Genomic DNA, 144,179 nt, shown 5'->3' with positions numbered 1-144,179 from the left:
AGGGGAGAAAAAAAACCTCAGGGCCACAGCAGAAAACATATTTTGCTTCTTAATTATAAATGAATATTCTCCCTTTCCACTACCCCTTTCCTAACCAACGAGTGCAATCCATGAGACGGATTTTTGTTTTCCCAGATAAAATTACTCGTGGTCTTTTTCACACATGGAGTGACAGGCACCAAGGATTCAGTTTTCAGGTCACCTCCAGGACTTTCCCCATGCTCTTGGAATCTGGCATGATTCCCACACATCCCTGTATGTCAGCTGAGTTCTAACTCCTCTCTGTGAAAGATGTCTCTGCACTTCAAAGGACACTTCTGACTGACAAGAAAGGTATGGCTGCTGACTGCCCCACGGTGGAGTTTTTCTCTAGGGCAGTGTCTGAGGACTGGCCTCTGTATGATTCGATTCAGAGAATATTGATTGTGTGCTTCCTGTGCATTCGGCATTCTGTGAATGCTGTGGAGAAGGAGAGATGAAAAAGGTGGAGGGTTGTGTTCTCTCCCTTCGAGGGACTGAGGAAGGAGAGAGACAGAGCCCGGCCGTTTTGGAGCCAGGCATTGGGCAAAGTCCTTGATGTGTTTTATCTTGTTTCATCTGTATAATAACCATACAAGGTGGCTTCTATTATCTCCATTTATGGATGAACAAACCACAGTGTCCAAGGGTTAGGCAATTTGTCCAAAGTCACATGATTGAGTGGCAGAACTGGGCTTCAAACTCACCTTCTGCCTGGTTCCAAAGCCTTTCTCTCTCCACCAGATCATACTCTTCCAAATGCCTGAGCTCACACTGGGGATAACAACAGGTGAAGAGGGTACCATGTGCTGCCAGGTAGGGGGAGAGAGAAGATAATCTAGAGGGAGAAGCTGGAGAGAAGATTCTCAAAGGAGTTTTGACTTGCACTGGCTCCTGCCGAGGGGAAAGCACTCTTAAGGAGGAAGGGAGTTCCCAGCTTTCCTCTTCTCCAGGATTCCTAACTAAGACACAAAAATGATCACCTATGTGATGAAGTTAAAAAAATGTGATTTGGAAAATACTACACAGAGATATGTGTTTATTAATGTTACTGATCTGAGACAGATTGAGATAGGATTAATCGAGACATATTTGAAGGACATTGAAGAGATTGGCTGGTTAGAATGAGGGGTCGGTATTCTGATGTGCTGTGTCCGTAAAGCTTTGAATGGCGCAGTCATGTGTATCCAGAGGGCAGGACACCTCTGGGTGGAGATGAAGGGACACGGAGATGCTAGACAAAGAGAACTTAAAATAGTCCACATACTACAACCGAGAGTTGGACAATCTCAGCTATGATGAACAGTTCTCTTTTTTCTTCCTCCATCTGCTTCTTCTTCGTTTTTGACAAGTGCATTGGAAAAGTTAAACCACTGTCCAGAGCAGGAAGGATGCTGCAACAGGCTGCAATCAGTAGCACAGTCCAAATGGTATCTCCGCTTGCAAGTATAAAATTGTTTTGACTACTGAAAAAATAAAATTATCTGCTGAGACATTTAACAAAAGGCTTAACTGGACAAAGGGCTGAATGTAAACTCGTGATACTAACACCCGGAGTCAGGGAAAATACAGCTATTTATTTAATAAGAAGGCCCTTGGAAACATTTTATTTTTTGTCCCATGTAATTTTAGTCTCAGCAGAGTTCATGGTGTTGGCAATTCCAATACCTACAAAGACTGGATCTGAATTTAACCATGTTTCTCTTTTGTCTCCAGAACAAAATGTTTGTATATTTTTCAAGTATGTGCGTAATAAACTATCTTATATATTTGTATTAATAAACGGTCGAAGTAGTAAACCACTTGTGAGGAGGGAAAATTACAAGGGCAGTAAAGTAAGACCAACCTGGTTTCAAAGTCAAATCTCTCCATCTTGGTGAATCTTAGGATATTTCTTTCCTTAAATAGAAACGTCATTTGCCTTTCATGGTTACTATGCTGTCTTAAGTAAAATAAAAGATATAAATTATCTAGCAATGTATTTGACACATAGCAGGCACACAATACACATTATCACTCTCTTTCACTTTTTAATTTGGCGTACGAAATTTTATTTTGAGTAGAAAAGGAGATTGGCATAAAAGTTTCTAATAACAATTAGGACTAGGAACCACTTAAATAATTTCAGCTTTTAAAGATACCTTGTATGTTTCTTTCATCAGAAATTCAATTCTTCCTGTAATCAATGATGGTTTTTACTTTGAAGCTTTATAATTATCATTAAAAGTTTATTAGGGAAAAAAAATCCTTCAAAATGTCTGTGTCCGTCAGGATAGGCGAGGTTATGCTATAGTAACAAAGCATTACTGAAAACAATTACTCAAAAAACTCAGAGTCTCAAAGCAACACAAGGTGGTTTCCCATGTCTGCTTCATGTCACTCTCTGCAGGAGCTGCTCCATGTTCTCCCCAGTTGGAGATTTGGAATGTTTCTTGTCCCTGTGGCAGAGGGGAAGGAAGCTGGAGGGTCCCACACAATTAGATTCTCCAGCCTGGAAGTTACACAGGTCACAATTAAAGGACCAGAAGGAGAACTGGGAAAATGTGGGGAACTGCACTCCTGGTTGCTACAGTGGTCTTAGAGAACCATTTCTACACATTTCCAATATGTTCTTATAAACATCGTTTGTTGAACTTAAAATTTAATAGAAGAGCAGAGTGACTGAAAAATCAAACCACTCTTTTATGACTATAAACATGTCTTGCAATACTCTTTTTAAGTTCATTAATTACCAGGTTGTCTTGATTTTTTCCTTTGGGATCAGGTTTGTCACAAGCATTGAGACCCATGAGACTATTTGAAGCTGAGCAGACCTCTTGGATATTGGCTGCAAGCTCAAGTGAAATCATCTCTCCTGGCCATCACTAGCACTCCCTTTTGCTGCGCTGATCAATAACTCTAGCTACAAAAAGCATCAAACATCTCAAAGACATCCCAAAGGCACAGGTCGCCAAAGAGAATAAAAAGAAAACAGCACACGTATTAATGTTCTCCTTAGGCTGTGCAGACACGCTTGTAGGCCTAAGTCCTACAAGAGGTCAGTGGTGATTGGGATGCTTAAAATTAGAGACCTTGAACAGTATTTCTTTATGAAATAGCTTTTTGAGCCTCTAGAGAAAGGAATTGTCATTCAAAGATTGACAGTTTCCAGTTCCACAACCTGCATTTTCTCACCAAGTAGGTGAGAAAGGACAAAAAAAGGAAAGAAAAGAAAAAAAGGAGAATGATGCCAGGGATACTGATAAATATGTAATAATAACAATAACATCTTATTAAGATTGAAAATAATGTAAATACCTGGTGTTGACAAGGGAGTGGGGCGAGCCAGCGATCTCATCCATCGCTGGTGATAGCATAAATTGAAAAAATATTTCTTGAGGGCGGTTTGGAAGTATGTAGCAAAATCCTAAAAAAATAATTATAATAATAATCAAAGCTGTGTTTAAAGGCATATTCACAAATTATCACATTACTGTAGCAGTGAAATAATAGAAATAAGCTGAATATACAATGGGGATTCAATTAAGTATATTTGATATATGAACTACTGATAAGTCATCGAAACTCACACATGTGGGTGTATTTCTATATGAGCTGAGAAAAAAAGACTAGAGCAAAACAAAGAATTCTAAAGATATTCAATGCAAGACAAAAGATTAGGATATGACAAATTTGTCCTTTTTGCTTCTTTTTCCTTTTTTTGGCCCATGTACATTATTTGAAAAAAGATACAAACAAATAAAAATAAACTTTTAGCATGACCCCTTAGAGTTACTTAGTAAGTTATGAAAGTTACCCCAAATACTTGTGTTTTCTCATCTGCTGTGTCTAAAAACATATGTGAGGGAAACAAGGAAGTACAATATTCCCATTTTCCAGAAGAAAAAGATGAGGTCTAGAGATTTTAAACTATATCTTATACTGGTTTTGTAACCACATTGGGCCTGTGTAAATATCTTCAATTAGAATTAGTATCTAATGATACAATCTAGGTAAACCAATAGTTCGTAAATTAATGAGAATATACATTAAAAAGTGAACTGAAGCAGTAAGATACTTAAACATTTTTAGGTTATATATACTTTAATTTTATTAAAGTATATTAAAGTATAATATATATAGTTTAATATACTTTAAAGTATATTAAAGTATTTTATTAAAGTATATTAGGTTATATATAGTTTAATTTTAAATCATCAAGTTTTAGTTAGCATAAGTCATGTTAAGATGTAAAATATGTCTTTTTTTCTTTAAGGGTTAAGATGTTGTTAGACTCAAGAGATAGGAACAAATTATTAATATATCACTTTTTTGAAACACATTCTGACATTTGTTAATTAAACTTTTCTTAAGGTTTAATGCATTGTCAAGATAGGACATATTTTTAGGAAAGCCTTGTGATCTTCCCAAGATTTAAAATAATACAAAAGCCAGTTTTGACATTCTACCTAATGTAGATAAAAGAGTATTTTAAGCTCATGCAAATCTAAGGAAACAGGGAAATTTGATTCATCCCATTAATTAGTAGGTAACAACATAACGAGGGAGAAACATTGCTTATGTTTTTCTGAAAGGATGATTAATGCAGATTTAAACACCTTTTTTGGTTTTACGAAGTTAACACTGTTTAATTACATGAGATTAAAGTTATACCATACCATACAGTTTATTTGGTATAGACGGGGTCAAAAGTTACAATGTTTAGCCAAGATCACCTTTTGCATTTTTCCAATATTGAATAAACATGGCAATTTTAAATTATAAATGCTGACAATATTTAAGAGGTTTCTCATGTCTTTTAATTTTAGCTTAATAATCTTCTCCCTGGAGATCACTCATTTTCTTGGGTCATAATTCCATACAATGAAATAAACCGAGACGAAAGTGAGGATAAAACCCAAGCACTGGATGTTATCGGATTACAGTCAAGGTGTTATCTGAACAAAAGCTTCCTTAATTACATTTACAGTATGTGTAAATGTAATTAATGTGAGTGGCTTTGTGGGGAAGTAGATAAAATGCTATTTGCTCAGCCTTACAAAGAGTCTGGGAAACCTATGCCTCTGGTCACTTTCCAGAAGTCAGACAGGCAGAGTGGGAGGAACATGGACACCAGCCCCACCTTCTTAGCCATGCGACCTTCAGCTGGTGTCACCATCTCCAAGTCTCACTTTCTTCATGTGCAAAACAGGCAATACACAGGGCTTCACCAGGTCTGGCAATGAGTAAAATGTGATGATGAATGTAAGGGGGATGGCATATTAAAGGTGTTTCATGAATATTAGTTTATTTGCCTCTCCCCCATCCCCTTAACAAAATATTGGATGAACAGGATTGTAACGTCAGACACAGGAGATCTATCTATCCAAAGATGAAGCGCATCTATAAATTGGCTAAACTAGAATGACATGTCGGTCTGAACTGATAATCATAAATATATTGGGCAAATACTATAAAATATCTAGACATTTTATGTAATGATGGATTTTTTACAGGGAAGAATGGAAATGGGAGGAGGGGAGAATTAATAATAAATAGTATCTACTTAAATCATTAATTAGAGATCTGATTTAGGTTTGTTTCTTTCCAAAAGTGACAGAAATAAAACAAGCTTTATTAATTCTCATTCCATCACAAAAGCAAAAAAACTTAGAACTAAGAAATACTGACCTCCAGATTTGAAATAAAATGAAAATACCCAATTGGAATCTTGGTTTTGGACAGAGTAAATGAGACACAACACCATTCCCGTAACTGACAGAAGTGAGTTCCCTTCCTGGAGTCTGTTATGGGGAATTGTCTTGCTGTCATATTCATTGAGTCCAGACATCTTGTCACAACACTGAAGTCTGCCCAGACTACAGGCACGCTGCTGAACACCAAAGATGTGCAAGCAAGAATAAACCTTGAACCTTGACTGCAACCGTCTACATAAAAATTAGAATAGTAACTGCACTTACTTCACAGTTTCTAAAGCGCTTTCGTGTGTCTTTTGGTTGTTAACAACCCTGTACGGCAGTTATTATTGTCATTAGTTCCCACTTTCAGAAATGTGGGGTGAAGGCTCAGAGAACTAAGGCCATTTCTAGAAGAACTACTTACTCACTGACAGAAATTCAAGACATCTGCAACCTATGATCCTTGATTGAAATCTGGATAAAAACAAACAAACCAAAAAACAAAGCAAACATACTGAGAAGAAAAGATGATGGATTGTGAATCCCAGAAGGCGGAGGAAGGATTTAGGCAGCCGGGAAGGGCAGGAGGAGAGGCAGAGGAAGCAATATGCAGGGATTCACAGTGATCAGAGTGTGAGACACGAGTGGGGGACCCGCGGGCCCGGGGCTTCCAGGGTCGACGGCAGCACCAAGGCTAAAGGGCAGAGTGAGAGTGGTCTGAGTGAGCTCAAGGCAGACATAGTGGAGAGACTGCAAAAACAAAATAAAGACATTATTGGGATGTTTGAGGACATGAGAATATGGACCATATAGTCGATTTTATGGAGAAAGAAATAGCAAGCACACGCAAATGAAATAAAATGTAAATAATCCATAAATCTTAGTGAAGCTTATCTAGGTATTCATTGTTCTATCCTCATAACTTTTAAGAAGGTTTGAAATGTTTTTAAAATTAAAATTTAGGGCACAAAGAAAGAAGCTCTTACTGGGCTAAGAGCTGGTTTAGGTATAAGGCAGAGCCTGTATTCAACCCCAGATCTGATCAGCAATCAACCTCTTCCAAGCTCCTTTACTTCCCCAAGATGACTCTTTCTTCCACAGAGAGCAGTAAAAGGAAGGCAGAGTCTTGCCTGCAGGGTGGGCTAATCTGGGTCCGGCCCTGCTGGTAACTGTCCTCTCTGAGAGAGAGGTCTGTGGGGCTTGCTGACCTCGGCCTAAGCCTATAACGGTTCTCAACACCCATGTGCCTTGCCCCTTTGACTCCTGGTGAAGTCTGTGCACCTTTCTCTGCATGATGTTTCCAAGTACAAAAGTAACATACATGGGATTATAGAAAAAAACAACCATTCACAAACATAGTTTTTAAAACATAATTTAAAAATATAATAGAGCAAGATATGTGCTGCTATATTCATACGCTAATTAACAAATAGTGAGTCTGGTAACTACCATGCTTTGAAATAGTGATGAGCATAAACCATGTTTTGAGATATCTGCAACTGTAAAGTGATATAAAAATATTCATGATTTCTACAGGTGACAAAATACAGCTAGTGCTAATACGATCATGATTTATTGCCATCATTCATTATTGAAAGAAATGCTGCATTTCAGTTAGTTGTTAACGACTGTCGAAATTGATGGACAGAACTCAAGCTACGAATCCTGGTAAGGACATACACAGGTGCCAAGCTCTGTGCTGGAGGATTTTCCAGGACCTCCTATAATTATCCTCTGTGACTCTGAGAACTCTGTTAGCTGTAAACCAAAAGTTAAGGGGTTGTTATGGTCCCTTTATACCTTGTGCCCCCTGCTGAAGGCTCTGTTGAATAATGTCAGGGTGTATCATCATGACTCTCTCCAAAAGTCATAAGAGTTGGGCTGCACAACTACCCATCTTTGGATCACCTACTGTGTGGCCCTTAATATAGTGTTTGTAAGTTTTCTTAAAGTAAATGTTATATTTTTCAGATCTTCTCTGTACTTCATATCCAAATTAAGATCTCAGTTATTACCTACTCTCCAAAACCCAGTTTCAACTAAACCAACTTAGAAAATCAGTTTTAATCTAGAATTCACTTTGATGAATATTTTTCAGAATATTATAAACTAATTTTTAACATTCTTTCTACTGAGCCTTCTCACTTATAAAAAGAATAAAATACAGAACATTTAGATATCTTATTCAACAGACAGAAAGAAGTCCTGGAATTCAATTCTATCATGTAATGATCACACTGAACCTTGAGGATAAAGGCCACCTAACCTCTGCCTTATTTATTTAAATCGCACCTTATTTAGGTGGCTTCCAGTAAGAATATATGTAATAACATAGATAGAAAACACAAATGAAAATAAAACATGTGTAAGAAAAAAAAAAGTCCAGGTCAGGAAACAAATAGGAAATAGAAATTAAAAGAGATAGTTATTATAAGTAAGCCTCCAGAAGATCAATGTGAAAAAGAATTGATGGTCATTAATTTTAGAAGGAAAGGTAAAACTTCTGGTTTACAGGAAAGTCTAGTCCTTCCTAGAAGTAAATTTCAAAGCAGTTTCTCTAAGGAACCTTATGCAGGAACACTGATGGGTGACAGGGACAATACTTTCTTTTCTTTCTTTTTTTTTAATAAAGTTATTTATTTACTTATTTATTTTTGGCTGCATTGGGTCTTTGTTGCTGCACATAGGCTTTCTCTAGTTGTGGTGAGCAGGGGCTACTTTTCATTGCCGTGTGCTGGCTTCTCATTGCGGTGGCTTCTCTTGTTGCAGAGCACGGGCTTTAGGCATGCGGGCTTCAGTAGTTGTGGCACACGGGCTCAGTAGTTGTGACGCACGGGCTTAGTTACTCCGTGTGTGGCACGTGGGATCTTCCCACGGGATTGAACCAGTGTCCCCTGCATTGGTAGGCAGATTCTACCACTGTGCCACCAGGGAAGTCTCAAGCACAATACTTTTAGTAACATTCTCACAGCAGAAAATGGTAATGGGTTACATATAGCTGATCTTGTCATATCCTTTTAACTTGACTGTGATTAGAGTGTGAGCTAACGTGGACTGTTTTTGACCACGTGTGAATTTAAAATCAATCTCTTGGGCACTGTGACTGGTAGGCTCTTAGGTGGCCCCAGTGAATCACCTCCTGGCATTCATTCCCTTGTATGATTCCTGCCCCAAGTGTGTATGGGACCTGTGGATTGTTTCTAAGCAATAGAACGCAGTGCAGGTGATGGGACACCAATTCCCTGACAGTGTAACATAAGATTAGGACTTGCATTTTGCTAGCAGGCTCTGCTGACTCTCCCTCTTTCTGACTCTGATGGAGTAAGCCTTCTTATGGGGAGGCCTATGTGGCAAGGAACTGAGGGCATCCTCCAGCCAACAGCCCTGAGCGAAGGACAGAATATTTCTCATACCTCATGAGCTTGGAGGTATGTCCTTTCCCAGTCGAATCTCAACAGTTATTCACACCCAGATCACCACTTTTGCTGTAACCCTGTGAGACCTGGAGCCAGAGGGCCAGCTAAGTCATGCTCAAATTCCTAACCCACAGAAACTGTAAGATAATTGATGCGTGCTATCTTAAGCTGGTGATTTGGTGGTAATTTCTTATGCAGAAATAGATAAAACATAATAGATAAGATAAAACACATTTTAAAAAGTAGAGCACAGCCTGTGTTTATGCTACGCTGGGTGTGCCACTCGGATGGTGTTCTGGAATATTGGGTAGTGTGATGTGTCAGCTTTTGGTTACCTTGCAAGCTTTTGATTATGATCTCTTAGCCTCTTGTTAACACAGATGCGAAATCAAAAGCAGAAAAGCGTATGGTTCATATACGGGTAACCTTGCTATAAAACCAGAATTATGGAGATTAACTATGTGCACTCAGATAATTAGAAAGTCATAAAATCATAAAAACAACGTGAAACATGTATATTGTTGTGCTTATGACAGGTGGCATGAGACAATTCCGCTAGCTAATTCAAGGCTCTCCATGTAGTTTGTCACACAATCAAAGAAAAACCAGTGTGTTTCAGGGAAATATACATACTCACAGGTGAACAGGGGTTCTAGATGAGGATGTTTAGTACAGAGAATAATCTAATTTTTTGGAGTAAAAGATCTAGAAATTGGGAGATTGATTAAATTGTTTATTTAGTCATTCATTCAGCAATTAACTTTTATCTTCCATGAGCCAGGCCCTTCCTAGATGGTAGAGATAAAGAAGGAAGAGATTTTGTCTTGCTGTCAAACTCACTGTCTAGCATGGATTAAAAACTATGACCATATATTGAAAAAATATATTCCAGGATATGCTAAGAACTCTATACACTTTGACTCATTTATTCAGAAAACAAAAGTTTGGTACTATGCCAATTTTATTGATCAACAAACTGAGGTTTAGAAATCACACAGCAAGCACATAGCAAAGCTGGAATTTGATCCTGAGTCTCTTGACCTTTCTTCCGGACGCGCAGGCTGAGTGGCCATGGCTCACAGGCGTAGCCGCTCCGCAGCATGTGGGATCTTCCCGGACCGGGGCACGAACCCGTGTCCCCTGCATCGGCAGGCGGACTCTCAACCACTGCGCCACCAGGGAAGCCCTTGACCTTTCTTAACTGTCTTCTGGTTTAATGAGAGTCTAATGCCCAAAACTCAGGCTCTGTACAATGGTGCTGAATCGAATTTCAGAGACAGAGTTTGGGTGAAGTAGAAAAGAATAGCTTTATTGCTTTGCCAGGCAGAGGGGGACACAGCGGGCTCACGCCCCTTAAAACTGTTTATCCCAATCCAGGAGGATTTGGTGAGGAGTTTTATAGCAATGGTTCAAGGATGGGTTTGCTGATAAGGATTAGAGCATGTGCACACTCCTTTAATCTGGTCTCAGGTGGTCTTCTCTGGAATGAAGAATGCTAACATCTTCCATTTGTTGGGGGTTTTAGATCCATAAAGAGCTCAAAGATATTGTTATGTGTATCCCTTGAGGTGGAACCAAGACCCTGTCCCAGGGCTTCACTATTGTTTCTTGGCTGCTCCTCCCTTGTCTCTGAATCCCCTCCCTTCCCTGATTAGCAACAGGCTTCCTTGCCCAGGAACCCCACAGGGTCTGCTTGGTTTCAAGTCTCTCATTTTACAAAAATAATGTATGGTTATCATAAAACATTTAGAAAATATAGGCAAATGAATGGGCAACAATTCATTTGATCTCACCACCATGTTTGTATAGCTTTTATTCTGGAAAGTTATGTTTTAGTGGACAGATGGATAGATAATCATCTATGTGAGCATAGTTTATTAAGCAATTTGTGTTTGATTTTCAAGACCCTTCGAGGTTTCTTGCTACAAAGATTTTTGTGGGGAGCTACTTAAAACCAAACAGATCTTCTGACTTTTATAAAAGCCTAAACTTGTGGAAAAGATGATAGTTCCTTGTCTCAGAGAAGGAAAGAAAGGGATGATCTTCACTGATCAAAAGAAGAAAGAAGTTCTACTTAGACAGTTAAGAAGAAAATGGCAACAGATCGTGCTTGGAGGATGAAACCTGCTTCACGGAGGTGGGGAACTCTCAGAAAGGGAAAACCATGGGGTTCCCCAGTGAGGATGGGCCCCAGGCATAGCGTCAGTCTCAAGCATGGCACAAAAGCGGTGGCTCTTCTGCATCCAAGGGACCATGGGGCTATATGCATTGGGATATGGACATTGGAGAAACAACATTAGCCTAAGCTAATAACCTGTAACAAATGACCTCAGGGTCCTCCCAGTAATTGCGACTCCTCAAGACCCAGGGATTCTTGCACATCTTTGAAAAAGGGAAAACTCCAGTTATGAATGAGAGAAAATGTTCCATTCTAGCAGCAAGGGTGCTAAGAGACAGAGGAAAAGATGTGACACCTCGAGTACCCCTGATTTATGGACTGATGCCCACAAAATCCATGCCTGCTTTGCCATCTCTACAAATATTAATTTAGAGACTATGATAGAGCAGACATTTTTTTAAGTGATACTAAGACAGATAAGGCAGGATCCCTTCACTTTGTCTATTGACAAAATATTAAAAATAAATAAGTCTTGAAAATTATATCTATCAAGTGCTCAGTGAATCCAGATGGTGCCTTCCTCAATTTTGTAAGTGACAGTTGATCAGTCAGAGTTCTTCAGAAAAATAGAAACAGTAAGGAAGAGAGATAGATGATGGATAGATAGAAGAGATTTATTTCAGAGAATTGTCTTAAGTGATTTTGGGGTTCTGCTGGACAAATTCTAAATTTGTAGGGCAGTGCAGCAGGCTGGCAACTCTCAGCTGGAGCTGATGTAGCAGACTTGAGGCAGAATGTTTTCTTCCTCCAGAAGACCTCAGTTATTGAAGATAATCTTTATCTAAAGTCAAATGATTGTAGCTATTAACCCCATCTCTAAAAAACCCTCACAGAAACACCTGTGATGAGTGTTTAATTGAATAACTGGGTACTATAGCCTAGCCAAGTTGACACACTGGGAACTGTAGACTAGGAGTAGATGTTGAAGGTGACAGGAGCTCACCAGGTGAGAGAGGATAAAGGGCAAGATGACACTGAGAAGGGAAGCACAAGGTCTGCTTTGGGGAATGCTGAGTGGTCCTGTGTGGCTGAAACCAAGGAGAAGGGATAAAGAGATAGACTGGCAGGCCAATCAGCCAGGGCAAGAGGAAATCCCATGGCTCTTTTAACTTGTAACTTGATCATACTCAGGTTCTGGAAAGACCAGTTGGGGTCAGTGTGGATAATGATGGAGGAGTGGGTTTAGCTTTAGAGAAGAGTTATTAGCCTGAGTTCCAGCACTGGCCGTGAGGATAGAGAAGAGTGATAAGACTGGGAAGGTATGGGAGAGGTTGACTCCACAGGCCTCGTGACCCTAAGTGTCAGTTGCCGCTCACCCATCACTGTGCTCTTTCTCTCTCTGCTTAGACTTACTTGTGAACATCATTGTCTACACGGTACTCTGTTTAGCCGCTACCAATATGGGAAATTCCTGGGCCATCTCTAGTAGTAGAGACAATAGATGTAACAACATTGTGGCTTCAGTTGTGTGGAGAGTATTGAACCCAACACACTGACACATACCAACAAAAACCATACACATGCATGCACACACATATGCATCATTCATGGGAGAAGGTATTCCCCTCACATTTTAATCTCATTCAGAAATTTGTGCAGTTGGAGTCCCAGGAACAGTTTACAAGTCTAGCTTTCGAGATTATAACTAGAAACCTAGCCTGGAAATATCTTTTCACAAAATTAAGTAGTACAGCTTGAGGATGCATAGAGAAAGTGTGTTGATAAATATTTTAAATTACAGTCCTGTTTCTACGGCAATTCCTTGGGCCTTACTAGGCAGAGAAAGAAATTTCTCTTTGACCAGAGTATGAAGGGATTTATATTTTTCCAGTGTTTTAGCAACAACTACGACTCAAAGCTGGTTGTTTCTGGATCTCTAACAGTCCCCAAACCTGAAATTCATGAAGTGCACTCCAGTTCAGCCTTATGTGTACTGAGTCTCAACAACTTTGCCCCATTAGGCAGACTTGGTCCCTAAATCCCAAACTACACACACCCATGCCCATCCCACTGTCACCTCAACTCCCTCAGTTTTCTTTCTGAGTACACAGGGATTGTCCCAAGCTTTCTTCCACCTCCCTTATATCTAAAGTCAGAAAAGAAATTCAACATTTATATATGTCATTTTGAAATACTTTTATTCCAAAACGCATGTGCTAAGCATGCATACCAAGTTCTGGGCAAGGCTCCAGGGATCCAGAAATTCATGAGAAACAGTGTCTTGCCCTCCAGAAGCACAAGAGAAAGAGATACCCAGGCAATGAGGAGAGTGTAGCCCAAGCCTGGGATTGAGAAGCTAGTCAATATGGGGAGGGGTTGGCTCTGAGCACACATAATGGATAAAACACTCCACATCTAGTGTTGTTATACACCAAGAAGCTGGTGAGAAGGGGTCTCTCTGCAGACTAACTCAGAAGTTGGGGAAGCTGGGAGGCCATAGCATCAACATCAGGTTCCAGTACTGGAACGTCCTCAGGGAGCTCAGGTGGTGGTGTCCGGTGTGAAGCCATGTTGCCATTTCCAGTTGAGGCCAGGTGGTAAGGGGAAACGGATAAGAATCTGATGTCCTACACTGTCTTCTCCCTTCGTGATGGCCAGTGGAAGAGCGTCAGGGTGTGGGTGCTCCTGGGACTGGGATTCTTGATAGTCAGGGATAGTAGTACAGGGGAAGCAAGGTGTTTCTTCTCATTATCACCTGAGTCAGTGAGTTATGCACCTGTGAGGAGTCAGATGGTCCCCTCCCCTTTGAGTCTTTTGGCTCCTTCATTGACTTGGGGTCCAATCTTCACTGTGAGCAAAAAATAAGAGGGTGATCAGAGACAGAAATGTACACAAAAAAAACCCATATGTTGGAGGGGGAAGAAAAAAAGTGAGCGAGCAGTAGTGCAGTGCTTCCTAAACACTGTCACTTCATGGCACACATGGAGAAGATTTTGCGAAGAACACGTGTAGGTACAAGAGTGTTTGGCCAAGGCCCACCCAGCTGCCCTGCGGACAGTGTGCGCCATTATCTCCACACATCTGTTATCTATGCTGATTGGGAAGCAGGGGAGAGATGGTTTCCACTGAAAGAGACAAGGGAATAGGAATTGAGTTCAGAGGCAGAAATAGAAACAGAAGCTGGGGAGACTATCTAAGATAAGGAGGGCAAGGGCATCCCTGGAAAGAGGGAGAAGGTCCAGCAGCTACAGCTAACCGTGACTTGTGGTTTCATCCAAAAATTCTCCTCTGATTTACAGTTCCTAAGAGGAGCAGACATGTAATCTCAGGAAAAGAGACACTTGAGAATGCAGGTGCAGCCCTTGAGAATGAGGAGAGGGGACATCCAGGTGGGGGAGAGGCCCCACTCTGGACTTCCTGACAAGTGACCTTTCTGTCCCTCCCACCATCCTGGGCAGCAGCCATCCAGGTGCAGGAAATGCAGAGGGAGGGAGAAACTCCAGGGCTGGCACTGCCACCTATCTTCCTTTCTGCCCAGGCAACACTGGCCCGGGAGGCCTCCAGGGCTGCCCTTGAAGGCCTCCAGCTGCAGGGACATGTCATGGCGTCTGGGAACTGTTGCTGGGAGGGTCTACAGGGGAGAAAACAGGGGCATCAGGACGTCTCTCTTTCCGCAATTAGGAGCCCACCAGGAGCCAGAGCCCCACGGCTCCACCTTCTGCCCTGAGACTCCTACTGTTTTCTGGGAAAGGCTCTTCAACTCCTGGGGAGGCAACATCTCAAGGCTGGGATCCCTCCAAGCCCATTTGGGAAATCTTCAGCAGGGTGTTTTCAGATGCTCCAGCCCTTCTAGCCCGCTTAGGTGCACTGGGTGTGTTCCTTGGCCCTTAGCACCCCTTCTCCAACGTGACCCCAGCCTCTGGTCTGAAGGGGGTCCTGACACCTCATAGCAAAAAACAAAAAAAGCTGGCAACTTGAAGCATGTCTTTCCCACAAAGAAATGGTAGCTTAATACAAGCCAGCCCTTCAACTGGGGAAGGAATTTTTAACGGTGGGGACATCAGACATCTGGGACAAGGCAGCATCTGGAAAGAGGCAGACGTTTATTTGCAAAGGCAGGGGCTTTCCCTGGCCCCTGACATCCCAGCCAAAGCAGCTACTCACACCCTTTCTTCCCTGATGCCCTGGCTGCCGTGAGAAGCCGGCATCCTAGGAAGGAGCAAAAGTGGTTCCCGGTAGGGGCGGAGCAGCCTTCTCTGAACAGGAGGCCTGGGCAGGGCCATTCAGAAGCACCTGCTTCTGGAGAGTTCTGCACCCAGAAACTACATAGAGTAAGTGGACACTCTTCAGTTCAACTGCGAAAGCCCATTCAGAGCACTGCTGGGTTGCCCTGGAAACCCCAACGGAAGCAACCGTCACTGGATGGGGGAGGGGCTCCCAGCCTGATAGGGCACTGGTCCCCTCCACTGCCCCACTCACCATCCTGCTGTCCTGTGGGGGGGTCACAGCTCTGAGACCTGAAAGGAGGAACCTCATGGCTCCCACCTGTCCTGGGGAAAACAAGGGCTCAGAGACACCACTGGTTAGCTTGGGGGCTGCACAAATATGCCTCCTCAATTAATAGGTCCTTAAGAATAAATTGTATGGATGTACAAATATATACAATTATATCGAGAGACTATATAGGGTGGCCGTGGCCTACCAAAAACAGGTTTGCTAGCAAGGGGGTGGGCTGCACAGTAGAAAGCACCTGGGCTGCAGAGGAACCCCACAACTGGCCTCTGAGCTCAGGTTTCGGGCAGAGAGGAACCCAAAGTGCTGAGGCAGCAAGGACACCGGGCAGTGTCTGCCAAGTCATGTCCTCCCACTGACCCCATGTCCCCTAAGCCTCATGAGTCCCAGTTCTTATGAAAGGAAAGAGATGAATACACAGGAGTAAAGGGCACAGGGTCTGGGTGGATGGAGAGGATGGAGAAACTTATAGAAATAAAGTAGACAAGAGAGAACCTCGGGCAAGATGGGGCCGTGCAGCTGAAAGGGAGGGGAAATGATGGGAAGCCAAAAAAGAGCAGGAGTTGGTGGGGGTGGAGAGGAAGAGGGAGGAAAGAAAGGTGGAGACTTAGAGGTGGCCGAGCTGAGGTGCAGCAGTGCTGCCGAAGGTGAGTGCTGAAGCCCAGACTGGACTGGCCAGGGCTGGAGGGCTGCCCCCCAGTCCCTAAGAGATGGCTACTTGTTCCAGGTCATCACTGAGAAGGAGGGAGAGGCAGGCAGAGGGTGGAGCAAAGGGGACCAGCCGGAGCATGACAGAAGACAGATGGCCCCAAAGTGCCCTTCTCTTTTCTTTGTCCCTGGTCCCCAACCCTCCCAGAGCCCACAAACCATAGAAGGGAAGGGGACCAGATAAGGTGGGGTGGAAAGATGGGAGCGGAACATCCTTCCAGAAAGAAATTATAGCTTAACGGTAATCAGTTCAGTGACCAGGAAACAGCCCTATAATGGTGGAGAGTTAAGCATCCAGTATAAAGCCCTGGGGGAGGGGCACGGTCAGGCTTGGGAGCCTTTCTGAACCCCTCAATGTCCAACATGGGTCACCCCTTAGGAGAGCCCAAGACGAAGCCAGGTCTGAGAGAGGCTCAGAAATGGCTGCCAGGCTCAGAAGGAGGTTGAGTTGCCTCCTCCAGGAAGGCTGCCTAAAGAATTGTGGGTCCAGACATGGCAGGGAATAGGCAGGAGAGAGGGGTGCCACGGCCTATGCCCCTTCCCCAGACAGCCCCTGCCAGGCTGCTCAGGAAACCCCAGCCGGAGCAACTGCCACTTTTCCTTCCTGCCATCCTGGCAGTGGGGGGAACTTCTTCTGGGCCCCTCCAGTGGTCCTCCTGCCCACCAGCTCTGCTGCCCTAAGATCATCCAGTGCCCCGGAACAGCGATGGAAATTGCAATCATAGGCCCTGGTGGGAGTGTGGTCTCAAGGAGGTTGCTAAATGACTCTCAACGTGGCTCAGTGACCGTCAGCCAAATGGGAAGAGTTGGATTTGGATTTCTTTTCAGTCAGGGGTGAGGGAACACCTAACTCTGGTGTTGCTCTTGGAGCATGCTCACGGGTAGAGACCCAGCAGACCTGGGACCAAGGATTTTGTGGGCGGGTCCCTTCACAGGACTGTCCCAGTAAACCAACTCCCAGCTGCTGGGCATCTCGGCAGCCGGGGAGCTCTGCCCTCACTTCCCTTTTGATTTCCCTGCTGCCACCATCCTCTGGTGTCTGTTCAGGGATTCACCCATACACCTGTACGCTCATTGCAGTATCAAATATTTGTTGAGATTTGCTGGGCAGTGGTGATACAAAGATGAATGAGACAAAGTTCCTGCATTCAAGTACCTTCCTCCATAGTGAGAAAAGGCAGATTGACATGCTGAGAATGAATACAAATACAAGGCCAGGCTGATGGCTCAGATATACGTGCTCAGTAGTCCTGCATGCCCCCACCCCCACCCCAGGTAGATACATCTACTCAGAGAAAACTAACACTCAAAAAATACTCTTGGGGAACCCTATCAATCAGGAAATAGTGAGTCTTCCCTGGGCCCAGGCAGGAAGTTGGAAAGGAGAATGTTCTTTGCCCACCCAGGAGTTGGGTCTAAAAGAAAAACCCAGTTGCCTGTATTATCAGGGTCCTGATCTTGAGCAGCACTGATGTTGGGGGAAAGGATACTGCTTGGGGTTTTTACAGTCCAATGGGAGTGGCCTCCAGGGAACCCACTGAACATACCTGGAAATGCTGGAGACCCAAGAGTTTATAAGGGCTCTTGAGAGTGTCATATGGGTTTATCAGCGACACGGGTCAGAGGCTTCCTGAGTTCAGCACAGGACTGATAAAGAAGATACAGGGTAGCAGTAAAGATCTAGGCTTTGGGGATGTGGGTGCTCACAGGGACTGGGGTTGTGTTTGGAAGCTGCCTCCTTGGTATCCCCAGTTAAAAGGCAGAGGCCAGGGGCTGGTCCCAGGAAGATGGTGACAGCCCAGATGATGGCCAGTGGGGAGTCCTGGAGACTCACGGAGAGATCCAGGAAAAGGTGGGGTGACACTGGAGTATCACGAAGATGGTGTTTCCTGGCCATCAGAAACTGGGCCTGGTGAAGAGGAAGCTGTCCGTTCCTCAGCTGGGAGGGCAGGAGGATAGATTGGAGCCACCTGGAGCCCCTCCCTCCCTGCTGCTCCTGCTACAGGCCATCACTTCTGGGGAAGGGGTCCCTACAGAGAGCTCTTGAATCAGTCTCAGAAACCCAGAGAACTCGGGACTCTGGAGAGAGGGAGAAATGGGCAGGAAAAAAAGAGCTGGGGATGCGGAAGTCCCATGTGCAGAGAGAAAGAGAGAGAGAGAGGCCACAGCCAGGAGAGAGCTGGAGAAAAGAATCATGATGAGAAACATGTATACAAAAGAGGAAACAGGAGAAGAGAGGGAAGGACAGTGCCCCTCCAGGGGACCAGAGTCAGAGGGAAATTAGGACAAGGAGAGAAGTGCAGAACAAGCTGGCTGGTTGGACCTTGCCCAGAGAGCAAAGCCATGGGGAGCAGAGCTTTTGGGGTCCAGGCAGCAGCTGGGAGGAGGCCGGGATGGCCAGGTGGACCAGATGCTGAGTTTGGCAAGGGAAGCTGTCCTACTGGAGCCGGACTCAGGGTGCTCCATGCCAGTGTGCAGATGGGGTCTTCCTTTGCCCTCACCGGCTCCGAATTCAGGACTAGCCTCTCTTAGAGTCCAATATAGATGAAGAGAAAAAGAGGAGGTCCCAGCAGGAGGTCATGAGACCAGAGTTGCACTGTGCAGGCATCCCTTGGGGCAAAGCTCATCTCCAGCCTGTGAGGGTCCCCTCTGGGACCTGCTGGGATCCTGTCCTAGGCCAGCTCAGAGCCCTACCGGGACAGCAGGAGACTTTCCAGAGCCTCCCTCCCACCGTGCCTCTCTTCCCAGCCCTGTCTAGGTGTCCTTGCCAGGGATGTTTGAGCTTCCCGCTTCACAGTCTCACAGTCAAAGCAGGCCCCCCGCCCCCCAACCTGAGGAGGAGTGCCCACAGCCCTCTGCTTCTTATTTAACGCAGAGAGATGGCATCTTAGCAATGACTTGTTTCCCACTGAGAAGAACAAAACTGGACAGTCTGAGGAGAGAGGTCTTCTTTGGGACTGGGAAAGGGAGGTGTGGGTCATAAGGTGGTTTCCAGAGAAGCAGGATCCTGAGTGTACCCCATCCCCTTAAGCCCAGGCGGCCCTGAGAATCCAAAGCCTGGAGCAAGCAGTCCAGCACAGAGACACCCTTCGGGGGAGGCGCTGGGTAGCTGTGTGCCCAGGAACCACACGGAATAAGCAGTTTTGGTGTATGTGCCAGAGGCCGGTCCCTGCCAGAGTCCCAGACAGCCTGCCCTGGAGCCCCTGCTGAGGGTCATTGCCACCACAGGGCCCTGTCTGTCTCCCAGCCCATTCCCCAGACCACCCCTCTTCCTGGGTCCAAGGAACCGGAACCAAGCTCCCCAGCTCCTCCTAACACAGGGCTCTGCTGACCCCAGGGCCTGAGATAGAGACCAGAGCTAGGAGATAGTCCAAGCTCCCCTTTGGCAGCATGGCTGGGAAATAAAAGGGTCTCGGGACAAAACTGGGGCGCTTGAGAAGTGGTCAAATCACAGTTCAGTTCAAGAAGCGAGCAGCAGGCTGGATCAGGGGTCAGGTTCAGGCTTTCTCTTCAGCCAGGTGAACAAGGTGGTTTTCTCTGATCAGCTGATTTGACTCTTCGAGCCATAAGAGACACATCACCTTGGGGTTTGTATTCTTATCTCCTTGGATGGGAGCCATATGTCCCCGTTAGCTTGTACTCCAAGAGTGGGTCCTCCAGAACTTGCCCCAGGTCACCCAACTGAGTATGTGGCACTGACACAAGCCCTCCCCTTTGCTTTTTTTTCTTTCCTCGTTCCACCACACTCCACAGTGTCTCTTCATTCACTCACGTATATTTCACCAAACAGCTATGTACTTGAACTTGGCACCAGGGATGCAACAATGAGTGGGATGCAGTCCCTGCTCTCAAGTTGCTCACCACATTTCAGGGAAAGGCATAGTCCTAAATATCAGGGGGAGATGCTGATGGTCACAAATAATCACTGCGGCCTTTGCTAGACCTCAGATATCAATATTCCATAATCTTCCTCCTATATCGCACCTCATAGAGAACTAAAACCACTTTAGATAGTTGTCACTAGGAAACCACTTTAATTAGAAAATAGCTAGGCCTCTGCTCAAGAAGATCTCAAAAACTTTAAGGAGATACTATCCAAATTCCCATCATCTCCCTTTATGCTAGGCTGATATTTTAGGGACCAGGAAAAATCTTTGTAGCTATGTGTCTAATGTGGAGAGTATACATGAAATGCTGGGGACCCGGATTTATAAGGGGTACTGAGGGTACCATACATGCTTATAATCAGGGACAAAGATCAGATGCTTCCTGAGCCCAGCACAGGACTGGTGAAGGGAAAACAAGGAAGCCCCAAAGACCCAGGCTTTAGGGATGGGATGTGGATGCTCACAGAGGCTGGACACAGCCTCCTTGGAATCATCCCCAGTTAAAAGAACAGAAGCCAGTGGCTGGTCCCCAGAAAAGTGTGACAGCCCATCTGATGGCCAATGAATAGTCTTGTGAGGCTCACAGAGGGAGATAGGAAGAGGTGGGGTGATGTTGGAGTATCACCTGAATGTTGCTTTCTCAAAATCAGAAACAGGTCCTGGGAGATGGTTTAAGGTAAAATTTGTGTTGTGCATATTTTAAAATATTTTTTAAAGGAAAAGAAACAGCATTGAGAAGAAGGGAGACAGTCCTCCCTTCTCCCACGCCCCGGGCTTAGAGGATGGATGGAGGTCTGCCCCTGTCTCTGCAGGTCACCAATCCAGTCTTTACTGAGCAGGAAAGCAAAAGGAGGGGCACTCACGCTGACTCAAATGCCTGGAGACCATGGGACACTGGAGAGACAGAAGTAGAAATTCTGTGCTTGTATCTGCAGACAGACAGAGAAGGAGAAGAAGCAGCACTGAGAGAGGAGAAACAAGAACAGAAGTGGGAGATAAGATCAGAGCAGAATGAGTCAGTGCCATATAGGTGCGAACAAAGTCCCCCACTCCAAGGACCAGAGAGTCCCCTTCACGGAGGGAGGAGAGACAGGCAGCTATAGGAAGCAGCCAGCCATACTCTGCCCCAGGCTGCCAGCTCTCCAAGAGAATCATCAAATTCTTCTGAAATTCATGGTTCAAAAAGATAGAAAATAAGGAATGAGGAGCTTTCAGGGGGGCATGGCAAAGGGCTGGGGAACCCTCTTCCAGGTTCTTCTGGAATGGGGTGGCCAAGATTCTGTGTGATTCAGAGATGCATGTGCTACTTGCCTTCTATGTAGTAACTCATCTCCTTGGCTACTAATTGCCCTGCAACTTTCAGGCCTAATGATGCCAGAAGAACAAGATTGAAGAGGAAAAGGAAAGAAACTCAGGACTGAAGGGCAGGCTGTATAGGAAACCACCAATTTACTCTTTGAATGAAGCCATGAGCCACCCAAGACTCCAGGTTAGCTGACCCTCTTACACCCACCTGTGGGGATTCTTCATGGAGAAAGTGTGAACATGGAGTGCAGGAGAGATGCCCTTGGTCTTAGGAGGCCCAGCCCCTGCTGCTGCTCTCAGGAGCTGCCCCTCTGGACCCAGACCCATAGCCTTGCTCCCCAGGCTCTGGACAGCCTTTGGTAAAGCTCATCTCCAGCTTTACCAAAGCTGGAGGTCCTGCCCAGGTCCTGCCCAGATTCCTGTCCCAAAGCATTTGGGAAATCTCTCTCCTTCTTCCCTTCAACCCTCCTCCCTCCTGACTGGCTCTCCTTCCTAAAGAGATGAAACAAAGTATGTTTGTGTTCTTCCCTCCCTACCCCACCAACTCCTTTCTCAGGCTCTCTGCATAAATAGTGGTTACATTCCTTCTCAGAAGCAGAAGGATGATGGCACTTAGATGGATTCCTTCCCCAGAGGAAGTTTTATCTTAACACCAAATGGCAGGGATATGGTGTCAGGGACTGGACACCTTACAGTAAATGACTTCTGTGAAAGCCCAGCCCAGAAACTTTCTCATTTTTCTCCCTCCTGAAATTCAGGTGGACTTGAAAAACCACGAACTAACAAAGCCTTTGAAATAGGTCCCAGGTACAGCTCTCTTAGGGGGAAGCAGCAGATGGTTCAGGAAATGTCCAAGTCAAAATTTAATTAAATAAGCAAGGAATCCAAAACTGAGGTCTTGGAACTAGGATTGCTCTTCAGTCTTATTTTAACAGGATTTCCCTTAATCAGCTAACCTCAAGAGACTTGTTCCTCTAGAATATCCTATAGACCTTCATCAATAAATTTGCTGAAATTTAGAAAAGGATTTAAGTCCCTGCCTTACAAGAACTTCCTGCCTTCAATCAACTTACAGTCTGAGAAGGGAAGACAGGCAAATGTATAATCATATGACCCTGTATTAAGTGAATATAAGGTCCCCGATGCCCCAACACTCAGAGAACCCCAGCTTCATTGAATTAGCCATAGTAAAAAATTGCAGGGCCTAGCAACTCCAATGGCAATGCTTTCTGAAGTCATTGGTCTATATTCAGACCAGCACAGGAACAATGAGACGGGTTCTCACTTTGTGGAGGGAGAGGGAAGAGTTTCCTGGGTCCAGGCTTGTGGGGTTGAAGTACATGGTTGGATCAGGGACTCTTTGCTATTTCCGGTTGAAGACTAGAGAACCAAGGTATGGAGTGGGATGGATAAGGAACTTGTCCCTCATGAACTGCTCTTTTCCAGACTGTGGAGACTTGAAGCATTTAATAAGGAGGGAATATGGAAATGGGGACCACCTGGCTAGTGAATCTTGACACTCAAGAAAGGAACCAGGAGCAGGAGGTGGTTGTGTCCTTCTTAAAATGTCCATGACCCTTTCCTGCCTCATGGTCCCTATTTTGTCAATGGGAGACATTTTTTTTCATATTTTAAGTAGACTAACACAGACACAGGATATACAGGATTCTGAAACCAGATGAAGTAAGGAAAAAAATAGAGAAGAGTATATATGTCCATGACATATATACAGTACCAAACGTAAAATACATAGCTAGTGGGAAGCAGCCGTATAGCACAGGGAAATCAGCTCGGGGGTTTGTGACCACCTAGAGGGGTGGGATAGGGAGGGTGGGAGGGAGGGAGATGCAAGAGGGAAGAGATATGGGAACATATGTATATGTATAACTGATTCACTTTGTTATAAAGCAGAAACTAACACACCATTGTAAAGCAATTATACTCCAATAAAGATGTAAAAAAAAAAAAAAAAGAAATAGAGAAGAGAAGAAAGGGTGGGAGATTGATCCTGAGAGACAATAAGCAGAGCAGAGCCATGGAAAGAGAATAGAGGACGTTGTAGCCATGGAGGGGGTGAAGGTGGGCATGGACCATGGGAGTTAGAGCCAGGTACTGGGGGCATGGATGGGGAGTCAAGGTCCCTCTTTCAACAAATGCATACCATGTTCCAATCGTGCTTTGGAAAGAGAACTCTGATGGAAATGAAAGGCAGCAATAGCCAGGCCTTTAGGAATAAAGTGCTGTCTGATTTGTCTGTTCCTCCTCCTGATTCTCAGCATAAGTTTCTGGGAAAGAGGAATTCTGCAAAGCATGAGCCTCACAAGTCTGCCCAAGAGGGGAAGAAGAGAAACAAAGTGTTTCACCAAAGGGAGAGGCTGGGGCTGCTACAGTCTGGCCCCTGAGCTGCCCACACTGTGGAGTACATGTGTAGGTTGGAGGGCAGGGTATGGGGTAAAGGGTGAGGGCTGTGGCTGGGGGAAGGCTTAGCAGGGTACTACAAGCTCTTGTGAATCCAGCTGCTAGGTCTCTGAGCTGTTCCCTCGAGTTCTCCATCCTGATTTGGTTCTCAGCGAGGCCATAATCCAGATTGGATATTAAGAATTAAATTCTTAATTTCCACAGATTCTCTCTTCAAAATAGGCATTCCCAAAACAAATGGACTTGGGCCTGGGGCCCCATTACCCCCAGGGAGAACCATAGTATTTAGGGCCAGCCTTGACTTCCCTTCACTTCTGGAAGGGACATATATCCAACCAGGAAGAGGCGTAGACTGTCTGCCCCAGGATGGGACAAAGAATGGCTTTCCAACTATAGTTGGGGCATAACCCTATTCCCATGCCTTAGGGAATTATCAAATGACCTATTGGTATAGCTCCTTAAGAAAGACAAGGCAAAGTTAAAGTTGCTGAGAAGAATGTATTGCTCCAATCGCCTTCACTAGCAATCCACCTTTTACCTCACCCTTCTCTTTGCTCAGGATTGCTTCCCCTCCAACCTTGGCTTCAATCATCCTGACTTCATTTCCAGCTATCTCCTTTGGATTGGCTCTTCTCTCAGGGCTTCATTCCCACTGAGCCTTGGAACACCATCCTGCTGTTCTGTGGGCACCTGGGAATCTTGCATCTTTGACTGATGTGACCTGGTGTTGAAAATAAGAGAGGATACCTGTTTTGAAGGGAGGATTTGTGGACTCTGTTCTCTTCCACAGGCATTTATTAAACCTGTACATTTAATGTAGCTTTGGCTACAACTGCTTGGGAAGGCATGACCTTCTGGGAACTCCTGCCACCCCTGAGTCACTGACTGACTTAAGTTGCCTGGGATCCATTAGAATTCCTCAGTTGCAAGTTCTCTGACACACAGAAGCTAATATCCATCCAATCCTTTCTAGAACTCATGGATTCATATTCCTGCCTTCTTTTTCCAGCTGCTTTACCATTTCTGCCTCCCAAACTGCTGCATATTTTCTGGTCTCTTATATACATAAAACACTTTGGGAATTGAACATTAATATTAATTCCATTCAAAACACATCCATGGAAACACAACTACTCAGATATTCTAATAAGTCTTAAGGATACAACAATGAATGAGAAACAGTGTCTTTTCCTCTAAAAGCACTTAATATTATCAAATAACCTTCAGTATCTTCCAGGACATTAAAGATGAGGTTGAGTTTATAAGTTGATATGGGGAGTCAGTCTCTTCAATGGGAAATAGAAGAAATCCTTGAAGACACTAGTCCATGAAAGGCTGGGGTTTGGTCTAAGGAACCACTGGGAAGAAGCCTGCCAACAAAACAGATACCCTCAGACTTATAGGAAGCACATAAGTCTCAAAGAATTCAGGCTTTCTAGATGTGGGATCCATAGTTGGAGAGGGAAGCTGTCTTATCAGAGTTCCTAGCTGGAAGACAGAAAGCCAGGTGGGAAGACAGTCAGAAGGTGTTTCATGAAGATGTCAGTTAAATAATGGCTATTGGAAAAGAGAAAGAAGAGTGATCAAGGAAAAGGCAAAGCCAGAAGGGGCAAGAGGGATGGAATACCACCTCAGGCAAAAAATGGTTCCCCAATGCCCCAATGCCTAAGCTGGTTTGTTGGAGCATGCACTGAGAAGTCATGTGGTGTTTAATTATACTTCTGCTTTCCAACTCCACCTCAGCTCCCCCTGTGTCCTGCCTTTCCATGAAAGAAAAGGTACAAATGAATGAGCTAGAATGTCCCCACCAGAAAAGGGAAATCAGCAGAGAGAGATAGCTATATAGAGAGAGAGATGCAGAAAACAACAACAACAACAACAACAACAACAAAAAACGAGATACTGAGATAATATAACAAAAAAGTTATAACAGAAGGAAAACAGCAAAAGTACTGGAAGTACCCCCTGGGAGAAAAGAGCAATGAGTCTAAAAAAAAAAGAACTGATAGAGAGTATCAGCAGAACGCAGAGGCAAAGAAATCTCTACCAGAGAACTGACAAGGTTCAGAGAGGTCAAAAGAGCAGAAGCTGAACTACAATGCCCTGTTCCACTGAGGTCAGTACCCCTAGCACCCCAGACTCCTCCCACACATTCACAGACAAAGGAGCAGAAGAAAGGAAAACCCTGAAGAGGAAAAAGAAGAGGGAATAGAAAGGGCAGATGCGGGAAGCTTTTGAAGAAATGGGGGAGGAGGAAAGGAATCTGGCCCTCAGATTCCTGAAAGGCTGGATATATACCCCACCATCATCACATTCCCCCACTCCCAAGCAAGTCTCTGGTACACATGGAAGTGAAGGAAACAAAACAAAACAAAAAAGAAATACTTGGTTGGATGTGGGTCAGGTAGTTTGGAACCACTGAAAATTCCCCAACTCATTTATCTCTTCTACTTCTGAAATCAAATATTCAAACTCAGTGCTGACACTTCATCAGGTGTGTTTGGATGCTACCCAAGATCTAGGCCCATCATTGACTCTTTACCCTATGTGAGGGTGAGAGGAGGTTTCCAGTGGATATCAGTGATGGGCTCCTGGGTGCTCAGGGAACTTGTCCTAGTCTGGTGCAGTGAGGGAAAGATGTGCCATCATTTGTTATATTTGGCCTTTGGTCTCATATGAGGTCCTGATCCTGTGTTCTGGCTGATACTGAAGCCAGACCTCTGTACCTATTTCATCCGATCAGCTTCTGATGCAGTAGTAGAGAGGGGAGATGGCTGAACTTGAAAGATGACTTTGAGTTTTGATCAAGTCTTCAAAACGAAAGCACTGAAGTATGGGGGACCATTTCTTCTCTATTTTTTAGCCTTGATACAATGACCACATAAGAAGATTCCTCAAGGTATAGTTGTGTTTGTTTTGCCATCATCCACAGTAGGGCCTAGAGTATATTCTTCCCATTTTGACAAACATCTATTGAGTACTTAGTAAATCACACTAGGATGTCTGCTTTCTCAACAATTTTACCAAAACATTGTTTGAGGCTAAGCCCAATTCCAGAGACCTTCAACTGTAGCCTGACCCAGACTTCTTTGTGGTAAACTACGGGTGGGGGGAACAGGGAGGCACAGAACGTCTTGCATTGCTCAAAAAATGGTCCTATCACAATTCAGATCAATAGTGAAGAGCCCAATCTAAAACATGGGACCAGATTTTCCAACAGCTGAACTCTGGGGTTGGTCCTGATTTATTTATTACAGGAGACACGCACCTTTGTGGGGCTACTTACAGTGCAGATGTAGCTGTCAAGAACCCACAGCACTCTCAGGACTGTTCAAAAAACTGGTTCCAGCTTTACGGTTTATGCCTTAAAAAAGCAGCCCAGTGTTCATCCACTTTTTTCCCTCCTTTCCATTCAGATCCTCTCATCCTGCCTTCATAATTTAAGTTGGCCTTCCCCTCTGACATAGTAGATACACAAAAACATTTTAGAATTTATCTAATATCACTGATGAATATCACTTTAGTTAACAAATATTATTGAGCTTTATTTTATGTCAGGCTCCCGGTAGTGTTGGGAATTCAAAGTCAACTCAGGGGTGGTTTCCCCACATCGAGAAAGTCACTATTTAGAAGGGAAGGATGGACTGCAGAAAAGGAGGCTGGGTCAGGTGTTCTTTGAGGAGTTATCCTATCGGAATTTATGAACAACACTGGGGTTCAAGAAAAATACAGTGGGTGATTTGTTGTTGGTCCCAGTTGGAGAATAAAGAGCCAGATGGTGAGGATGATGAATGAGGAGCCTGATCCGTTCAGGTGTCATTCTTCTCATAGATAATAATTACAGAGGTGGAGAGAGGCTGGGACACCTAAGAAAGAGTGTGGGAACGGGCTACCCAGATAGTTCTCCAGGGCAGGAGAATTCTGGCTGAATCAGTTGTCTCTTGGTAGGTAAAATGGTGCCCTGTCTCTTTCCTTCCATACCCTTATTGCCCCTGTAGCAAATTCAAGCTTCAGCCATCCCTTCTTGTCTAAAAAACATACTAGATGAGGAAAATAAGAGACAAACACTTGGATTCTGACTCTGGCAAACTGTAAAGAAAGAAATGAAGAGACAAGTAATATTTTTTAAGTGTCTAGAAAGAGAAATGTAGAGCTATAATGGCAAAAACATAGAGAGTTGGAAGAAGAAAACTAAAGATGGAGAAGGAAAAATAAAGCCATGGAGGGAAATGTGATCAGATGGGAATGCACAAGAAGGGAGAATCCTAGGTAAATGGAGGAGGAAGGACAGAGAGTGGAGGTAGTGGGAGATGTCAACTCCACCAGGGCATTCTCTTTCCCTGCTGGGCAGTGGCCTGGGCCGATTTATTTCATGATTCCTGAAAAGGCGAAAGAGATGTGGTTTTAGGGAAGAGATGCAACCAGAGACCATGTAGGGAGCAGCTGAGAAAGTTGTGTCAAGAACATGGAAGAATCTGAGCATCTGAAGAATGCTCATCCCTCCCTAACTTACCCAACCTATTCCTGCATCCTCACCCCAGCTATGGGTCAGGTGTCTGAGCAATTTAACTAAAGGGAATAAAAAGAGTAAAGTAATAAAGAAATATGGTAAGTGGAGGATTTGGGCTGTGGGTATGCTGTGTGGCAGCCTCCACTTACCTTCCTTATCCCAGTCTAATTTGGTTCAAATAACACTGCCCCTTGTTCTCGGGTAGCCTTTGAGGGAGCTGACAACCCCAAACCACCCATCCTTTTCTTTTAAGAGTGGTTTCTGTGTAGGGCTGAGGTGGAGAGGAAAAGAAGGTATCGAGGATGGGCCTGCTGGATGGACTTCAGGAATCTTGCCCTCATTACCAGGGTCAGGGCTGTTAAACAAATTTAAGGACCCCTCCTTTTACCAAGATAAAGTCCAAGTTCTTTATGTAAATACAAATAAGATGCATACCAGGATTTTAAAACAGGATGCTTGTTTTGTTTTCATTGAGGTTCTAAAAGGCCAAGGAAAAAAATAGGTGAAAAATTTGTTACCTGTTAGAGTAAGGAGCTAAGACTCACAAAGAAGGCAGCCCCAAACCAGTTCCAAACCTTAATCATAAACCCACATGAAGGGTAAAAAAATGTTTGAGTCTAGGAAAAGAAAAGGAACTTCTTCAGAGAAAGTTCTTGGAGTGGTATCTTCTCTGCATTGGGGAGAGAAAAACATGTTTCTTCCTCATTGCCACACACTGAAGAGACCACACAGGGCTCTTGACCTGTGGCCCTGGGATTTCGTGAAGCCCACTGCATTTGTGCTGACCCACGGGTGAAAGCTCTAAGGGAAGGAGCTGAGATAGCAGTGCAGGGACTCAGCTTCAGTGGGAAGTGGCTACACTGCCCCAGAGAGTGGAGCCAGGATGGTTCACTGTGTTACGTTGACCAGATGCGCCTCTCAAGAAGAAAATCTGGCCAGAAACCATTTAAAAATTAAGTCCAGGAGGGACATGGTGGTGGTAGAGAGGAGTATTTGACTGAAAAGGAAGAGGTAATTGCAGACCTGAGGATGTGCTTCGCCCATGGCTGGGAAGTGCAATTAGATGTGCTCAGTGAGGAAATGAAAGGGATATTCAATAGCACCCCACAGAAGAGTCAGCCTCAAACATGCACAAAGCCCAGAGCATGCCGTCACCAGATCCAATGCAAACCAATCCACCATGCCATTCCTGAATGCTGGGGTGGAAACCAAGGCTAGGAGGGGTGAACAGAGGAAGAAAAGTTCAAGGCTGAGAATTAGAGAGAAGGTAACCCCACCCATGACTGAGAGAGGGGAACAGCTCTAAATGAAGTCCACTGTTATGACTATTACACAGGACTGGGTATTCTAGTTGCTGCAAGGGTTCTGTCTTATGGCTAAAACTGACTGGAGGGGTGGTTATTGCCTGAGAGTTTCTGGAAAAACTATGGAACCGGCTGGAGTTTTCATGCCAAAGAAGGAGGGCAAGAAATAGCTTCACAGAATAGATTTTCAGTCAGCAGCTTCTCCTGAATTGGGTGTCATTTGGGTCTTATAAGTGGTTAGAGGAACTTTCTTCACTCCTTCCTTTGGTCTCACAGGCTTCCCTCCAGCCCTGCAGGACCTGTGCAGCTGGAGTGAAGCATCCTAGGTATTGTAAAAGAATGCTTCTTTCTCTAGTTTCTTGATCCTGCCGCACCTTCTTGACTGCTGGAATACACTTCATCCCACCATTTTGCTTTCTCCTTGATCCTTTGGGATGCATCTTAGACTTGGCTTCTTTCTGAAAGTCTCTGGAATTTCTCCCAGGTGATGGGAGGGGCTCACCTCACAGATTCCACTGGCTTGCCTGCTTATCTCTGTGGCTCAGAAGTCAGGGTCATCGTTGCCTGTTTACTCGTCCTTGCCCTCTCCTAAAATACTGTAAATTCCTTGAAGGTAGGAATCTCAAGTATCTTATTTACTTGCTTATTTCCAGGTGTTAGAGAATGTCTTGGCACATTGTAGATGCTCAGCTAATGTTTGTTGAATCAATGTGTGAACACACTCACTTCCCCCTACCTCCCCCCACTCTTTTTTTTTTTTTTTTTTTTTTGACATGTTGAATATATGTGTAGCTACTTCTGTTTACTTTCTGGGCAAACACAAGAATTTCAGTTTCACTGTATGTGACATCTTGGGAGAACAAGATGTAGAAAAGTGGAAATGGAGGGAAGGAATACAGAGAAGAAATAGATTTGTGTCTGAGGGCTTGGTAAAGATAAAGCAGAGACAAATTAGACACCAAGGAGTTATGGCATGGGAGCATGAGCAAAGAGGTTGCCAAGTCTTAGGTCCAAGGGCAGCTGGCATACTGGGTCATGAAGTTGTTTGGGGTAAAGCTGTTTAACAAGGTTTGAGTGGAAAAAAATACAAACTGAAACTGGTGTAGCATATTTCCTCAACTTCATCTCCAGTGTATGAAGCAACATTGAGTATTTAAAGGTCCATTGCCGTTAGGTGAAGTGGATTATTTGTGAAAGGGAGGGGTGAAAGAAAAGTCACTAGAGCAGAAGAGTACTTGAGTGTTCTCCAAATTTGGGAAGAATTAATATAAAACCTCAAGGTCATGGCCTAAAACCCTAACAGTGCCCTAGGGTAGTGGTCGGATGCTAGGGGAGAGGTTCGGGATGTACCCTAGAGAAGCTCCACACAGGGCTTCTAGCTCCCTGCTCTCTGTGCCTACCGTCAGTGGACTGTGCCTGTAATAGCCATTAGAGTATCAGTTTACACTATGATCCAAAGACCAGAGTGTGTAACAACAGTGCCTGGGATATTTGTGAAAGGAAAAGAGGAAGAAGATGGAGCCTCAAAATAAGTGATTATAAATTTTAAGTTAAAGAGATGGGAATTCAGAGGCAGATTGCCTTTAGAAAAGAAAAAAGAAGAAAGCAAAGTAAATGAAACACCATTACTTGAACCTAATTATTTTTATGGAGTAAAAAATTAAAACTGCTAAACTCACCATACTTGCAATATCTTTAATTAGTAATTGCACACAGGGTTTTAGAAATGGATCTGGAAAATGTCTATTTAGTACTACTGAGGAGATTAATTACAAATCAAAGCTCTGTCCAACACGAGGCCCTCAAAAATCCTCCGTGACAAGTTATTGAGTCAATACCGTAGGGGAAGACTGAGTAGGAGAAACTCAAGTCAGAGACAGAACCATAGAAGATATGAAAACTTGGATGGGGTACCTGAGACAGAATAAAAAGATGGCCTTAGTAGGTGTGTTATCTGAAAAAAAAAAAAAAAATGCAGTCATTAATAAGCATCTCCTTGAAACTACAATGTAAGTTCAGGAAAAGTTTCAAGTAAGTGAAGCATGGTTTCTGGGTGATATTTAGAGGAAACAATAATAATTATGATCGTTATTAGACTTCCAAACAGTGAGACACTAGCTGAACTCAATATAAGCAAAGCCTCCAAGAGCAGTCATAACAGCAAAATGCCTCCAATGAGTCTTTTAATAAACTGCAAAGCACTGAGTGTAGTCCCATGTATGCAAGGTCCTTAGTAAGGGTAGTGATGGTATATTCAAGGGGAAATGGGCCAGAAATGCTTGACAGTGTTAAGAGTATTCATCTGCTTTACCAGGACTTCTCAAAGCTGTATCTTAGCCAGTTGTGAGGTTGCACCTGATCATACATAAGCATACACTCTTGGTAAAATATTTTAGCCCTTTTCCATTTCATTGCACCTTCCAGTTCTACTCTGAACCTAGAGAAGTGACCAGGAGCATGTTGCACAAGTCTTCCCTTTTCACTGTCCAATGACCATCATCAAAACTGCCAAATTTGCTAAAGGTGCTGGGAAGATGGTGGAAGAGTAAGACGTGGAGATCACCTTCCTCCCCACAGATACACCAGAAATACATCTACACGTGGAACAACTCCTACAAACACCTACTGAATGCTGGCAGAAGACCTCAGACCTCCCCAAAAGCAAGAAACTCCCCACGTACCTGGGTAGGGCAAAAGAGAAAAACAGAGACAAAAGAATAGGGACGGCACCTGCACCAGTGGGAGGGAGCTGTGAAGGAGGAAAGATCTCCAAACACTAGGAAGCCCCTTCGCGGGCGGAGACTGCGGGAGGCGTAGGGGGGAGCTTCGGGGCCGCGGAGGAGAGCACAGCAAAAGGGGTGCGGAGGGCAAAGTGGAGAGATTCCCGCATAGAGGATCGGTGCTGACCAGCACTCACCAGCCGGAGATGCTTGTCTGCTCACCCGCCAGGGTGGGCAGGGCTGCGTGCTGAGGCTCGGGCTTCGGTCGGTCGGAGCGCAGGGAGAGGACTGGGGTTGGCAGCTTGAACATAGCCTGAAGGGGTTAGTGCACCACAGCTAGCCGGGAGGGAGTCCGGAGAAAAGTCTGCAGCTGCCGAAGAGACAAGAGACTTTTTCTTCCCTCTTTGTTTCCTGGTGCGCGAGGAGAGGGGTTTAAGAGCGCTGCTTAAAGGAACTCCAGAGACGGGCGCAAGCCGCGGCTAAAAGCGCGAACCCCAGAGACGGGCGCGAGCCGGCTAAAAGCGCGGACCCCAGAGACGGGCGCGAGACGCGGCTAAAAGCACGGACCCCAGAGACGGGCGGGAGACCCTAAGGCTGCTGCTGCCGCTACCAAGGGGCCTGTGTGCGAGCACAGGTCACTATCCACACCCCTCTTTCGGGGAGCCTGTGAAGCCCGCCAGTGCCAGGTTCCCGGGATCCAGGGACAACTTCCCCGGGAGAACGCATGGCGGGCCTCAGGCTGGTGCAACGTCATGCCGGCCTCTGCCGCCGCAGGCCCGCCCCGCACGCCGTGCCCCTCCCTCCCCCCGGCCTGAGTGCGCTAGAGCCCCCGAATCAGCGGCTCCTTTAACCCCGTCCTGTCTGAGCAAAAACCAGACGCCCTCCGGGGACGTACACGCAGAGGCAGGGCCAAATCCAAAGCTGAGCCCCTGTGAGCTGTGAGAACAAAGAAGAGAAAGGGAAATCTCTCCCAGCAGCCTCAGAAACAGCGGATTAAAGCTCCACAATCAACTTGATGTACCCTGCATCTGTGGAATACATGAATAGACAATGAATCATCCCAAATTGAGGAGGTGGACTTCGAGAGCAAGATCTATGATTTTTTTCCCCTTTACCTCTTTTTGTGAGGGTGTATGTGTTTGCTTCTGTGTAAGATTTTGTCTGTATAGCTTTGCTTCCACCATTTGTCCTAAGTTCTATCCGTCCCTTTTTTTTTCTAAATAATTATTTTTTAATTCAATAACTTTATTATACTTTGTTTTATTTTACTGTACCTTCTTTCTTTCTGTCTCTTTTCCTTCCTTCTGTCCTTCCTCCCTCCCTCCCTCCTTTCTTTCGTTCTTGACTTCTTTCCTTCTTTTTCTTTCTCTTTCTTTCTTTCTTTCTTTCTTTCTTTCTTTCTTTCTTTCTTTCTACTTCTACTAATTCTCTCTACTTTCTGTCCCTTTTATTCTGAGCCGTGTGGATGAAAGGCTCTTGCTGCTCCAGCCAGGAGTCAGGGCTCTGCCTCTGAGGTGGGAGAGCCAACTTCAGGACACTGGTCAACAAGAGACCTCCTAGCTCCACAGAATATCAAATGGCGAAAATCTCCCAGAGACCTCCATCTTAACACCAGCACCCAGCTTCACTCAAAGACCAGCAAGCTACAGTGCTGGACACCCTATGCCAAACAACTAGCAAAACAGGAACACGACCCCACCCATTAGCAGAGAGGCTGCCTAAAATCATAATAAGTCCACAGACACCCCAAAACACACCACCAGACATGGACCTGCCCACTAGAGAGACAAGATCTAGCTTCATCCACCACAACACAGGCACTAGTCCCCTCCACCAGGAAGCCTACACAACCCACTGAACCAACCTTAGCCACTGGAGACAGACATCCAAAACAACGGGAACTACGAACCTGCAGCCTGCAAAAAGGAGACCCCCAAAACAGTAAGATAAGCAAAATGAGAAGACAGAAAAACACACGGCAGATGAAGGAGCAAGATAAAAATGCACCAGACCTAACAAATGAAGAGGAAATAGGCAGTCTACCTGAAAAATAATTCAGAATAATGATAGTAAAGATGATCCAAAATCTTGGAAATAGAATGGACAAAATGCAAGAAACATTTAACAAGGACCTAGAAGAAATAAAGATGAAACAAGCAACGATGAACAACACAATAAATGAAATTAAAAGTACTCTAGATGGGATCAATAGCAGAATAACTGAGGCAGAAGAATGAATAAGTGACCTGGAAGATAAAATAGTGGAAATAACTACTGCAGAGCAGAATAAAAAAAAAAAGAATGAAGAGAACTGAGGACAGTCTCAGAGACCTCTGGGACAACATTAAACACACCAACATTCGAATTATAGGGGTTCCAGAAGAAGAAGAGAAAAAGAAAGGGACTGAGAAAATATTTGAAGAGATTGTAGTTGAAAACTTCCCTAATATGGGAAAAGAAATAGTTAATCAAGTCCAGGAAGCACAGAGAGTCCCATAAAGGATAAATCCAAGGAGAAATACACCAAGACACATATTAATCAAACTGTCAAAAATTAAATACAAAGAAAGCATATTAAAAGCAGCAAGGGAAAAACAACAAATAACACACAAGGGAATCCCCATAAGGTTAACAGCTGATCTCTCAGCAGAAACCCTACAGCCAGAAGGGAGTGGCAGGACATACTGAAAGTGATGAAGGAGAAAAACCTGCAACCAAGATTACTCTACACAGCAAGGATCTCATTCAGATTTGATGGAGAAATTAAAACCTTTACAGACAAGCAAAAGGTGAGAGAGTTCAGCACCACCAAACCAGCTTCACAACAAATGCTAAAGGAACTTCTCTAGACAAGAAACACAAGAAAAGGAAAAGACCTGTAATAACGAACCCAAAACAATTTAGAAAATGGGAATAGGAACATACATATTGATAATTACCTTAAATGTAAATGGACTAAATGCTTCCACAAAAAGACACAGATTGGCTGAATGGATACAAAAACAAGACCCATATATATGCTGTCTACAAGAGACCCACTTCAGACCTAGAGACACATAGAGACTGAAAGTAAGGGGATGGAAAAAGATATTCCATGCAAATGGAAACCAAAAGAAAGCTGGAGTAGCAATTCTCATATCAGAAAAAAATAGACTTTAAAATAAAGACTATTAGAAGAGACAAAGAAGGACACTACATAATGATCAAGGGATCAATCCAAGAGGAAGATATAACAATTGTAAATATTTATGCACCCAACATAGGAGCACCTCAATACATAAGGAGAAAACAAACAGCCATAAAAGGGGAAATCAACAGTAACACATTCATAGTAGGGAACTTTAACACCCCACTTTCACCAATAGACAGATCATCCAAAATGAAAATAAATAAGGAAACACAAGCTTTAAATGATACATTAAACAAGATGGACTTAATTGATATTTATAGGACAAACCATCCAAAAACAACAGAATACACATTTTTCTCAAGTGCTCATGGAACATTCTCCAGGATAGATCAAATCTTTGGTCACAAATCAAGCCTTGGTAAATTTAAGAAAATTGAAATCGTATCAGGTATCTTTTCCGACCACAACGCCATGAGACTGGATATCAATTACAGGAAAAGATCTGTAAAAAATACAAACACATGGAGGCTAAACAATACACTACTTAATAACGAAGTGATCATTGAAAAAATCAAAGAGGAAATCAAAAAATACCTAGAAACAAATGACAATGGAGACACAACGACCCAAAACCTATGTGATGCAGCAAAAGCAGTTCTAAGAGGGAAGTTTATAGCAATACAAGCCCACCTTAAGAAGCAGGAAACATCTCAAATAAACAACCTAACCTTGCACCTCAAGCAATTAGAGAAAGAAGAACAAAAAAACCCAAAGTTAGCAGAAGGAAAGAAATCATAAAGATCAGATCAGAAATAAATGAAAAAGAAATGAAGGAAACAATAGCAAAGATCAAGAAAACTAAAAGCTGGTTCTTTGAGAAGATAAACAAAATAGATAAACCATTAGCCAGACTCATCAAGAAAAAAAGGGAGAAGACTCAAATTAATAGAATTAGAAATGAAAAAGAAGTAACAACTGACACTGCAGAAACAAAAAAGATCATGAGAGATTACTACAAGCAACTTTATGCCAATAAAATGGACAATCTGGAAGAAATGGACAAATTCTTAGAAATGCACAACCTGCCAAGACTGAACCAGGAAGAAATAGAAAATATGAACAGACCAATCACAAGCACTGAAATTGAAACTGTGATTAAAAATCTTCCAACAAATGAAAGGCGAGGACCAGATGGCTTCACAGGGGAATTCTATCAAACATTTAGAGAAGAGCTAACACCTATCCTTCTCAAACTCTTCCAAAATATAGCAGAGGAAGGAACACTCTCAAATTCATTCTACAAGGCCACCATCACCTTGATACCAAAACCAGACAAGGATGTTACAAAGAAAGAAAACTACAGGCCAATATCACTGATGAACATAGATGCAAAAATCCTCAACAAAATACTAGCAAACAGAATCCAACAGCACTTTAAAAGTTCATACACCATGATCAAGTGGGGTTTATTCCAGGAATGCAAGGATTCTTCAATATATGCAAATCTATCAATGTGATAAACCATATTAACAAATTGAAGCAGAAAAAGCATATGATCATCTCAATAGATGCAGAGAAAGCTTTTGACAAAATTCAACACCCATTTATGATAAAAACCCTGCAGAAAGTAGGCATAGAGGGAACTTTCCTCAACATAATAAAGGCCATATATGACAAGCCCACAGCCAACATCATCCTCAATGGTGAAAAACTGAAAGCATTTCCACTAAGATCAGGAACAAGACAAGGTTGCCCACTCTCACCACTCTTATTCAACATAGTTTTGGAAGTTTTAGCCGCAAGAGTCAGAGAAGAAAAGGAAATAAAAGGAATCCAAATCAGAAAAGAAGAAGTAAAGCTGTCACTGTTTGCAGATGACATGATACTATACACAGAGAATCCTAAAGATGCTACCAGAAAACTAATACAGCTAATCAATGAATTTGCTAAAGTAGCAGGATACAAAATTAATGCACTGAAATCTCTGGCATTCCTATGTACTAGTGATGAAAAATATGAAAGTGAAATAAAACACTCCCATTTACCATTGCAACAAAAAGAATAAAATATCTAGGAATAAACCTATCTAACGAGACAAAAGACCTGTATGCAGAAAATTATAAGACACTGATGAAAGAAATTAATGATGATACAAATAGATGGAGAGATATATACCATGTTCTTGGATTGGAAGAATCAACATTGTGAAAATGACTCTACTACCCAAAGCAATCTATAGATTCAATGCAATCCCTATCAAACTACCACTGGCATTTTTCACAGAACTGGAACAAAAAATTTCACAGTTTGTATGGAAACACAAAAGACCCTGAATAACCAAAGCAACCTTGAGAACAAAAAAAGGAGCTGGAGGAATCAGGCTCCCTGACTTCAGACTATACTACAATGCTACAGTAATCAAGACAGTATGTTACTGGCACAAAAACAGAAATATAGATCAATGGAACAGGATAGAAAGCCCAGAGATAAACCCATGCACATCTGGTCACCTTATCTTTGATAAAGGAGGCAGGAATATACAGAGGAGAAAGGACAGCCTCTTCAATAAGTTGTGCTGGGAAAACTGGACAGGTACATGTAAAAGTATGAGATTAGATCACTCCCTAACACCATACACAAAAATAAGCTCAAAATGGATTAATGACCTAAATATAGGGCCAGAAACTATCAAACTCTTATAGGAAAACATAGGCAGAACACTCTAATACATCAATCACAGCAAGATCCTTTTCGGCCCACCTCCTAGAGAAATGGAAATAAAAACAAAAATAAACAAATGGGACCTAATGAAACTTCAAAGCTTTTGCACAACAAAGGAAACCATAAACAAGACCAAAAGACAACCCTCAGAATGGGAGAAAATATTTGCAAATGAATCAACTGACAAAGGATTAATCTCCAAAATTTACAAGCAGCTTATGCAGCTCAGTAACAAAAAAAAACAAACCCAATCCAAAAATGGGCAGAAGACCTAAATAGACATTTCTCCAAAGAAGATATACAGACTGCCAACAAACACATGAAAGAATGCTCAACATCATTAATCATTAGAGAAATGCAAGTCAAAACTACAATGAGATATCATCTCACACCAGTCAGAATGGCCATCATCAAAAAATCTAGAAACAATAAATGCTGAAGAAGGTGTGGAGAAAAGGGAACACTCCTGTACTGCTGGTGGAAATGTGAATTGGTTCAGCCACTACAGAGAACAGTATGGAGGTTTCTTAAAAAACTACAAATAGAACTACCATATGACCCAGCAATCCCATTACTGGGCATATACCCTGAGAATACCAAAATTCAAAAAGAGTCATGTACCAAAATATTCATTGCAGCTCTATTTATAATAGCCCGGAGATGGAAACAACCTAAGTGTCCATGATCGGATGAATGGATAAAGAAGATGTGGCACATATATACAATGGAATATTACTCAGCCATAAAAAGAAACGAAATTGAGCTATTTGTAATGAGGTGAATAGACCTAGAGTCTGTCATACAGAGTGAAGTAAGTCAGAAAGAGAAAGGCAAATACTGTATGCTAACACATATATAAGGAATTTAAGAAAAAAAAAATGTCATGAAGAACCTAGGAGTAAGACAGGAATAAAGACACAGACCTACTGGAGAACGGACTTGAGGATATGGGGAGGGGGAAGGGTGAGCTGTGACAGGGCGAGAGAGAGGCATGGACATATATACACTAACAAACGTAAGGTAGATAGCTAGTGGGAAGCAGCCGCATGGCACAGGGATATCGGCTCGGTGATTTGTGACCGCCTGGAGTGGTGGGATAGGGAGCATGGGAGGGAAGAGACTCAAGAGGGAAGAGATATGGGAACATATGTATATGTATAACTGATTCACTTTGTTATAAAGCAGAAACTAACACACCATTGTAAAGCAATTATACCCCAATAAAGATGTTAAAAAAAATTGCCAGATTTCCATAGTAAAATTAATCCAGTCATGTTTGAATTGTCATTTGTAAAATTTCAATTTGGAGTTGCTCTTAAATGATGAGCTCAGGGAAAGCTATACATCAAAATAGACATTTAATAGCTGGTCAAAACATAGTAAGCTCAAATTTGATAAAAATTTTTACACTGCCTTCCTGAAATGCAAAACAAGACAAAATTAAAATCCAATATTTGTATAAGTAAGTCAAGTTATCATTACTGTCCTTAAGACTATTTGAGATAACCCATTCTCTGAAGTTTTAGAAATTTTTAAACACATTTTTATTCTATACAAAACTCTTAAATCACAAGCTTTTTTCAAAATACAACAGGAATTATATTGAAAAGAGTTATAGCTTGTATAAGTGGTTTAATAATTGAGATATTTACCTTATGAATAATGAAAGCAAAGTGATTATTAAACACAGGCAAAGTGAATATTTAAGCGGTATTCTGGAAAATTTAAACAATACAAGGACTAAGAGTCTAAAATTCTGAGAGGACGATTGAATTTTGAATTTGTCACATTTGTTGTAATTCTCCAGAAGCTTGTTCAAATTTTGCTTCCCATTCTCTCGGGAACATATGGATGATAAAACTTATATATGAGATGAGAATGTCACTCCATCCTTCAGTTAACGATGAATGTTGTCTTAAGTAGTGCAGGGTGGGTGAATAGCATGGGATTCCATGATTCCTAGTCGAAACAGTCTATTAAGTTTTTTTCTGTCTTAAATGTACACTGAGAGGACTTTTTCCAGAGATGCTCAAACCCTTGCTCTGAGTGTTACAAGGAAACTCCCCAAGTGCAGGTACTGTGTCTGGTGAATATCTCTCTCCAGCACCCAGCCAAGGGCTAGGAATGTAGTGAATACCCGGAACCGATGCCTTCTCTTGCCAAGACCAGATGGACTGAATGTGGATCCATGCTGATAGCTTTGCATCACTTCTACTGTTAAAAATGTATCATGAATTGGGAGATTGAGATTGACATATATACACTAATATGTATATAATAACTAATAAAAAATATATCATGATAAAAAGTCAGGCCTGCATTCCTTATACCTCTCAGTTTTTTGGAAACAAACTTGGGCAGGGCCAAAGACTAAAAAGTCCTTTGCTCATCTTAAGGTTTGCAACGGCCCTAATTAACACCCTAATGAACCACGCAAGAAAGAGTTGACAGTCACTAAGTTAAACTGCTGGAGACTGCACTCAAACTGTCCCCAGGCACTGGAAAATCCTGGAGGTATTCTGCTCAGAAGTTTCATTGGGACTCCAACCTTGAGAAGAGAAATATTGCAAGGCATTTAGAACACCCAGTGGTCCATTTCAGAATTCTGAATGATTGTACTTGTGGATGGACTCTGTAATGATTAGGAAAGAAGGAATGGAGACTTCAAATTTGACACTTTTCCTAACAGCAGAATAAATCTGTGATGTTTAGGTTGTATCAGGATGAAAATAACTGAAGACAATAAAATTAAAATCTGATTTTAATCGCAACCTTGTGTTCCCACAGAACTTTGGATAACATAGAATTGTATTTGTTTTTTTTAAATCAGTTATCTATTACATGTATAGCTTCCTTGCTAGACAGTGCATATCTTAAGAGTAAGCACGATGTCTTATTTATTTTTGCCATTTTTGCATCATCTCGTAAGTTTAGATTTTACTATAGCTACATAGCAGAAATTTAACTACATTTGTATTGAATTAACACATAGTCAAATCTGAGCTTGCCATAAAGTCCAATATTGACTTGTTTGTTACATATCCAATAATCTTTGTGGGCATTCTCAATTGACCACATTCTCATTGACAGCAGTATGTCAGTTGTACAGGTAGATCAGTTAGGACCTGGGTCAACCGTAGATGTCTGTATAAATGCCTGAAATAGCAAAAGTTGTTGGCAATAAATTTGGGATCAGCTTTGAGGTAGTTAGCTGGAATATTTTTAAAAAGAAAACTTCCTGTTTTTAAAATGGATGGAATATTTAAGGAACGTTAAATATTTTTTTTAATAGAATACAAAGAAAATATAGATGACTATAGGACCTCAGCTTGAGGGAGTCTTCTTCATTCATGAAGTAACTGAAGACATCATAAGGAAAATCTTCATATTAGTTTCCACAAAATTGTTAATATTTATCAAAACTACATTTATATTTAGAAAATAACAATACTAAATTTCTATTACCAACACTGTTCTATTGAGGGGATTGGAGTAAATATATATATATTTTTTTAATTTAACCAGTTTATGAGAACATAAAATCTTAAATTGATTAAAATATGGATTTTAAAGAGAAATTTACATCCATGATACAATTTTAGAATGAGCATGTAAAACGGCATCTTGAATGCATGTTTCATAATGATGAATTTCACTGAGGTTTAAGGGTGAAATAACAATCTTTTAGATTAATATTTAATTAGAACTAGTATTAACTGCTCTTGTGCACTTAAGAGAGCCCATTTTTTTTAATGTGTACTTGTATTTCACAACCAACTTAAAATAACTAGATGACTGACTTTCTTACAGAGGATGAAGATGAAGTCCTTATATGAATAGAATACTTTTTAGGGCTTTACTTTAGAAAATGTGGAAAATTAATTTCTATTCTGCTACATCTATGTGATCCTCTTTGCATATAATTTTTTTCACTTATAAATACAAGCTTCTTTTGTATAGTGAGGGTAATAAACTTTCAAAATGAACATGAGATCTCCTTAAAATACCCCCTTGAGATGTTGATCACATTTCAAGGAAAGTTTTCTGCTTTACTCAATGGTGGATCCACTCACTGGAGTGCATGCTTTCTTTTCTCATAAACATGCAAAACCACATATTTTGAAAATTATCTTCGTTAAGTGTTCAGTTCAAACCAGAGCCTTATCCCAGAAACAAAAGGTTCCTGGTCAGAATACTTTATTGTAAAAAAATGAAAAGGAAGTAGTCATGTCAGCTGCTTTCATCTTTGCTTCCTAATTGACAGGTGTAGCAGAAAGGAATCAGACTTTCTTCTTACAGGATATTAAAGATGGAAAAGGCCTTGGAGATCATCAAATTTAATCCCTTTATTTTGTAAGGAAAGTGAGGCTAAGAGTAATTGACCTGACAGATAGAAAATGATTGAAAATTTTAGTTCTGCTACTTACTTCTATGAGGCTATTTTGAAAATAGACCTCTTATTCCTTTTAAATTACTCTGGACTTCAGAAATAACAGTTGTATGCTAAACCCATCTGTGTCTTGGGGAAGAAAGACCCTACTCAAAATAATGCAGGTGCTGACAGTCAGCTAGTCAAAGAGGAAGATTTTTAATGCTAATATTTATTGCATGCCTTCTGTCTGACACTGAATTAATCAGCATGGTATAGAAAAAAAAATATATATATATAAGGTTTGAAGCCAGACAAGTGAGAATTTAAAGCTTACTTCTGCAACTTACTAGGTCTAAACTGATATTTTAGGTGTTCTTGAACTCTCTAAGCCTCAATTTCCTCATCTGCAAAATATATATGTGAAGAATAATTTTAGAATTATTATAAAGGTAGAATGAGATGACCTATGAAAAACACATACAATAATGGATACTCAATAGATATTTAGTTCTCTTCTGCAGCTAAGGGGTTAACAAAACCTTTCTTCTTCCTCTAAGGGCATTTGTCATTAGATTCACCTTCTATCTCTGTTTTGCTGAAATATGATAAAGGCAGAAAGTCAACTGTGTCTCTAGACCAAACTGTTATGGCTAAAGTGATCCCAAACTAGGGAACTGCACCACTACTAAGAGACAGTGTAACAACTTGTGTTGTGACTCTTAGAACAGAACATGGTCCTTGCAGGGACCCTGGCAGCTAACCCAGAGACTGTTGCAGAAGATACTGGTTTCTAGTTGGAACATGGGACTTCTAAGCCGGGAGAGCTCACTGAGTGTTGCCTGGAATAAGTCTACTTCCCTCACCTGGGAGCTGTCACTTGAGGGACCAAAAAAGAAGCCCTTGGACAGATGTGCAGACTTCTGTGAGGACCATTCTTGATGCTGTTCTGTGGGCACTGTGTGTTTTCTGCAGCCTTCTGAGAGCCAGGTCAGGACTGTGGCAGTCGTGCAGGTCTGTTCTCTTTAGACCAGCAAGATCCCAGGATGGGCATTGCATCTTCCCATGCTGGGGATCTATAATGGGGAATAAGACTTGGAATATATCTAAGGGTTTGTGGTCTAGTGGTGAAGCATTGGCATGCAAGCAATTAACAATAAGACAAGCCAGAAAGTGATATTTCACACCTAAAATCAACCAAAAAAGGTTATAGGAGCACAGAGAGGAGAAAAATGGCATCCAGTTTAGGGAAAGGGATAAGGTGTCTTTCACTGGGTAACATTTAAAGCAGGTTGGCATGACACACTTTCAAAGGGCAAAGTATTCCAAACAGAGCTTGCACTGAGCAGAGGCAAGGAGGCCAATGACCTGAAGCTGTGAAGGATGAAGTGAGGGGGAGTAAGTGTGACAGATGGAATGGCAGAGCATGGAAGGCAAGGAGAACCAAGACATTCACAAGGATTTTATTATGTAAATAATAATAATAATAAAAAAAAACTATTGGTCTCTGAAGTGGCATATAGTTATTCAAGGAGAAAGAAGATACCAATAAATTAGGAAACAGCAGAAAAGCAGTAGACATATCTTAATAAGGTAAGAGAAAGGCCTCCTGCTAGTTGTAAGAAGGCCAAATATGACTTGAAGAAAATAAAGAATACTGGGACCATTTATGACAGGTATTGAGCTAGTCAACTAGCTATGAAAAAAAAAAGTTGTCAAGTGGAAGAGTGATATTACAGTGGAACCCATAATCTCAATTGCAAAGCTTTCTACAGAAGTTGCTTTTAAACTTATTTTTTATCCATAAATGCATAAATACATTTTAGATTACCACCCATCCATGCATATGTTTCCCAAATGTATAAGACAAATTGTTGCATATAACAAAACTTTCCCAAAGAACATTCAGCCCTACTAAATGTAATGTAACTTATGTTCTACTGGTATTTTGAATGCATCTTCTGACCCAGTACATTGATTTTAGAGCCGGAGCCTTGAAATGCAATCTGAAAATCACCATTCTAACAGCAATGTTTACCAGCTGCAGGTGGAAAAGGCAGAAATCAGATTTATTGAGAACTGAAGACAGACAGGGTAGGCATTGGAAAGTCAAAGAAGGAAGGCACTCCAGTGCCAGCAAGATCATAAGAAATGGGATTATGAATTAAGAGGGTACCAGGCACTAAAACATTGATGAAAGATGTGTAGTTGGAGTTACAGAGACCTGGGTTCAAAACGCAGCTTTGTCCATCTCTGAACTGGAAAGGACAGAGTCGTTGTGAAGTTACAATCAGATAGATTGTACAGAGCTCAGATTAGTCCCTATCATATAGGAAGCATTGATTTAACTAAATCCTAGCTGCTAATTTTTGGTTAAATGAAGGGTAGGCCCAGTTGTAGAGGATAATAGGAAAAGTAACATACAAAGATGTCCTCAGAAAGAGAAAGCTCTGGATTGAACATTTAAAAGCTGGAAAAGTGTTTGGAAACTTAAAGTTTGGTCTAATGAGACCCTGATGCAGTGAAGGGCAGTTGCAAGTAGTTAGGGCTGAGGAAGTTGAGGCTTTGAGATGAAGGTGTGGGAAAATAACTTGGATGTGGAATAGGCAAGAAGGAAGGTATAGCAGGGAAGGAGGGCTGGGAGTCAATTCTAAAGTAGCCAAAGAAATTTGGAGAATGTCTCAGAGCGATATCAATAATTTAAAGAGCTTAGGGAGTGAGTAGATATAGGGGAGTCCTATAAAAAAAACAAAACAACAACAAAAAAACTGGGCTTCCCTGGTGGCGCAGTGGTTGAGAGTCCGCCTGCCGATGCAGGGGACACGGGTTCGTGCCCCGGTCCGGGAGGATCCCACATGCCGCGGAGCGGCTGGGCCCGTGAGCCATGGCCGCTGAGCCTGCGCGTCCGGAGCCTGTGCTCCACAACGGGAGAGGCCACAACAGTGAGAGACCCGCGTACCGCAAACAAACAAACAAACAAAAAAAACCTATAAAGCTGTTATTTGGGAATAAAAACAGGGCTCCAAATTTGCTTGAGTAAACTATTTATCTGAACCATATTTTTGTATTCCCAGTGTACAGGATAAAATATTTTGACACATAATTACATGCATATCATTCATATACATAATACTTTATGACATAGAAACATAATGTATCATAGTGTCCAAATATTCATATCTCTATTTTTGAATCCCTATCCCTAGGCATTCAGAAATATTTGTTGAATACATGAAAACTCCCAGCTTTGCCACCTGGCCACACAAACTGAAGGAGCCTTAGTTATGTCATCAGTAAAATGGATGTGCTAATACCCACCTCCTGGAATGAGATAATACATCTGAAGTACCTGGAATATATGAGGCATTCAATAAATGGTAACTCCTATCATTTTTAGTACATGTTAAGCACTGTTTTTTAATTGCTTTTTTAATCGTTGGTCTAAAATACATTATATAAAACCTTTTCTATTTTATGTGGGAAATATGTATGTTTCATTTGTGAAAGAAAAAATGTGTTTAAAATCTATCAAGTATCAAGTATACAAGGCATCTTGATTGTATATTGTATTAATGTATAATTGTCATCCCCTAGACTAATACTAGACTATGATTTCCTGGAACCTGGTTTGCAGAAACGTATGGGTCTCATGTGATGTCAGAAATGTCAAGAAAACATGAGATTCTAACCCAATATTTCTCTGAGTGAAAAAAATTATGAACCAAGAGATAAATAAGAAATACTGTTTTCTCCATGAGATCTATCCAAAAAATAGCAACCTTGTCAGTCATTTTATATGATCTTAAACTGTTCAGAGCTGTTAGAATTTGCAGCAAGTTAGGCTTGTGGATCCCTCTGTCAGGTAGGGAGTTGAGCATCAGGGCCCTGTTCTAATGTCCCTTTCAGATAGAAGGGCACTTCCTGAGAGTGTGGCACCATGATGACATTCCAGCACCCGGGACCTGATATACTTTCTCTCCAAAGCTTTGTGTTCTTCCACCAGCAGGGGAGAGAAGGGTACATTACATAAAGTGGAACCTAAGACTGTATATTTTATTCTTTACACTAGAAATTTTAGGATATAAGAAACTATTTATTTCTTCCTCCACCTCTTTATTCAGAATGGAGGAGTAACACCACCAGGGTTTCGAAAATCAGAACTAGATCAAATCCCAGGTCTACTTTTGATAATTGTGTGATATTGACAACGTTTGTTGACCTTTGGCACTTCGATTTCATCATCCAAACGTAGGGAGAGTGATACATTTCTGGTTGAAATTAAATAAAATAACATGAATACATCTGAAAATATTGAGGATGTTCAATTAATATTAATTCCCACTCTTTTCCCTCTTTATTCTCTTCCGGATTTTTTGAAGAAAAGGGGTGAAATAGCATTATCAGCTAGGTGCAGAGAGGAAAGATTTACGTAGATGTTGTATGTTTAGAAAACTTACAACACTCAATCTGTCAAAGATACAAAATTCCATCATTATTGTGTCAAATCTTATTCAAGATACTTAAGGAAAATGTACTTAGAATCATGAATAGTTCAACTTCATGAAACTCATTGTTACTGATATTTTCAAGTTGTTCCATCTCAAAACCCACTAAAACCATAAATACACTCACTGTTGATGACTTCACTTGGAATGTTTGGGTGGGAACAACGTGCTGTTGAGGGCACAACAATGGTGCTCCAAAGACTCCCGAGAATGGTCATGACCTAAGGACTTTGGGGATTGAGTCACACTATGTAATATGATTACATTTAACATGGAACTGGATGAGTGCTAAATTGTAAGGTCAGATTGTGCCTTTGTTAATCAGAAACACAACGCTGCCATTCCCATTTCCATGCTTTGCGCATTTCTAAAATCAAGAGTCAGGTTTACATATGTTGGTGCCAAACAAGGTGAAAACAGCATTAGCACCAGAATAGACAATTCTAATAAAATCCATAAAGCATAAGGAGCCCAATCATCCTTAACAAAATAATAAGTGATTTAGTGGAAACCTCTTTCTATTCCTTAAGTATAGGAACATGAAAGTTAAAAATGAGATTTCACCTCATGAAGAATACTATAAAGGTTTAAATTTTATTTTGCAGGATGCAGAATTGATATGCTTAACTCTTATTACATGTAGATAATAGATCTAAAATTTATGAAACTGTATGAATAAGCTTCCTTTTTCAGGCAGTAGCTATAATCTTATTACTTTAACTGAAATATCAATATTTACAGTTTTCTATTTTTCTAAAAAAATGTTTCTTTAAAGACAAGAAACACTTAAGTTAGTCATTTTGGAGGCATCTCCCACTTAAGAATCTTAATCTGAATCAATGATTTTTTTTTTCTACCCATAGTCCAACAATCGTGCTGAGTTTCACCTGTCAAGAATTAGAAGATAAGATTTTCATGTGCTGGACATGATATATATATATCATGTCCAGGATATATATATATCATGTCCTGGCTATATAGGATATATATCTGTAAGTTAAGAAGGAAGTGCAAGGATACAAAAGGGTAAGTCAATAGCTTAGATGGCATTTATCCACATGGGGATGCATGCCCCTTCCAGAAAATGAAAGTTGGCAATTAAAGTCAGGTCACTTGCTAAGTGTATTCAATGCCTGTATAAATATTTATAAAACTGCTTTTCCTCTTTTCCCTATTTTGCTCATAGAATGGAGGCAAAGACACTGAGTGGTCATATGGAAGGATATTAAGTCCAGAAAGGAAGCAAGAATAATAATTAGGTTCATATCTGTGGTGTCTGCAGGATTAGTAACTGCCCAAGGGCTCTCAAGCACCCTCTATCCCAATGAAGCACCACCCGTTAGCATATCTCTCATGTATTTAATATATATCTCTTTCCACACCACCTATCTTACATTTATATTCTTGAAGAAATGGTATTTTTCATGCTTGTAATCATATAATATATAATATATATTCTGTTCTATTTCCTACTTTCTTGTACAGTTACTGAAATCTGTCCATGTTGTTACATATCAATTTCATTCTTTCTGCAGTATTGCACCATATGCATATTCCACATTTTACTTAACATTCCTCTTATTAATGAACACCTAGATTACTTCTAATTCTTTCCCTTATAAAAATAAATGCTGGGCACAGGGAGATCAGCTTGATGCTTTGTGATGACCTAGAGGGGTGGGATAGGGAGAGTCGGGGGGAGTCTCAAGAGGGAAGGGATATGGGGATATATGTATACTTATAGCTGATTCACTTTGTTGTAAAGCAGAAACTAACACAACATTTTAAAGCAATTATACTCCAATAAAGATATATAAAATAAATAAATAAATAAAATAAATGCTGGGACAACATCCCTATACATGTCTCCTTGTGAATATTTGACAATTTCCTAGAAGTATATAATCAGATATGAGACAAGTAAATCCTACAATATATCCACATTCAGCTTAACTAAATACTGTTGATTTTCCTCTAAAATGACTGCATCAATTTTTATTCCCACCAGCAGCATTGTTAAGCCATACTCCACCAACACTCAAGAATACCCAACTTTTAACAGTATTCACTTTCAAGAAATGGTATCTCAGATTAACATGGAGTCCATTTCTCTAGTTGCTATTAAGTTTAGACATGTCCCTCACACACTTATTATTTGGATAGATTCCTATTTCTGTAAAGAGTCTATTCATAGCCTTGATCAATTTTTCCTTTATGAGTTAAAGTACTTATACTTACATATAATAGGTATTAACATTTGACATATGTAGACATAAAAAGTATTATTCCCAGTCATTTATCTCTTATCTTTGTGATAGTCTTCATTGAATAAAAGTCTTTAATTGTGATATAGCCTAATCCATTAATTTTCTCTTTATGGCTTATATTTTGTTCGAATCTTGTTTAAAAGATGGTGCAATAGGGCTTCCCTGGTGGTGCAGTGGTTGAGAGTCCGCCTGCCGAGCTCCACAGCGGGAGAGGCCACAGCAGCGAGAGGCCCGCGTACCGCAAAAAAAAAAAAAAAAAAAGATGGTGTAATAAAATATTTTCCTACATTTCTTTCTATCAACCATATAACCTCAACTTTCACTTTTAGGCTTTAAATCTATTTGGAATTAATTTCTGTATATGGTGTAAAGTAGTTATCTATAATAAACTGATTTTTCCCAGCACCATTTATAAAGTATTCCATTTCCTCATTGATGTCACTGATTTGTGTAAACTGACAACTCTATCATGTATCAAATTCCTATGCACATGGATTTGTTTCTACACTAAACTGTTCCACTATTCATTTTTGTACACCTCCATTCTTTTTACACTTTAATTACTGTAGCTTTGTACTATCTTATAATATACAGTATAGTTAACTCTACCCTGAATAGTGAGCTCATATACTTGTTTACTTTTTTCCAAACTTTTTTTATATTTTCATTTTATACAAATCTTATATAAATGTTAAAGATTTCCAAAAACTCCTTTCTGGGCTGTGTTAAATTTATGGGTTAATTTTAGAAAAATTAACACCTTCACAATATTGCCATCTCATCTAGAACGTAATAATATTTCCATTTATATGGTGCTTTCTCCATCTTTTTTAATGAAGTTTTAAATTGCTCTCCATGAAAGTTTTGTGCATTATTTTTATAATTAGCTCCTAGATTGTTTGTGAAAACTCTTTTTTGTGCTTAAAATAGTATCTTATTTTACTATGAAAAGTATCTTATTACTTTTTCTGATTTTTTATTTCTAGCATAATGGACAAATGTTGATTATTATATATAGATCTTGAATCAAGTTATCCAGTTAAACACTAATTCAGTCTAATACTATATCAGTTGATTCTTTTTCAATTTTATATGTAAATACACAGGAAAATGAAATTTTTGTTTCTTGACTTTCATGCTTCATACAGCTTCTATTTCTGTTCTTACTTTCACATCTAGGACCTCTAATACTAAGGTGAAAAATAGTGATTAGAGTGAGAATTTTGGTCTTGTTTCATACTTTTAAGAAAACATTTCTAAACTTTCTTAAATATGAAGTTTTATATAGGCTTTTGTTAGACCTTATCAGCACATACTTTTTCTGCACTTTTTAGTTAATTTGCTTTATCTTCTTGAGGCCATTGATGATGAACTGCATTTTAAGATAGTCTTATGTTCAACTACCCTTAAGTTTTTAGGATAAATCATACTGTTCATAATACATTGAAATAGTATTTTATTGGCTCTGTAATTTCCTTTTTTTGTACTGACTTATTCCATTTTAGTTATACCAGCTTCATAATAATGAACTGGACAGATATTTTGCTTTTTCTATTATGTAAGGACATGTATAAAATAAGATTATCTATTTCCTGAAAATAAGCTTAGTTTTAAGTTATATCTCATTCTTTTACTTATCCCTAAGAAATTGAAACCCACACTGATATTTTCCTTATCAATTTTGTAATCAATATCTATGTTTTTCTCCGTTAAGTGAAAAAAAAAAATTTCCATTTTTATCTTTCTCCAGTTTCTCCACTCAACTCTCATCTTCCAGATTGATATTTTCTGGACTTTTGGATCCATATTGTAAAGAATAATTTGCTTCATTTGTTGTTTTAGACAAGGGTATAATTGATTACAACCTTTGGCTCTATTTTCCAAGTGTCGACTCTTTTCCCTGAATGTCTTTTCTTACAAACTACATCCTCAAGAATTCTTACAAAGAGATTTGATGTACGGCAAACTTTGTAAAATCCTTTATTTCTTAAAATATGTTCATTTCATCTTCACATTTAAATGTTACAAATGGATATAAAACTGAATTTCAAATTTAGAGTTTCAATCTTTTGTATCGCTCTCTTGTGCTCCTACTTCCAGGATAGCTTTTGAGATATCTGATACCAACCTATTCTGTGTTCCTTTATAGACACTTTTCTCTCTCTGGATGACTTTACAATTTTCTCTGTCTTTGAAGTCATTAGATTTCACTCTCACACCTCCAGATATAAACATGTTTAATCTGATGTCTATATCTCTAGTTAAATCTTGCTCATTATTTTAAAATATGTCCTCCTCATCATCGTTTCTTTGCTGTCACTTCTACTTCTAGCCTCGTTTTCTCTCAACATTTCTCTTTTTTCCATACAGTCATCTCTGATGCACTTTGGGAGATGTCATTGACCAAGGCATCCAGATCTCTAACTGATTTTTTTGATTATGTCTATTTAGTCATTCAACCAATTAATGTTTATCTACACAATTATTTTTATAAACAATATCCCCAACAGGTTCTTCTATATTACCACTTTTCAGGAATTGTATTTCTAATAACACTCTCTTATTTATTGCAGAGTGTTTATTATGCCTCTGAGGGAAAAGCAAGAAGTGATTTAGTCCAGATTGTTATACGAAATTTTTCTACCTTGATGAAGGCTTTACTTACTCCATTCCTGGCAGTGCATGGTCCTCGGGGTATAAAAATGAGTTCACAGGAAACACTTATGGGATAGATGAAGAGTGAACACCCCAAGAAATAAAGATAACAACAGATACAGAGGCACTCTCCCGTCATACCTGGGTAGCAATTGTAAATAAACAATCTCTCATATATGCAAAGGCATTAGTAGTTTAAACAAAGACAGAATTGCTTGTGTTAATGGAACACATGGTTGGTCTTGATCAAATAGGTAGTAATGTATTTTTTTTGTCTTTTTTTGTATATTTATACTAAAAGATTAATCATTGGTTACCTTTTTTTAATTTTTTAATTTAATTTTATTTATTTTTCTATGCAGCAGGTTCTTATTAGTCAACAATTTTATAAACATCAGTGTATACATGTCAATCCCAATCGCCCAATTCTTCACACGACCATCCCCACCCCCACGTGGCTTTCCCCACTTGGTGTCCATACGTTTGTTCTCTACATCTGTGTCTCAACTTCTTCCCTGAAAACCGGTTCAACTGTACCATATTTCTAGGTTCCACATACATACGTTAATATATGATATTTGTTTTACTCTTTCTGACTTACTTCACTCTGTATGACAGTCTCTAGATCCATTCATGTCACAACAAATGACCCAATTTCATTCCTTTTTGTGGCTGAGTAATATTCCATTGTATATATGTACCACAACTTCTTTATCCATTTGTCTGTTGATGGGCATTTAGGTTACTTCCATGACCTGCCTATTGTAAATAGTGCTGCAATGAACATTGGGGTGCATGCATCGTTTTGAATTATGGTTTTCTCTGGGTATATGCCCAGTAGTGGGATTGCTGGATCATGTGGTAATTCTATTTTTAGTTTTTTAAGGAACCTCTATACTGTTCTCCATACTGACTGTATCAATTTACATTCCCACCAACAGTGCAAGAGGGTTCCCCCTTTTCTCCACACCCTCTCCAGCATTGGTTGTTTGTAGATTTCCTGATGCAGCCCATTCTAACTGGTGTGAGGAGATACCTCATTGTAGTTTTGATTTGCATTTTTCTAATAATTAGTGATGTTGAGCAGCTTTTCATGTGCTTCTTGCCCATCTGTATATCTTCTTTGGAGAAATGTCTATTTAGGTCTTCTGACCATTTTTGGATTGGGTTGTTTGTTTCTTTAATACTGAGCTGCAGGAGCTGTTTATATATTTTGGAGATTAATCCTTTGTCCAATAATTCCTTTGCAAGTATTTTCTCCCATTCTGAAGGTTGTCTTTTCATCTTGTTTATGGTTTCCTTTACTGTGCAAAAGCTTTGAAGATTCATTAGGTCCCATTTGTTTATTTTTGTTTTTATTTCCATTACTCTAGGAGGTGGATCAAAAAAGATCTTGCTGTGATTTATGTCAAAGAGTGTTCTTCCTATGTTTTCCTCTAAGAGTTTTATAGTGTCTGGTCTTACATTTATGTCTCTACTGCATTTTGAGTTTATTTTTGTGTATGGTGTTAGGGAGCATTCTAATTTCATTGTTTTACATGTAGCTGTCCAGTTTTCCCAGCACCACTTATTGAATAGACTGTCTTTTCTCCATTGTATATCGTTGTCTCCTTTGTCAAAGATTAGTTGAACATAGGTGTGTGTGTTTATTTCTGGGCTTTGTATCTTGTTCCATTCATCTATGTTTATTTTTTTGTGCCAGTACCATAATGTCTTGATTACTGTAGCTTTGTAGTATAGTCTGAAGTCAGGGAGTCTGATTCCTCCCACTGTTTTTTTCCTTCAAGACTGCTTTGGCTATTCGGGGTCTTTTGTGTCTCCATACAAATTTTAAGATTCTTTTCTTCTAGCTCCGTAAAAAATGCCATTGGTAATTTGATAGGGATTGCATTGAATCTGTAGATTGCTTTGGGTAGTATAGTCATTTTCACAATATTGATTCTTCCAATCCAAGAACATGGTATATCTCTCCATCTGTTGGTATCATCTTTAATTTCTTTCATCAGTGTCTTACAGTTTTCTGCATACAGGTCTTTTGTCTCCCTATGCAGGTTTATTCCTCGGTATTTTATTATTTTTGTTGCAATGGTAAATGGGAGTGTTTCCTTAAGTTCTCTTTCAGATTTTTCATCATTAGTGTATAGGAATGCAAGAGATTTCTGTGCGTTAATTTGGTATCTTGCAACTTTACCAAATTCATTGATTAGCTCTGGTAGTTTTGGGGTGGAATTTTTAGGATTCTCTATGTATAGTATCATGGCATCTGCAAACAGTGACAGTTTTACTTCTTCTTTTCTAGTTTGTATTCCTTTTATTTCTTTTTCTTCTCTGATTGCCATGGTTAAGACTTCCAAAACTATGTTGAATAATAGTGGTAAAGGGGACATCCTTGTCTTGTTCCTGATCTTAGAGGAAATGCTTTCAGTTTTTCACCATTGAGAATGATATTTGCTATGGGTTTGTCATATATGGCCTTTATTATGTTGAGGTAGGTTACCTCTATGCCCACTTTCTGGAGTTTTCATCATAAATGGGTGTTGAATTTTGTCAAAATTTTGCTGTATCTATTGAGATGTTCATATGGTTTTGATTCTTTAATTTGTTAATATGGTGTGCCACACTGATTGATTTGTGTATATTGAAGAACCCTTGCATCCCTGGGATAAATCCTACTTGGTCATGGTGTATGATCCTTTTAATTTATTTTTGGATTCTGTTTGCTAGTATTTTGTTGAGGATTTTTGCCTCTATATTCATCAGTGATATTGGTCTACAATTTTCTTTTTTTGTAGTATCTTTGTCTGGTTTTGGGATAAGGGTGATGGTGGCCTCATAATTTGAGTCTGGGAGTTTTCCTCTCTCTTCAGTTCTTTGAAAGAGTTTGAGAAGGATGGGTGTTAGCTCTTCTCTAAATGTTTGATAGAATTCACCTTTAAAGCCATCTGGTCCTGGGCTTTTGTTTGTTGGAAGATTTTTAATTGCAGTTTCAATTTCATTACTTGTGATTGGTCTGTTCATATTTTCTATTTCTTCCTGGTTCAGTCTTGGAAGTTTATACGTTTCTAAGAATTTGTCCATTTCTTCCAGGTTGTCCATTTTATTGGCATAGAGTTGCTTGCATTAGTCTCTTAGGATGCTATGTATGTCTGCGGTGTCTGTTGTAACCTCTCCTTTTTCATTTCTAATTTTATTGATTTGAGTCCTCTCCCTCTTTTTCTTGATAGGTCTGGCTATCAATCAAGGTCTGGTTTATCAATTTTTTCTTTTATCTTCTCCAAGAACCAGCTTTTAGTTTTATTTATCTTTGCTATTTTTTCATTCATTTCTTTTTCATTTATTTCTGCTCTGATCTTTATGATTTCTTTCCTTCTGCTAACTTTGGGTCTTGTTTGTTCTTCTTTCTATAGTTCCTTTAGGTGTAAGGTTAGATTGTTTATTTGAGATTTTTCTTGTTCCTTGAGGTAGGCTTGTATACCTATAAAATTCCCTCTTAGAACTGCTTTTGCTGCACCCATAGTTGTTGGATCGTTATGTTTTCATTGTCATTTGTCTCTAGGTATTTTTTGATTTCCTCTTTGATTTCTTCAGTGATCTCTTGGTTATTTAGTAGCATATTGTTTAGCCTCCATGTGTTTGTGTTTTTTACATTTTTTTCCTTGTAATTCATTTCTAATCTCATAGCGTTGTGGTCAGAAAAGATGCTTGATATGATTTCAATTTTCTTAAATTTACTGAGGCTTGATTTGTGACCCAAGATGTGATCTATCCGGGAGAATGAGCACTTGAGAAGAAAGTGTAATCTGCTGTTTTGGGATGGAATGTCCTATAAATATTAATTAAATCTATCTGGTCTATTGTGTCATTTAAAGCTTCTGTTTCCTTATTTATTTTCATTTTGGATGATCTGTCCATTGGTGTAAGGGAGGTGTTAAAGTTCCCCACTATTATAGTGTTACTGTTGATTTCTTGTTTTATAGCTGTTAACAGTTGCCTTATGTATTGAGGTGCTCCTTTGTTGGGTGCATATATATTTATAATTGTTATATCTTCTTCTTGGATTGATCCCTTGATAATTCTGTAGTGTCCTTCCTTGTCTCTTGTAACATTTTTTTATTTTAAAGTTTATTTTATCTGATATGAGTATAGCTACTCCAGCTTTCTTTTGATTTCCATTTGCATGGAATATATTTTTCCATCCCCTCACTTTCAGTCTGTATGTGTCCCTAGGTCTGAAGTGCGTCTCTTGTAGACAGCATATATATGGGTCTTGTTTTTGTATCCATTCAGCGAGCCTATGTTTTTTGGTTAGAGCATTTAATCAATTCACATTTAAAGTAATTATCAATATGTATCTTCCTATGACAATTTTCTTAATTGTTTTGAGTTTGTTTTTGTAGGTTCTTTTCTTCTCTTGTGTTTCCCACTTAGAGAAGTTCCTTTAGCATTTGTTGTAGAGCTAGTTTGGTGGTGCTGAATTCTCTTAGCTTTTGCTTGTCTGTAAAGCTTTCAATTTCCCCATCGAATCTGAATGATATCCTTGCTGGATAGAGTAATCTTGGTTGTAGGTTCTTCCCTTTCATCACTTTAAGTATATCATGCCACTCTCTTCTGGCTTGTAGAGTTTCTGCTGAGAAATCAGCTGTTAACTTATGGGAGTTCCCTTGTATGTTATTTGTCATTTTTCCCTTGCTGCTTTAAATAATTTTTCTTTGCCTTATTTTTTGCCAGTTTGATTACTATGTGTCTTGACGTGTTTCTCCTTGGGTTTATCCTGTATGAGACTCTCTGTGCTTCCTGGACTTAGGTGGCTATTTCCTTTCCCATGTTAGGGAAGTTTTCAACTATAATCTCTTCAAATATTTTCTCTGGTCTTTTCTCTCTCTCTTCTCCTTCTGCCACCCCTATAATGTGAATGTTGTTGCATTTAATGTTGTCCCAGAAGTCTCTTAGGCTGTCTTCATTTCTTTTCATTCTTCTTTCTTTATTCTGTTCCACAGCAGTGAATTCCACCATTCTGTCTTGCAGGTCAGTTATCCGGTCTTCTGCCTCAGTTATTGTGCTACTGATTCCTTCTAGTATAGTTTTCATTTCAGTTATTGTATTGTTCATCTCTTTTTGTTTTTTCTTTAATTCTTCTAGGTCTTTGTTAAACATTTCTTGCATCTTCTTGATCTTTGCCTCTATTCTTTTTCTGAGGTCCTGGATCATCTTCACTGTCATTATTCTGAATTATTTTTCTGGAAGGTTGCCTATCTCTGTTTCATTTAGTTGTTTTTCTGGGGTTTTATCTTGTTTCTTCATCTGATACATAGCCTTCTGGCTTTTCATCTTGTCTATCTTTCTGTGAATGTGGTTTTTGTTCGACAGGCTGCAGGATTGTAGTTCTTCTTGCTTCTGCTGTCTGCCCTCTGGTGGATGAGGCTAACTAAGAGGCTTGTGTACGTTTCCTGATGGGAGGGACTGGTGGTGGGTAGAACTGACTGTTGATCTGCTGGGCAGGGCTCAGTAAAACTTTAATTTTCTTGACTGCTAATGGGTGGGGCTTGGTTCCTTCTCTGTTGGTTGTTTGACCTGAGGCAATCCAACCCTGGAGCCTACCTGGGCTCTTTGTTGGGGCTAATGACAGACTCTGGGAGGGCTCACGCCAAGGAGTACTTCCCAGAACTTCTGCTGCCAGTGTCCTTGTCACCACAGTGAGCCACAGCCACCCCTGCCTCTGCAGGAGACCCTCCAACACTAGCAGGTAGGTCTGGTTCAGTCTCCCCTTGGGTCACTGATCCCTCCCCTGGGTCCTGATGCACACACTACTTTGTGTGTCCCCTCCAAAAGTGGAGTTTCTGTTTCTCCCAGTCCTGTCAAAGTCCTGCAATCAAATCCCACTTGGCTTCAAAGTCTGATTCTCTAGGAATTCCTCCTCCCGTTGCCAGACCCCCAGGTTGGGAAGCCTGACGTGGGGCTCAGAACCTTCAGTCCAGTGGTTGGACTTCTGTAGTATAAGTGTTCTCTGGTCTGTGAGTCACCCACCCACCAGTTATGGGATTTGATTTTACTGTGATTGTGTCCCTCCTACTGTCTCATTGTGGCTTCTCCTTTGTCTTTTGATGTGGGTTTTTTTTTTTTTGTTGTGAGTTCCACTGTCTTCCTATCAATGATCGTCCAGCAGCTAGTTGTGAATCTTGTGTTCTCAGAAGACGGAATGAGAGCATGTCCTTCTACTCAGCCATCTTGGTTCCTCCTCCATCCTGTATTGATTTTTTATTTTTATTTATTTATTTATTTATTTATTTTGCGGTACACGGGCCTCTCACTGTTGTGTCCTCTCCCGTTGTGGAGCACAGGTTCCGGACACACAGGCTCAGCAGCCATGGCTCATGGGCCCAGCTGCTCCACAGTATGTGGGATCTTCCCAGACCAGGGCACAAACCCGTGTCTCCTGCATCAGTAAGCAGACTCTCAACCACTGTGCCACCAGGGAAGCCCTGTATTGTTTTTTATAAAAAATTATTTTATATATTCTGGATATAAAATATATATTTTGTAAAAGATTTAAAAATCCCTGTAGACCTAAGTTGTTTTTTTTTTTTTTTTTTAGGAGAATAATTTTAGGATTTCAAATTTATTTTGTTTCAGACTTTAAAATAATCTTTGAACTCATACCCACTTATTGTTAGTTGTATCAAATGTATTCCCTTGCCTATAATTCTAATAACATTCCCTAATTAACTCATTTTATCTTTTAGTATAAATCAATTACAATTAAAATAGGGTTTGTTAAATCTCAGTGGAGTATTGTTCCATGTTAAAAACATTTTTACTCAAGAGATCAAGTGTGATTAACTTCAGTAAGAGGCTAAAAGGTCAAATTATTCTGAGTAGAGGGAAATAGTAACAAATTCTTTCTTTATAGAATATTCCATTTCTAATAGCAGGATGATAAATCTCCATTTGTCTTATTAATTTACTCCAAAGTAAATTTTAAGTGTTTTTCTCAAGCAACAAGCAGGCATGTGTGGTTAAATCGAAGGCAACTACACAGGGGCTGTCAAGTATGATTCCCCCAGGCAGATTCTCCTGAAAGAGATATGAATGATGGATTTTGTGGCTGCCACTTTGACTCCTTGGTCTGATTTTTCACTTCTCAGAGTGTTTTTGAGATTGATCCATTTTGTTGCATGTATCACTCATTTCTGGTTTCTTTTTTATCCCTGAATAGTATTCCATGGTCTGTAGTTATGTACCAAAATTTATCTGTTCACTGGTTAATGGATACCTAGGCTGTTTCTAGATTTGGTGACTAGTAATAAATTTGCCATAACCCTTCAAATATATACGTACTTGTAGGGACATATGCTTTCAAGTGCTCTATGGTAAATCTCAGGAATGAAAATGCTAATCATATGTTTAACTTTCTAGGGTACTCTGTCTTTTCTACCATCATTACTGGTAGAAAGCAGCAATGGTGGAAAAGGCAGTTTCTTACAATGTTGCATTGCAATAATGCATATATGAAGCATTTATGAGAGTTCATTATTCAGCTCCTTGCTAGCACTTGGGATTGTCAGGATTTTTGTTGCTGTTGTTTGTTTTAATTTTAATGATTCTCATAGATGTCCAGTGGTATCTCAGAATGATTTTAATTTGTTTTTTGATGACTAGTGGTGTTGAGCAACTTTTTATATGCATATATGTCATCCATATCTCTTTGGTGAAGAGAAGGCACCAGTGAAGTGTCCAAATAAATCTTTCATCAAATTTTCATTAGAGATTGTTTTTTTCTTTCTATTGAATTTTAGGAGTTCTTTATATCATCTGGGTAAAAGTCTCTTATGAGATAGGCGTTTGCAAGCACATTTTTCCAAGTGTGGGGCTTGTCTTTCCATTTTCATAACAGTGTATTTCAAAGAAAAGTTTTTAATTTAATAAAGTGGAATTTATCATTTTTCTATTATTTGTTTTTGTTGTTACATTTAAGAATTTTGTCTAATGATTACAAAAATTTTCCTCCATATTTGTATCTCAGGTTTTATAGTTTTAGGTTTTATATTTGAGGATATGATCCATTTTGATTAGGGCTGATTTTTCATATACCGTATGAGGTCTGAGTAAAAGTTCTTATATCTACACACAGATATCCTGTGTTTTAACACCTTTTTTGAAAAGATGACTCTTTTTCATTGTGTGTATATATATATATATATATATACCACATCTTCTTTACCCACTCATCTGTTGATGGACACTTAGGTTGCTTCCATACCTTGGTTACTGCAAATAGTGCTGCTCTGAACATTGGGGTGTATATGTCTTATCCAATTAGTGTTTTTGTTTTGTTTTGTTTTGTTCAGATCTATACCCAGGAATTGTTGGATCATATGGTAGTTCTATGTTTAATTTTTTGAGGAACCCCCATACTATTGTCCATAGTGGACAACACTATTTACATTCCCACCAACAGTGTAGTAAGGGTCTCTTTTTTCCACATCCTTATGAACACTTGTTATTTCTTGTCTTTTGACAATAGCCATTTTGACAGATGTAGGGGAGTATCTTATTTCTGTTTTGATTTGCAGTTCCCTGATGATTAGTGATGTTGAGCATCTTTTCATGTGCTTGTTGGGCATCTGTATGTCTTCTTTGGAAAATACCTATGAAGGTCTTGTACTTAAGTCTTTAGTCCATTTTGAGTTTATTTGTGTATGTAGTGTGAGAAAACGTTCACTTCATTCTTTCACATGTAGGTGTCCAGGTTTCCCAATACCACTTATTGAAGTATTTTTCCCTATTGTATACCCTTACCTCTTCTGTGACAGTACCACACTGTTTCAATTATTGTACCTTAATAGTATAGTCTGCAGTTTTAGCAATATGCATTTAAGGTTCCTCCATGTCTTTGCATGACTTGATAGTTCATTTGTTTTTATCACTAACTAATATTCCATTATATGAATGTACCACAGATTATTTATCCATTCACCAACAAAGGACAACTTGGTGGCTTTCCAGTTTTGGAAATTATGAATACATTTTCTATAAACATCTGTGTGCAGGCTTTTCTGTGCACATAAATTTTCAACTCATTTGGATGAATACCAAGGGGCACGATTGATGAATCATGTGGTAGGAGTATGTTTAGTTCTGTAAGAAGCTGCTAAACTGTTTTCTAAAGTGGCTTTGCCATTCTCACTCCTGCTATCAATAAGTGAAGTGTTCCTTTTGCTCCACATCCTCACCAGAATTTGGTATTGCTGGTGTTTTGGGTTTGAACCATTCTTATATGTGTGTAATGGTATCTCATATTTTTTTAAATATGTAATTCCTTAATGACAAATGATGTTAATCATCTTTCCTTATGCTTGCACCTGTATATCTTATTTGATAAGGGGTCTGTTCAGATATTTTTTTTTCATTTCATAAATTAGTTGCTTGATTCCTTATTGTTGAATTTATGCTTTCACTATCAGTCACAATATTTTCTATTTGTCCTTGCTAATTTGCAATTATTTGGAGATTTTGTAGACATCATTCTATTACAGATTTTTAGTTTAATTATATTGTGGTCAGAAACAATGCTTTTTATGATTTCAATTACTTTAGCTTTTCAAAGTTTGTTTTAAGGTCCAGAATATAGTATATTTCTCCTTTCTGTTCTATCAAATTTTGTTGCATATATTTTGGAGGTTTGTTGTCAGAATTGTTAGAATTTTTATGTCTTATTGATGAATCAATCTCATTATTATTATGTCAATTCCTCCTTTATCTCCTATAATATTCCCTTATATGAAATCTGTTTTGTCTTATATTAACATTGCCACTTCTTTTGTTTAGGGTTTATATACTATATTTCCCCAGACTTTTACTTTTATTCTGTCTTTATATTTGAGGTGGGTTTTCTATTGGTAACATAGAGTTGTGTCTTGTTTCTTTATACAATGTGATAACTTCTTCCTTTTAATTGGGATATCTAAACCATTTATATTTAATGTAATTAATAAAATTGATACTTTTAAATCTACCTAATTATTTTTGTTTTCTGCTTGTTTACTTGTTAGTCATTCCATTTTTCCCTCTTTTTTCAGTCTTATTTTTATTTAATAAATTTTACTGCATTTTTCTACCACTTCTACTTCTTTTTAAAGTTGTTGTTCTAAATATGCACACTTAGTTGATAAAAGTTTACTTTCAAATAATATTATATCATAAGAATCTTACAGTAATATACTTTCAATTCCTCTTTCCCATTCTTGTGCTATTTTTGTCATGAATTTTATTTTACATACAGTACAGTACTATTTTTGTTTTAGACAGTCAATTATCCTTTATTTTAATTAAACTGTTTACTTGGAGATAATTGTAGATCTACATGCTGTTGTAAGAAATAATGAAGAGAGATTATGTGGATTCTGTACACAGTTTCTCCCATTGTTAGCATCTTGCAAAACTTGTGAATAATAGATATCACAACCAAGAGATCAACATTGATACATTCAAGATACAGATCCGTAACACCACAGATTCCTCATGTTGCCCTTTTATAGACACATCCATTTCCCTCCTGTACCAAAACTCCTCCCAAACCCCGAAACCACTAGTCTCTTCTCCCTTTCTATTATTTGGTTATTTCAAGAATGTTATATAAATGAGATCATACCTTTGGGGACTGGCTTTTTTTCCTCTAATATAATTCTCTAGAGATTCATCCAGGTTGTTTGTGAATCACTAGTATGTTCCTTTGATTGCTACGTAGTATTCTATGGTATGAGTTTACCACAGTTTGTTGAAATATTTGTCTGTTGGGTTGTTCAAATTTGGGGTGTTATGAAAAAAAAATACTATAAACATTTATATACAGGTTTCTTTTTGATAATTTTCCCCCCCTCTGGAATAAATGCCTAGAATGCAATTGCTGGATCACATGGTAACTGCATGTTCAGACTTTTAAGAAAGTGTCAAAGTGTTTTCCAGAGTAGTCATACCATTTTAAATTTCTGCTATCTATTAGTGATCCAGTTTCTCTGTATTCTTGCAAGCATTTTGCGTGTCACTATTTTTCATTTTAACCATTCAGATAGAAGTGTAGTGATAGCTCATGGTTTTAATTTGTATTTTCCTAATAATGATAAACATCTTCTCATTTGCTCATTTGTCATCTGTATAACCTCTGTGGTGGTAAAATGTATCTTTATATATTCTGCCCATATTCTATCTAACTGGATTACTTGTTTTTAATTGTCCAATTCTGAGTTCTTTATCTATTCTAGATAATAGTCCATTGTGAGGTATATGTTTTGCAAATATTTACTCCAAGTCTGTAGCTTGTCTTTCCATCTTGTTAAGTGGATTGCTGGCAGAGCAAACGTTTTTAATATTGACGAAATTAAGTTTATTATTTTTTTCCTTTTACATATTGTTCTTTTGTAACACACCTTCCTTAAAATGATGACATTTTACACTCTTCCAGACCTAGAAAAGGAGAGTGCCGATATCTTTTTCTGAATCTAGAATAGGCTTGATTCAAATAACTGACAAGCCAGCAGAGAAGAGCAAATTAAGGACCAATCTCACAAATCTTGATAAAAACAGTACAAATCAAAAATGTAATAACAGAATTTTTTAAAGAATCATGTCTAGCAGTTAAGTCAGGAGTATAGACCTCAGGAGTATATTAACAGATCAAGGGATAAAAGTTATATAAAGACCTAAATAAGTACCCAAAGAAACAATTTAAAAATTCCGATCTTTTCCTGATTAAACTAAAGGAATAAAACTTGGTAAAAAAAAAAAGGAATAGATGGACATTCCATGGCATTATTATATGTATATATTGTATATACTATATATATTTATTGTATACATTATATATATATATATATTTAGTTAGTATATAGAATGGCTCAAGTCAAGACTGATGCTATATGACATCAACAGATAATACACTTTCAGGTTGCAGAATAATTATGCAAATTTATTTTAAAATGTTTATATTAATTCTGTTATTAAAAACTGCTGGATTCAAATTTCAAGTATGACATTAAGGTGTAAGAGCAGTCATTTCTCAGGACTGTCAACAGCTAGATCATACTTGTCACTACACTGCACATTAGCGATACCAAGCAGGCTCTTGTACCTGAGGTCATTAGAGGTACCTGGGGCAGCATCTTGACTTCGTTTTTCTTTTAGACCTTATGTTCATTTTATGTCTGAGATGAAGATGATTAATTGTAGATAGTACTGTACCTGATTTTGAAGCATTTTTTTTTCCTGAGAAATTTGGAGTTGGCAAAGTGGACATTCTGCTTTTAATTCATTCTAACGAGATGTGAAAAATTATCTAAATACACTTTTATTTGGAAGACTTGGCCTAAATGGAATTAAATAGCTAAAAATAAGTATAGTTCCTAAAGGTTACTGTGTTTAATGTTATGAATTCTAGCCCAAAGGAATTCTATGAAGCTATGAAGTTTGGAATCATGACATGATCTTATCCTTATTTCTGTTTTCATTAAAATTTTATTATTTTTGTCCCCCAAATATTCTAATTTACTTACCTAATCTACTCACTTTATACTTATATCCACTATCAATCTATTTTATCAAAAATTGCAAACTCAAGTTTTTGCATATAAAAATAACATCTTTTAAAATAATTGATTATTGCAACATTCAAATCTTATTATCTTATATGTGACTGTTAGCATTTCACCATTAAATATAAGATAAAATAAAAAATAAAGCATGTTTGCTTAGAGTTGCATGCAGATCACTAATCTTTACAAAAATGGAATAAGACAAAATAGTATGTTAAAAATATATACCTTGTTTTTATTATTTAGATTGTATTACTTACACATATTAAATATGATAATAATCTATTTGATCATTAATTATACACTAAGGCCAGAAAATAACCATTCCAAAAGCCTCAGCTTTCCAAAGGTCAAGGTCAAACAAAACTGAATTGTCAATATGGACAGAATATTGGAACTATCGCTAAACTTTTGTACAGCCCTAATGTATATGTGTGTGTGTGTGTGTGTGTGTGTGTGTGTGTGTGTATACACACACACACACGTGGCAACAGAACAATTATACAATTTGTCTTTCAATGTACCTCTCCTCTATAAAAGTTAATAATGGTTTAATGTCATTTTCTTCTTTGAACATCTTACTTAAACATTTAATCAGAGCTATTATGTCTAAACAAAAGCCAACATCCTATTCAAAAACAGAACCCTAGAAGAATTCCAATAAAGTTAAGACTCTTTTAAAGATGTTCACTCACCATTGTTTCTTAACCAGCCACATTGTTTAATCATCCAGGAGAGTAATTCCTGGTCAGGGCTAGTGTGGCCAAGGTGAGTCTGGTTGGGTGGGTCTGTGCTCCACAGGCACTGCTTGGAAACCAAGGACATTCATTCCACTACAGTGATCAGGATAGACCAGCCACACTAAGCTAGTGAAAACCAATTGTAAAAAAAGAAAATGTAATGTTTCATACATTTCTACCATTTTTCCATGTTTATTGTTTGGAGTATTGATTCTTTTTCAATTATTTTTATTATCTAAGGAAGAGAGTTTGCAGGTTCCCATTAACTATGAAATATATGGTGCAAAATTCTAGCTATCCCCATTTTATAATGACCAATATATGTACCAAACACTCCCTCATTTAATCCTCACAGAAAAATCGTGTGCAATATGAATTTGTAAGCTTATACATAGGGAAATTGAAGGTATGACTTGCCCTACATCTCACAACAGTAAGATGCAAGACCATCACACTTCAAATCCGGCATCTACTCTACCCTAATGCCTGCTGGTCAAGTTAGCACCTGTTTTCCTTGGCATCAGGTCTGAACAGCTTAATATAGAGTAGTAAGGTCCCTGAAAGTCAGAGGATTTGCTGGGGTTTATGCCAGAGCAAAATTTCCTGCATTTCCCAAGACACACACTCAGCACATCACCTGAATTCATCCTTGAGCAGGGGGCTACTGCTCCTGGCAGCCAGGCAACCCCACACTAAGATCTGCCTCTGTTCAGCCCTGGATTTCTGCCACCCACCCTCCATTTCTGTAATTACCTCTAAATTTAACACACGGTCATTAATGATGATGCCTATGAGAATGTGATAATGTTTTCCTTCTTTCATTGGATAAGTGCACCTACCCGTCTTACCCCACATTTTTAACAAGTGCAGCCTTAGATTAGCAAACCACAGGTTTTCTTTCTGACCGTGCTTCCATGGAAAGCTTATAGTTTTCTCTATTCTAAAGTTCACTGAAGTACTTTTCTGCTTTCTTGCAGTTTTTAAGGAGATAATAAGTTCCAAAATTCACCAGCATTTCACTGAAAGAAGCTTGTCACGGTGGTTGGTAGCTAATGAAGGCCCCTTTAGTTTATCTTCATCAATTGTCAAATATTTGAGTCCGTGAAGTGGTGTGATGAGGTACAAAGACAGATATTTGAAGGGATTTTAACTCATTTGAGCAATTACATGCTTAACTGCCCTGCAATAATCTGCCAGTCTGAGTCTTTTCTACACAGCACAAGTGGAGAGTGTTAGAATAGATGGATTTAGAACATAAAGGCTTAGTCTGAATGGAAGAAAGGCACCAGAGAGATTAATTGCCAATAACAAACAGCAGGGCTGCTTGCAAGTTATATATCACATAGTTACCTACCAGCAGTGATGGAGGCCAGCTCACAGAGAGCAGGACAGGTTGGGACAAAACAGGCATTACACAGAATCCTGAGTACCAATGACCACCAATTTACAGGGAGGTAGAGAATTCACTTTTTAAAAAGAATATACATACATAATATATATATATATATATATATATATATATATATATATATATATATATATATATAAACAATATATACATACATTCACAAATGCAACATATACATTAATGCCTGCACCATACACATACATTTATAAATGCAATATATACATATGGTTAAAAAATAGCAGCTTTTGTCAACACACACATTTAGAGATTTTAGAGGCTTCTTCTAGGGCCATTCTTCTAATAGTTAACTGAGTCTACTAACACATTACTCCTATAACCTAGAAGTTAAATGTCTTTTAAGTATTAGAAATTAAAATAAATGTGATTCAGGATAGATCATATCTTGGGTCAACAAATCAAGTCTTGGTAAATTTAAGAAAATTGAAATTGCATAAAGTCTGTTTTATGACCACAATCCTATGAGACTAGATATCCATTACAGGAAAAAAAAAAACTGTAAAAAATACAAACACATGGAGGCTAAACAATAAACTACTTAATAACCAAGAGATCACTGAAGAAATCAAAGAGGAAATCAAAAAATACCTAGAAACAAATGACAATGAAAACACGATGACCCAAAACCTATGGGATGCAGCAAAAGCAGTTCTAAGAGGGAAGTTTATGGAAATACAATCCTACCTTAAGGAACAAGACACATCTCAAAAAGAAAACCTAACCTTGAACTTAAAACAATTAGAGAAAGAAGAAGAAAAAAAAAACCCCCAAAGTTAGCAGAAGGAAAGAAATCATAAAGATCAGATCAGAAATAAATGAAAAAGAAATGAAGGAAACAATAGCAAAGATCAAGAAAACTAAAAGCTGGTTCTTTGAGAAGATAAACAAAATTGATAAACCATTAGCCAGACTCATCAAGAAAAAAAGGGAGAAGACTCAAATCAATAGAATTAGAAATGAAAAAGAAGTAACAACTGACACTGAAGAAATACAGAGGATCATGAGAGATTACTACAAGCAACTATATGCCTATAAAATGGACAACCTGGAAGAAATGGACAAATTCTTAAAAACGCACAACCTTCCAAGACAGAACCAGGAAGAAATAGAAAATATGAACAGACCAATCAAAAGCATTGAAATTGAAACTGTGATTAAAAATCTTCCAATAAACAAAAGCCCAGGACCAGATGGCTTCACAGGGAAATTCTATCAAACATTTAGAGAAGAGCTAACACCTATCCTTCTAAAACTTTTCTAAAAAATAGCAGAGGGAGGAATACTCCCAAACTTGTTCTATGAGGCCACCATCTCCCTGATACCAAAACCAAAGATGTCACAAAGAAAGAAAACTACAGGCCAATATCACTGATGAACATAGATGCAAAAATCCTCAACAAAATACTAGCAAACAGAATCCAACAACACATTAAAAGGATCATACACCATGATCAAGTGGAGTTTATCCCAGGAATGCAAGGATTCTTCAATATACACAAATCAATCAATGCGATACACCATATTAACAAATTGAAGGAGGAAAACCATATGATAATTTCAATAGATGCAGAGAAAGCTTTTGACAAAATTCAACACCATTTATGATAAAAACCCTCCAGAAAATAGGTGAGGGAACTTACCTCAACATAATAAAGGCCATATATGACAAACCCAGAGCCAACATCGTCCTCAATGGTGAAAAACTGGAACCATTTCTACTAAGATCAGAAACAAGACAAGGTTGCCCACTCTCACCACTATTATTCAACATAGTTTTGGAAGTTTTAGCCACAGCAATCAGAGAAGAAAAACAAATAAAAGGAATCCAAATCAGAAAAGAAGAAGTAAAGCTGTCACTGTTTGCAGATGACATGATACTATACATAGAGAATCCTAAAGATGCTACCAGAAAACTAATACAGCTAATCAATGAATTTGATAAAGTAGCAAGATACAAAATTAATGCACAGAAATCTCTTACATGATGAAAAATCTGAAAGTGAAATTAAGAAAACACTCCCATTTACCATTGCAACAAAAAGAATAAAATATCTAGGAATAAACCTACCTAAGGAGACAAAAGACCTGCATGCAGAAAATTATAAGACACTGATGAAAGAAATTAATGATGATACAAATAGATGGAGAGATATACCATGTTCTTGGATTGGAAGCATCAACATTGAGAAAATGACTCTACTACCCAAAGCAATCTACAGATTCAATGCAATCCCTATCAAACTACCACTGGCATTTTTCACAGAACTAGAACAAAAAATTTCACAATTTGTATGGAAACAAAAAAGTCCCCGAATAGCCAAAACAATCCTGAGAAAGAAAAATGGAGCTGGAGGAATCAGGCTCCTGGACTTCAGACTATACTACAAAGCTACAGTAATCAAGACAGCATGGTACTGGAACAAAAACAGAAATATAGATCAATGGAAGGGGATAGAAAGCCCAGAGATAAAGCCATGCACATATGGTCAGCTTATCTTTGATAAAGGAGGCAAGAATATACAGTGGAGAAAAGACAACCTCTTCAATAAGTGATGCTGGGAAAACTGGACAGCTACATGTAAACAAATGAAATTAGAACAATCTCTAACACCACACCCAAAAATAAACTCAAAATGTAAGGCCAGACACTATAGGCAGAACACTCTATGACATCAATCACAGCAAGATCCTTTTTGACCCACCTCCTAGAGAAATGGAAATAAAATTACAAATGAACAAATGGGACCTAATGAAACTTCAAAGCTTTTGCACAGCAAAGGAAACCATAAACAAGATGAAAAGACAACCCTCAGAATGGGAGAAAATATTTTCAAATGAAGCAACTGACAAAGGATTACTCTCCAAAATTTACAAGCAGCTCATGCAGCTCAATAAAAAAAAAAAAAAAAAAAAAAAAATCCAAAAATGATCAGAAGACCTAAATAGACAGTTCTCCAGAGAAGGTATACAGATTGCCAACAAACACATGAAAGAATGCTCAACATCACTAATCATTAGAGAAATGAAATCAAAACTACAATGAGATATCATTTTCCACCGGTCAGAATGGCCATCACCAAAAAATCTACAAACAATAAATGCTGGAGAGGGTGTGGAGAAAAGGGAACCCTCTTGCACTGTTGGTGGGAATGTAAATTGATACAGCCACTATGGAGAACAGTATGGAGCTTCCTTAAAAACCTGAAAATAGGGGCTTCCCTGGTGGCGCAGTGGTTGAGAGTCTGCCTGCTGATGCAGGGGACATGGGTTCGTGCCCCGGTCTGGGAGGATCCCACATGCCGCGGAGCAGCTGGGCCCGTGAGCCATGGCCGCTGAGCCTGTGTGTCCAGAGCCTGTGCTCCGCAATGGGAGAGGCCACAATAGTGAGAGGCCCGCGTACCGCAAAACCAAACAAACAAAACAAAACAAAACTGAAAATAGAACTACCATATGACCCAGCAATCCCACTACTGGGCATATACCCCGAGAAAACTATAACTCAAAAAGAGACATGTACCACAATATTCACTGAAGCACTATTTACAATCGCCAGGACATGGAAGCAACTTAAGTGTCCAGAGGCAGATGAATGGATAAAAAAGATGTGGCATATACATACAATGGAATATTACTCAGCCATAAAAGGAAACAAAATTGAGTTATTTGTAGTGAGGTGTATCGACCTAGAGTCTGTCATACAGAGTGAAGTAAGTCAGAAAGAGAAAAACAAGTACCGTATGCTAACACATATATATGGAATCTAAAAAAAAGGAAAAGATAAAAATGGTCATGAAGAACCTAGGGGCAAGACAGGAATAAAGATGTAGACCTACTAGAGAATGGACTTGAGGACACGTGGAGAGGGAAGGGTAAGCTGGGACAAAGTGAGAGAGTGGCATGGACATATATACACTACCAAATGTAATATAGATAGCTAGTGAGAAGCAGCTGCATAGCACAGGGAGATCAGCTCAGTGCTTTGTGACCACCTAGAGGGGTGGGATAGGGAGAGTGGGTGGGAGGGAGATGTAAGAGGGAAGAGATATGTGGATATATGTATAGCTGATTCACTTTGTTATAAAGCAGAAAGTAACACACCATTGTAAAGCAATTATACTCCAATAAAGATGTTAAAAAATAAAATAAAATAAATGTGATGATTAGAGAGCCAAAATAATTTTGAAAAAGTTGAACAAATCAAATGATCTGATCTCAAAACTTACCATAAAGCCATAGTAATCAAGATAGTGTGGTACTGTTATAAAGATAGATGTATTGATCAATGGACAAAATAAAATCTTGACATAAAATAAATAATTTCATAAATGTATCCAGTCATTAAAAACAGAATTCTAAGAAATCAAATATCAGGAAAATATATTTTTATTACTGTTGTTGCTTTGGTTACTGAATCTTGATTTTCTGCTATCTTTCCCGGATTGCTGTTTGATAATTTGTTTTTCTAGCAGGAGTTATCTAGAGTGATACCATGTTGATTATGTTAGAACATTGTGGTATATGATGAGATATTCTTCAATTTACTCGTTCATTCACTAATTCATTTGTTTTATTCATCTAGCTAATGTTTCCTAAGCACCCCTTGAAGTTTTTTCCGCATAGGAATGGAGATCAGGAGAAAATGGGTGGAGGGGGTGGCATCTCAGGGGACTTTGAAGACTAGTAGGATTCCCAAGAAGTGGCGAGGGTCAGGCATTTCATGTGGGGGGAAGAGCATGAGCAAAGAGCAAAAATATGGAGAAAAAGTGCAGTGGATTAGGAGTGAAGGGTATTTACTCTGGGAGGCCAGAGATAACATACCATCAGAGAGTTAGGGGAGTAAGAACTGTGCTTCAAGAAGGCTAACCTGATATAAATTGTGTCAGGAGAAAAAATCGGTGGGAGTGAGGAGACCAGTAGCATGGCTTTAAAGATAACCTAAACCAACCCACAATGAAGAGCAGCTGTGCTATGGTTAGGAAAGTGCGGATAGAGTGAGGGAAGGATATGCAGAATTAACAGCGGTATTTGTCCTCTGATTTGATGTGGTGGATGACAGAGGAAAGCATAGAAGATGGCCCCAGGCCTTGAGACTGGTGCCAGAGAGAGGAGTTGATGCCATTAGAAAGGAGAGTGTGGAGGAAAAGGATGGAGAGTAGATTTGTCAAAGTAGATCACTGTTTTCCTTCAGAAAAAGTGTCGGTCGTCCTGGCTCTGGTCCTCAGCTGATCAAAGAGTGGAGCTAGTGCCCTCCTGTGTCATGAAAGAGGACACAGATCTTGAATTTCTACACTGGCATGGTAGTTGAACTTGGAGCCTGGGTGAGATGAACAAGCAAAGGGGACAAAGATCAATTCCCTGGGGGTCAACCTGCCTGAGGGAGGAGGGTGACACACTGATGCTCACTGACTATTTCCTCTGGGAAAACACTGAGTTGAGGGCTTGCACATGATTCCTTTACCTCATTTAATATCCACAGCCACTGTGTAAGACATATTCTTATTCTGACATGGCCAGTAAATGTCATAATTAGGTCTAGTCTGATGTCAAAGCAGGAAGAGACAGGTAAGAGGGGAAAGGGAGAGAGAAAACAAGGGGAAATCTCATCTGTAGCAAAATCAGTGTGTTTAGGACATGAAGGTGTTTTCCTTCTCTGTGCTTCAGTTTCTTCCCCTCCAAACAAGTGACAATCTTGCTCTACATCTCAGATGAGGTTAGATGAATGAAAGGATCCCACACTCATCAGTGAGGAGCTAGCAACTTAGCCCTTCTCTAGAGAATAATGCAAAAATAGATGTGCAAAATGGAGAAATAGTCATTCATAGCCATACACTTTTTACAAATACCATTGAGTCATCTGTATTTTCAAGATGCTATTTGTGTACTTATTGATTAAAACATAGTAAGTGCTCAATAAATCTTTACTAAATGAGAGGATTGACAAAAGGCTGAACAATCATATTTTCACACTTATGGGCTTAATGTATGGATCTATGCTGGGAAGAAATTAAGATCAGTAACTACAGTGTCCCATGGACAGTTTCTTAGTGTAATAGTGCTACCTACTATCTGTCTCCATAGGAGGTGCAGGATGAGGGAGGTCATGGATTTGTTGTTTCTAGGGAACAGGTGGAAAATCTGCATTCGAAGGGAAAAATCAGTAGTGAGGAATTAAATAGTGTGAGAAGGTAGAGGTGCATCATTATTTAGCCAGAAAGTGTGCATAATGAATTAAGTTATTCCCAAGGTATTTTCATTTAATGGAATTTGATACCCTTTATCTGGAAACAAAGTGAACTCCAAAAGCAAGCCTCTGGCATCATTTACCTATAGGACAGACAAATTTGTGCTTCCCACTCATGCTTCTTACCCAGCCTCCTTTGAAGTCAATATATTTGGAATTAGTTTGCCACCATTAGAGTACAGTTTTTAACACTGGAGCATAACTGGCCAACGGGCCCATCCAAACCTTTACAAGACTTGATGACTGACTTGGCCTAACTAGACATATAATGTACTGACGACTACCTGAAAAGCACTGTGTGTAACTAAACTTTTCCCGCCTTAGTCCTTTCTTGCCACAAGCAAGTACTAGACAACTAATAACTGCTTCTAGGTCTATGAAAGAACTTCCAAGAACAGAGGACATGAACTGGTCTTTCCCTGATGCAGCCATGTGTAAGAGATGAACACAACCCAACCTAAAAATTTTTACAAATGTCTGTTTTATCTCAGCATGCCATTAAATATCATACTGTACGCCTTCATATGTCCAAACACTTTATTATAAAACACTTGGTTTCCAAAACATTTGCATAAGATGGCGTCCCCACTTTGGCATACACTTTGGCACAAAAACACCACCAGACCCACTTCACCCCAATGTGGAAAGCATGGTCCTTGGAAAAAGAGAAGTAAAGTTGCCACTCTCCAGTACCTGACAGTCTAGCAGGGATAACAAATGAGGAAGCGACAACAGAGCATGATAAAAGTTATGCGAGAAGTGAGGGTCAGAAACCAGAGCTATGGTCTCCTTTCCCTTTGCGAATACTAGCACACAATCAGAGGATCAAATGACCTAACTGAGCCCCTGCCAGAGAATCTGAAAACAAGCTAGGAAGGTCTTTGATCCACCATGATAATATAGCACATCATTTCAGAAAGTTGTACAGATGACACTTAGTTTTGAACATGACAGTACTGCTCAGGGCCACTTCCAGGTGCTATTTCCCATCTGCCTGCATCCAGAGCATGGTTGTGCACACCCTCAGACTGGCACAGGGTCAGACAATATGTGCTCTGCACTCATCTTTGCCTCACCCAGTCAAGTCTGTCTCCATGGCACCACTAACCAGCAGCTTGGTTCTCCCTTTCCACGTGGGTGCTATTACACTGCCTTAAACCATCCGAGTCACATTGTTCCTCCTCCAACTGGCTGCCACTTCTCAGAAGGGCCACGCTGATGGACACGGCTCTCCTGTCTTCATGCCATCACCACTCATGTGATTTTTCATTTGAAACGATCACCTTTAGCTGAATTTCAAAGTGCTCTCAAAGCAGTAATGAGATTCCCGGGCACTCTTTGGAACCCAACTGATTCTCTTGGAAGCAGCACATGAACTCCACATAATCTATTTATTCCTATTGTTCAGGTGGTAGCATATGGCGATGGCAAAGAGAGTACCTGTGCACTGATATTGTGAATTGCCATCATTGGCAGTCATCTAATGCACTTGGATGACAGTATATGGATGCAACATGGCCTAAGAAAAAGCCGTATCAGTCAGCAAAACAACACACACCTCTGCTGTATGGAACCAAACCTTCCTAAGTCATATGGAGCACATTGTGCTGATGCTTTACTGCTAACCACGGCAAGCCTTCCTTCTAGTCCTTAGCATAGCTCACCTTTCAAGGAAACTACATGTCAACAACTGTGCAAAGGCTTCTTTTTAAAGGTAAACCTGATGGGTTACTTTTCTGCTTAATGTCTTAGAGGTCACCCCTCCCCACCCTACTATAAATGTTAAAGACCGCACTCCATGGTGTGAGCTGGCACATGAGTCATCTCCCATCATCTTCCATTCTCCCTCCATAAGGAGCTATTCATCAATTGCCAAACACATGCAAGTTCTCTTGTGCCCCTCTAGGCATCTACTCACAATGTTTCCTCTCCCTGGAATGCCATTCTTCCTCCTTCTACATAAAAAACATCTTCTTGGGCTTCCCTGGTGGCGCAGTGGTTAAGAACCCGCCGACCAATGCAGGGGACACGGGTTCAAGCCCTGGTCCAGGAAGATCCCACATACTTCAGAGCAGCTAAGCCGTTGTGCCACAACTACTGAGCCTGTGCTCTAGAGTCTGTGAGCCACAACTACTGAGGCCGTGCGCCTAGAGGCCGTGCTCCACAACAAGAGAAGCCACCGCAATGAGAAACCCGCGTGCCGCAACGAAGAGTAGCCCCCGCTCGCCACAACTAGAGAAAGCCAGCGCGCAGCAACCAGGGACCCAACACAGCCAAAAACAAAATAAATAAAATAAATAAATTAGGGCTTCCCTGGTGGCGCAGTGGTTGAGAGTCCGCCTGCCGATGCAGGGGACACGGGTTTGTGCCTCGGTCCGGGAAGATCCCACATGCGGCGGAGCGGCTGGGCCCGTGAGCCATGGCCGCTGAGCCTGCACGTCCGGAGCCTGTGCTCTGCAACGGGAGAGGCCATAAGAGTGAGAAGCCCGCGTACCGGAAAAGAAAAAAAAAAATTTTTTAAATATTAATTAATTATTTTTTAAAAAAAGAAAACATCTGCTTGGACTTCAAGGTACAGTTTAGGTACTGCTTCCTCTTTGTAGCATGGAGAGTCCCTCCTCCTTTAGTGCCCAGACTGCTTTGTACATGTATCTCTTGTGCTATTCCATCCTTATTTATCTATATATTTGAATCTCAGGCCAGTCTGACTTCCTTGAGAGAAGGGTCACATCTTTCTGATCTTTGCTTAGGTCCCTAGCAGAACGTGTAGCACATGGCGGATCCTCTAGCATCATGTTGTGAACTTCAGCTTTCTTTAGATCTGTGAAATGCAGTCAGGGCTAAGACTTCCTTTGGGATCAAAGTCAAGCACAAACTCAAATCTGTACAGGAGCCAGGTGAATGGCAGAAGTGAAATGAGTAATGTACACTCAGTAGAGACTGCGATACACTGAAACACTCATGACTCATGACTGGTCCCAAGGCAGCTGTCACGACTCAGCTCCAGTCAATCATGACTGTGCAGGACTGTGGACTAGGTCTTACTAGACTGTTGGATTACCACCACCCCAACCCTCACCACCTCCCCCAAACCGAGAGACTCCAAATTTTTTAAGATTAGTTTCTCTTACTTAACAATCAGAAAAATTCAAACTTCTAAAGTAATGTGTAAACCAAATATAACACATCTGTGGGATTTTAACCTCCACTCTACCTAACCTCTTTTAATCCTGTTCCAAGGTGGGGTAGGGAAGCTAAATCAGTCTTCCCCTCCCCCAAGCACGTGCCTCTGATGTGCAGAGAAGAGCTTGGAGCTGATTAATTATGAGTGTTAATAGCCTGACACTTAAAGTGATGAAAAGAAACAGCTATATCGTTAAAGGGTTAGTTTAATACACTAGTCTAAACGTTACCTTTTCTCCACCTAACACACCCTCAAATTGTCACCTCCAAATATTGAAGCATAAGTGTGCTTAGAATTTATAACACTGAACACAGCGGAACAAGGTCAAGCCATAAGTCTAACATTCCATATGTCTGAGTTCAGTATCTGACATCCCCATTCCCTTGGGGTACAACTTTTTAATTATTATTTATAGATCATCTTTTTTTTTAACCACCTGAGAAGTGCAATTATCACCCTGAGATGCAATGTCTGAGGTATCATTTTTTTCTGAAATGGAAATTTTCTATCCAAGTAGAGATCGAGGCATACAATTTATTACTATAGTACCCCTGACAACTAGTCAGACATATGAGTGTGCAGAATCTGAAAACTAACTCATAATTAACAGTGGAACTGGATCATTTAAAAAAGAAAAAACAAACCAAACTCCTTTGCTTTCTCATAAGATTCCTTTTTCCTGACTTATCCCCATAGCTATTCCTATTATTGATGGAATTTTTGCCCTTATTACTATCTTGGTCCTGAACATAAAGTGTTAGGATAAATAGTTTTTATAAAATTTAATGAATGTTAGGTGCACATTTATTTTTCATTCCACATTTTGCTGACTGAATATTCTCCAGAGTGCTGGCATATTACCAAAATTGACAGTCATGGCATGCATGGAGCTCTAGCTAACATCTGAAGGGAGCATAACACCCAATGGGTTTTAAATCCAAGACTTCAGAACCAGCAGTCAAGACACTCAGGACTCATTGCCAGTTTCCCAAGATGAAAGATGTTCAAAGCTAGCAGTATGTAACTGCATTAACAACTCTGTAATTTTGAATGGATGATGCTAGGGGAGAGAATGGAGTTAGAAATGTATAGGAGGAGAAAAAGAGACTTGACCAAAACTTTGATGACAGAAACCTGGCCAAAGGACATAACTGTATATGATGCATTTCAATCCCTGTGTTCCAGATGACTACTCTATGAAATGTAGGCAATATTATGCTATATCCAATTAATTCATGTCTTGAGTAGTAATCTTGGTTTGCCCTTTCCTGGAAAGAGTTCATACCAGACTTCATTCTCCTAAGAGTAGAGCTAAAATCACCATTGAGCTCAGCAGCTAACTTTCTATGATCTGCTTTCACCTGTGGGTTGGAAAGGACCTTGCAGTTCAGCTAGTGACTTCCACCATCTCACTAGTGTCTGAATCCCCTACATGACAAGTCAACAAAAGGCCATCCATTCTGTGGTTCTGTACCTCCTGTAACAGGGAGCTCAGAAATATCTTTCCTATACTGAATCTTTCCCTTTTAAGCTTCTATGTGTTGATCTAAATCTGAGCTGTTGAAGATATACAAAATACAATGAACTTATCTATATGACATCTATTGGACCTTTCTTCAAACAGCTGATGACAGCACCCATGACCTTCAAAATCTTTTAAGTTCCTAGTTAAACAACCACAGTTCCTTCAGTTGCTCTGCGTATGATATGGCTTCTTGACCTTTGCTTGACAGAATAACTCCACCCTGGAAAGTAGTTTCTAATCTCACATTAGTATCAGCTGACTATGAGCCTTGTGCCAGCCATTGCTTATTAGGTAAGTTTGGAAATTATCTTCATCTGGATTTCTCTGACTTCACTTTTATTTCTGGAAAATTATTTATAATTTTGATTTTTTTTTCTGCTGAGCCATAGTAGTCATACAAGTCAGACTATTCAGTAGCATTTTGATTATTCATTTACTTACCCATATTTTTAAACATCTACTCTGTGCCAGGCAGTGTGATAGATCAGTACTGAGGTTATAGCTGCTGACAAAACATTGTTCCTGCCTTCATGGAGCTGTCATTTCTAGCTAGATCATTGACCCAAATCAATTCCTTAGTAGTTATGGTCTCTGTATCCTAGGAAAAAGGAAAGACTGGAGAGAGAAGTTGTTCCTTCAGAAAAGCTCTTACCCATGAGCACTTGCATGTGGTTGCCTTACTACAATGCAGACAGAATGTAGAAGACCATCACCCTTTTCTAGAGTCTATGAGTGAGGCAGGAAGTGGTAAGTTGACAAAAGAGTACATTGTCCATGGGCAAAGACCTTCATCAAGAGAGCCAGGCCAACTGGGAAATAAAACCCCTCCCTGAGAACTTCATTGGCCCTTGCATGTATCTCTATGTGGCCCTTATCATTTGTAAAGTAATTGTTTGTTTTCATATCTGCCTTCCCTGTTAAACCCTAAGGCTCCTGAGGGGAACGGCTCCATATCTGGCCAGAGGATGGCGCCCAGTGGACAGTCAAGGAAAGTTTGTTGAACACATGCCTTAGCTCTCATCTCCCCTAAGTGATTTGTTGACCAAGATCATTCATTGTTCCAAGTTATTACTTTATGTTGCCATTGTGAGAATTCAGGATAAATACTTTGCTTGTGGAGAAAGAAGCTCTGGAAATAAGGGTTTGCTTTAGTCCTCTTTACTATGCCACTTCCATAGCTATAATTACTTGGTGATACTTGAAAATTATATCAGATTAACAATTAGAATGACTCATAATATGCAATAATTGTCATAGCTATCATCTAGATAGTCTCTTTGATTTTTCTTTTTTACAAAAGTATGAAATGGAAAGATGGAAATAATATATTGAAAATATATCAAATAGTTTTTAAGTACTTGTTGGAGTCAGTTAATGGGTTATACTCTTATTTACATTTTAAATGAACCTAAAAAAATCAATCATGCAGGGTAGCCTTCTAATGGATACACTTATGAATATACAATGCATTTGATATGGCATGTTAAATTTAAAAAGGATAAAGATGTTTGCTGCATCTACCGACAAATCCTATTGATAAAATTGGTTCAATGAAGTTGTCAAAATTTACCAACAAAAAACAAATGACCTCTAAATTTATCATCACTAAAGTTTCCTGCTAATTAGCATCTAGAGATATTGTGTTATAGATGCTTCTTTAAAAGCTATCAGCCCTCCAACTCTGCATAGTGACATGGTATCTATCAACGTCTCATGGTGCCTGCAATTCTGACAAAAGGCACTGGGAAGAACTGGCACGTACCACCATATTTGCATTTTTGCATCTCATTAAGGACATAATTGCATACCAACACAGCAATTCTCCTTCACTGTCTCAAAAAACATTATCAGCAATGTCTGAAATAAATGCTTAAATGTCAGCTACTGACAAGCAAGAAAAGCTGACCTTTGAAGGTTCTCATTCTTCTGAGATGTGCCCTACTATGACTTACTTCTTAATTTTCTGTCTGTGTTTAATAACAGAAAAGGGACACAGGGACTCTTAAGAATTGTGATTGAGTATGGAAAACTAGAAGGGAATCAAGAAATTGCAAAATGGCTACCAACTTACTATTCCTACTAACAGTCATCTGGAATTGATTGAATATTTGCAAAGACAAATCCTTAAAACCACAGAAAATTTAAAGAGGGTGAACATCAACATTTTTTTGTTTACAATGCAATTTCTGCAAAAGTATAGAGTGCCTCCACATTAATAACTAAAATGAGTTTATCCATGATTAATGTTATGACAACCAAACAACATTTCTCCTATAAGCATGCAACCCATTTTACACATTGTCACAAGTGGAGGCTAAGTGTTGGACGAGCACCAACAGCTAATCTAAAACTGCACAGAACCATTTACACCCTCTCCTCCAAGACCTCATCTCACTAGAGTGCCCTTAGTCTCATGGATCTCCTATCCTATTGTACGCCTTTATCCTGTCATCATCCCCTGTTTGGAGCTACCTCAATCTGCACAGCCATTTGGTACACATTTTTTCGAAAGCACTTATCAATTTTAACTCACGTTGAAATGCCATAGAAATGTCTGCCAATGTCCAGAAAATGCTAATCAATTTTGAAAATCTACATCATGGCTTGCATCCCAGATTTTCTACCCAATCCACATCAAATAGAAATGATAGAAAATCATGTTAACATGTTCAGCCGCTTGTTTGCTTGTTGTCGCTGAGGCATTGGTCATGCTTCAATGGCAAACTAACCGCCTGCTTGGAAGCTCATCCAGTTTGCACTACTTTGGGTGGCTATGTGGCGACAATGTGAAGTGGCTGTCACACTTCACGTTCAAAGATTGGGATTTCCATATGAATCCTTTCCCCCACTTCGATTTTGAAGAACACAAGGGATGTTTTTTCCTTAGATGGAGATATATGCATTTTTAATGCTTCTATTTCCCCCAAAGAACATCCGCTAGTGGGAACGCTGCTTCTGTGGTAGACATGACACATAAATTTATATTTCAGACTCACTGAGTAAATCTAGATACTATAGAAAAGAGAGAACAGTTTTTAGTGTGCAAAGCCCATACAAATAAGTCTCTCCCAGCAATAAACAAACAATCAAAAATCCCTCTCAGAATTTTGATTTGGAAGGGAGCTCAAAAACCAGCTGGTTTAACCTCCCCATCATAAGAAAGCTCTTCAAAGACCTCCCAGAAAGACAGTCCTTCCGATGATTAGAATTCCACTACTCCGCGGGAAGGGAAATTTCACTAAGAAGTCCATCTCTTGATTCAAAAATTAATGATAAATCTAGGCTCAAAATCTTCTTTTATTGAAACCTCACTTAATTGGTGCTCGGCTGTTCTAAAGGAACAAACTGTTGCCCTGTTTCTTGACAGTAATTACTTTGCCACTAAGTTTCCTTGGTTCCAGGGAAAGCATAATCTCATTCAGTCCTTGACTTCTTGTGAGATGTGGGTCCCAGATGACCCCTGGCTCTCCTGGTCAACTTCCCCTGGTCACTCCCCAGTTGACCAACAGTCCTTTTGAAACACCCAGAACTGCCCCCAGGACTGGATCTGATTGTCCCAATGGGACAATTGCTTCTGGGACTCTAGATGTTATAGTACTAGGAAAACAATCTGAGGACATTTTAGCATCCTTAGGAGCAGGAATGCCCATGTTGGTGCTAAGAAGTTCATAATCTGCCTTACTTCTTCAACTAAAATCAGTTTGATTCACTATTTTTGTCATAGCTTCTTTTTTTTCTTTCTTTCTTTCTTTTTTTTTAATGAAGCTAAAGAGTCTACAATCTTAAGAGGTCCTCAGTGCCAAAAAGAGGAACTCAGCTTTGTCCTGGGTCTAGCAAAGTGCTAGCATGTCTTGATCATCATCATTGCAGCAATAACAGAATCTAACCATTATTAAGCACTTAATATCTAAGCTCGCTTTATCACAAGCCCATGAAGTAAAGATGATTATTATGCCCCATTTTTGTTTGTTTGTTTTTTTAATTTTTCTTTTATATTGGAGTATAGTTGATTAACATGTGTTAGTTTCAGGTGTACAACAGGGTGATTTCATTATACATTTACATGTATCTATTCTTTTTCAAGTTCTTTTCTCATTTAGATTATTACAGAGTATTCCCTGATGCAGTAGGTCCTTGTTGGTTACCTATTTTAAATATAATAGTATGTACATGTGAATCCCAACCCCCTTTTGGAGATGAGGAAAGTGAGATCCAGAGAGGTTAAGTTACTTGCCTAAAGCCACAGAGCTAGGAAATGGTGATTCTGACTCCAGCGTGCCCACTAACCAGTGCAGAAAGTGGTCTCAGAAAATAGCAGAAGCTCAGAACCTATTTGACACACTAAACTGAAGGATTTTCTTCCTGTTATACATATGTTTTCCTACTGAAGGAAAAGAGTCTAGCCACCGAGGTGACGGCAGCATTGGGACTCCAAAGGCAAGCTGTGCTTTGTACTCTCCATTCTGCACCAATGGAACAGTGAGCAAGGTTAGGGTGAGACAGGAAGGTGCCATCTGCTGTTAGTAGAAGACTATGCTTCACAAGCACGAGCCCATCTCTTTGCAGATCACAAGGCTGGCAGTCTTGAACCAGGAGCCTATCATTTCTCCCGAATTTGAAGTGCCCAGAAACACCAGAGAGCCCTGCCTCCCAGATCCCCATGGTCCCCACTTCACCGTGCGGTGCCAGCTCAGTGATGGAAGTATCCAATGATCCCCAAGCCCTGCTGGATTTCAGAGGACTGGTATCAAGTGACAGATTGATTTCCCGTGGTCATATGTTTCATGCTAAGACTCAGTCTAGAATTCTTCTACGTGGTTGTATTATTTGAAGGAGAAAATGACGGCCAGCAGGTAAAAATAGCAGAACTGAAAAGAAGCGCTACATTTAATTCCATCTAATTTATGCTGCTGTGGGTGGGAATCAAAGTTCATCTCCTAGACATTAATTAAAGCAGAAATGCAGGGAAATGTCAGTCCTCTGGCTGCCAGGGCCCTTTTCAGGAGGAAGCCAGAAGCTGGGAAAGTAGGTCTGCTATTTCCTTGCTGTCACAGAGCTCATAATAGAGGGCAGCAAACTTCGTGGGCTCTCAGAAACTGTCCTGTCTCCCAATCAAGAGCGTTTCAGAAGGAGAGGACCTTGGGCCTGGAACCCAGCAGCTGTATCCATGGGAATTCCACACTGACAGGGAGGAGAAGGGATTCTGTGCAATTAAGGGCTCGGCAGTCAGCCCTGATCACATGTTGGCATTCCCAAGCATCCCCCTAAAAGCGAATTTTTTATTTTATTTTATTTTATTTTTTATTTTTTATTTTTGGCTGTATTGGGTCTTTGTTGCTGCACGCAGGCTTTCTCTAAGTTGTGGCGAGCAGGGTCTACTCTTCATTGCGGTGTGCGGACTTCTCACTGCAGTGGTTTCTCTTGTTGAAGAGCACGGGCTCTAGGCGCCCGGGCTTCAGTAGTTGTGGCTCGCGGGCTCTAGAGTGCAGGCTCAGTAGTTGTGGCGCATGGGATTATTTGCTCTACAGAATGTAAGATCTTCCCGGACCAGGGAACCAACCTGTGTCCCCTGCATTGGCAGGCAGATTCTTATCCACTGTGCTACCAGGGAAGCCCCCAAAGTGATTTTTTTTCACCCACCCACACCCTTTGCACAAACAAAAATACTGTGCTCTTCTGTTTGTACTCACCGCCCTGCCCTTTGTCCAAAGGTGAAAAAAACCTTTTTATGGTGAAATAAATGAACATACATGACTGTATACGTTTAAGGGGTACAGCGTGATGGTTTAATTTACATCTATTGTGAAATGGTTACCACAAAAATGTGAAAAGGAAAAGGAAAAAAATAATTTTCCTTGTGATGAGAATTCTTAGGATTTACCCTTTTAACAGCTTTTCTATGTATTATTACACAGCAGTGCTAACTATAGTCCTGTTGTATATGACATCTCTAGTATTTATTTATATTATAGCTGGAAGTTTGTGTCTTTTTTCTTCTTCAATTTAATGAATTGTCAATTAAGAACCTTCAAGGAGAGAGGGGCAGGGAGATGCTGGCTTTAAACTAGGGGAAATATAAAGAAAAGGGAAAAGTAAGACCAGAGTAAGGCAATTTCTTTTCCTAAATTTAGAAGGCCTTGACATCTCTGGGAAAACGTGCTGTGTTACAGTGTGCAAAGTTCTGCAGGAAGGGAAACTGACTTAAATAAATAATTCTAGAAAAGCACTACGTTTTGAGGCCAAATTCTCTCTAGACCTGAGGCACAGGGCCACACCTGAAGGCAGTGTGAGATGAGGAATAAAGTGCTCAGCCCATATTGGTCTTTCTTTTCAGAAGACATAAAATGTGCTCTACCATTTTATCCTAGAGATTTGGAGGAAAAAAAAAAAAAAGAGAGCACCTGAAAGAAAAAAGACCTGAGCAGTGTTTCTGTGAATATCTTTCTGCCGGACACGGAACCCATTTGGCAGTAATACCAATAAATACTTTTATAGAATGCTGTTCACCTCAACTGCTTTTTGCTAGTCAAGCAATAAAAACAAAACCAGGTTTATCATTAAATCAAGGCACTACTGTTTTGTTAGACCAGGCAGGGGTCAACATATTTTATCTGTAAAGGGTAAGAGAGTAAAACATTTTAGGCTTTGCAGGCTATGCACTTTTTGCCACAACTACTCAGTTCTGCTTTTCTAGCACAAAGTAGCCAGCGAAAATATATGAATGAAAGGCCTGGATGTGTTCTGATAACACTTTATTAATAAACAATGAAATTTTTATTTTGTCAAATTTTTATGTGTCACAAAATATTATTCTTTTGAATTTTTTCAGCTACTTAAAAATGCACACACAAAAAATGTAATTCTCAGTCTGTACAAAAGCAGGTGATGGGTTGGGTTTGAACCCTGGGGCACAAATTGTCAACACCTGTCTTAGTCCCTGTTGAGCTGGTGGAATCCTTTCCTACCTAATTTTGTAATCTGGGTTTGCTACAGCATGTGTGCTGACAGTGTAATTTAATTTCATTATCCTAAATACTGATGCTGGTTGGAGACTATGTTTCTTATACTTGGGCTGTGGGATTCAGGCAATGTTTAAATATATGCAGTTATTTTGGTCAGTGTTGATCAGCTGCATATGACTCGGCAGGCACTGTGCAAGATAATGCATACATGTACCTATATGACATGCAAGATGAGGCATGACCTTACTGTGATTTCAATGGTAATCATGGAAGGTACAAGCTGGTGGGGTTTACATAGGATTTGACATTATCCTATGCGTAATCCATACCACAAATCTGTGAGAGGGTGTTATTTTGCATCTTCATTTCACAGATGGGAAAGCTCAGTATCAGCCCTGTCATTTATATAAGATCACTCAACTTGTATGTAGTAGAGCTGGAATTTGAACCCACGCGTTTCCATTCTCTCTCCTAGGGCTCTCATCCCTTCAGGTCTTCCACACTCAAGATCAAGACCTTAATTTAATGTCATGACTATGACCTAACTTAGCATGAACTCATGTGAGGCTACTTCTGGTCTCTAATTTCCCATGTAATTCAGGTATTTCCTTTAAGAAATACGAATGTGTAGAGGCATGGAGCTTATGTGCTCTGGAGAAAACTTTGTTAAGTGAAAGAATACAGCTACAAAATTATTGGCACCTCACAAGTAGTTAAAGGCATTTGTCAGTTCAACTGCCAAATATTTATATTTGAAGATCCACCCTGTGCTAAACGTTTGTCTAGGCACTGAGAATGCAGCAGTAAACAAAATAGACAGAAATCCCTGCTCTCAGGGATTTATGTTATACTGGGGGGAGACAGGCAGTAAACAATAAAATAAGTAAAACATATGCTATGTCAGATGGTGATAAGTGCTGTGGGAATAAAACGAGCAGTGAAGGGTGATTGGGAGTGCCAGAATGGTATGGGGGTGGGAGAGAGAGACAGGGACATGATTTCGAAAGGCTTGTCAAAGAAGTGTCACCAAGGAGATAATGTTTGAGGAAATACCTAGAGGAGAAGAGAGACCCAGCCATGTTTCTTTCCGGGAAAGAGGACTGTCGGCAGACGGAGCGGGCATGAGGGTGGGGGTTGAGAAGTGGAAGGCAGAGCCTTCCAAGATTCGGTGCCCAATGGAAACATTTTGAAGGAACCATTGAAGCATTTTAAGCAAAGGAGTGGTATAGTCTAATCTAACTTATAGTGTGATAGTATTACTCCAGAAGCTGTTTTAAGCAGAGACTGTAGAAGGCAAGGGTCAAAATAACTGTAATTGTTTAGGGAGAAATGGTGGGACTTGGACGAGGGTGGCAGCTATTAAAGGTAGCATCTTAGTTCTCGCTGCAATAACAAAACACCATAGACTGGATAGCCTACAAATGACACACATTTATTTCTTACAGTTCTGGAGGCTAGAAGTCTAAAATCAGGGAATGGCAGATTTGTGAGCTCTCCTCCTGACTTATAGATGGATCTTTCTGGAGTGTCTTTTATAAGGGCACTAATCCCATTTAAGAGGTCTCCACCCTCATGTCTTAATCACCTCCCAAAGGTCCCACATCTTAATACCATCACATCAACATATGAATTTTGGAGGGGACACAAATATTTAGGAGGGGACACAAATATTTAGGAAAGGATCAGATTGAAATCTAAGCCGACAGGATTTACTGGCCATGAGATATGGAGCATGAGAGGAAGAAGGAATCAAGGTTGACCTCCAGGTTCTTGGCCCAAGCAATGTGAAGGATGTGACTCCATCCACCAGTACCTGAAATTGGGAAGACAGTGTCAGGGGCAAGTTGCAAGTGGAAGATCAAGGAGTTTGCTGTGGATACGACAAGTTTGACTTGTCTATTAGACACCGAAGCAGGGGTGTAAACAGGCAGTCTGAGGTAAAGGTCAGAAGTTCACACCATAGTATATACCATAGGTTCAGGGATAGAAGCAGGAGAATGAGAAAAGATAAAACTTTGGTCCTGGTCCAATTGAAACTTGCAGATGAAGAATGCAGCCAGTACAATCCCCTTTACATCTGCTACCTTATATTTTTCTTCAACAACTTGAAAGTTTGGCCAGGGTCCACTCATTTGAGGATGATGCTGTTCAGAAATTATCTGCACTCCTTTTACTAAAATGTTTAATATGATTAGCTGGAGAATTTGTGCTTAATTTTATCACCTGGAGATTAGAGATTAGAGGTTCTTTACTATTGACACTTTATAATTTTCTCTTAGGTTGCTCAACTCTGTGGTGGTCTTTTTTAAATCTTGATATTTAAAGTGTACTTAATATCACTGAACTCAGCTTAGCACAAGTAGTACGACATATATTGCTCAAGTCACCAAATCCATTGAAATGCTTAAAATGAAAAGAAAAAAAAAAAGTTGGATGATGCCTGAATCCAATACAGGTGGTATATTTTTGCATTTTTCTCTCCATGAAGAACATCAAATGGATCATGTTTTAATCTGCTGTTATTAAAATGTTGGGATACATCTCCCACGTGATATCCATGTTTTTAAAAGGGAATCTATTGCATGAATGGTTGTAATTTCCTTTCACTTTGACAACACTGAGATGGCAAAACCAGTGTCAGCTGTTGGTCCAGGCTTAAAGGATCACACTCTGCTGTCTGTTTGTGTCTCACAAACTCCAAATGCTCATTTGCAAAATATCCAAGGAAACAGTCACATCTCTCCCTGCATTCCCACCTTCTTCTTTCATTTTATAGAAATAAAGGCAAATATTTCATAATCGTATTTTACCTTTTATTCATGTCTGCTAAATTTAATATTAGAAAATGATCTTCAAGAGGACTGTGATTTGGGATAAAACTTAAGTTTCAAGCATAGATTTTATACAGCAGGAAAAGAAGGTGAGAGTATAAAACATGCCAAGGTATATTACACACAACTGGCTGCTCACCGCTTCTCCTGTGAGTTGCAAATGTAAAAGTCTCAGGATTGGGTAAGATTACTTTCGGGAAAAGTGAGAGACTTTCTCTAAACATGACTGTTCTTTTTGGAAAATAAATTGAATTCACGAAGGATATGATTTGTTGTTTTTTTTTGTTCTGGGGTTGAAGTGAACCCTTAAGTTAAAAGAAAAAAAAAAAAAAAGCAATGTTTCATTCACCTGAATTTTAACTGGTGCATTGGGAGAAAATGCCGGCTGGGAGAGGAAACTTACTGGACAAATTCCCACGCTCCGTGTTGGGCAGGAAGTCTCTAGCGGCTCAAGGGGCAAGCGCAGAGGAGCAAGCAGTCCTGGCTGTCAGGAGCCTCGCGGTGTGTCAGCCACCTGGGTTGAGCCGAAGCGCGTTTCTTCGCCTTGATCTCGGCTTACATTTGAGACACGGTGTTACCCATCCTGTTGCCCACTCCGCCCTGGCTTGAGATTTAAATAAAAACAAATTACAGGTCTTAACAGTGATAGATGGACTGCTTTTACATTTGTGTAGAGTATTTTTGCTCTAAGATTAAAGGCTTACGCATTTATCTGCATAAACTAACCCCTGGAGTAGGGTACTGCTGACATTTTCCAAGAAAAATGAATCTCCTAACTTATTCCAAAGAGAAGACTTGGTATTTGTATGGCCAGAGTGACCTTTGCAAGTGCCCTTTCAGATTAGGTGCACTACATGGAAAATTGTGCTCTTACAGTACTCCATAAATCATACCTACCAATTTTCTTTAAAGGGGTATGTAAATATCAGTGTACCAGGTGGGTAAACAACACCAACCTCATACAAATGGCTTGAAAATTGAAGAAAAGCACCTTATTCTGCTGCTGAAATTGCTTTTGAAGCCCAACATCGGGGCTTGGTTTGTAGAATGCATGAAATCATTTGTGCACGGGGAATAGAAAATGGGCTGATGATAACCACCCTGGACACAGTCCCCCTATTTCTGAGTTCTTTCCAGGATCAAAGATACCATTGCTATTTATTACTTTTCTTTGCATACCCCAAATGCATGTACATTTTAACTGACATCTTCATAATCTGCATATTTCAAAAATGATTAGACAGCTATTTTAGCTGGTTAATATTTCTAGAGAAAATTCATGGAAGCATTCTTGTTTTGATCACATAACAGTTCATTTAAGAAGAAAGGGGGAAAACTAGAGAGAAAACTAAAGAGAGAAGCTATAGCTTTTGAAACTTCCAAGGTCTTAATATGAATCAGTACTATTTTTGTGATTTAGTGAAATCTGTTCATTGCATCTCCTTATTTTAAAATAGGAATAGGCAAATGGAAAAAAAAAAATTTCTTGCTGAGACATTTTAAAGGAATGCCTGTGGCATAAGATACAGCTTGTACTGCACCCAATTGACATGAATAGTTTGAAACTCAGTTTTGTACATTTTTCCATGAGCCAGAAATCCTTGACTTTGATACCTTTGTTAGTTTGTGGCAAAAATCATGGTTCATATCCTGAGAAGAACTTTACATATAGTAAAATTCACATTTCTTAATCAGATAACTTGCCAAAGGGGTGAGATTTTTATATCACATAGGGTTTAGGTAAATAACTCTTGATGTTCCTGTGTGCTATATAGATAGTTAGGAAAACTGCAGAATCATTTCATTAAACATATGTCATTTGCCATCGAGCATGCTAGTTATTTTTGAATGAATGGCTTATCTTTAAGGGGAAAAACGGGCTCTGTAATACACTTTTTTCTTCACAATAATTTTTATTTTCTATGTGCCTTCCACTGAGGAAAATATTCCTAGAATGAAGACTTTGGTTTTCTAGCTCTTAAACAATGAAAAATGAGTTTCTGCATTTTTTTATAAAATGAATTTCTAAAACTTGAATCACAAAATGGTACAAGCAACATGTGGTCATCTACATTGCTTTTCTAGTTCTTCTCTAGTTAGTTGCTATGTGTGAGTGCCTTCCATTCTTTTCTACCTACTGGGCATAACGAAGAAGAAAGAATGCCTTCTAAGTCATGGGGGAGGGGTGGAGGGTAGGCAGGGTGTACCAAGTTAATTGCATTGTTTGCCTTAAGCACATTTTCATCTTTGGTTTCTGTTCTCCATCCTTGAGCACAGTATTTCACCATCTATACTTTTTGACTTTGGTTCATCAATTTCCTGTTGCTCATAAGCACAGTCCTTAAGACCCCTTGCAAATAATATTTCCCTGCCTCCCTATGAAAAGGTAAAGGTTGAAAGCTTTTACTTCATATTTTTGTTAGTGGAGATTAAAAATAGAGTGAATGAAATTTCAAAACTTAACCCCATTAATTATACTTTTCACTGTTAATGAAGTCAAAAAGTCTCAGATTAAAAAAAAGAAATTCTTTTTGAACACAAAATTTCAGAGCATGAAAATTCATAACTCAGTACAACTCTTTTTTAAAAAAATATATATAGACCTCTATATTAAGTACCAAATTACAAAACAGTAACTTAAGCTCATCAGCCTACAATTTTTATCCTGCCTATAATGCAGTTCATAATAACTTCTCCAGTCTACACCAATATATGCTACTTGTCTGGAGAAAATGAGATTATTGGAAAGTATATTTTCATCCAAGGAAAGGGACTGCTCATCTGACCTCATTGTCATTGTGCATTTCTATGGCACCTTGTATTTCATAGAATTTTCTTCTAACGCCCACTCTTGTCTTGCTTCGTTCAATAAGTATTTATTGAGTACCTACTCTATGCCAGGGACTGCTCTAGGCCCTGAGGATACAGCCGTGAAGAAAACAAAAAAACATGAACAATAAAATCCTTGCCTCAAGCAGCAGAATTAATAAAATTGTAAAATGAGATCAGCCATTGTTTAAAAATTGAATATGTAAAAGAATAGTCAGTATTTTGCTCTTTACCATATTTTCAAATTGTCTCCATAAATAAAACGTTTTGGGGAAATATAATATTTATTCTTTAATTTATTTCTAAGAGGGCTTATTCATTTTCCTACAATGGGTAGATTATAGGAATCATTAATATTCACATTTTATTAGTATACTTCTATTATTAATCATAATGCTTAGCCTTGAGTCCTTCATACCTTTTATCCAACTGGTTTAGTCCAAATCAACTTCTACCATCTAGGTTTTCTACTGAATTTACAGGAGGTGTTACAACTCAGCAAACACTGATTTTCTAGTTTTAATTCCATGACCTGATATCCCTTACTGTTTTGGAAAACCCTGAAAGAATGGCTAATTTCTTTCACTTTATGTCCTCTAGCAGCTAACATAATGCAGACAGTAATAGCTCAATAAACACATTTCTTTTCTACTAAGTTCTATGTCAGGGTCTTCTTTTTTCTTTTTGTCCCAGGACTCACCTGAGACCTGGGATGTGACCATCCTCTCCAGCCCCACTTTCTTTCCCATAACATTTCCATAAGAATTTATGTACAAAAACAAGAGGTGGGCTGGCATTGGCCTGGAGGCCACAGTTTGCAAACACTGTCTAGCTTAATCAAATAACTGAGGGCAGGGGTTGGGGGGGAGGCAAAGGACAGAGAGGTCTTCCAACTCCCATAAATCCATACCACATAGCTAATTATTCTCATGAAAAGTCATCCCTGAATAAGTGGGATACCAATGGACCCAGCCATTTTCTGGCAACAATTATTTAAATTATATTAAAGACATTAAATGTCCAATGTCTCTATGTAATTTGCCTCCCAAATTCTGCTTTTTTTTCTTTTTTTAATGGAACACAGCCAGTGAAATACTATTTCTCTCCTTATAAGCAAACGGGCTTCTTTTCATTACAGAGAGTCAATCCAGCTTCTCTCTTTGCCTTGGCCATTAGAAAGCTCACAGAAAACTTTTGCACTCTATCACTGTAGCTTTTCTCAGCCTTGATAAAACGTTCTCATCTTCTTCCTCTTTGGCTTAACTTTTTTCTCATTCATTTGTTGTTAATGGTTTATTGCTATCATACGTTCACTGCAGCTACTTCTAATCCTTTTGGGAAGTACTGAAAAATAAAATAGAGACCAAAGAGAAGTGCACGAGAAACATTCTGGAAGGAAGAATGGTGCTTTTGCTTCCTGGTGAAACTGAAGCCACTTTGTAAACCATGTCAGCCCAACATATGCTTCAGACTAGTATGTTTGGCCATATTGCAGGTTGAAAACATTTCCCTACTATTGTGCTGATAGACAAAACAGTCTGTTAGTCCAGACGCCTTATGGAAGGTGTATCACATTCTATGTTTGTAAGTGACCTAACTCTGGTCACTTAGAGATCACATCTGACCTCTGCAGGGCAGGCTGACAGGCAGGGGTGGGGTTCTGTCAGGAAGCTGCTGCTGCAAGGCTCAGATAGGAATTAATTCCCTACTGATAGCACGGGGTAGCCTAGGGGCACTGGATGGCTGCCCCCTGGGGTCATTAAAATAAACTCTGAGGGCCTGCTGATGACAGCCAATGTGCTGGGATGGGAGAAGAGGTACAGGGCAGGGGGGAACCATTGCTGAGCTAGCTGAACAGTGCCCCTAACATGGGGCTACCCCTCCTAACTTATCTCAAGGTCCTGGAAGCAGCATGGCAGGCCAGGAGAGGTAGTGGACCAGCAACTAGAAGATGTGTACATGATCTGGCCTCTGTCTATGACATGGTCACTGACTCAACTGCTATGCAATCAAGGATAATTTACAACTGTAACCGAACACTTTCCCCCAAATGACCAACATTAAGCAGTAGAGGAATATTTCTCGAATGAGAGGATGACTCTCTCCCTGTTTCCGTCTCCAGTCCCACTTCCCACTTCTCTCAACTCCTAGCTACACAGCTGAGCTAACCTGTGGTCAACTCTTATGGATAATTAACTATTGCAGTGTAAAGTCTCTTGTTAGATAAGTACAACCACACTGGGGGAAATTATGGATAAAAATACCAACAGTGTTTATAATATATATATATATATATATATATATATATATATATATATATATATATATATATGTACTAATGTGAATGTACAAATGTATGTATGTATGTATTGTGGCCAACTACTTAGTAGTTGAATGCCATAAGGCACCTTGTGCAAACAAATAGAGAGCTGATGGTGTTTTTTGTTTGTTTGTTTTTTGCGGCCTCTCACTGCTGTGGCCTCTCCCGCTGTAGAGCACAGGCTCCGGACGCGCAGGCTCAGCGGCCATGGCTCACGGGCCCAGCCGCTCTGCGGCCTGTGGGATCTTCCCGGACCGGGGCAGGAACCCGTGTCCCCTTCATCGGCAAGTAGACTCTCAACCACTGCGCCGCCAGGGAAGCCCCGAGAGCTGATGTTTTTAACTATCTCCAGGTAAATATTTAGGATGTCAGACCAATATTTTGGTAATGACTTGTGTTCCTCCCCCAAACCCTTCTTTTACGTAACAGGCAAATCCAGGCAGAAGTGTTTTGGTCCTAAAGACTGCTTTGCTCAGATATTGTCGGGGCTGTGAAGCTCTTCAAGGATGTGAGTCAACCCCAGAGCCTCTGGGACCATAAACAGATCTCTTAGAGAACCCCCAGCATCCCTGAGACCTGGCTGCAGCACCCAGGATCAACTTTAAACCACCTTTACACCCACGATGACAGGTATCGGTCTGGGTCGTGCCTTGAGGAAGTACTCCCAGCAACTGAGTGGAGGAGATGTCAAGACTTTGCATGAAACACAGAGTTCTTAAAATATGTGGCACTGACTACATTATTCCCAGGTCTGTCATGTATTGTTTTAATTCGGTGCAGACAAATCAGCTACAGTTAAGCAAATAGCTTGGAACACATTATTGTGAATAAATGCAGTTTTTTTGACGCTTTGAAAATATGAATGATACAGCTTGGAAAAATACCTTTACTATTATTTTTTTCAATTCCTAAGGGTCAGAGGTGCCCCAGCTGAGAATGCAGAGCTCTTCATTATGACACACCTTGTGATGCGGCGAATATAATGGACTGGAGTTTTTGGAAGCGAATGGAGAAGAGGAAGGGGAAGCTGGCCGAGCTCAGTCAGGTGCTGTACGGATAGTACAGTTCTAAAGTGACATTGTGTTGTCAGGCTTGGCTGATTCTCAGATCAAAAGAGCCATCCATCTTCCCCAGATCTATACAGATCTGTCCTGGGTCAGAAGAATAATCAATAACCCTTAGTTCTCACTTCACAAAAACAAAGGAGCTGTTGGTTTGTTTACCTTTCAGATTGTGTCTTGATTAAGCATCATTAATGGGCATTGTGGAATGAAACTATGTGTGTTGCTAACTCCTCTGGTTTACATTTCAGGATGCAGCATGTCACACAGAGGCAACCCATACATAGTGTTCAGAAAGAGCTCTCAGGAACAAGGTGCACACACGCCAGGGCCGGGATGGCGGGACATAATGAAAAAGCTATGGAGGATTAGAGGTGAAGGGACATTAGAGATAATTCAGCACAAACCTCATATTTTACAGATACAGAAATTGGGGCTCTGAAAGGGCATCAACCTACTCAAGGTCACTTAGCTGGATAAAGTCAATATGAAATGATACACCTGCTTATAGATATATAGTTATTTCTTGCCTGTTACGGACAGTAGTTAGGGTTTGTTACTATGGGTTGGAGTTTTTTATATACCTGACCACTTGTTTTATTTTCTTAGTGAGGTGTAGTCTATCGTGGAAAGATAATAAGCTTTAGAGTCAGAAGGGCTTGAATTCAAAGCCTGGTCTGCCATGGACAAACTGAATAACCTTCAGGGAGTTACTTACCTCCGAGAGTCTGCTTCTTCATTGCCATCCTGAAGATAATAATATCTGCATCTTAAAGTTGTTGTAAGAATGAAACAGAAATATGGTTAAAATCATCTAACATGATTCATGGCACATAGCACGTGTTTGACCCATATTTGCTTCCTACTCTCTCTCCCTTTCCTCCCACTGTACTACAAGTTGGCTCTAACTATTTTATGAGAATTTGTCTTTTTCTTTCACAGCTGCTCCTGAAACGTGGATAACAGAATTTCTGTCTGTCTGAAATTCTGTATAGATGATATATAGGTAGATGGATAGTTAGATAGACAGGTAGAAAGATAGATAGATAGATGCACATGTATGCAAAATTGAATAACTTATGCCCATAGGTAAATGTATGCATACATGTTATGCTTGATCAGCATATCCATATAGGCAAATGATGTGTGCTCAACAAGAGAAAAAAGGTAAAAATTAAATACCAAGATGTAAACTTTATGAACATTTCAATATAAACTAGGAGAAAGAACACAAATTACCTCAGATAATAAGATAAAAAGAATCATCACTAGGAACAAAACTACAACAAAAAATAACTATTCTAACTGAATCCCACTGAGTTAAGATCCATATAAAAGTAATGTTCTTTAGAGTAACAGTCCGTGATTATATTTTGAACCAAACAATGATATGATAGCTAGTTTCCCTGCATATTGAAATAGTGCAGCTGAATTAGGCCTCTGCACCCCAACAATGAATTAAATTCCAGAGACAGAGTTTTGGGTGAAGAAGAGAATAGCTTTATTGCTTTGCCAGGCAAAGGAGGCCACAGTGCGCCAATGCCCTCAAAACTGTGTCCTGACCTGGAGGGGTTAGTGAGAAGTTTTATAGTAATGGTTCAAAGAGGGTGTGATCAGCTCATGGACACTCTTCTGATTGGTTGGTGGTGAGATAAGTGGGAGTGAGCATCACCGACCTTCTGGTTCCAACCAGTCTGGGGTCTACCTGCTTGTGGGCAGCATACAGTTAACTTCTCCCACCTGGTGGGAGTTTCAGTATCTGCAAAACAGCTCAAAGATACTGTTATGTATTCAATATACCTCTTAAGGGGGAACCAGGACGCTGCTCCAAGGCTGCACTTTTTTTTTTTGACTATTTCTCCCTTGTCTCTGCATCCCCTCCATTCCCTAATTAGCAACTGTTTGAATCTGCCCCATGGAGGCTGAATGAAGCCTACTTCCTGTAATCAAGAAATGGGGACACAGAAAGGCTTTTGTGCCCAGGAGCCCCACAGGGTACTGCTTGGTATAAATAGGAGTCCTCAAGCTATCCCAAATATCCCAACTGGAGAAGTGTCCAGAAAACTGAGATAGGTGTACTGAGCTGGGACAGCAGTCAGTATTCAGCTCCAATTGTTTTATATTTTCAGTTTTCACTTTAGTTTCCTTTTCCTGGGTCACATTCCCCCTGGTGGAAGGCAGTAGGGTCAGTCAGTGAGAGGAGTTTCAAACAGACCCAGGAAGACATCACATGCACCCTGGTCGTGATCCTAACAGCTTCCTCTCCACCTCCTGCCTGGACTCCCTGTAAATGGCTTCTGCAGTTACTCTCCTAACCTCAAAAAATTCTCCAAGTTGTGTGTCCTTCTCTTGGCCTCACACCCACCCACTAAAATCTGCCTGCCAGATTTTTCTCCTACTAAGTCACTTACACCCAGATTTCCAGGTCTCTGGCCGACAATTTAAGTGGACAGTCAACCTAGCTTTGATTTTATTTTCTCCATAAATCAGTGCCTCTGTGTGGCCTCGGTCACCAATCCCTGGTTGCCTCCCTCTTTTATTTGGGTCAGGCCCAGAAAACATTGTGTACCATCCCCCTATGAGTGAAAGTTTGCCTACTGGAGTTTCTGCTGTTCTTTCTTATGGTTCCACCATGTGCTGTCTTTGAAGGTCAAGATCTCCTTTCAAGCTAAGAGCTAATTTATGCTATATGCATCCTGTTATCATTGAGACGTAAATAGGATCAACCGTATCATTGTTCAGACGTGATGGAAAGGAGAATCCAGCTCTAAATGATGAAAAGCATGTGACTCAGAGGAATAGCCCTCATGCTTGGATGCCCTCCTACTTTTCTTGGGCATTAACTGCCATCCATCCTCATGGCAGACCAGCAAGGATGGAAACATCTTCTCTACCTTACAGACAGTGAGTATGATGATGAGAAAGTTTACCCACGTGCGTAAGCCACATAGCTCGGAAGTAGTGGAGATCAGATTTGAACCCGGCTCTAATGGACTGCAAAGCCTGAGCCATCACCAAGAATATACTGTTCAGGCTCTTCTGCTAAAGGCAACTAAGTTTGTAGAAAAATTCTGGACCGTTGTGGAGTTTGGTTGGGCTGGGCAGTTCTGAATAGTGGGGAACTTTCATCTGGGTGATATGAGGAAATGAGAAGCCTGGAGAATTAGCCTAGAGAAGAGAGCATTCAAAGGAGCAGGACTCAGAGTAACAGCTCTCCTGCTACTTTCCTTGGATATTCTGCTGGAAGCAACTCTGTGATGATGAGGACAGAATGGGGTGAAAGGGTGACATAGATAAGAAACACCTAAGAATACCTGAAGGAGCTTTCTAACAAGTAACACTGTGCAAAATTTCCCCAGAGGAAATAGTGAGCTCCTTGTCATGACATGTATTTTAAGCAGAAGCTTTGGAAACAATTTAGTGATATTGTTAGAACACAGCCAAATACCTAAATGGAAGCTAATAAGACTGAGTGCTTAATCTGTACTAGGTACTTTTCTGGATACTTTCCACATAACATCTCAATTAATCTTCTCAACAACACCGAAACCAAACTGGGTATTATCCCATTCAAAAGATGAGAAAATTGATGGTTAGAAGGGTTAAGAATTTGCTGTAATTGAGAAGAGCTGGGATTTGAGCCCAGGTAGTAGGCATCAGAAGTCCTGCCTTTATCTAAGAGGCTTCGAATGGCCCTGCTACTTTTGAGATTATATGAAAACCTCCTTCCCTTTCAAGATTAGAGGTAATAACTTCTCTATCTCCCCACACTCACAGATATTGTCCATTTATCATCAAATAGTGATACTATGGTCTTATTTCTTTACCATGTCAGTGCATAACACATTAAAACGAACAGTAACCGGGCTTCCCTGGTGGCGCAGTGGTTGAGAATCTGCCTGCTAATGCAGGGGACACGGATTCGAGCCCTGGTATGGGAGGATCCCACATGCCACAGAGCAACTAGGCCCGTGAGCCACAACTACTGAGTCTGCGCGTCTGGAGCTTGTGCTCCGCAACAAGAGAGGCCGCCATAGTGAGAGGCCTGTGCACCGCGATGAAGAGTGGCCCCCGCTTGCCACAACTAGAGAAGGCCCTCGCACAGAAACGAAGACGCAACACAGCAAAAATAAATAAATTAATTAATATACTCCTACCCCCAACATCTTCTTTAAAAAAAAAAGAACAATAACTGAGAATAGTAATGAGTGTCCATTAAAAGAGAACAAATTAAAGCTAGATGACACATCTTTACCAACACCTCAGCAATGCACATGACAGGTCTCTGATACTTAAGGACATATTCAAACAAAATGGCACTTTGAACTATAAATTTATTTGCACTGAAGTAGCAAAGCATTGCCTGCCCCTGCATCTATCTCATAGGAAATTCAGAGCCTGGTTTTGACAGCTAGTTCTAATAATAAAAAGGTTTTAAATGTAAGGTATAACAGCGTTCCAATCAGTGCCTAATCAGGGTTATGCTTTTCAAATTATATTGTGTCTGCTTTCACCTCCTGCCTATTATCTGCAATAAAAACAGAAGTGCTTAAGAAAATCCTTGATCTGTGCACATATATTTTTAATATTAATATGTCAGGCCAGTGGCAATAAGGATATTAGGGAAATGATGGAATTCTCCCCAGCTGGACATGTTAATTGAGAAGCCAAGTTTGGAAGGCAAAGTTCACATTTGTGCAGATGGCGGGACAAAGCCGGGTGTCGATGCAGGTCAGTGTCAGCCCCAATCCCGGCTCTAATGGTTCAAGTCTCTGCTTTCTTTGCATCAGATTGTCCCTCTGGGCTCTGTAGGTTGGGGAAGTCTGTCTCTCCATTTTTTTTTGCCCTTGACTCTGGGGTGGTAATTACTCTTGAGATGTCAATGTGCTTTCTTTTAAAAAAAGGGAAAAAAAAAAAAAAAAGCAGGGGGAAGGAAAAAAAGTTTAATCTTTCTGGTTGGAGGAAATATAAATTATAGCTCACCCTACCCTTTCCCCCGCAGTCCCCCATCAAAAATAAAAAGAGTAACCATATTATTTGGGGGATGGAGAAGTTTATAATCATCCTAAAATAAGAAGTTGAAACTCTTATGGACTCAAAATAGTGACTGGCCCGATGCATATTTCCTTTTTTATCTGGTTAGCTTTAGAATTTATCCACATTTATTACCAATTTTCCACCTACCACGTATTGCCTTTAATGTGATTTATGTATTGCTACCCACCCTTCAACTACAGTAGCATGGTATCAGCAGTCTTTAATAGTTTCAGTTTCCTAAGTGATATAATTATTTATTATCTCTAATTAAAATTCAGAGTTTGGCTTTCAGCATGAGTCTGGATGTAAAGCCCATTTTAATGAAAAGAGCAACTGTGAGCTCTAAATTTCTTTATGAAGGGGATAACTTATGTAATCACTGGTAACCTTTTTCAAGAATATTATCTCACTATTTATAAAACAATGCCTTTTTCACTTTAGAAATTTGCATATGAAAACGATGTATTTATTGATGCTTTTGACTGATGCACATTTTCCATTCAGGAATGCTCTTTTCAAATCCTTCCTATACCATTGAATTTCTCTTTGAAAACTCTAAGCTATGGTCCTTTAAAAGATGCCCATATATATATATATGTCTATATATACATATACATAAGTAGCCACCAAGAAAGTTTTCAATTGTTGGTTTCTTTTAAAACTTTCTAGTTTGAAAATTCAGAACCCTTTATGCTTCTGAAGCCACTTGTAATAAGCAATGACACTATTCTTTCCCCCATCCATAGGCATAGACCTAAATACCTTTTCTTCCAGAGACAAAATCATATTGGTATCTAAATATGATGAGTTCTAGCTAAAGATATGTTCAGATTCCTACTACAGTATTAGTAGCAGACATTTTCATTTAATTCACAACATCTTTTTGTTTGAGTCATTTCACTAATAAACACACTTTGAGAAAAAAGGAACCACTTTCTAATATTGGTGCAGAAATTTGTATATGAAAGTTTTCACATGGAGGCAAGCAAGACAGGGTTTAAGTACACGAGTTTTAAGCTTCAGTCATATAACTTATAATGTCCCTCTTCAGGCTCTGGATTTTGCCAGACCATCAGTTTATAATGAGTCACTATGATGAAAGAGACACCATGGTTTAACTACCGCCTACAACAAAAGGAAATGAATGGATCAACGACTTTTTCCTCCCTGTTCTCCCCTTGCTCAAGCCTCCAATAATTTCCACATCACTTCTAAGATCTTTTTTTATTTGAAACTTAGGACCTATGGGTTGAGCTTATGAAATAAAGTGAGCAAGTTGAAATTATTTTTTTCCTGGGGAGATCTTAAAATTTATCAGAAATCCATTCTTCACTGTGCTATCTAATCACCCCCCATGCACATTCTCTTTTTAATTAAGCAAGTTAACTTATTTGGCATTTATGTTTCAGGTCTGACAACCGGCAGCTTTCAGATTACTTCATTCTTAGGTTGAGTGATTCAGAAGCAAAAAGACCCATATAAACATCTTTATCCAGGTTGTGTTAGACAACATCAATGCCAGAACAGGACACATAGGCATGCCGAAAGGATCTGTCCAAATTAATCAAGATCAAGATTTTGTATCTACTTTTTTGGTCAAGGTAACCATGATGTTTCATAGAGGAATGACTTTTAATTAACTAAATTTCTTCTATAGACCCAGACACAAACATAATGAGGAAATGTGTTCACCATACATGATTTACATTGCATTAGAAAAATTTATTTTTAGAATTTATATACATTTTAATTATTTTTTATTAATTCTTTTATATGTTAGATGTCAGCTGAGCTCCAGACACTATGCTAAGTGCTTGGGGAAAGTGAAGGTGAGTGAGGCTCAGTTTCCGGTCTCAGGAACTTATCAAGGAAGCTGACACATGCCCGACTGAATCTCTTACAGGGCAAAATAAGGTTTCATAGCAGAGGTAGAAACCAAGTTGAGTGGCCTTCCCAATAGAGTCATTACTTTTTTGGTAAGGCAGTTGGCATAGTGGTTAGGAGAAAGGTTCTGGAGTCAGATTGCCTGAATTTAAATCTCAGCTCTGCCAGTTACTAGCTGAGTGACTTCTGTTTCAGTTTCCTCATCTGTAAAATGGAGACGCAAATAGTTTTCACTTCATCTGGTCTAGCCAATGAGTAATGAGTCCGAATTAGAGGGTTTTGGGGGAGAGGAGTGGTGGTGTGAGAATGGCAAAAGCAGCTACTATGAACAATACTTTGTATGGGACAGGTGGAGAGAGGTGAAGACATCCAGGCTTTAAATTATGGCTCTGCTTCATGATACATATTTAAAATCAGAAAAAAGTGACAAACTCAGCCCAAATCGAAGAGGAAATGGGACAAAATAGCGTCCAATATATATTGATAAAAACACTATCAATTTTCAGAGGAAAAAATCTGGATTTACCATAGTATCATTCTGCAGTACTATTAATTAATTTCATTCAAAGAAGTGAATACTATGTATAAAGATAAAAGCATAAAGTATACTTTATCTAAAAGTATATAAGTAAAAGTATAAAGTAAAAGCATAAAAAGTAAAAAAAAGTGTAAAACTATAAAGTACAAAAAAAAAAGCTGCAAATATGGGATGAAGTGTGAAGTTTCTTCTACAATTTATATAATTCCATTTTGGTGTGGAACATCTGGGAAGCCTGCAGGTGCCCTGGGAGAGTGGAGTCCTCCTATTCTCTTGCTAAAACAGAACTGCAAGTTAATGAAAGGTTCCTAAGGAGGGAGTAAAAGTCGTGTGTCATAAACATATAATTTATTTCTAAAACGTTTAGATAAGTAATAGTTAAATCTTAACTATTTGGTTTAATTTAATTTTTAATTTATTTAATTTTATCTTGATTTATAATGACAAACCCTACCAATTTACACTGAACAAATGAAACCTAGTAAATACCTCTTTTTTTAATAACACTTTACCTTTATAGGGAAAGAAACTCTTCGTCTTTTGTAGAAATTTTTGTTGGTGTGATTTCACATTTTAGGGCGTCTCATCGTATCAGGTGAAACTATTTTTACAAAATATCAGTGGAGTAATTCAAGGCAACACGAAGTACACTGCTTCTTTTTATCTATAACTATTCAGAGTCATTTTGAATGTAACATCCCTCCCTCCTTTCCTCAAAGCACAAAATTCATCTCAGCTGATCTCACCAAATATTTTTTCATCTAATGATTCAAATAATTGCTGGTACCCCTGTTAAACATTAATGCATTTTGCATTACTGGCAATGGTAAATCTAAGGTATTCTAAACTTACTTTTAGACTTCAGTAATAGGGAATAACTATTGTTGCACTGTTGTGTTAATGCAAGTAACAGAAACCTTAGTGGATCCACAGACAATTCATTAATACTCTGGTCAACTTGATTAACATTGATTCACCATATACACGGGTTGTTACAGAATCTGTGTTGCATGTGGTCAGTAGCAATATCATTACTTACTGTAAGTGTGTCCACAGATCTGGTCTACATTTCATGATTATTACCACAGCTTATTCACATGAAATTATGGGAGATCTTCAAGTCCACAGATTTTGACCACAGACCCAAGCAGGTGTTTGCTTAATATTTTAGTCAAATATCAGTGAGTTAAAGGCTAGGCCGGGGAAAGTGAGAATAGAGGGGTCACCACACTTGGAGGAGGGGGATGAGACTTGATCTTCTCGGGTCTGGAACGGTCAAACCCCAAGGTCACCCATTAGTGATCCTGCCTTTAAGGACTGTGAGATGTCAACAATAAATTCACCATGCCAGAACCTTTAACCCTCTTAATGCTGTGAACACCAGGAGCCAAGGCCAAAACCCAGAAGGAAAGAACCCAGGGAGAATATTCACACAATTGTCTGAGGGATGTGGCATTTATGTCCTTTAGGTTTGCCTCTGTTAAAGCAGACAGCTAAGAAAAAAATGAGAATGTTGTTTGATGTCCAAACTCTCCATGCACACAATTCATCCATGCACGGGATGCAGACATGATATAAATACGGTGCAAATAGCATTGTTCAATTGTCACATTTTCATTCTATCACAAGTGTATCCAAGTAACAGAGTCTTAATGTAAGATACCACCCGCCTCGTGCCTCCACAGTTAGAAACGATCAATGCATTAAAGATAATGGGATTAGCATAGGACATTAGAAAATTTCTTTCTTAGTAAGAGCAAGATTTACATAGGAAAGACTACAGATTTTAAGAAAGCCTGATGCATGGATCTCAAACATAAGTTTGCTTAATATAACAATCACTCTCTAATCATTTCTGAAATCGAATCATTTATCAAATATGTCATCAAATGGTTTTCAAAGTCAGTCCCCTCTCAGCAGACAACCACAGTGAACATACTTAAATTTCAATCAGCTATGAACATGCTGATGCTACCAACCCAACTTTTAAACCATTAAAGCAGTTACTTCATCCCTCAAACACAGATTTCAGTTCAACCCACTGCTGGGAATCAGGTTTTTGTTAGCATGCCCCTAGCAGGTCTGTGGGATAGAGAAAAATGAGCAAAGTCACTCAGCATCTACAGAGCTAGAGTAACATTGCGGTCCTAGAAGCAGCTATGTAAAGACAGGCAGAACCAAAACTAAGAAATGATGAAGAAATATTTTGTTAGCTGATTTTTCAATAGTGGATCCAATGATTTTTTTTTAAATCCATTGGAATACTGAGTAGTAATGTTAATTTGTTGTCATTCTTATTTCCACCCCTGAGTTATGGACCACCCAGCACTCATCAAGTCTAGCATTTTTTCTTAGACAAGTGTCCCAGTTTAGATGATAAATTATGTGCTTGCTCTACCTAGAGGTATATTTGAGCAGTCACAATGTGAAGGTGATGACATACATGCTAGATATGAGTGGCTCTATACAAAGGACTAAGGAATTTACAATGCAACAGGTAGGAGAGACAGGGGAAACTGTTTCATGTTCAAAGTACCATGGGAGCAGAGAGGAACAAGAAATTAATTCAGATTAAGAGAATTCACAGAAGCGCTGAAGCAGTAAAATGAAACTGGGGTTCAGAAGGAACAGCATTGATTGGCCTGGAACACAATGTACATGAGAGAGAGAAACAGACCAGGACCGGAAGACTGGGACATGTGGTGGGTACTTTGAACATCATTTAAGGAGTTTAGAACCATTCTATGAGTAACTAGGAGTCTGAGAGATTTTTAGCAGAGAAGTTGTATAGTCAGATATCCATTTAAGGGGGTTCTTTCTCCCTACTATGTATATATATCAAAGGGGAATATTAGAGAATGGTTAGGAGGCTACTGCTTCAGACCAGGGTGGGAAGAGAAAGGCCTTTATTTAGGAGCTTTTCTATACCAGGTCAAATATTCACTCTCATTCAATCTCCCGAACAACTTTAGGAGGCAGGCATTACTATTATAGCGGTTGTTATTGTTATTGTTATTCTTTCACAAATGAAGAAACAGTATGAAAGAGGTTGAGTTACTTGCCTAGGTTCACAGTCAACCAGGATAGAGCCTGAATTTGAACCCAACTCTCCTCTGACTCCATCACCTTGCACACAAAACTGTCCCTGGGAAACAGAGACGGAGCTTAGAGCCAGCAGGCAGTTCGAGGTGTACAAATACAATGCCTGTTTGTTTATTCTAGAAAAACACTGTATAGCACTTTAGTTTTATAGTCTACCCAAATCAGTAGAACTTTCTGATTTCCTTTTTGTCCTTTGGAAAAAATTAAGTCTACCTAAAGAGTTACAAGGAGACTTCAGAAAAATAGTCGTGCATGGTTGCTGGATTTTAGGAGACACATGAATTCAATGTGCTTCTTTTTTTTTTTTTTTTTTCAGATTTAAGAAACACTTACTAAGTACTTGCATCATTTCAATTCATGTTCAAAAGAACTCCCCCTTAGTACTGTAGTGATCAGATGGAGAAACAGAAGCTCAGAGGGATAAATGTAATTTCTCCCAAAACCAATTTAGCAAAACAGTTACATTGTCAGGGTTACACATTCAGGTCCAGAGGCTTCCAGCAGCTTTGTGAATCTATTCCCAGGTTCTCCGTTTTCTGCACCTTGGGGTGATATGAACGAACCCTCCATTTCCTCAGACTCAGTGTGCTTCTGAACAATATTTCACAAATCACTGGTGTATACGACATACACCTTGGATTGGTGAGTCCAAGACTAAATGAACTAAAAGTGCTGGGACGTGGTGTAAAAACCCACAATCGTCAAAGTCTTCCAAAAGAGGCAACTTCCAGACTCAATAAAGTCTTTCTTTCTTGTCTTCCTTTCCATTGCACAGGTCAAAAAAATCTAACAAAATTAAAAACAATAGCAACAACAAAAATGAACGAGACATTAAGCTCAACAGGGAAGAAACAAAAATAAAATCCTTTTATCTAAGTGGATTTAGAGCCATATTACTAGCCTAATGAACGAACACCCAATGGCTTTTCCAAGAAAACTGGGAGGCATTAATTTCTCCGAATCTGTTTCTAGTGTTACAGAGAGAAAGAGAAAGACACGTTGACCCCTTGTGAAAATATTGATAGACATTCCAAAAAAGACCCTGAATCATGATCAATTAAAGCCCAACTCCTGGTGAGGTTTGAGAATATTTAATGCATCTTCCAAATGATCTGCCCCCTCATCAGGCACACTGTGAAAGATGCTGAGCACACCTGTTTATTTTCCTCTCATTACACAAGGGTATATTTTGGGTTGGAATCATTAGTTGCAACAAATGAAATCTCTATATTTATTCAAGCAAACATAAGAGATGTTTAAATGACTCTGCAAAAGGAGAATATGCACCAAAAACAACAAAATTATGACAACAAATTAACTTGTATAAACTTTTTTTTTAAATCTCAAGTTATATTTTTTCCTGAAACCAGAACATATACAATATGTTTCCATTTTGGTAATGTGTGTATTGTTGGGATTTTCTTTTTTCCTCCCAACTTCAAACATCCTTTGAAAATAACACATTTTTTTCTAAAAATAAGAATTGGCTCTAAAATGATAGAGGAAAAATATGCTTGTCTAACCATAAGTTTTTAGGGAAAAAAAAAAAAGCTGCTTTAAAAACTGAAAGACAAAGAAAGTATATTTCACTATAAATTATTCATTGCACTCATTTTGGATCAATATTTATAGATATTCACATGCTTCTTATAAAGCTTGGGAGATTCTTTCAAATGTCATAATTTCCCCCTCAAAGCCATTGTCAGAAGCACAGCTTAGGGCTGGCAATAACTGAGCACAACTTGAGGCTTATTCTCTATTCTCTCCATCTTCAGCATCAGGACTGCTTGACACACTGTGGGTTTCTGCCACTGTTCTACCAAATCACCCTGTTGCCGACCTTCTACATTCTGTCAAGTGGCTACATTTTATAGGAACAAACAAAGAAACTGGTCGCCCTTACCCATTGAATAAGAATGGAAATGTGGCCACTACTGTGGTTCTCAGTAATAGAATTTAGGGTAAGTAGAATTTGCCTTCAATCCCGTGAACCCACATTAAGAGAGCAACAAAGGTTCTAGGAACCTGGTTGAGGGGAGCCCTGTTTACATATCACAGCTTTCCGGGAGGACTGCTTTCTATGTTTGGTTTGGTGGGGACAAGTCTGAAGATGAGGTTTATAATAGACAGGGGGTTGAATCAAAAACTGCCCTGCCGACATCAAATCTTCATGTTCCTGAAAGTCCTTTCTCGCTCCTCGAAATCTCAGATTTCTCTACTGTGGGAAAAAAAAAAAAAAATCAGTACCTACAAAGTTCTCTTCTTGGGCCCTTTGCTAGGAGCAGGGCTGCAGTGAAAGAAAAATGGGTTTCAAAAGCGGCTACAACTATTTCACCTGTCCAGCTTAAGAACCAAAAAAAATTTTCTCCTTGCACCATCAGGAAAACATTTTCTTTGTACCTTCCTCATTAGGACAGTACAAACAGGTTTAAACTATTTAAAATAATACGAAAGCAGCATTCTTTTCTTGATGCAAAGTAATTGGGTAAGTAAAAGAGTTTTAGAAATTCTAAGCAGAATGAAAAAAATTAGAGATCATCACTGTTACTATTATTAACTGCACAAACAATTTTCTTTTCTATTATATTGAAGAGATGGAGCCAGTGAATTTGCATAATTGTGGATGGCTTTGTAGGAACCAAAAATAAAGTCTAAATCTCAAAGTCTAGGAGATAGTGCAGCCAGGTACCCTCATATGGGTCTTGTAAGCCTTCATCTTCCTGTGTCACAAATGGGTGCTCCCAAAACAATGGTTAGGCTTTCAGAGGACAAGGGAATTCAGTAACAAGGCCTGTGTTTACATTGAATGCTACCGTGAAAAGCTCTTGCGCCTTTTATTCTTGGTCTTAAAATGATCACTTCATTAAAATGGATCTTTTCAATAAATGCATTGCCTTCCCAAGTAGTAACAGCAATTCAGTCACTGACTATATTAGGGTATGTAATCTAGAATATTTTGTTAATGATTTTAGCTGCATAATGCTTTGGCAGTCTTCAGGTTGAGGGGTGTTAACATCAAGCAATCACTAATATCAAGTAATACCTTTAGACAAAAAGCGCTCTACGCAAACTTTGATACATATCAAAAGAGTTATGACAACTCTTCTGGAAAATGATTGAGGTAATCTGAGCATGATTTTTCCTGAGTAGGGTACAAGCCACACTCTAGTAAATAAAGAAAAAAAGCATTTCAGTTATATTTATTTTTCCAATATACAGATCCACCCCCAATTTCAGCTGTTTTTTTCCTCTTTCTTGATCAAAAAGCACGCCAACTCGGGGCGAACACACATCCTTTCTATTTCTATTTGAGCCCCCCTGTGTCTCCGGAGAGGGCTGATGGAGTTCAGCATCTCGCTTGAAGCCTGAAGCCATTTCCTCAGAGTCTTCCTTACAAGACTCCAATGCCTCAGCGACTTTCTGCTTCAGCAGTTCCATCTTTGGGGCACGAAGATTTATTTTCTTTCTTCCTACAAGTGAAAGTCCAACGTGTGAGCCCCCCGCCTGGTACCCAGAGGGACCAACAATACAACCACCAGGATCAACTTGAAAAACTCGTCCAGGGGGGAGACTTCCCAGCATCTCTGTGCTTCTCACTAGGTTAAGTGCTTCATATATCAATGAAGGCAAGCCCTACTAAACCGAATTCCCACAGCAGCTGCATGCCGCCGCAGTTATCTGGAGCTCAATTTTTGCAACCCTCCATGTCTCCTGCATAGAAAGTCTACATACAGCATATCAGTGCATGCATGGACATTCAGGATGGATTTTGACCTTGGGGCCTGAAAATCACATCTTGGTCTAGGGCTGCAGTGAAAATAACAAGGTGTTTAATGGATCAGGAAACATTAACGCGGCCATACATATATGTGTACCTTACAAATATTATTGATGGTCGTTTTTTAACACTCAGACTTCTTTAACATGTAAATAGACTGCTTAAATATAAGAGTTTTCATGTTTCAAAACAAGGAAAGCCCCCTTTTAAAGCAGACCTGACAGTTTTAAGAAAGTGTTTGGATTTTTAATTGACACAGTTGGGGAAAGGAAAAGGCAAGGTTTAGTGAACATTACAGTATATCTGTTTGCAGGTGGATTATTTTCTGTGCTTTAAGAAAGTACTTTTCTGTTCTATGCAAAGGAGACTGATAGTAGGACATGGTAGTGGAGGTAGATGGGGAGAGTTTAGATATATAATCTGAACACACATGAAGGAGGGCAACCAGATTCCACATTTACCAGCAATGTGGACCTATACACTTATTTAAAAAGTGAAAATATTATTTTCCTATGTACGAAATAATGTTATGCTTGATTACTGTCAAAGGTATGAGAGTAACAACATGGCATGTTTCCTAAGCTCTACCTCTCTACAAATAAAATAAATAGTAATGTTTAGAAGAACCCAAACTAGAAAAGCACTGAAGTTATTTTAATAGAAATTACACTATGATCTTAGCTGGGAAAGGTGTTTGTCATTTTCCCATCATTGTTTGACCACTGAAATTTTCTAAAAGAAAATTGCAAAAAACTCCAACTCATCCTTTGAAAAACAAATTAAGCAAATAAATATTGCCTTGAACTAAGTATAAAAGCACTCTACAAAATGATAATTTCACTTTTTTGAACTAATCCAGAATTCATTGAAATTTGATTACACTGGTATGTTATTTCAAATTTGAAATTTACAAAAAATAAATTACTACAATGTGTAGCTGTCCTTAAAACCATCAGCTATAACACATATCTTTAGAAAAAATAAGTGTTATACCTTCTTATGATATATTTATATGAAATGTGTTTTGTTTTATTCACAAAATGATTTATTTTATTCCATATTTTGCTTTCTCTACTATACGCACCTTAATACTTTTGCATAAAAGTTGCCAAATAAACATTCTTTATCATGTCAAATGCATAGCTTTCGTCTGCATCCTGTTTATTAAGACACCCTTTACGAAGTCCCTCACATTTTCAAAAGAACCTATTGAAATAAAATTTGAAGAAAATGTTCATAAATGAAGCTGGAGAGAACTTCTCCAACGTCTGCAGATTTAAATGTCAAATTCCTATCAAAATTTATCACAGTGATAGGGAAGCACATAATCTTATGAAGAAAAGGAAGCACATTTATCTTTAATAACAAAAATAAATAAAACAGCAGAAGACATTTATTGTCCCTCTTCCACCCTCATTAGCAAAAATCTAGCAAGCGAACTATCACAAGTAGTGTTGACTTAACAACTTCTTTTTTGGTGGTAGGGAGTGGTGATGAAAAGGGTAGATTAAAATGATGTATGTCAAATATTAGTAGCCTTTTAAGAAGCCATCCCCCATGGCCCTTAACCCCTTACAGATGGCAAATCAGGTGCAGAGCAAATGAAATGAAGATGATAGTGTGTTGACAGGAGCAAGCAGATTCCAGTTTTCATCCTGCAGGACAACAGGAATGACATCACATCTTTTCAGACTGACACCTTAATGAATTTAGCAACACCTGAACTTTTCTGGCACTGGACACCTTTGACATGGGTAGGTCCTTTTGTGTCAGTAATAATAGGATTCTGTATCATTCCCCCACTCCATATTTGATGGCAGAATTACCTTTTGGGCCCTAACAAGTTGACAGGGTTTCATTTTGCTTCCTCTTTTTTTTTTTTTTTTTTTTTTTTTTTGCGGTACGCGGGCCTCTCACTATTGTGGCCTCTCCCTTTGAGGAGCGCAGGCTCCGGACGCGCAGGCTCAGCGGCCATGGTTCATGGGCCCAGCCGCTCCGCGGCATGTGGGATCTTCCCGGACCGGGGCACGAACCCGTGTCCCCTGCATCGGCAGGCGGACTCTCAACCACTGCACCACCAGGGATGGCCTCTGCTTCCTCTTTTAATGACGTCTTCTTTGCAGGTGAACTGGAAATGTAATGACTTCCTTTTTTGTCCTGGAGGATTCCTAAATGTCATTGAGAGACCCAAGACATCTCAATCTGGCTTAATGCAAACAGGAAGCCAAGGGTTTTTAAAGGTGAAATGGGTCTTGCTAATGAAGAAGTATCACTCTTCCTGGGGCAGGCAGCTTGTTAGTTCGAGTTAGGTGAGTGTCACAGGTTAGGGTTCAAGCATGACATGGGGTGTGACTCAAGATGTCATCTTTTATTTATTGGACTTTAAAAAAAACAAAACATCATTGAGTGCTTGGGCAATAAAAACAGGGAACCCTTTCTGCACTGGAGAGCAATCCGGAGAGAAAGGTAATGAGCTCTTGCCTCAGAAATTTGCCATGATGGGGTCCCAATGATGATCAAGTTCAAATATGTGAACTTTAAATCTGTGAATGGTAAAGCCACCCTGTAAATACAACTGCCTATTCATGGGGACCAGAAACTCAAGTTTTCTGTTTATCTCGATTCTTCAGTCTTTTTATTTTTCCCATGAGTGTGACTCAATAGTTACATAGTTGTCTCTTTGTTTCCTTCCCCCTTCTTTTACACAATAAAAAGGCAAGAAATACAATACTTGTGGCTATCGTGAATTTGCAAAATGGTCTTGAGGCCCAAAGGGGGGTGGAGAGGAGGCCGCCCAGATTTAAAAACTTGGCACCGTTTAGAACTTCCTACGCATTTAAATCATTTCGAAATTCTCTGCTTTGCTGTCTTTTTCTGATATTACTCACCCGGCTGGTCACCATTTGGGGGAAATATAAGAATGGAAAATCCGATTCATACAATGACATAAAATCCATCGTGGGTGAATAAAGCCAAGCTTCCCAGCAAACCCAACTTAAATGTGGATGTGCTTGCCCAGAGCCGAAAGGGTTAAAGAGACACCTTCTCCACTGTCGGCTCAGGGCCACCGTCAACTTACAAAGATACACCAAAATATAATGTCCTAAATTATTAAATGATAACATTTTCAACCCATCCGAGCTAATTAGCAGATTCTACTTGCATCGTGAGGCCATTCTCCCTTTCTTTCTTTTTTACCTTAAAATATCTAATTACCTCAGCCAAAACTTTTTGGATTCGGAGGTTGGTGAAAATTCAGAACCTAACCCTTTCACGAGAGGGCTATCCCTGCCACATAGCTCCTCTCTTTTTCCTTGTCTGCGGTGTAGAATCCATATAATGATTAACTGTTAGGTTTGCCCCGTTTACCTTTATGGAACAAAAATTATTCCTTCAAAGATGAGGAGGGTTTCTCAATTAAAACACTTCTGTGAGTCATGGCCTCTGTGTCATTTTAGGAAAAACACACAATGCCATTTGGTTCTAACAGGTAAAATAATGACTTCTTCACCTGTCAACGGCTAGCTTAAAATTCCCACACATGTAGGCCATTTCTGTTTCATCTGTTCTTTGAATTTCAGCTGCTTTGCTTTTCAATGCCTCTGTTTCACTGGTGTCTCTTTTGTGTCTGAGACGCTCACACTGGGTTCTCCCTCTTTGGTGCTGGGCTTTCTTTTCACAGTGACATTTCAACATAAACAGTCAATATTCATTACCTCAAAGGAGACTTCCCTCCTATTGCTGACCAATTAAATACCAGCTGAGATAGGCAGACAAAGGTAAAGGAGCTGTAACACAAGACAGGCTTCGAGCATACTTTCTGCTCCCTTAAAGGAAGAAAAATTGTCATCAAAACAAAGAAAGCTGGGGATTGAAGGACTATCTCTATCCAAGAGACACAATTCCGTTGGATGCTATGGTTCCCTGTCTTTTCATCTGGCGTACTGCAGAGTGTGGGGTTTTTTTTTTGTATTTGTGTGTGTGTGTGTGTGTGTGTGTGTGTGTGTGTGTGTTGTTTTTAATAATTCAGCACCATGCATTTTTGAGGTTTCACTGAGAAGGACAATCAGCCCTTAATTAGTTCCTGACTGAAGATGGCCATATTGGCATAGGCTGTTTACTCAGATGCTGGTGGACCTGACCTTTATTTTCTTCCTCTGCTGACTAATTTGATTTAGCTTGATTTCTGCATTTCTCCACCACACAAGAGCGACTCAGGAGGTGCCACTTAGAACATCTGTTGAGACTGAGCCCTTTATGGTGAACTCTCCGCTGTACGGGAATTACTGGGAATGGCTGGGAGACTTGTCAGCTAAGCCCTCTGAGCTGTGCTTTCACTTCAGGGGGGTTGGGGGGGAATGTTCTGGTATATTTCCTTGACTCATTAAACAGTTCAACTCCCTTCCCACCCAGTCCGCCCCTCCCCCACACTCACACGCTCTCCAAGATACACGGAAAAATGTAGGGCACTTAGAAAAACATTTTCTTAGGAAAGCTGGAGAGACTTTTTAAAAAATAATTCTGCAAATTTCCAACTACTTCTCTCTCTTTTTTTTCTTTTTTCTTTTCCCCACAATTCTGGCCAGCATACATGTGCCAAGCTGCAAGAACTTTCCTTTCCACAAATGAATTGTGTAGTAAATTGGGCATTTGGATCTTTCTTTTGTGGAATTGTCCCCCAAGTAAGCCATTTATTCCACCTTCACCAAATGTCGTCCTCTTTGGTGCTGATTTTTATATTTGATATGTAGCCTAGATTTAAAGGCTTGTAACCCAAACTATCAGGACTGCCATCCACAAACAAATTCAACATTTTCTGAAGGACTCATTTAGATAACATTCCCGTGCAGAGTGACCTTAAAGCAGAAGGTTACATATAAATGAAGTACACACACCCCATTCATTTTCATAAACATACATATGCATCCTAGCTTTGTCATCAGTTCTAAAAGCCACTACAATATTCCTAAAACAAACAAACAAACCAGAGTCACTCTGGATGGCAATCCTTACTCAACTTCCTTTAGAAACAGAATTAAAATCAGTGACCAATAGTCAAAGTAATGCATAGTCCAAATTTTCTGTGTCTTATTAATCAGCTGCTTGAGAGAAGTGAAATACCAGTTTCATTTTTTGAGAATCCCTCCTGAATTATTACTCTGTTTTGTCTTGTAAAAACGAAACTGCAATTAATTCAAGAAGTTAAACTTTTATTTCTTTCGATTTTTTTTATAAAGAAAAATAAACTTTAGCTCATAGGAATAATATTTTTTTTCCTCCCAAGACAGATTAGGTGAATTAAATCATCAGAGAATTTTGTTTTCCATGTATGCTTCCAGCAGCTAGAGGGCACAAAAGAATGCTTTTACCTTGCCTTGTCTTTTTTTTTTTTTTTTTAATCATGGAGTGGAACTATATAGACTCAGAAATAAACAAAAATACAGGGAAAGCTGGTAGATTTTATGGCACCTTCCTTCCTCAGGTGTCAATCTTTTCACATTTTCCTTCCAGCAGGAATCCAAATTCCTGATGACAGTAATAAGTGACAGGGAAATAGCGGAATTTCACCTTCCCCCAAAAAAAGAGTAACTCCCAAAGAATGAGAGACTCGGACTGGGGCACGATTATTCCAAGTCTGGCCCATTGTTATTTTTCTGAACTATTTTGTAGAGCTCTTTTTGTTCAAAAGCAATATAAACATATGTTTAACCTTTATCGTTCTAGCATCTTAAATATTAATGTTGGTGGTGATTCTGCATGAACAACATCTATTATTTTTTCACTAATAAGAGGCTTAAACGAATAAACATGAAAGGCTTGGAGCAACCTTCCTGTCAATTAAGAAACAGTCAGTAGTACTTCAAATGAACAGTTCCAGCAGGTCTCACAGCAACTGGAATCAGAGTGGAAATGCATGCTTCAAGAGACACAAAAGAGACCCCAACTCATGACTCTTAAGTTTTGCAAACCATCCTCTCCACACTCTTATATACCCCCCATCTTGTAAAGCTAGCTACTAAGATTCCATAGTAAAAGGCATTCTTTTTGGAACATTTATTTGAAAGCATAATAGTTTGGCATTTTTCTGCAAGAAACACTAATAAACCTCAGGAGGAGTCACATCTGTTGCTGGAGTACAAAATGGGTTGGGCCTCAATAGCATAATATATATAAACACTTTTTCCCCCTAATGAACTGTACCACCCCCTTAGGCATAAATGAGTTGGATCTGGATAGAGTGCCATTTGCCAAATTGTAAATTGCCTACATTTATTTTGGGAGTGCACTAAACAGAGTGCTAATTGCCTTGTTTAGCACTTTCCTTTCTTTCATTTGCACTGGTGTAAAATCTTAGTAAATTAACTCAAGGCTTTTATTATGTAGGTAGCATTTGAACAACCAAGAATTAGTGAGGAGGCAGCATGAAAGGACTGATAAAAGAGGAGTTGGCTCTACCCATAATGCCATTTATATGTCCCTTGAATTAAAAGGATGGAATTAACTTTTAATCCTTGGGCTTTTTAAATAGCTGATGTTAACACAGAACGTATTACGCAGCCATTTTATTCAAATTTGCTCACTTAAAATGGGTAGAATGTTAACAACCATGATCATATGGGGAAAGTGCAGCTCGCTGTATTCATATACACAAGTGTATATATTAAGGTTCATTCCAAATAGCAATTTATGTAGTTGCAGTCAATTGCATAGTCAAGATTCCAGCTTATTGTCAAAGACAAAACACTCCAAAGTCATTAACATCCACTGCTGTGCAGTAGCCTATGTAGAATGAGTTGGGAGTCTCGTTGCCATTCCTAATAGACAGGTGTAGACTTCAGAAAAGCCATCATCAGATTTACCACAGCACAGAATGCACACTGGCTGTTTGACTGTAAAGCACAGAGGCAAAATAGCCCCCAGAGGCTGAAGATCTTGTACTCTTACAGGTGGCCTCTTGTGGGGGGCTTGTCCAGGGAGCTGTGGAATCTTGCAGATGCAGATAAACAGATTATTCTCTTCTCAGTATTCTTGGTTTCACTCAGTTCTTGGTTCATTAGGTTTTCCAGATCCTTTTAAAACTAGGTATACAGCCTCAAATTTTTCCTTTCAAAAGAAAAGAAAATATGTTGCAAATGGTGATTTAAGATGAAAAGCAATAAAACCCATCATCTTTGATTTTTTTCCTCCATATCTTTTCCTTTAAAAGTCAGAAGTTGTGCTTAGATGGGAGTCTGCCAATATGAAAAGCGGAATGATGAAACAAAAATTGATTCAACTCCTAATCATTTGTATTAACCTCTCATACATAGAAATCTGCAGGTTATTACAGAGAGACTAGAGGAGATACTTAAATGAGGACAAATTCTCTGGTTTTTAAGAAGTTCGACTGGGCCTTGATTTTGGTGCACACTGACTTTAGAAATGTTTTTTCTGGAGCGGTATTATTTATGTTGTAGAGGGTAGCAGGGGACACAAGTGTCCTTGCTCAAGGTAGTGGCAATGGAAGAAAGTTTTAGAGTATAGAAAGGCAGTCGGTATTTGCTATGTTGAATGTCACTGTGAATCCAGTTAGAAAGATAAATTCAAGTCTTGATTATCTTATTAGCAGAAAAGGAACAGTATGTGTTTTGCTCAATATTCCCTAGAAATCCAAGTAGTATCTGTGATTTGTTAATAGATAATATGCTAACGGTACAAAAGATTTTTAATTCAGGCAGACATTTGTGGATTCCAACTTGGCCACTGGAACTCTGATCTCTAACAAGAGACCTCACCTTTTTAATTATTTGTTTCTTCATCTCTAAAATAGGGCAACAATACCAATGTGTAAATGCTGTTGTGAGAATTATATGACAATGAATATAAAGTTTCTAAAACATGTACATACTCCATAAAATTTCATTCCTCTTCTGGTCCTCTTTTTATTTTTTTCACCTCTAATCCCACCTCTTCATTAAGTTAATGAAGCAAAATTCCCACTTGGATAATAGAAGACATAGTAGTATAATTACTTTTGTTCCTCCAGTGTAGAACGTGATAATAGAACTCCTCAATAATAAATATCTGAGGAAAGAATAAATGAATGAGAAAAAAATCACACAATGTTTTAAGATTGCAACTGGAATAATAACAAATTCAATGGGAATATTAGTCACCAATATTATTTACTAATCCCACCCAGACTTAAAAACAGCTGGTAGATTTAATTGTGCATATAATTATAGAAGATGCTTGTGAGAGATATATATATATATAATACTAAAGGCTTTATGATGAAACATATTTTGTGAAGTCTCCAGGCCAGAATGGTCTGGAGCCATTTCAGATTGCTAACTGGAATTCCATACAATTTTTAGAGATACTATGTCGTCTACCTATTACTCAGCACCAAATTGCAGTTATATATAAGTTTTGCATGAAATAAGATAGGACTGAATATATTTTTGAAACAAGTTTATTTGCCAGGGAAGCAAAATGCTGGCTTAACTACTAAACTTTGTCTGAGTTCTCATTTAAATAAAAAGCACATTGACAAAGAAAACTGGTGAGAATGAAATAGGAGAAAGCTGAGAGAGGATATTTTAACCTACATGATCTATTTTATGTCTTTCATAATACAAAGACTTTTCTAATTTGGGGTGATTGTCACTTTTAATGGAATAACTTAATGGCAGTTCTATGAAATAATAGTTCCATATGAAATAACATAGGTTTCAGTCATATGAGTCCTATGAGAATTCATTTAAGGACTAATCCTTGATTAGAGTTAAACTGTGCTGAAGATTGGTCTTTATAGAGTCCTTCAAAGAATTGATTCCATAGTTATATCAATATAAAAATTTACTCTAACAGAATTGGCCAAAGATTTCATAAATTCAAGTTTTTGTTTCCCATGAGACTTTCACCAATGGCAGAAGCAAAAGACTGGTCACTCATTCTTTCTTTTTTTAAAACATCTTTATTGGAGTATAATTGCTTTACAATGGTGTGTTAGTTTCTGCTGTATAACAAAGTGAATCAGCTATACATATACATTTATCCCCATTTTTCCTCCCTCTTGCATCATCCGTTCTTTAATGAAAGGAACTGAGAGTCTGACTAATGATAACTGTTTCTATCATTTCATTCCAACATGTTTTTCTTTCTTAAATCCTTAGACAAATAGTCTACAAGTTAATTGTCCATGCTTCAACTTATTTTAACAAACTTATAACTTTTAAGGGTTTATATTTTATCTCTAAAAACCAAAATGGTACTCCTCATGCCTCACTTTCTAGTTTTTCTCACCATCCTTCTTCCTTTTCTTTGATCTAAACTGTGACATTTTTATCTATTATCAGATACTCTTAAAAAGGAGCTTTAACAGAAACTATTCAAACAGTTAAGCCATGATTATTTTCTTCAAAGAAAAACATATTCTTTATGAGTTACTTTCCCATCTTACAGTTCTTGGGGTTCAGTCTTTTTGTTTTGGAGTATTCATAACTCTGATGACCCAAATCAGCTTCCATCTTGAATAAACTTGCCAAATGTTTCATGAGTGTGTAATTTTACCATCTAACTGGCCTTGGTACATGGAGCCAAAGCTACCTCAGACAATCGAAATGCTGGAAAACCCAAACAAAGTATATTTGTTTTGTTAAGAAGGAATTTATAAAAATGAGAGTATACACGTTTTGAATACAAAAGTATTCTGCATCAATCTTCACAAATACACCACTTTTCTCATAAAATGTGGTATCAGTTTATTAAGAAAAACTTGGTTTAAGGCTACAATTACCTATTAGTTATCTAAATTCCTATAGGTTCTTTGCATAACAGAGGGTTAGTTTTTAGCCACTGAAAATATTCCAGACTTAGAACCTTAGCAGGACAGTAGATGCTAATCCAGAGTACAACTTGAACGAGAGAAGCAGGCCTTGTCCATTACTTTCTCAGGCTATGATCGCTGGATCAAAAACAAAGATACTCTTAAGTACGACTCTGTGAGTTAAAAGTCAAAAAATATAAAGCCCCTCATAATCCCAGAAGTTTTCTGGGATGTATCTAACCATAAGTATAGTAGAAGAGATTCCTACACCACAAGCTTCATTAAATATTCAGGCAATTGTGCCAATAAACAAATGTCCAGAGATTGCCTAAGATCGCAGGTTGGCTAAGACTCTTTCCAGTAATGAGGTGAACAATTCTCATACAGGCTAATTTCTGTCTGTTTGGTATACTGCCTATTCTGACTACTAGGCATGAAAGACCTGTTTAAATGCATTTTTGAAGTGCTACAATATTTTCCTTTCTATTCTTGGAGTTAAAGCTAAAAATACTTGTGTGTGTGCCTTTTAAAATAGGATTTATATATACAGGTCTTGTTTTTGTATACATTCCCCCAGTCTATGTCTTTTGGTTAGAGCATTTAATCCATTTACATTTAAGGTAATTATCAATATGTAGGTTCCTATTGCCATTTTCTTAATTGTTTTGGGTTTGTTTTTGTAGGTCTTTTTTCTTCCCTTCCTCTTTGTTCTCTTCTCTTATGGTTTGATGACCAACCTTAGTGTTGTGTTTGGGCTGCTTTTTCCTTTTAGTGTGTGTAGCTATTGTAGTTTTGGGGTTTGCTGTTCCATGAGGTTTTGATATAGGAGTCTATATATGTACAAGGTTGTTTTAAGTTGCTGGTCTCTTTCCTGCCTAGAGAAGTTCCTTTAGCATTTGTTGTAAAACTGGTTTGGATTTCTAGTAAAGAAGATCTTTAAATCTGTTGCTTTTAAAGAGTTGACTCTGCCCTTCTAGCAGAAATATATCTTAAGAAAAAATCTCAGATGAGGGAAGGCCTTAAACAAAATGATTTAATTGAATTATTATTTTAAAAAAGTATTATTTTAATATTCAATAAAACATTTCCTATAACCCAAAATATTCAGAAGATGAAGTGTTGGGTGGTCAAATAAAAAAAAGTATTGGGTTGGCCAAAAAGTTCATTCGGGTTACAAAAAACCCAAGTGAACTTTTTGGCCAACCCTATATGTTTATAAAAATTCTAGTAATATTGAGTGGGGAAAAAAGTATAGCACAATTTACATATGACATGATCTTGACTCTATAAAAGAGAAAAATACAAAGATAATTAGAAGAGAATCAACTGTGTCAAAACAGTTATTCTCCCTGAGCTGGAAGCTAAGATTATGCAAACTATTTTCTACTCGAATAAACTTTTCTCTGTAAAGATTTTATAATTAAACAAAAAGAGATAACTGGGGAAAAAAGAATTCTTCAACATGATTATTCAAAGCAGTTTCTTTGTGGAGATGTGACCGCAGTTAATGATACAAAAAATGATACAACCTGTATGTACACTTGTCTTCAGTCACTCACCTCTTTATAAATCCAGAATAACATGAGGACCAAAGAAACAAATTAACAGTAGCACTAGAACCTGAAGACAGACTCCTTTGCTGAACTAGAAACAAGTTTAAGACACCTTTCTCTAGCTTCCTTTTCTAAGTGGTGATGTGCATTATTATAGATTAGATTTGCAAAGTTCATTGCCCTCCGTTTTTATCTCCGAAGTAAAAGACATAGGTGGACAAAGATGGTGCAAGAAATGATAAAACAAATACAAAAACAAAGAAACAAACACCAAGGGCTGAAAACTGCATCCTTCCTCACGAGAAATTCCAGTTTCACTGACCACCTTCTTGCAAGATTTTAGTTCATGTATTTCTTTGCTACCTCCATCTCCCATGATTCCCCTCGCCTTCTAGAGTGCACACACTCACACACACACTCACACACATTCTCACACTCACACACACTCTCACACACTCACACACACAGAATTGCCTCTACATCTGAGTTAGCCATGAGCAATTCGGTTTTCCTTTTGAGCACACAGACAGCTCTTTGCGTTTTTAAAGAAATTTCCCGAACAACATTGGTGTGTGAGGCTCACTTAATTCCCAATTCTCTTACTTGAATCTCACCCTTTCTCCAAGTAAGGAAGCTAAAGCTGAGAGATTAAGCCACATTCTGAAGATCACAAAGTCAGCAGTGGAAGCCAGGCCAGAATAAATTCCAACGGTAGTGTTTCCCTTAAGAGACCCCTGTCACTTTTAATCTACACGGTTAGAGTTACCCACCCCCCAAGCCTTAAGTCTCAGCAATGCATATTAAATGAATATTAGAGAGTATGCTCATTGGCTGAACTTTGAGGTGTTAGAGCTCTCTGTCCACCAGTTTAAAGAAAATTAAGCTTTTTGAAGGAAATGTGGTCTCTATTAGTAAAGGGTTAAACACAGATTATGCAAATAAAGATATTGTCATTTGTCCCCTCTGTTCATTCTGAGAGCTGCTTTTCTGTTGTTGATTTTCTTCTCCTCCAATTGAGAGATTAACCTGGTCCCAATTGAAATGGCAGTCCATATCATACCTTTCCTTGATCTCACAGCATGGCTAATAACAGTGGGGCTCGCCAAGCAAGCGTCTTTATTTTTTTCTTTATTGTTCCAGACTACACATCCGTGAACCTTCAGCATGTTATGTACTTAACCATGGTCAGGTTGATGTCATTATTTTCTGATTGTCCGGGAGCTCCCGGGGTACTGGCCCATATTGACAGAGAAGGGCTGGCATGCTCTTTGTAGGGTAACCTTTGAAAAAGAAGTCCCTCGACCACCTGCATGTTTAGCCTAGGGCTGTGACATTGCACTCGGCCAATTGGTACGCTTCAAAACACATATTAGCACCAGTTGTGCTAGTTCATCATGCTTTTTAATTTTCACTTGGTCTTGTTAGATAAACCTTATCTGTGCCACAAGCAAATGCTTCACAGAGCAGATTTTTCCAGATCTTAGCAAGAAGGTCTGGTATGCATGGGTCAGTGTGTGCTTTGTCTAAATCTAAGCATAGCTATTTGTTAACTTCCTCCCTCTTTTTTGTATTTTTTTCTCTGTTGCCTGTCCATATGTCTAAGTAACTAGCCAGGCTAGCCAAAAGCAGACAAAACCAGGGACAGGAGGACAGAACGACAAGAAGAGTGGGGCAAAGCGCTTCTCTGCGTGAACCTTCTCCACACTTAGCTTTTACAATCCTATAAAAATTGGTCTACTTGTTATCAGTTCAGACTGGAAAGCAAGCAACAGCCCTCAATTGCCTCAGGCTTTGATGTAAGCACCCCTGACTATTTCTGTTTAAACTCTAGCGGATGGAAGACACCTATAAAGATATTAATTAGCTCCAGTTGTCACCAGATGTGGTTCACATTCTCTACGCCAGCTCTGAAATACTGGAATTTTTATTAGGCAAGGTAATGTTTATGGCTCTCATTAAAGTCTGAGTCATAAAAGACTGAAGATGAGATTGGAAGGGGCGGGGATGGGGGGAGAGTTTTCTCTTTATTTATCAACTTTCAAAAATCCAAAAGACCTGTGCTTTAGATTTGAGTGGCATGCTAACGTTCAGGGATTTGGCAAGAGTCTTATGGTGTTTACACTTTGAGGAAACCCTTTGAGTTATACTACATAAAATGACTGGTTTGTGTCAGAATTATGAGTTACATTTATATGCTTAATTATAATAATATCAGCTGGGTAGCACTGCAACCATGCAAAAGAATTCAGTACTAATTGTTACTGGACTGGATACTTGCTTCTGGGGTATAATATGACAACAAAAGGAATTAATTGTTTATTCAAAATGGGTGAAAAGTACTTCTTAACTGGCAGGGTGGGGTGGCAGGGAGAGGAAGAAAACCCAGAAACATCTTCCAAACTCTTTTCTCCAATGGTCCCCTTCCAGCCCATTTGCTGCCATGCCTTCAGGACTCTTAGGAAATACTTTTGTTAATTTTTTCTCTTGGATGAATGGGAGGGTAATGGCTAAAACATGCTACTAGACTATTTATTAAAAAAAAAAAAGAATTCTTAATTTGAGAAAGATTTGCAGGCCAAACTAGCTGCTTAGATTCCTTCAATATCTTCCCTGACCTCATTTTGAAGATCCCCCTCTCATGAAACCTACACACATAAGACTGGCCCAATTCTTCCGCCGGCCCACATGATAATCCATGGTCTGGGGTCCCCAAATGTCATCTATCTTCATCTTGAATCCTCTGATGACTTATATCAGTGTATCCAATTTACAGTTTCATAAGATCTTTGGAGATTTTAAATGATATTCAGAAATATGCTTATGCATTTTTAAAAGAGTCCTTTTTTCCCATCTGAACTCTTTTAACAAAGGTATTACACTAAGTACGAAAGCTGTCCAATTTTTTCCAACCTTTTGGTTCTTTCTAAAACACAGTCATTTTGTTAGACATTGAAAATGTCTTGATTTAGTTGTCTTGCTATTTTGGGCCTGTCCTGCCCCCTGCAGTGGTAATAAGGATGGGGGTTCCTGCTGGGCCCTGAAGAATACCATTTCACGGCCGCCACAGAGCTGGCAGCTTTTATTTATGGAGCCAAGAAAATGAATGGGTATTAGTGTCCAAACATTTCAACATGCTCCCGCGGCCATGCACAAAAGGGACTGATTTGCAGCAAATTTCCACTTATTTTCCAAAAGTATTTACCTTACCGAAGCTTGGCTGATCACTATAATGGCTTAGCTAAGGGGGAAAAAAATGACCATTTCAGAACCCAATTTTTATATATATATTTCTGAACCTTAAAAGTGTTCTACTTCTTCCGAATAAATATAATATCCTTGGTTGCTAGGCTTTCATGGATATATGGATAAATCTAAGGTGCTGGGGTTTGTAGTTCTCATCGTCATTTTCAATTCAAACAAGAAAAGACCCTGCACAGCCCAAGGAAAGATAGTTCATATCAGCAGATATAGGCTAGACATAAGGGAGCATGCTGCAAGTAACCGAGGTCATCCTTGGACACTCTCAAAGAGTAAGTTCAGCATTTTAATGTTTGGAATTTGGTCCAGGAATTGAGGGCAAACATGTTCTATGTTTACGATTTGACCTCAGACTAATTGATTTGTAGGCAATCCTGAGATGCTATAAATCACTTTACATTTTTACAATGTGCAATTCACTCCTTTTGTCAAGAAATATTCATTGAGCACCTACTTTGTGCCAGGCATTTAAAAACTGCCTTGCAGAGATGTTAAAATGTCTTTAAATGTGGTGTTTCAAGAGCTTTGCTCAGGGTGTCTATACCCTCTGCTCAGGTACACACTTAGGAGATCACTTCTCCATCCATTCTGCAAGCCCTGTCTCTGAGCAGGGCTGCTCTTCATTCTCTAAGTATGGTATTGCTTTCTCAGCTCTGGACCTTGGTTCTCTCCTTAGTACACAAGGAATATCTTTTGCTACAAATCAAAGTTCCTGCTCCTCAAATTCCAGGCAAAAGATCTATTCTTATATAATCAGTCCCCCAGATCCCTACTCTGGAACTAAAATCTCCTTTCTCTGAACTCCATCATGTGTTATGACTGTTGGGTTTACTTGTGTGCACAGACTACTGGATAGTAACCATCTGAGGGATGAATTAATTCTGGTCACCTTGCCTAAGACTTGTACGCACTTTGCACATAGTAGATGCTCTCTCAGGGAGATGGGGAGACCTTGATGAAAGAATGAGTCCATGACCTTATATATCCATCTCATTGTCTTTTTTACTCCACAAGAGGCAAGATTTACAAGTCAAAGAGATGTGTGGATTTTCTCTTCTTCCTGTTCTTCCAAGATCTGTGTTTAGTTTTCTAACATTTATGGCAACTACACCATGGCTGTACATCTCCTGGCCACCCTTCAGAGTGTCATAATTTTATTGCCCAAACTCCTATGCAGAACAGTATGACAATTTCAAACTTCTTATATAAGTCCAGATCTAAACTGCTAAAATGTTGCTCACAGTATAAGAAGTTATTAGAGTATAAGAAATGTGAAATAAATAAAAGATACAAAACCAGAAATTATTTCATTCTGGCTCCATTAACTACTAGCTGTATGACTTTGGGCTGGTTACTTAATTCTCTATACCTTAGTTTCCTCATCTGTAGAACGGGGGTAATAATAATAGCAACTTCATGAAGTTACTGTGCAGATTTAGTGAGTTATTATAAACACATAGAAATTTCTCAACAAATATTAACGATTATATCATATTTGAGAATGTATGAAATTTAATTTAGAGTAAACATTTGTAGGTTTACTTGTAGTCTTTGAATAAGAGATAATAAATCTCCCAGGCATATCTTCTCCAATCAAAGCTACTTCAGCCAAGGATACTATACTGCCTTTCCGCATAACAAGATTAATTTTGGAAAAGCTTCTTCCAGGAAATTCTGTCATGTAGGCTTCTGATGTCCTGGGTCTCAAAAGGTTTCCAGCCTTGGGTCACTGATTGGGCCACTCCCATTGTGTCCAGGTCTGTATCATAAGCTAATAAATTGCCAAATGGCCTTACTCCTTTAGATTGCCAAATGGATATTCTATAGACCAGACAATCAATGGCTCTTTCAGCCAAGCTTTCTCCTGACCCTTATGGTTTGCCCAGGCATCTGTGCTGGCTTTTGCCCTCCTTCATAAAGAAAGTCATTCAATTCCTGTGGATTTACTTTAGGACCAGAGTTCCATGGATTTTTTTGTTTGTTTTGCTGACAGGTGAGATAGTTTATTCTAGTCAAACTCTGCCATTGACAAATGATGTGACGCCATTTACTTTTCTCTGTGCCTCAACTTTCTCATATGTACAATGAAATGATTAACTCAGAGGAGTATTTCCAAGGAGCTTTTGAACTGTACATTCACTAATCTTAAAAGTTCAGTTTTAGGGAGAAAAAAACCTCAATCTCAGAAACCTTCCTTTACATCTTCAAAAAGTGGAACTAGATGTGTTCTTATTGGAAAGCTCTCACACAAGTCATCAGCATCTTGGTTTTGGGCAAGTCTACCTTAGCCATACTTCATGTTTTTGACCTGGCAGGGGCACAAATTGACCAACCCATTACCAAAGTCCAGTATGTCAATTGTCTCCCTTCTCAGATGAAGCAGTATCTCAGACACATTCCTAAACTTAACCAAACAAGAAACTTGCCCACAACTTTCATGTCACAGTGAACAGAGCTAAAAGCATAACAGTGAATAAGACACAGATTCACCCTCAAGAAGTTCACAGGCTAATACAAGAAATACATGTAGAAATAAGTAACTACACTATGTACAAAACTACTATGTACAAAACTACATGTGGGCATTTGAGCATGTTTATCCCATGTATGTTAGAAGTGGGGGATGGAAGTGGGGGAAGAGAAGGAGAAGGAGAAGAGGGAGGAAGAAAGAAAGAACAAAATAAAGTCTAAATCTGGGCATGGTTTTTTGGGGGAAATACTAGAAGAAGCAAAATTAAACAGCTTTTCTTAGTATAGGACTTCTCAGGGCCTTGAAATTATGACTATGTATTGTGAATCTCTAAGAGTTTATTTGCAAAAAAAAAAGGAGCTTATTTTTCCCTTTTATTGTTCAGATTTAACTGTTGACATCTTGGGAAACAGTAGTATTCTACTGGATATAATTGGGGAAACTCTACTGGAGAGATAATGATATGTATGAGTATAGAAGCTGAGTAAAGTAATCTGAAGTCATGCCCTGACTCTTTTAGTATTATAATAATTCCTTCCTCAAGGACTTATGAAGATTAAGTGAGTTGGTTATATAAAGTGCTTAGACCAATGCTTTGCATATAAAAATATTTAATAAAAATGTATTATTATTATATCATTGTTATTATTATTGCAACAGAGTAGAAACTCATCAGTACTATTGGGGGCTGGAGTTTATTCAAGAAATTCCTAAAAAACTGTATGAAGATTCCTTAAAAAACTAAAAATAGAGTTATCATATGATCCAACAATACCACTCCTGGGCATATATCCAGAGAAAATCATAATTTGTGAAAAGATACATGCACCCCAATGTTCATAGCAGCACTATTTACAATAGCCAAGATATGGAAGCTACCTAAATGTCCATTGACAGATGAATGGTTAAAGAAGATGTGGTGAATATATGTATAATGGAATATTACTAAGCCATAAAAAAGAATGAAATAATGCCATTTGCAGCAACAGGGATGGACCTACAGATTATCATCCTAAGTGAAGTAAGTCAGACAGACACAAACATCATATGATATCATTTATATGTGGAATCTAAAAAGTGATACAAATGAACTTATTTACAAAACTGAAATAGACTCACAGACATAGAACAAACTTATGGTTACCAAAGGGGAAAGGGCGGAAGAGATAAATTAGGAATTTGAGATGAACAGATACAAACTACTATATATAAAATACATAAACAACAAGGTCCTGCTGTATAGCACAGGGAACTATATTCAATATCTTGTAATAACCTATAATGGGAAAAAATCTGAATCATTTTGCTGTACACCAGAAACTAACACAATATTGTACAATAACTATACTTCAATTAAAAAAAAAAAACATTCTAAATTAGTTCCCTAACTGTTGAGTTAGATTCTCCAGGGAGAAGGGGCAGAGGTGGCAGGAGGAGAGCTTGGCAGGCAGAGGAACCAGCATAAGCAAAGATTCAGAAGTGGAAAGCCTGGCTTCATTCGTTTAGAAATGAGTATGCAGCAGATCAATGCCCAGAACCTCTCCTAAAACTAACGGGAAATTGGAGAGGGCACCAACCGTTACACTGCAATCTCCATTCACCCGCCTTTTCAAAAGCCTCCTTAGTGAAATACTTACTTCAGTTCACAGCAGCCCTATCCAAAGGCCATTATTAAATACTATTTGTTATTGATGCTTCAAATTAAACCTAACCATTATTTATTACAGCTTCTTTTTCCAAATTTATTATTTCCAGGAAAAGACATAAGCAAAAAGTTCAGTGAACTGGTAGAACTGCCACATTTACCGACACTTTCTAGAAGCTCTACTTTCTTAGGCCTCTCACTGTGTGGCCGCTCCCATTGCAGAGCACAGGCTCCGGAGGCGCATGCTCAGTGTCCATGGCTCACGGGGCCTAGCCGCTCCGCGGCATGTGGGATCTTCCCGGACCGGGACACGAACCCGTGTCCCCTGCATCGGCAGGCGGACTCTCAACCACTGCGCCACCAGGGAAGCCCAAAGCTCCACTTTCTTGAGTCTTCTTACCTATATGACATTTTAAAATAAAATATCAGTACTTAAGAAACCAGAAAATTCTTAGTGTTTGTGGCAATTTACAAGTAATTTGCATTACACCAAAATCACAGCAATGATTATATGAAAGTACCAGCCTAGTTTTTTTTTTTTTAATTACATTGTTTCTTTCAAAGAAACAGTCTAAACAAAGGTCAGATTTTTTAAATAAATATTTATGAACAGCCTGCATTCATATTGTGCCATTAATTTTACTTTGTAATTATTCAAGTATTTTGCAGAATAAAAAATTTTCAGAAATTTCAAAAATGAAATCCTCTTTCTCTCTCTCCCCCTCTCCCGTTCCTCTTCCTATCTTCTTCCTCCATTCTGACTTGACAGAAACCAACTACAGTCATCCTTGTTATGGAGGGGGATCGTTCCAGGATGGATACCAAAATCCATGGATGCTCCAGTCACTAATGTAAAATGAGACAGTATGCAGATACAGAGGGCAGACTCTAATGAGACATGGACTTCCACGTTTACTTTCCAGTGCATTAGATATTGAATTTGATAGAGCTCATAGAGGAGGAGGTGAGAGAGAAAGAGAATAAATTTCATAAAGTCATCAGTATCTCAACAAATAAAAGTAGTAATTATTAAACACATAGTACTCACTTATTGAGCTGCACCCTGCACACACAGTAGGCCCTGCAATCTTCACCAGTGAGATGGCCCTTCTTTACAGATAAAACGGAGACTCCTCAATGCTGATAAAATCTCCCACTTTACACAGCTAGTGAGTGATGGAATGTGGACTTGAAAACAGGCCACACAGACTGCAAAATCTAGGCTTTACCCATCTGCCTCCAGGAGTTTCTCCTAGAAAACCCAAGAGCTTTATGTCCACAGAACAGCTCACTGGCTGAAGGCAATTTAATAAACAAGGAATCCCTTGAGTTTTTGTTAGAGTCAAAATTTGGAGGAAAAAATTTTATCTCTAAGTTGGAATAAGATTGATTAGAACATCTATGGATAAAGCTCCTGCTTCTCCTGGATGTCTGCAAGCAAGGACAGATACCGATGTTAGCAGAACCAGGTGGCTGCCCCTGGCTAAAGCGTTAATTTAGCTATTTGATAGCTTAGCCTCCCTGAGCCTCAGTTTCCTCAAATGTAAAATGGGGATGATAACTTCCCTTCTGCTTGTTCCTGAGTTGTTGAGGGCATTAAATGAGCTTAAAAATATGAAATATACATATATATGAAAATAGAGTATAAATATATAGAATATTAATTAAATATAAAATATAAAATTATTGTAATCATTATATACTCCGAACTGATTAGAAGCCCAGTCTTTCTCTGAAACACCTGGCTTTATTATTTTTTCTTGCTTTTGCTTGACATTTTAGGATGAAAGAAACTCAATATCAAGTCATATGAAAAATTCATCCAACCCAGTGTTCTGTCTGTGACAGCTATCAGCTTTCTGAGTTCAGCTAGTATCTCTATCTCCTTTTAAATGAGTGTTATTATGAAATATTTAAAATAGAAAAATAATTAGAAAATGATATAACAAACATCTGTGTACTCAGCAAATCTTGTCATTTTTCCATTTGCTTCAGGTCTTTTCTTCAACAAAAATATATAAATAAAACATCACAGGTACAGCTGATGTCCCTCATGTGTTTCTTCTGGATTTTATTATTATCTCTTCCCTTCCCAGAGGTAAACACTGGCCTGGAATTGGTCTCTTATTACCATGCAACTTCTTATATTTTTCCTATAATATTTTTATATTTTTACTTATACTTCAAATATACCTATACATTTACAAACAATAGTATGATTTTGCATGCATTTAAACTTTATTAAAATTGTATCATATTGTACACATTTGCCAATCAACATTTTGTTTAGATCCAGCTGATTAGTTGTAACTGCTATTTAAGTGTGACTCACAATTTACTCATCTGTTCATTCTCCCAGTGGTGGACACTGAGGTTGCTTCCAATTGCTTACTGTTACAATCAAAGCAATGAATATTCTTATGTTTGTCTCCCTGGGCACATGTGGGACCAGTTCTCTAGGGCAGTGATTCTTAAGGTGTGGTCTTGAGACTAGCAAGATTGGCATTATCAGGGAACTTATGAGGATCTTATTTAACTTTTTTCACAAAAATCCCTGGCTGATTCAGTACCATATTTTGAATTTTCCTTTTTTCCTCCACTAATCTACCATATTACCTTTGTTATGTGTCATGTTTTAATGTATGTATGAGCCTGTTGCTCAGCTCTATATCATATTCCAATTTTTTTCCATCTATATTAATTCTATACCGTATTTCTTATTACAGGTTCACTTTTTTCCTCAATCAATATTAATAAAGTCTAATTTACTATTTTACTAATTTTATTTTTCTGGCTTGCTATTTCATTAATTTCTAATTCTACCTTTCCTTCCTGCTATTTTTTAAATCTGTTTTTTTCTCTAGATTGTTTAGCTAAATGCTTGGCTAAATAATTTTCAGCATTTATTCTTTATAATGCAAACATTTATGGCTATATATTTTCCCCTAAGTACTGCCTTATCTACAGCCCATATAATTTGCTCTTTACTATTTTAGTGTCTACAACTAAATATATTTTAACTTTCTCTATGTTTTCTTCTTTGCCCCATGAATCATTAAAGGAGTGTTTACATATCCAAATATGGGGAGCTGTTTGACTATTTTTCCTTATTTGTCTTTATAGCATTGTAACAGTCAGAGAACATGTTCTATGTGATATTCATTATTTACTATTTACTGACACTTTCTGTCTTGCTCTGAACTTCGACAGTTTTGATTCATATGTCCTGTATAATTTTAAAAGAATGCGTGTTCTTCAATCATTCAGTAAAAAAATTCAATATATACTTTTCTCTATTCCTTTTCTTTCCTAAATACACGTTTTATACTGATATTTCTTTCATACGTAAAATCAAAAACATTAAAATTTTCCTTAAGTAAACCTAAGAGACCACTGATTATAAAGTAAGCCATTATTTTATCTATCACTAAGAAAGAAAACAGGCTGGTAATTAATTTTTAAATTACAAGACACAAACTGATTTCAAAGATTCAAAGTGTGAAAAAATAAAAATAGGGCTTCCCTGCTGGCATAGTGGTTGAGAGTCCGCCAGCCGATGCAGGGGACACGGGTTCATGCCCCGGTTCGGGAAGATCCCACATGCCGCGGAGCGGCTGGGCCCGTGAGCCATGGCCGCTGAGCCTGCGCGTCCGGAACCTGTGCTCCGCAGCGGGAAAGGCCGCAGCAGTGAGAGGTCCACGTACCGTAAAAAATAAATAAATAAATAAATAAATAAATAAATAAAAATAATTATTTTGCATTTAACTTTGGAACTCATTTATAAGATGCTTCTTTCTGTTCTTTCTTTGTTTCCTCAATTAATTTGTAAGTTTCCTGACTTCTCATATTTTTAATACTTAATAGCATAAGCAATTTGTGTTGAAAAACCTACTTTCCTTTTCTTCTTTATGAGTTATTCGTGACTGTTTGATGTGTTACTTTATGTGTAGGTTTTAACTCTTAGTTAATCGTCTTTCTATATAGTCTTCCTATGGGGACTGAGAAATTCTCAGCACCTTAACCTCTGTTCAGCTCAGTCCCTTAAACCTTCATTGAAGTCATGGGTCTTTCTTCACAAATAAAGGGTATCTCTTCACTGGCTCCAGTTCTTGGACACCTAACTTCAAATGTGGCTCTAGGTGGAAACCCAAAAGCAGCAAATCACACATTTCAATGTATGATTTCAAATCATATATTGTTATAAAAATAAAGAGAGCCTTAAGAGAAACTCTAACTGTAATTGGTTTTCATCAGTAGAAGATATTGTATTCACTGTTTCTTAAACCCAAGAGAGATTTCTGGATGAAACTGGCTATATTAATAAACAAGAGTTACCCAAAATTGACTTGAAAAAGGAGGAAAATCTTAAGCCTACATATAAGCAGTAGGAAATGCACTACAAGTGAAGTCCAAAGACCTGGATTCTATTTCTAAGCTCACTCTGAAGCAGTCTCAGCATTTCATTTGTGAAGTTATTTGTAAGGCAGTCACCAGTTCCATCACCCTACGATTTTTATTTACTATTTATTTGCTAGCTTTTTTCATTATTTTAAAGCCAGGTGTTGTCATTCAAATTCTTATTTTCTAATCTGAATATATTTCTTATTGGCTTCTTATTAAGTACAATCTTTTGGTACCGAAATTCATATAAGCACTGGAGTTTATTCCTAGGTCAAAGGCCTTAGTGAAATTCTGGATATCTTGCAACACTGCAAACTAGAAAATTACACTGCAGGTAGATAGAATTGCATTGCTTAACCTAAGTGTTTAACCTGGTCAGACCGCCCTAGTTGGATGAATAGTTCTTCATTTTGTACTGCAGGCCCTTTCAGATAACAAAAAGGAAGAGAAAAGAAAAACCAAAAAGTAAACAAACAAGCAAAAGCCTGTGTTTAGTGAGAGAGAGATGGTAAGAGACGTTATGCAATAGGGTTTTGTAATATACCATTGTGACTTAATTCTGGCATCCCTGACAAGTGTTTGATAAGTCAGCCTTGCAAAGAGACCTGCTTCCTGCAGGGTGAGTACCAGAAGCAAGAAGAGAGCCTCAAAGCACTGACTCCAGATATCAGGCACTCCCCTACATGACTGGGAAATTTTCATGATTCCTGGATGGATCAGTTGATCTATTGCCACTCATATGATCAAAACCAACTTTGAGTAGGGTTCATTATTTATCCCTAATGATAATAAGCGATGTTGAACTATCTATTTACTCCTCAAGTAATTATTGAGATTCTACTATGTGCCTGGTGGGATAGCGCATGCTGGACACACAAAGGTGGCGCGGAGGAGTTCACAGATGAGTGGTGCTTCTAGAGAAGAGAACCCAGGGGACTAGGAAACAGCTATTAGCCATGGACCCATGGAGGAGAGTGTGGGTGATGGCGGGGGGCAGAAAGAGTAGTGTTAGGGAAAATGCAATGAAAGGAACTAATACTTTTCTAAGTTTGAACTATTTATTCTTCCCTCTCCTATTCTGAGTATTTCCTGTTCTTGGCATTAACAGTAGACCACTGCTCAATGTAACCTATACAAATTTTTTAAAATTACTTCTTAAGAACACTAAAAAATAAGTTGCAAGGATATCCACCTAAGTACCCAGTGCTGAAAAACTGGTACTTTCTATTCAAATATGTTTAATATATTTCTGATGAGTGTGCTTTGCTTTCTGACAGGTAAGGAAACACTAGCTTGCTTTACAACTGTACTTCTCTCATGATTTCATTCTAACACATCAACATATTTGTTCAAAAATGTGAATTTCTCTGAGTGTTCTTCAGGTCACTCTACCCTTTATCCTGATTTTAACTTTCTACAAAATAAGGAAAAATATTCTAACAGAGAGGTAGTGAGCTACCTCATCTGCCACTTACTGGGGATGTAACCTTGGAGTAGTGACTTCTCTGGGCCTTAGGTGCCTCACTAGTGCAGAATCAGTGACAATAAGTGCTAACAACAATAATAATAATAATAGCTGAGATAAAATAATTCCACATCATATGCAATGAGATAAGCCCAGCTAAAAAGAATTGCCTCAAAAAAGTTTTCAACCAAAATTTCATTTACATTTCTAAAAGCATCCCCTATTTCAGAATCTATTAATTTCATTGTAGAGATTGATTTTTTTGTGAAAAAAAAATTATGTAAGAATTCTCCATTTATCACCATGAAACTCACTTCTAAATCAATCAATCTTGTTTCATATTTTGGTTCTTCCACAGATGAGAATCTTAAAATATTAAGTCTAGGCTGGTAGTTTAGGGTGGTTTATAATTGATCTCAAATTTGTGAGAATTGAAGATGGGCTGGAAATTTCAGCCAATGCATCAGCTTAACATCATTATGCAAGTGACTGTGCTTAGGGTATGAGAAAGAGTAGGTTTCAGAGGGGCTGGCATCTGGATGTTTGTTAAGACAGCTTTGACCTGGGTAGAAAGGTGAGGGATGGAGTGCAGAAGAGGGGTGTTGCTGTAGAGCATGAGTCCAGGCAAATCAGCCTTAAAATTCATTGACCCATATTAACCACTCATATATTTCCAAGATTTAAATGATTCCTTTGCACTCCCTTGGGCCAACACCACATTTTTTCCATCTAGTTCAAGGTTATCAGTTAAAAATCAAATAAGATTCTCCTGCTTATACCAATGTAATGATCATGTTATGACTATTATAGATTTTCCTCCTATCTATGCAATCACTCTGCCTTCACATGCTCATTTAGCTCCACTGGAGAGCCACTTTCCCCTTGCTCAGTCTTCATCAACTCTTAAAGTTGACTACTATTGACTGCTACTTTTTTATTCCTGGTTATTCTGAATGACATTACCAACTGAGCTTTGATCATTGGGGCAGACGTGTGTGCTAGAGGATTAGGAGGAGGTCTTTGGATCAACTGCCACAAAGAACTAAGTTCTTGTAGAGTTGATATATTTACAAAACAGAGGATACGTAGATAAGCAGAACACTGAGCTTGAAACAGAGCTGTCCAATAGAACTTTCTGGAACAATGGAAATATTCCATACATGCTCCATCCAAAACGGTAGGCACTAGCCACATGTCGCTACTGAGTATTTGAAATGGGGGTTGTGCGACCAAGGGATAGAATTTTTTTATTTTATTTTATTTTTTTTTAAATTTTATTATTATTATTTTTTTTTCGGTACGAGGGCCTCTCACTGTTGTGGCCTCTCCCGTTGCGGAGCACAGGCTCCGGATGTGCAGTCTCAGCGGCCATGGCCCACGGGCCCAGCCGCTCCGCGGCATGTGGGATCTTCCTGGACCAGGGCACAAACCCGTGTCCCCTGCATCGGCAGGTGGACTCTCAACCACTGCGCCACCAGGGAAACCCAAGGGATAGAATTTTAAATTATATTTAACTTTAATTAATTTATATTTAAATAGCCACATATGGCTAGGGGCTACCATACTGGACAGCACAGCTTTAAATAATCAAGCAAGTAATATAAAGATATCAGGTTGCAATGTCAGCTGGGGAGACACATTAGTAGGATGCAACACCATGAAACATAGGTGCCACCAGGGGACTAAATCAAATGTGAGCAACAGGAATTCAGCTGATGAATAGTATACAGAGTCACGATGTGTTTGTGCATTGAACAACCTTATGCTAACACAGAAAGCGTAGCATACCAGTAAACAAGTCATTTTATCCAGGTTTTACCAGGATTACTCTGAAGTGTTGGAAATGTCCTCTGAAACCAAGCTAGATGGACTTTTCTTCAAAGTTTTGGATCTCCTTATGAATCATAAGAAGTTATCACTGAGCCATGGGACACTCTTTGCTGCAGGAATTTAGCCTCTGCCTTCAGAATGGGCAATTCCAAGGATCCTATATAGGACGAGCATCAGTGAAGCCAAGCATCAGCTATCAGCAAGTCCTAATTCATCTGCATGACACATCATCACCATGTGCACATTTCATACACAGTACTCCTTTCCATCTTGCCATGACTGTATCAGTTCGTATCTTGGCAAGGTGATTTAAAGATAAACATAAAGTTCTCTTCTTTGATTACAGGCAAAGCATTGACTTCTCCAGTTTGAGTTTTCACCATTTTGTTGGTTGCTCAAGCTTCAAATCTCTGTGTTGTCCTTAACTGCTTCCACAATGTGCCTTGTCCAACGCATACCACCATCACTACTGGTCCAAAGCTATTTTACCTGTGGACTAAGTTGTTACATACATTAGAACTCAAGAAGATAAGGGATTGAATTCCAGTTATTCTATTTACTTTCTGCATGACTCTGAGCTACTTAATATCTTTGAGTCTCCATGTCCTCAATCTAAATGGGGCTAGTTGCATCTACTCATGATATAAGTAAAATCATCTATATAAGCATAATGCTTAACGATTAGCAGAAATGAAACAAATATTAGTCCCTTTTCCCCTTCTTTTCTTTTTTATCTTCACTTTCCATTAGTGTCTTTCATTCTGTTTTCTGGTTTAAATACTACGAAAATAGATTCCAAAATTCACATATCCATTTTTGTCTTCTTCTCTCTCCCAGATTTGTATATCCAACTGCTGACTTAATATTTCCATTTGGAAGTCTAATAGATATCTCAGACCTTACCTCAAACTCACTCTGCCCTCAGACCTCCATATCTCAGTTAGTATTCATCTAGTTTTAGGCCAAAAATGTAAAAATCACTCGGACTTCGCCCTTCTCATATTGCAATTCCACTTCTTCTCCATCCCTTTCAAAACATTTCCTAAATCCAGCCACTTCTTTCCACACCCACTACTAACAGCCTACACAAACCTGGACCATGGGCATCAACTTTGAAAGCTGTCTCTGCTTCCTCTCTTGACCATTACAGTCTATTCTCCAAACAGCAGCACTCAAATGCTCTTTTAAAAACATAACTCAGCCCACATCATTCTACGGCTCAAAACTCTCTACTGTCTTTCCATTGCATTTAAAATAAACTTCTTACCAGAAGCTGCCAAACCCTACATGTTCTGACTACATGTGCATTGAACAACTACAACTTCATCCCTTACCATTCTCTGCTTCACTCTCATGTACAGCTTCATGTTTTTTCTTGTGGTTCCTTCAGCAGTTTAAACCCTGTTCCCTCTAACTACAATACACTTCTTCCAGAACTTTAGCTTATTCCATCCCTTCACTCAGACTATCATTAGAATGTCACATTCCCAGAGAGCCCACCACTGCTCTCTTTCCTTTATTCTGCTTTGTCTACCTAGTGTCTATCACTATCTGGCATTATCATATCAATTTGTTCTTTTGCCTATTGTCTGCTTCTATTAGGATGTAGGAAATTTTCTGTTTCGTTCACTTTGGTATCCCAACAAATAAATCGTGCCTGGTGCATAGGAGGCACCAGTTAGTGATGAGTTTGCTACAGATGTACTGGAGTTATTCATCCCCACAGCGCTCAGGCTTTGAAGATCAGGAATTGGGAGCCCCCAGAGGATCTGCCTCTGACAGAAGCTGCCTCATCCTTTACTCTGGTGCACCATCCACAAATTATCATCATGTATCTATGCCATGGCATGGACTTATCTAGCTGGAGACCAATAAATCCTAGCTAGTTAGGTGCTCAATAAATGATGGGAATTTGTGACATTGTGATTTTTGCAACAACTCTGCTGTGTGGTTGTGTGACATAGGAGGAAAATGAGACAAAGGAAGACTGAGAAACTTGCCCAAAGTCATCCAATCTGTAAGTGATGAACCAGAGATGAGAACCCAGGCTGACTGACCCCAGAAGTCATGCTCAATCCCTGCACTATAAATACTACTTCCTATGTTAGCTGCTGTAATTAACTGAAACTAATGAGCACAGAGGATCTTAAAGTTTGAAGGTGCTTTAGAGATTATCTAGCCCCACTGTTTCATGTGGAAAAGGGAAGTAAAGGTTCTTCAAATAGGTAAAGGACCCACGCAACCCTATGGCTCGCTAGCCCCAGGATTGCCACAGAATGTAGATCTCCTGATGTCCTGCCATTACCAGGTCTTAAAAGGTACCCTTGATAGGCAAGAGACACATCCAGGTAGAGGTCTTTGGAGTCATCCCTCCCTGATTTAACATTTATATTTGTTGATTACCTATAGAACACAGGCTTCCAATTCTTTAATCTTCACATTCTTTTACTTACATCCATTGATTAGGCATCTCTCTGGTCAATGAAGAAATAAGAAAGGAAAAGAAGGGACATTTTAGAATTTTAGTGCAATGATGAAAATGATCAATTCCTCCTAATTCTTAAACCTAATTCTTACGTACAGGTAGATATGCTCCACAGAAAGCCATGTTTAAATCTGTACCTACCTCATTCTTTTGCCAATTGATATACCCACTAATGGTCCTTTTATCTTAGATCATTCTTTTTTACTGGCATTACTAGATTACCATTATTAACACTCCAGTTTAATAGCCTTTAGTGTAATTATTCTATGCAATTTTCTATGTAAGATAATTCTCAACTTTTAAAGCATTGCAATCTTTGCTAAATAGCAGGAATTTCTCTTCTACACCTGGCACTTTCTTGGGATGTGATCCACACTTATTAAATATTGCTGTTTGAGTGCTTCTGTGCACTGTTTTTTTACAAAGGTCTGAGGTGTTACTTTTATAAGTTTGAGTCCATACAAATAGGAGACAAGAATATATTGGTAGAAAGCCCAAAGTTTTCTAAATGTATATGAGCACAGATTAAGAAAGCAGTAATTAATTTCCTTTGACCCTGAGCTGAAATTTCTTTCCAAAGCTGTCATAAAGAGAAAGAGGCCAGAAAGGAGAAGTGAGACTGTGTAACAATGCAATTAAACCCTTGTAATGAGGTCGGGCCTTGGACTTGTTGCAACTGATATCATTATAGCAATGAGAAGGCCTTATAGGGATGGTCGGATGTTTTTTTTTTTTTTTTTTTTTTTTAATTCATGCTTTCTTTTTTAACTATTTACCATCAGGCATGTACTCTTTTGTAAGGGAAATATATAGGCCTTATGTATAAAGAAACACAAATTTCACATTTTTTTTTTAGAAGAAGCATTCAGTTGGCTCAGGCAGGTGATCTTTTGTATGCAAAGCAGGAAAGTGTGAAAGGCACAGAAAGAGCTCAGGATTAAGAATCAAGACGTCTCTTGCACTGTGGCTCTTAATTTACATGTGTCTCCAATGAGCTGAGGCCAAGCACAAGGTCGTAGGGCTCTAGTCTTGAGTCTCCTGCTAAGTAGCTGTGTGACCTGAAGCAGGTCCTAAATGTCTCTGAGCCTCAGCTCTCTCATTTCATCAAGTGAAAAGAATACCATTTACTGGGGTATTTTTTTATGGTTTATCTCATAATTAATAGGATAAATTTGATATAAGTCATCCTATTAGGAATTCATTGGTCTTGTTCTCTCTGCAAATATTTATGTATATTTTTAATTGGTTATGATCATAAATTTAATGTTATGTGGTTATTTTTTGATTACACTTTTTTTTCTTGTTTTTTTTTACATCTTTAGTGGAGTATAATTGCTTCACAATGGTGTGTTAGTTTCCACTTTACAACACAGTGAATCAGCTATACATATATATATGTTCCCATATCTCTTCCCTCCTGCATCTCCCTCCCTCCAACCCTCCCTATCCCACTTCTCTAGGTGGTCACAAATCACTAAGTTGATCTCCCTGTGCTATGCGGCTGCTTCTCACAAGCTACCTACCTTACGTTTGGTAGTGTATATATGTCCATACCTCTCTCTCGCTTTGTCACAGTTTACCCTTCCCCCTCCCTGTATCCTCAAGTCCATTCTCTAGTAGAATGGACTTTCTCTCTCTATTCTCTCTCTATTCCTGTCTTACCCCTAGGTTCTTCATGACATTTTTTTTTTCTTAAATTCCAAATATATGTGTTAGCATACGGTATTTGTCTTTCTCTTTCTGACTTACTTTACTCTGTATGACAGATTCTAGGTCCATCCACCTCACCACAAATAGCTCAGTTTCGTTTCTTTTTATGGCTGAGTTATATTCCATTGTGTATATGTGCCACATCTTCTTTATCCATTCATCTAATGATGGACACTTAGGTTGTTTCCATCTCTGGGTTATTGTAAATAGAGCTGCAATGAATATTTTGGTACATGACTTTTTTTGAATTATGGTTTTCTCAGGGTATATGCCCAGTAGTGGGATTGTTTGGTCATATGGTAGTTTTATTTGTAGTTTTTTAAGGAACCTCCATACTGTTCTCCATAGTGGCTATACCAATTCACATTCCCAACAGCACTGCAAGAGTGTTCCCTTTTATCCACACCCTCTCCAGCATTTATTGTTTCTAGATTTTTTGATGATGGCCATTCTGACTGGTGTGAGATGATATCTCATTGTAATTTTGATTTGCATATCTCTAATAATTAATGATGTTGAGCATTCTTTCATGTGTTTGTTGGCAGTCTGTACATCTTCTTTGGAGAAATGTCTATTTAGGTCTTCTGCCCATTTTTGGATTGAGTTGTTTGTTTTTTTGTTATTGAGCTGCATGAGTTGCTTATAAATTTTGGAGATTAATCCTTTGTCAGTTGCTTCATTTGAAAATATTTTCTCCCATTCTGAGGGTTGTCTTTTCATCTTGTTTATGGTTTCCTTTGCTGTGCAAAAGCTTTGAAGTTTCATTAGGTCCCATTTGTTTATTTTTGTTTTTATTTCCATTTCTCTAGGAGGTGGGTCGAAAAGGATCTTGCTGTGATTGATGTCATAGAGTGTTCTGCCTATGTTTTCCTCTAAGAGTTTGATAGTTTCTGGCCTTACATTTAGGTCACTAATCCATTTTGAGCTTATTTTTGTGCATGGTGTTAGGGAGTGATCTAATCTCATACTTTTACATGTACCTGTCCAGTTTTCCCAGCACCACTTATTGAAGAGGCTGTCCTTTCTCCACTGTACATTCCTGCCTCCTTTATCAAAGATAATGTGTCCATATGTGCGTGGGTTTATCTCTGGGCTTTCTATCCTGTTCCATTGATCTATCTTTCTGTTTTTGTGCCAGTACCATACTATCTTGATTACTGTAGCTATGTAGTACAGTCTGAAGTCAGGGAGCCTGATTCCTCCAGCTCTGTTTTTTGTTCTCAAGGTTGCTTTGGCTATTCAGGGTCTTTTGTGTCTCCATACAAATTGTGAAATTTTTTGTTCTAGTTCTGTGAAAAATGCCATTGGTAGTTTGATAGGGATTGCACTGAATCTGTAGATTGCTTTGGGTAGTAGAGTCATTTTTACAAGGTTGATTCTTCCAATCCAAGAACATGGTATATCTCTCCATCTATTTGTATCATCTTTAATTTCTTTCATCAGTGTCTTATAATTTTCTGCATACAGGTCTTTTGTCTCCTTAGGTAGGTTTATTCCCAGATATTTTATTCTTTTTGTTGCAATGGTAAATGGGAGTGTTTTCTTGATTTCACTTTCAGATTTTTCATCATTAGTGCATAGGAATGCCAGAGATTTCTGTGCATTAATTTTGTGTCCTGCTACTTTATCACATTCATTGATTAGATCTAGTAGTTTTCTGTTACCATCTTTAGGATTCTCTATGTATAGTATCATGTCATCTGCAAACAGTGACAGCTTTACTTCTTTTCTGATTTGGATTCCTTTTATTTCCTTTTCTTCTCTGATTGCTGTGGCTAAAACTTCCAAAACTATGTTGAATAAGAGTGGTGAGAGTGGGCAATGATGTCTTGCTCCTGATCTCAGTGGAAATGCTTTCAGTTTTATACCATTGAGGACGATGTTGGCTGTGGGTTTGTCATATATGGCCTTTATTATGTTGAGGAAAGTTCCCTCTATGCCTACTTTCTGAAGGGTTTTTATCATAAATGGGTGTTGAATTTTGTCAAATGCTTTCTCTGCATCTATTGAGATGACCATATGCTTTTTTTCCTTCAATTTGTTAATATGGTGTATCACATTGATTGCTTTGCGTATATTGAAGAATCCTTGCATTCCTGGAATAAACCCCACTTGATCATGGTGTATGATCCTTTTAATGTGCTGTTGGATTCTGTTTGCTAGTATTTTGTTGAGGATTTTTGCATCTAAGTCCATCAGTGATATTGGCCTGTAGTTTTCTTTGTTTGTGACATCCTTGTCTGGTTTTGGTATCAGGGTAATGGTGGCCTCGTAGAATGAGTTTGTGAGTGTTCCTCCCTCTGCTATATTTTGGAAGAGTTTGAGAAGGATAGGTGTTAGCTCTTCTCTAAATGTTTGATAGAATTTGCCTGTAAAGCCATCTGGTCCTGGGCTTTTGTTTGTTGGAAGATATTTAATCACAGTTTCAATTTCAGTGCTTGTGATTGGTCTGTTCATATTTTCTATTTCTTCCTGATTCAGCCTTGGCAGGTTGTGCATTTCTAAGAATTTGGCCATTTCTTCCAGGTTGTCCATTTTATTGGCATAGAGTTGCTTGCAGTAATATCTCATGATCTTTTGTATTTCTGCAGTGTCAGTTGTTACTTCTCCTTTTTCCATTTCTAATTCTATTGATTTCACTCTTCTCCCTTTTTTTCTTGATGAGTCTGGCTAATGGTTTAACAATTTTGTTTATCTTCTCAAAGAACCAGCTTTTAGTTTTATTGATCTTTGCTATTGTTTCCTTCATTTCTTTTTCATTTATTTCCGATCTGATCTTTATGATTTCTTTCCTTCTGCTAACTTTGGGGTTTTTTTGTTCTTTTTTCTCTAATTGCTGTAGGTGCAAGGTTCGGTTGTTTATTTGAGATGTTTCCTGTTTCTTAAGGTAGGATTGTATTGCTATAAACTTCCTGCTTAGAACTCCTTTTGCTGCATCCCATAGGTTTTGGGTTGTTGTGTCTCCATTGTTATTTGTTTCTAGGTATTTTTTGATTTCCACTTTGATTTCTTCAGTGATCACTTTGTTATTAAGTAGTGTATTGTTTAGCCTCCATGTGTTTTTATTTTTTACAGATCTTTTCCTATAATTGATATCTAGTCTCATAGCGTTGTGGTCAGAAAAGATACTTGATACAATTTCAATTTTCTTAAATTTACCAAGGCTTGATTTGTGACCCAAGATATGATCTATTCTGGAGAATGTTCTATGAGCACTTGAGAAAAATGTGTATTCTGTTATTTTTGGATGGAGTGTCCTATAAATATCAATTAAGTCCATCTTGTTTAATGTATCATTTAAAGCTTGTGTTTCCTTATTTATTTTCATTTTGGATGATCTGTCCATGGGTGAAAGTGGGTGTTAAAGTCCCCTACTATGAATGTGTTACTGTTGATATCTCCTTTTATGGCTGTTAGTATTTGCCTTATGTACTGAGGTGCTCCAATGTTGGGTGCATAAATATTTACAATTGTTATATCTTCCTCTTGGATCGATCCCTTGATCATTATGTAGTGTCCTTCTTTGTCTCTTCTAATAGTCTTTATTTTAAAGTCTATTTTTTCTGATATGAGAATTGCTACTCCAGCTTTCTTTTGGTTTCCATTTCCTTGGAATATCTTTCTCCATCCCTTCACTTTCATTCTGTATGTGTCTCTAGGTCTGAAGTGGGTCTCTTGTAGACAGCATATATATGGGTTTTGTTTTTGTTTCCATTCAGCCAGTCTGTGTCTTTTGGTGGGAACATTTAGTCTATTGACATTTAAAGTAATTATCGATATGTATGTTCCTATTCCCATTTTCTTAATTGTTTTGGGTTTGTTATTGTAGGTCTTTTCCTTCTCTTGTGTTTCTTTCCTAGAGAAGATCCTTTAGCATTTTTGTAAAGCTGGTTTGGTGGTGCTGAACTGTGTCAGCTTTTGCTTGTCTGTAAAGGTTTTAATTTCTCCATCAAATCTGAATGAGATCCTTGCTGGGTAGAGTAATCTTGGCTGTAGGTTTTTCTCCTTCATCACTTTAAATATCCTGCCAGTCCCTTCTGGCTTGCAGAGTTTCTGCTGAAATTTCAGCTGTTAACCTTATGGGGATTCCCTTGTGTGTTTTTTGTTGTTTTTCCCTTGCTGCTTTTAATATGTTTTCTTTGTATTTAATTTTTGACAGTTTGGTTAATATGTGTCTTGGCGTGTTTCTCCTTGGATTTATCCTGTATGGGAGTCTGTGCTTCCTGGATTTGATTAACTATTTCCTTTCCCATATTAGGGAAGTTTTCAATTATAATCTCTTCAAATATTTTCTCAGTCCCTTTCTTTTCTCTTCTTCTTCTGAAACCTCTATAATTCAAATGTTGGTGTGTTTCATGTTGTCCCAGAGGTCTCTGAGACCCCAATTCTTTTCATTCTTTTTTCTTTATTCTGCTCTGCAGTAGTTATTTCCACTATTTTATCTTCCAGGTCACTTATCCGTTCTTCTGCCTCAGTTATTCTGCTATTGATCCCATCTAGAGTATTTTCAATTTCATTTATTGTGTTGTTCATTGTTGCTTGTTTCATCTTTAGTTCTTCTAGGTCCTTGTTAAATGTTTCTTGCATTTTGTCCATTCTATTTCCAAGAGTTTGGATCATCTTTACTATCATTATCCTGAATTCTTTTTCAGGTAGACTGCCCATTTCCTATTCATTTGTTAGGTCTGGTGTGTTTTTATCTTGCTCCTTCATCTGCTGTGTGTTTTTCTGTCTTCTCATTTTGCTTATCTTACTGTGTTTGGTGTCTCCTTTTTCAGGCTGCATGTTCGTAGTTCCCATTGTTTTTGGTGTCTGTCTCCAGTGGCTAAAGTTGGTTCAGTGGGTTGTGTAGGCTTCCTGGTGGAGGGGACTAGTGCCTGTGTTTTGGTGGATGAGGCTGGATCTTGTGTTTCTGGTGGGCAGGTCCACATCTGGTGGTGTGTTTTGGGGTGTCCATGGACTTATTATGATTTTAGGCAGCCTCTCTGCTAATGGGTGGGGTTGTGTTCCTGTCTTGCTAATTGTTTGGCATAGGGTGTCCAGCACTGTAGCTTGCTGGTCATTGAGTGAAGCTGGGTGTCGGTGTTGAGATGGAGATCTCTGGGAGATTTTCGCTGTTTGATATTACTGGAGCTGGGAAGTCTCCTGTGGACCAGTGACCTGAAGTTGGCTCTCCCACCTCAGAGGCAGAGCCCTGACTCCTGGCTGGAGCACCAAGAGCCTTTCATCCACACGGCTCAAAATAAAAGGGAGATAAATTAGAATGA

Source organism: Delphinus delphis, chromosome 2, assembly GCF_949987515.2.
Source record: "Delphinus delphis chromosome 2, mDelDel1.2, whole genome shotgun sequence".
Taxonomy (NCBI): domain Eukaryota; kingdom Metazoa; phylum Chordata; class Mammalia; order Artiodactyla; family Delphinidae; genus Delphinus; species Delphinus delphis.
Note: the sequence above shows the minus strand (reverse complement) of the source record.